This window comes from Chlorocebus sabaeus, chromosome 21 (assembly GCF_047675955.1).
Source record: "Chlorocebus sabaeus isolate Y175 chromosome 21, mChlSab1.0.hap1, whole genome shotgun sequence".
In the NCBI taxonomy this organism is placed as follows: Eukaryota; Metazoa; Chordata; class Mammalia; order Primates; family Cercopithecidae; genus Chlorocebus; species Chlorocebus sabaeus.
This window is the reverse complement of record NC_132924.1, coordinates 111145383-111289561: the sequence shown is the minus strand read 5'-3', so window position 1 is coordinate 111289561 and position 144179 is coordinate 111145383. Positions and strand designations below refer to the sequence as shown.

General features: G+C 40.2%; 1 protein-coding gene, 2 non-coding genes and 1 pseudogene across 5 annotated transcripts; 1 reads left to right on the top strand and 3 right to left on the bottom strand.

Moving 5' to 3' along the window:
* The first annotated feature begins 34821 nt into the window (after positions 1–34821).
* Positions 34822–34953, top strand: LOC119621636 (small nucleolar RNA SNORA51). Its single transcript, XR_005238182.1, has one exon. It is a non-coding gene; the product is annotated as a small nucleolar RNA SNORA51 (small nucleolar RNA).
* Positions 34954–92578: 57625 nt separating this feature from the next.
* Positions 92579–96326, bottom strand: LOC103227403 (protein RCC2-like; annotated as a pseudogene). Its single transcript, XR_012090086.1, has 4 exons — positions 96234–96326; positions 93978–94745; positions 93886–93940; positions 92579–93321 (listed from the first exon to the last, which is right to left on the bottom strand). The product of XR_012090086.1 is annotated as a protein RCC2-like (transcript).
* On the bottom strand, positions 95809–95912 carry LOC119621639 (small nucleolar RNA U13). The gene has a single exon (XR_005238183.1). It is a non-coding gene; the product is annotated as a small nucleolar RNA U13 (small nucleolar RNA).
* Positions 96327–99572: 3246 nt separating the features above from the next.
* On the bottom strand, positions 99573–139502 carry AKR1D1 (aldo-keto reductase family 1 member D1). Of its 2 annotated transcripts, XM_007983066.3 has the most exons (9): positions 139328–139502; positions 126829–126996; positions 123412–123528; positions 117417–117494; positions 110869–110991; positions 109594–109703; positions 108732–108897; positions 102515–102597; positions 99573–99615 (listed from the first exon to the last, which is right to left on the bottom strand). In XM_007983066.3, exons 1-9 carry the CDS (start codon positions 139418–139420, stop codon positions 99573–99575), a joined length of 981 nt encoding a protein of 326 aa, XP_007981257.1. In that variant the 5' UTR covers positions 139421–139502. The 2 variants fall into 2 exon arrangements, with proteins under 2 accessions (XP_007981257.1, XP_037847064.1); XM_037991136.2 differs by lacking the exon at positions 110869–110991.
* Between the last annotated feature and the right edge of the window lie 4677 nt (positions 139503–144179).

Genomic DNA, 144179 nt, shown 5'->3' with positions numbered 1-144179 from the left:
CTCTAATTGTCATTCACTGACTGATAGTGAAATAGCTGAAATGGTTCTGAATCAAGGAGGCTGTGATAATGTTGATGCTGAAGTATTAACACTGCAGAAAAAGGGCCTATAGACAACGTGCTGAAAATGTGGGATGGGTTTATTGCTGGAATAGAGCAGCGTGTATTCATATAAAATGAAAGAGAGACTTCTGAGACAAAAACTGTGGTTACTGAGACAGAGGACTCAAGAGGAAGTCCTTTTAAAAGCCACCTAGGCCATGTGCGGTGGCTCACACCTGTAATCCCAGCACTTGGGGAGGCCTAGGTGGGTGGATCAAAAGGTTAGGAGATCAAAACCATCCTGGCCAACATGATGAAATCCTGTCTTTACTAAAAATACAGAAATTAGCCAGGCATGGTGGCATGTACCTGTAGTCCCAGCTACTCAGGCTGCTGAGGCAGGAGAATCGCTTGAACCTGGGAGGTGGAGCTTGTGATGAGCCAAGATTGCACCACTGCACTTCAGCCTGGATGACAGACAAAACTGTCTCAAAAAATAAAATAAAATGAAATAAATAAAATAAAATAAAATTTTAAAAAGCTACCAAGCAGAATGCCGCCTCATCTCTAGATGGCCCACTTCCTGGTCTCTGAACTAGTTGCTTCGGATGTTTTTTCTCACCTAAAAATTACAATACAGTGCAAAGTAATCCCTTAACCAAAAGCACAACATCGTAGGTAGAGACAATGCCTGCTGTTGGCTGTTGTTGCAGTTTAGCGGCTGATACAGGTTTTCTGGGGATGCTACTGTGCTGCTTAGTTACCCTGAACACATGATTTTTGCACTGTATTAATCATATGTGATTTTTTTTTTAAACTGTTAAGTACTTATGTGTGGATAAGTGGAAGAAAATGACAGCTTACTGGTATATAAATCAGTGTCAGGAATGTTGATGCCGAACAACCACAGATTGTCCACATGCACATGGGTGGCTGAGATAGTGACACCTTTGCTTTCTTATAGTTCAATGTGCACCATCTTTGTTTTATGCACAAAATTATTTAAAATATTGTATAACATTTCCTTCAGGCTATGTGCGTAAGATATAGGCAACATAATTACATTTGTGTTTAGACTTGCATCCCAGCTCTAAGATATCTCATGTATAAGCAAATATTCCAAAATCTGAAAAAGTCTGAAATTTGAAACGCTTCTGGTCCTAAGCATTTCAGATAAGGGATATTTAACCTGTATTCATAAATTTACTAAGTGAAGAAGATAATTTGCTTTAGAAGTTAAACATCTCACATGGTAGTAGAGTGTGTTGCTTAAGTTCTCTGCTTTATTCCTATACATGGGTGTGTTGTAATCGACTGCAAGAAAAGTGTCAAATAATTTATTTCTAAAATTTTGAATTGAAGTGTTAAGTCCAATGGAAGAAAAAAAGGAGAGCAGGGAGGAGGTACGGAAATACTGAAGATACTGGCCGGGTGCAGTGGCTCACACCTGTAATCCCAGCACTTGGGAGGCCAAGATGGGCAGATTGCTTGAGCCCAGGAATTTGAGATCAGCCTGGGAAACATAGCAAGACCCCATCTCTACAAAAGATTTAAAAAATTAGCCAGGTATGGTTGTGCATGCCTGTGGTCCCAGCTACTCGGGAGACTGAGGCAGGAGTATTGCTTGAGCCCAAGAGGTTGAGGCTGCAGTGAGCTATACTGGTACCTCTGCTCTCCAGCCTGGGTGTCAGAGTGAGACCCTGTCTCATAAAAAGAGAAAAAGAAAAGAAGAAGAAATACTGGAGATATGTTGGGGAAGGCACTGACTAAAATCTGCATTTACTTTGAAAGTGTATTTAAACACTTATTTCTAATGAACAACATTGAGACTAATTTAAATTTTCTGGTGTGACTTTGCTTAATTCGATGATCTTGTGAAAGTTCTAGTTACGAGGAGAAACCAATTTTTCCTTCTAGTTCAAAATGACAAAGAATCAAGAGAAACAGAACTAATAAGGGCTCCTCGTGCTTATATTTTTGCTGTTTTACGAGTCATCCATCTTCAATGAGATTTTTTTTCTTACAGGTAATCTAAATTGTTCTATGATAATTGGAAAATAACAGGATATTCTTAGCTAACTGAGCAGGAGGCTCAAAGCTAGTTCCTGTTGGAAACAGTTGCAGAGCGTTCAAGAAATACGCACATGTATACACACAAAGGGGCCTCTCCCTCAACAACGAAGGAGCAGCTAAACTGCATAGCTGCAGAAGGCCATCGATCACATTTATTACATTGCAGACAGCAGCAATTTTAAGTGAGGCTGGGCTTCCCGAATGAATTCCAATAATTCAAGTTATGATTCCTAAACCGTGTGTCAGACCAATTCAATATTACTTTTAGGGAAAAAAAAGTTGAAATTATTAGTTCCATAATATGAGTAAAATAACCTGGTTTTATTACTTTAATCATTAATGAAGACATTACAATCCACTTGGTGAATTTTTTTCAAATAAAAGAATGAGAGAAATTGTGCAAATCCTACTTATTGCATTAGAGTTGCATAAATGGTCATGGTTTTTTTTGTTTTGTGTTTTGTTTTCTTACATCAGAAATAGATTTTTGGTGTCTATTTTGGATTTTGGCGACTACTTTTTTGGTTTTTGTTTTTTTCCAAAATGGAAATCTTTTTTGTTGTTTTTGCTGATTATAAATGTAATTTGTGGTCATGAAAAAGAAAAGAATACAGAAGAATATAAGGTATTTCTATAAGAATAAAGTGAAATTGCCCCCAGATAATGCCTTTTAGGGATATGTGGTTAAAACAAAAGCAACTGATGTTATTTTCCAGAGCTTTTTCCATCCATCCATCCATCTATCCATCCATCCATCCATCCATCCATCCATCCATCCATCCATCCATCCATCCATGCCATCTTTCCATACTGAAGAGCAGAGAGTTTGGGAAAGGCAGAAAGGAATGAATTCTTCTCAGAGAGAGGACTCACACACGGTCCATCATCACAGCACTGTTCAGGCTGGCCTGGGGTTCAGGCTGGCCTGGGAGCCGAGGATGGAAATCCTGTTGTGGAGCATCTGCAGAGCTGTGTGCTGGGAGTTTGGATCTCCACACTCCCGTGTCAGCCAGGTTTCTAACTCATGTGAGACAATGGGCAAGTCATGCAACCTCATATATGAAATATGTGTCCTTTTCATGCTAGTACACATTTAATTTTTGTTTGTTTTGAGACAGGGTCTCGCTCTGTCACCCAGGCTGGAGTGCAGTGGTGCAGTCTCAGCTCACTGCAATCTCTGCCTCCCGGGCTCAAAAAAATCCTCCCACCTCAGCCTCCTGAGTAGCTGAGACTACAGGTGCATGCAATCATGCCTGGCTAAGAAAGGGATTATTAATTTCTTTTCTTTCCTTTTCTTTTTTATGAGACAGAGTCTTGCTCTGTCTCCCAGGATGGAGTACGGTGGCGTGATCTTGGCTCACGCAACCTCTGCCTCCTGGGTTCAAGCGATTCTCCCTGCCTCAGCCTCCCAAGTAGCTGGGATTATAGGCATGTGCCACCAGGCCTGGCTAATGTTTTTTGTATTTTTAGTAGAATTGGGGTTTCACCATGTTGCTCAGGCTGGTCTCGAACTCCTGACCTCAAGTGATCCACTTGCCTCAGCCTCCCAGGATGCTGGGATTACAGGCATGAGCCACCGCACCCAGCCGGGATCATTAATTTTTGATAAGTTATTTTTATTTACAAGAGCATCCAATTGGTGCAGTACTACAGACCTATGCCCTGAAATACTCTAATCAACATTTGACATGGTGTCTTTCTTCTTTTTTTCAGTCCCATAATGACTACTTAATTCGCTTCCTTTAGGCTAAGCTTAAAATACTTAATGTTATTGAGGAATAGAGGCAAAACAGATGTCTGTGTTAACTCTGAGAAAATGCTTCAAAAATTGATCATGTCTTGTCATTGATAAAATGATAGTAACACTGGCATCAGTAACACAGACAAGGGTTTGGGAGTGGTTGTCTATGCATGCTGAATTTCAAAGATGTGGTTCTCAGGAATACAGGGGGTTTTGTATGGAGCTGAATGAACCTTCCATAGTCTGAAAGCCCATCTTTGGGAAACAAATATCCGGTTGCCATGGAGACACTCAAGGTGGATGAAGGATGGATTAATCAAAATACAGTAAATCCTTTTTACGAGCTCCCTAAGAAATCTAGTGTGAAGAGAACCCTCTGCTCTGTCTTCTCTTTTTCTCCCCTCCATCACACAGGAAATCCACCATGGATGTACAATGACACACATTTATTGTACTGAGTTCTCTGTATGTGATAGTAAACAACGCTCTCTCTTGCCTGAAAGATACAATCAGTCATATCAGCACAAGGGTCCCCAAACATTATTTTTACTATTGTTTTTGAAATGTAAGGAAAAAAAATCATATTCTTTGCAACAAAAAGAAAAAAGAATAGTTAGAAACAACCTCTAAATAAAAATTGTGATTATTTATTAACCGAGCTACATTCTCTGGGGAATAAAGGATATGAAATCATTTGCACTGAAATAGTAGCTGCATTCGGCCTGAGTCTCAATGCACAACTAATCTGATCATTTTAACTGTTCAATTTAGTCAAAAAAGCAAGTCATCTCAGTCACAGTATCAGTTAAATAAATAAATGAATGCATCTAAATAAATTATTCAGTTGAATAAATTAAGTGAATAAATTAAATGGCTATTCCCCTCCTTCCTAACAAACTGACGGGTCAAATTAATCAAAATAGTTAATCCAGTTGTGGGAGACATTTCCAGAAGCCTCCAGTAAATCATTCTTGGGCAGCCAATTCAATTTTAACTCCTGGTCTTCAATAGCCATGGACTCAGGCTGCCTGGATGAGCTAGCATACAGAATCAAGCGGATGTGAGTACGTTTTGGACACTCTCCAAGGACAGATAAAGGTTCACAGTGAGGATGTTGGTTACTGCAGGCAAGGGGCCTACAGGAAGTCCAGGAGGACCAAACAGAGGCCACAGGCAGGAGGTATTCAGGGCCTACATTCCATGTGTTCTTACAGACTGAAGGAAACACAGAGGATGGGAATTCCACAGGAATTCAGCATAGAGTGGAACAGTGGTTCTCAACTGAGGCTGATTTTGTTATGATTGGGGAAAGGTGTGTGTGTGGTTGCTACTGGCATCAAGTAAATGGATTCTAAGCAGCACAAGATGCTGCTAAACATCCTGAAATGCACAGGACAGCCTCCTGCAAAAAAGAAAAATGTCAATAGTGCTGAGAATGAGAAATCCTGGAGGAGAAGAATAATAGTTAATTATTTCTTTCCTTTTTTTTTTTTTTGAGACAGAGTCTCACTCTGTCGCCCAGGCTGGAGTGCAGTGGCACCACGTCAGTTCGCTGAAACCTCTGTCTCCTGGGTCCAGGCAATTCTCCTGCCTCAGCCTCCCGAGTACCTGGGAATACAGGTGCCCACCACCACGCCCGGCTAATTTTTGTATTTTTTAGTAGAGACAGGGTTTCACCATGTTGGCCAGGCTGGTCTCAATCACCCGACCTCGTGATCCACCGACCTCAGCCTCCCCAAAGTGCTGGGATTACAGGCGTGAGCCACCTAGCCTGGCCCTAATTAATTATTTCGAAGTAGCATTTTAGATTAAGCTAACAGTTCATAGATTTACTAACATAGATTTACTAACAGAACAGAGGGTTATAACCTCTGATCTCAGCTATAAAAAACCAACTCCAGATTTGGAATTTGAAGCCCTGGGTCTTGACCCGAGCCTTGCTTTTTATTACTCCTGGCAAGATGGCAGCCTCTTTGAGTTCAGCTACTTAATTTGTTACATGGTGATAGCTGCCTACCTAATAGTAAATGCTATAACAGATACTAAAACATGGAACAGTATCAGTGGTCTCAAAATAATGATTGGAAATAAGCCTGTTTATCTTATCCATATTTTTTTTTCCTTGAGGCAAAATGGCTTACTTCTGACCAGTGGTGACATTAAGAAGAACAAAAAGAATTGATTTGGAATTGATCACTCATTTTGGATCTTCTTTGTAAAATGGCCATTTATTGCTTTGGGTTTCGGGGTACCAGTGAGAGGCAAAGCCAGCTGGACTTCCTGGGTCCATTGGGGACTTGGAGAACTTTTGTCTAGCTAAAAGTTTGTAAACACACCAATCAGCACTCTGTAAAAACGCACCAATCTGCGCTCTGTGTCTAGCTGAAGGTTTGTAAATGCACCAATCAGCACTCTGTGTCTAGCTAAAGGTTTGTAAATGCACCAATCAGCATGCTGTATAAATGGACCAATCAGCATTCTGTAAAATAGACCAATCAACAGGACGTGGGCGGGGCCAAATAAGGGAATAAAAGCTGGCCACCTGCACTAGCAGCAGCAAGCAGCTCTTGTACCCTTTCATGCTGTGGAAGGTTTGTTCTTTCGGTCTTTGCAATAAATCTTGCTGCTGCTCACTCTTTGGGTCAGCACTACGTTTATGAGCTGTAACACTCATAAACGAAGGTCTACAGCTTCACTCCTGAAGCAGCCAGACCAGGAACCCACCAGGAGGAACAAACAACTCCGGATGCACCACCTTTAAGAGCTGTAACACTGACTGCAAAGGTCTGCAGCTTCACTTCTGAAATCAGCGAGGCCAGAAACCCACTGTAAGGAACCAATTCTAGACATACCAGGTGTGAGGATACAAGCTTGAAGAAGGTATATTTGTTTGCACTAGGAAAAAAAAAATAGAGTAGGTAGAGAAGGAATTGGGGAGAGCCAAGGGAAAAGCAACGTAGGTGAGACAATAAGCATGGTAAGCTAAGGATGTAAGTTTTGCTGTGAGAGATACAGTGTAACTCTCCCTTAAATCTCACTGTAAGGTCTTTAGTAAAATCTTCTTCACTCCACTATGCCTTATGAGTTTGAATTGGTTTTATTTCATTTTGTTTTTTATACAATCAAGTACTGACTCCTGCTTTGCTGTGAATATGCAGGTCTACCACTAGCCCATGTTAAGGAACATTATAGAAAACTTGGACATAAGGGAAAGGTGATGAATGTCATGCTAAGAACATTTCTAGCAAGCCCACCCAAGGATCATCTGACTCAGGAAATTTAAGCTCATTTGCATAATTCATTAGAACCCAGAGACTTTGCAATTCTGTAAAGCTGATCTGGTGCAACGACTTTCTTTTTTGTTTAGCAGGAAAAGTAAAGCAGAAGGTTATGATTTTTTAAAATAATTTTTTTAATTGAAGCAGAGTCTGGCTCTGTTACCCAAGTGGAAGTGCAGTGGCATGATCGTGGCTTGTTGCAGCCTTGACCTTCTGGGCTCAAGCCATCCTCCTGCCTCATTTTTTTATTTTTTTTCTAGAGACAAGGTCTCACTATGTTGTCTAGGCTGGTTTCAAACTCTTGGCCTCAAATAAGAAGGTTATGATCTTCTTATTCCATAGGATTATTATTTTAAAAAATTTTAGAGACAGGGTCTCTGCCACCCAGGCTGGAATGCAGTGGTGCTATCATATCTCACTGCAGCCTCAAACTCCTGGGCTCAAGCAATCTTCCCACCTCAGGTGTGTACCACTATGCCCAGCAAATTCTTTAAATTTTTGTAGAGATGAGGTCACTGTGCTGCCCAAACTGCTCTTGAACTCCTGGCCTCAAGTGATCCTGAAGCCGTCTAGGGTCTCTGGAGCAGTCTTGTTGTCTGGGGTGTTATCTGAGCTCTTTGTCTCACAACCAAGAGAATTAAGGAGTGTGGACAGCAAAGGTGAGGTTGGAGCAAAAGTTTAGTAAGTGAAAGAAGAAAGCTTTTCACTGTGGAGAGGGGCTCTGAGAGTGTTGCTGTTTCATAGTTGAATACAAAGGCTTTTGTAAACAAGTCAGTGGGGTGGGGTGCTTCATTTGCATATGGTGCAAAAAACCAGTTCCTTATTTGCATAAGGCACAAATTTCTGACAGCTCCACCCTGTCCCTCTAGTGAGCATGTGAATTCTTAGCCTGAGTTACTCCATATTGTGTCATTTCCCTTACTGCACATGTGTCAGGAGATGGAATTTTCCACTGTGAACATGCCTGATTCAGTGTAACTTTTAATCTGTACAGCTGCAGGCCTGTCTTAGGCGAGCCCCCTAATGCCAGTTCCCTTATCTGATTATGCCTGGAAAGGAAAGGAATGTGCTCACTGATGCACACTGTGTTTACCTGGAGCTCATTGGCTGCTCAAGAGATAAAGGTGTTGAACCTTGCTCCTTATCTGCACATGCAGCTAGATTTCTTCCAGGCTGTTCCTTTGTTGGAAGGGCTTCTACTGGGTGCCTATCTGAACTATCTGCCTAACAAGTTCCTTCCTCTCTCCTCTCTCAATCCTCCCACCTCAGCCTCGAAAAGTGCTGGGATTATAGGAATGGCCCCTGGCCCCCTGTAGGGTTTTAATCATCGTATAACTTTATCTAACTTAACAACTGTATTTCAGCATTACTGCTCCCTCTCCGTTTATCATAAAAATCTAGTTTCTTAAATTCTCTTTTGAACTGGGCTTTTTTCATCTTTCTGAGTTCCTTATTAATGAGTTTAATAAATATTTGACATGAACTCACTATTTGTATTAGAATTATGTTTTTAACATTTTGAGAACTATGCCTTGGCACCTGTAGCCAGCTTTTGTGAGATTTAGGAAAAAGGTGTCCCTTCCTTGAGTATAATTAATTTTCTTTTCTTCGGGCATAATTTTTAGAAGGTATTATAATTTTTCTTTATTTATTTATTCTCCTTTAGATAGAGACAAGGTCTCCCTATGTTGCTCAGGCTGGTCTCAAATCCTGGGCTCAAGAGATTCTCCTGCCTTCGCCTCCCAAAATGCTAGGATTTCAAGCATGAGCCATCATGCCAGACTATATTTATTTCTTAATAAAAATTATAGCATGAATGAAGTCATGCTATACAAATTCTACAAATTGAATGATTAAATTAACAGGATGTACAAATATATAATCACACTAAGAACTCACTAGAATAATTAAGAAATCATGACGACTTAATAATTTATTAGAAGATAGTTACATACATCTTACTTTCAGAGACAAAACATTTTTATGACAGTTTTGAGGCAGGAGAATAAGGTCTGGGAGCAGGAAACGTAAGGCCATCCTAGAACTAAATCAAACAGAAAAGCCCCAACTTTCTTAGGCTAAGTAAATAACTTTGTAGCTCCAGTTGTGAGAGGAAACATCCTCTTAATTTGCATAAGGTGTACATCAAGTAAATAACTTTGTAAATTCACTTCATCCTCTTTATTTGCGTAGTGTGTAGCCAAGTAAATAACTTTGTAACTTCACTTTAGCCTTTTTATTTACAAAGAGCATACACCAAGTAATCAATGGGAAACCTCTAGAGGGTATTTAAACCCCAGAGAATTCTGTAACTGGGCTAGCCACTTGCTGGGGCCACTCCCACCCTGCGGAGTGTGCTTTTGTTTCAATAAATCTGTGCTTTTATTGCTTCATTCTTTCCTTGATTTGTTTGTGCATTTTGTCCAATTCTTTGTTTAGAATACTAAGAACCTGGACACCTCAACTAGTAACATATTTTGGCAAGCCAGTCAGGAGGTACACCCAAAGTTTGGGGTTTATTTTTCTCCTTTTCCTTTCTGTTTCATACTGGGGAATCTGTCTCTCTATCTCTTTTTTCCTTTCCAACTGTGGACCCTTGGTGGGCAGTGCCTAAACATGAAGGTAACTGCAGGATTCTGGCCAGGGCTACTCTCCAGTGTTGCCTGAAGACAAGGAGTGAATGGGGGTAGTTGCCCTGCCTGGAAAGGGGAAGGAGTCTTTTCTGTCTTTTCTGATTGTGATCCCTGATCCCTACATGTGGCACAGTTCCTCTAGGGCAGACTCACATGCCTTTCAGGCAACTCGAACCTTCTTTTCTTATGAAAAATTATTCCTTTCCCCTACTCTTCTGGCTAAGGACAAAAGAAACCTACCCAGCCTGCAGTTCCCATCATTACAGTTTGTATCAGTCCATTTTCAGGCTGCTGAGAAAGACATACCCAAGACAGGGTAATTTATACAGGAAAAAGGATTTAATGGACTAACAGTTCCACGTGACTGGGGAGGCCTCACAATAATGGTAGAAGGCAAGGAGGAGCAAGGCATGTCTTTCATTGATGGCAGCAGGCGAAGAGAGAGAGCTTGTGCAGGGGAACTCCTCTTTTTAAAGCCATCAGATCTCATGAGACTGATTTTGTATCACAAGAACAACATCGGAAAGGCTTGCCCCCATGATTCAATTACCTCCCTCCGGGTCCCTCACACACTTGGGAATTCAAGATGAAATTTGGGTGGGTACACAGCCAAACCATATCATTTTGCCTCTCGTCCCTCCCAAATCTCACATCCTCACATTTGAAAACCGATCATACCTTCCTAACAGTCCCCCAAAAGTCTTAACTTATTTCAGCATTAACTCAAAAGTCCACAGTCCAAAGTCTTACCTGAAACAAGGCAAGTCTCTTCCACCTATGAGCCTATAAAATCAAAAGCAGGTTAGTTACTTCCTAGATACAGTGGGTGTATAGGCATTGGGTAAATACAGCCATTCCAAATAGGAGAAATTGGCCAAAACAAAGGGCCTACAGGTCCCATGCAAGTCTAAAATCCAGTGGGGCTGTCAAATCTTAAAGCTCCAAAACAATCTCCTTTGCCTTCATGTCTCACATCAAAGTCATGCCGATGTAAGAGGTGGGTCCCCATGGTCTTGGACAGCTCCACCCCTGTGGCTTAGCAGGGTACAGCCTCCCTCCTGACTGCCTTCATGGGCTGGAGTTGAGTGTCTGCAGCTTTTCCTGGCACATGGTGGAAACTGTCAGTGAATCTGCCATTTCTGGCATCTGGAGGATGGTGGCCCTCTTCTCACAGCTCCATGAGGCAGTGTCCCAGTAGGGACTCTGTGTGGGGGCTCCAATACCACATTTTCCTTCTGCACTGCCTAGCAGAGGTTTCCCATAAAAATCCCACCCCTTTAGCAAACTTCTGCCTGGACATCCAGGTGTTTCCATACATCTTCTGAAATCTAGGCAGAGGCTCCCAAACCTCAATTCTTGGCTTCTGTGCACTTGTAGGCTCAACACAACATGGAAACTGCCAAGGCTTGAGGCTTGCACCCTCTGAGGTCATGGCCTGAGCTCTATGTTGGCACCTTTCAGCCATTGCTGCAGCAGCTGGGATGCAGGGCACCAAGTCCCTAGGTTGCACACAGTACGGGAACCCTGGGCCTGGCCCATGAAACCATTTTTTCCTCCTAGGCCTTCAGGCCTATGATGGGCAGTGCTGCTGTGAAGACCTCTGACATGCCCTGGAGACATTTTCCTCATTGTCTTGAGGATTAACATTCAGCTTCTTGTTACTTATGTAAATTTCTGCAGCTGGCTTGAATTTCTCCTCAGAAAATGGGATTTTCTTTTTTATTGCATTGTCAGGCTGCAAATTTTCCAAACTTTTAAGCTCTGCTTTCTTTATAAAACTGAATGCTTTCAACAGCACCCAAATCACCTCTTGGATGCTTTGCTGCCTAGAAATTTCTTCTACCAGATACCCTAAATCATCTCCCTCAAGTTCAAAGTTCCACAAATCTCTAGGACAGGGGCAAAATGCCACTGGTCTCTTTGCTAAAACATAACAAGAGCCTACTTTGCTCCAGGTCCCAGCAAGTTCCTCATCTCCATCTGAGACTACCTCAGCCTAAACCTTATTGTTCATATCACTATCGGCATTTTTGTCAAAGCCATTCAACAAGTCTCTAGGAAGTTCCAAACTTTTGCACATTTTCTTGTCAGCATGCATTTTATCTGGATTTTATATTTGTCTCTGCTAGATATTTTGAGGTGTCAGTGTTTAGCATAGAAGGTTATAAAAGTATAAACCCAGGGAAAACAAAATCATATTGGTTTATGTGCCTTTTTTGACAAAAGAGAGTAATTTAATGTTATTAGCTAAATCTTCTGAGTTATTGGCAAAAATAAACCTCTTACTTAGGTTTAAGTGAGGACCTGATGTTCACTGGCTATTAAGAACATGATTAAAAAGGAAATAACTGACTTTAAATGATAGCATCTAACATCTCAATTTACAGAAGTAATTTAATTTAAATAAACTGTTAAAAATGAAATAAGTAAGGAATCTAGTTAACACATGATTCTGTATACAAAATGTGCCAGAAAGGGTTGTATTATTAGTGAGAAAAAGAATAATGTTATCTAATTCAACAGTTATCTAAAAATTAGTTCAAATTACAGATTCGAAAAGGTTATTTATGAAACAATGTAGTAAGGCATCAGTAAGTAGGGGAGAAACATGTGGAAAAGGCTTAGATAATAAAATAGTCTTTAAAACCTGATAGAGAATTGGAGAAATTTGGCTGATTAACATGTTCATAGTTAAAGCTCTTAGTCTTGATTAAAGTACATATTGTAAAGAAATGCATCGGAAGTTTGATAATTCTTTTTTTTTTTTTTTTTTTTTTGAGACGGAGTCTCGCTCTGTCGCCCAGGCTGGAGTGCAGTGGCCGAATCTCAGCTCACTGCAAGCTCCACCTCCCGGGTTCACGCCATTCTCCTGCCTCAGCCTCCCAAGTAGCTGGGACTACAGGTGCCTGCCACCGTGCCCGGCTAGTGTTTTTTTTGTATTTTTTAGTAGAGACGGGGTTTCACCAGGTTAGCCAGGATGGTCTCGATTTCCTGACCTCGTGATCCGCCCGTCTCGGCCTCCCAAAGTGCTGGGATTACAGGCTTGAGCCACTGCGCCTGGCAATAATTCTTTTTAAAATGTAGTTAAGCATGAAGCTGGATTTAATGTGGAGCCAAATTTCACATACACACTTGCATTGCTTCACACTATATTTACTGTTTTGCATGGATAGTGCTGGCACTGGAGTACTTATTGGTCATGTGCCTACATTGAATTTCTTCTTTCTTTCTCTCTTTCTTTCTTTTTTTCTTTGGAGATGGAGTTTCACTCTTGTCGCCCAGGCTGGAGTGCAGTGGTGCAATCTCGGCTCACTGCAACCTCCGCCTCCAGAGTTCAAGCAATTCTCCTGCCTCAGCCTCCTAAGTAGCTGGGATTACAGGCGTACGCCACTATGCCCAGCTAATTTTTGTATTATTAGTAGAAATGGGGTTTTACCATGTTGGCCAGGCTGGTCTCAAACTCCTGACCTCAGGTGATCCACCCACCTTGGCCTCCCAAAGTGCTGGGATTACAGGTGTGAGCCGCTGTGCCTGGCTTAGAGTGAATTTATTGATTGCGCAGGATGTATGGTGATACTGGTGGACTTAAGGATATTGAATTGTGTATCAGGAAGAAAATATTTATTATGTGGGTTTTGGGGGGCCCTGGGTAACAATGTAGCCTCCAGGGTAGATTAGGTAGAAAAAATTTAGGGTTGGTTTCCTGTTCCTTTGTTTTTGCTTCTAATTTTTATTCATTTGCAGTTTATTCTCCTCTGGGCTTTGCTTGTGGATGCATATATCTAAAACCATGATTTTTTTTAAATTTAAATTTTTATTTTTATTTTTTTGTTTCTAGTGGAAAGCTTTTATTTGGTTCTGTGAATAGTTATTTTGTTTCCTATGCCTTTCTAGCAAGTCATCATTTGTTCTATTAATCTGGAATTCCTAGACTGCATTTGTCAGGCCCACAGGAATTGATGGGGTGCACCAGCTTTTTAAACTTAAACTAACTTTTTGGATATTAGGCTCCCTGATACTTTAAGTGTATTGAGTATACTTTCGTAAATAGAATTTGAGTCATTTTTCTCTCTTCCTGATTTCTCCAAAATTTGTAAACTATTTGTGAATGTTCTTAATTCATAGCAATGTATTTTTTTGCATGCAGTTGAGTAGGATCGCTAGGGCTGCATAGGGAAGGAGAACCCAGAAACCTGATGTGCCGGCAAAAGGGTAAGAATTTCTTGTAGTTGAACTTCTGACCTTTCTCTCTCCGTGCAAACCATTTGAATGAATCGTAAAAATTACTGTTTATCTCCTTTGTAAAGTTTTGGTTAATGTGAAAAGAAATTCTGAGGCTAGTCATAAGCTGTAGCAAATCTGGGGTATTTTGTGCTATGAATTTTTCTTTCTCTGTTGTCCTGTCATGAAGAGGAGTACCTTAGGGTAGAACATGGGCTTAGGACCCCATAAGCTCACTGCTCATGACAACCCAGTAGGCTGGTCAGTAACGAACTTTGCTGCAGGTCCCTGAAACAAACAAAACAACTGGATGAGGTCTCCATCTTGTTTTATGTCCCTGGAGCTTGGCCCTTTAACCACATGGCAGTACTTTCTCTTAGTCTCTACCATCTGGAACAGGAATTTTGGGGTTCGTGTCATAGTTAGCTCTAAAAATTGTCTTAAGTAGTTGGAAGCCTTTGCAAGCTCAAAATAAGCTACTCTAGACTCCTTCTGGAAGGAACAATGTAGACTGTCCAATGCTGTGGCTCAGCAGCTGGGGTTTTGCCATTTTACAGTAGCGGCCTGGGTTCAGTCCCGGCTTGGGAAATGACTCCTTTCTGGTTTTGTATCTGTGTGACCTTTACCATTTGTTGATTCTCTTCCCCTCTGTGAACCATCTTGAATTTTTCTTCTCTGAGCATTTGGGAGGTTACCTTTGATAACATTCAAAAGCCAGAAATATTGGCCACTTGGCGTGGCTAAAATTGGATAATGTGAGATTTTAAAGGAATTTTTTTTTTTTTTTTTTAAAGAATGCTATGGTTAAGTCAGTTTAATTAAAAGTGAATTCTAACTATACGTGTATTTAGAAGGCCTTTATGTTATGTTTTTTTCTCTTCTTGGATCTTGTTTTTCTGGAAGAAAGTCTTTTTCTTCTCAGTCAACTGAATTATTTTTATGGGAATCCTAAAATTCTAGTATATTCTGAGTATATTCTATCAATCTTAATTATTATGTTAAGTTATGGTAGACCACAGAAATAACCAAATTTCTTTGTCAATAGTGTTTTTAACTACCATTATTTAAAGTCATTTGAACTCCATGGTCTAAGTCCAATTACCTATTATAATCCATAGTTATCAGTATTATGCCCCTAAGTTGGAAAAACAACTGGTATTCAAGAGGTCATAAGTCCAGTGCTAAACATGGACTCATGGAGAACCAGGACGGCCACGTTGTCCTTCCTGAGTCCTTAAAGTTTTGTTATTAAAGGTTATGCATTCTATGACTCATCATGGAAAAGATAAAATGATCCAAATTAAATTTATACTGGTGTGCTGACTTATAAATTGCTAAGGTAGTTTATAACTAATATTTGGTTTGTCAAATCCATATTCCTGGGAAGACAATCAAAGCCTCAGGTACATTTGGCTACCTGATGGGTCATTTAAACATTTCAATTGTCATTTTAATGCATGTTTTCTGGCTGTGTAAAAGCTTTCCCATGCAAGAAGGCAGATGTTACAACAGTAGATTATTATGCTACAGTGTATTTTCACCAGGTAAAGAAAGCTTTTTATGGTTCACTGAATGAGGACAATCAACCCCTTCACAGTCTAGAACCAGAAGATTGGATCTTCTGAGAACATCAGAGAAAGACTGTTCTTGCCATCCACACTACAGCAAAACTTCGGGACCTTGAAGTCCATAATCTCACAGATGAAAAGGGTCCCTCCACACTCTTGGAATTGTACACCCGTTGGAGCTCTTAAGGTAAAGCTCACCAGGGAAGTTTCTCCCCAGAAGAAGATGGCATCCTTGATGTGAACAACTTTTCCCAACATCATGGATCAAAACTTCTCTACTATCATGAGACTCTTATCTTTGAATATTTTTTCCTTGTTTATGCCTCTATGAACAGTAGAAGTGGAAAAGGGGTTTGTTGGAGTATACTTTTATTTGTGAAGGATGTTGCAGCCAGCCATATACATGGATAACCTTGTACTTTGGTAGATAAAGGGTGAAAGCCTGGTGTAGGTGAGAAACTTCTTTTTTTTTTTTTGAGATGAAGTCTCGCTCTGTCGCCCAGGCTGGAGTACAGTGGCACGATCTCGGCTCACTGCAAGCTCCACCTCCCGGGTTCACTCCATTCTCCCGCCTCAGTCTTCCGAGTTGCTGGGACTACAGGTGCCCGCCACCACACCTGGCAAATTTTGTTTTTGTATTTTTAGTAGAGACAAGGTTTCACCATGTTAGCCAGCATGGTCTCGATCTCCTGACCTCGTGATCTGCCAGCCTTGGCCTCCCAAAGTGCTGGGATTACAGGCGTGAGCCACCGCCTCTGGCCTGCAGGTTAGAAACTTTAATGGTACATATGTTGCCTCATAATCAGTCAGAAATGGAACACTGGTTCACTCCTCTTAATCCATATCATGAGTTAAAGAGAACATTGCCAGGAGGCCTTCACTATTCTAGAAGGGCATCATTTGTTAGGTCCTTTTTCCATGGTTTGGAGTAAAAGCAATGATTAGAAATTTATCCCTCATGATAGGCTCTATAGCGGATTCTACTGTAAAGGCTATATTTACACAACAGACTTTAAAGACTTTAAATTCTCTTGTGAAGGTTATGATAGAATTGGCTGAACAGAAGTATCTGTGCAGCCGCTGGCACTGTGACCTATGGAGAAATACATCAAATGAAGATTATGGAGATTCAATGGCAGGGGATTAATGAAGAGATTGCTTATTTAGGTGAGTAGACTGTTTAGCTCATTCTTTGATCTATTTGATTTTATGTGGTTTGGTTTATGGGAACCCTGGGTAAGGAGTACACTCCAAGGTCTTGGTATTATCCTCCCAATGGTCATAATAACAGTCGGCCTGGTGTGCTGCATTCTCTCAGAGGTTTTAAGTGTTTGCATGCAGCCATCTCTAGAATGTCAAATGTTTTCTCTTCAACTGGAATGACAAGAGCTGAAAGAAATGTGCCACCATGAGGACACCATAACCTATCAATGGCGCGCTGAGACCGGAAACCCAACATGATGGTAACTGAGAGTGGCAGTAAGGCCCTAAGTTTTGGTCATACTCTCACCTAAGTGAGAACCTGACCAAAAATGGGAATTTTTTAAAACAAAATTATGGGAGGTCATTGTTTTGGACTGAGCTCATGTGCTAGGTCCCAACAGACCAAACCAAACCAAAATGGAGTCATTCATGCTAAGACTTTAAGAAAACATATAGATCTTAGAACAGACCAGGTTTTGTTTTTCTCCTGCAAATCTCTGTAACAAACATTCCTGACAGCACAGGTATCCACCCCCGGAAGTTCCCATTAAATCTTTTAACCAAATGCATTTCCTGTCACCTAGAGACCATCAAGCTTCAGATGATCATGTAACAAGGGTTCCAGTCAGTTCCAGGTAAAGACATCCCCCACCTCCCTGGCCATGAAGAAGCTACCCTGCCTCCATTAGACAGAACAGGGTGAGAGTTCCATGATCCCCAATAGGTAGAGACTACGCCCCAAGCCAGCATGAAGGAGTTGCAGAAGAAAGACCATCAGTCCCTCTGATTCCCATAAAGATTTATGGGGATCATGGCTCTCATGGGGGAAATGAGGCAAGAGAATAGGGTCTGGGGGCAGGGAACCTAAGGACTTCCTAGAATTAAACAGAAAAAAACCAACTTTCTAAGACCAAGTAAATAACTTTGTAACTCTACTTCAACTATGACAGGAAACATTCTCTTCATTTGCACAAGGTATACACAAAATAACTAACTTTGTAGCCTCACTTCATCCCCTTCATCTGCACAGGATGTACACCAAGTAAATAACTTTGTAACTTCACTTCAGCCTCTTCATTTAAATAGGGTGTACACCAAGTAACCAATAGAAACCTCTGGAGGGTATTTAAACCCCAGAGAATTCTGTAACTGGGGCCTTGAGCCACTTGCTCAGGCCACTCCCACCCTGTGGAGTGTGCTTGCATTTCAATAAATCTGTGCTTTTGTGCTTCATTCTTTTCTTTGTGAGTTTTGTCCAATTCTTTGTTCAAAATGCCAAGAACCTGGACACCCTCAACTGGTAACAGTTTCAATGCCTACTTACTCATGTCTTATTTTCTAAAGAAACACAAAGTTTTTCTTATGCCATCATATACCTTTAAAAAACTTTAGTTTGGTGAAGCTATAAAATTTTCCATTGGCAGTTACTGTCACAAAGTTAGCTTTATGCTTAGAGCTACCAACGTTATAGGGCATGTGTACAGCAAATTATTGTAGCAAATATATTACAGTACCTCAACTAGAGAAATGGAAGTGTTGATTTTAGAAATCAACTAAAAGTTTTAGTTTCATATACATTGAAGTCTTGTCAGTGTCATTTTTCTTACGATGTTCGCCAGTCAATTTCAATAGTTCATGCTTACATAGTTGTAGTAGTTTATATTTCTTAGAATTCTTTAAATTTGTCATCTGGAACACAGAAAGACCACGATTTTCTTTCAGTATTTTAACAATTTCCTTTAAAGATGATATTGTTGTATCTAGTATAGAAAAAAATTGAATTTGAAATTTAGTTTTGGATCATAGATTGGATTTTCAGTTGAATTGAAATGTCTTGGTCCTTTTTCAGTCTTGCCTATATCAGTGAGTTTGTCAGTGCCAAGAGACTTTGCAACTTCTTTAGTATGAATGTGTTTTCCCTAAACATTATTGCTGTGTCTTCAAAAAAGTTATTAATTCCTTTTATGCTTTTAAGTGTATTATGTACGTTGAATTTTTGCTCCTGCATCATTTTGCATATAACATCAATTTTACTAAAGCTGTTATACCAAATTGGTGCTGAGCAAATACATTTAAAATTGGTTATTTTCAAAATTATAACTTTGGCTTGTGTTGCAGAAAAATACAACAAACTCACAGTAATGTCTGAGTATTGCATTCTTTGAGTTTCTAGGGTCATGATAGCTTTGACTGGACTTTATCTTTTTTTTTTTTTTTCGAAAATGGTTCCAAAATTTTCTCTTCTAAAATTATTTTCAAGTATCTCCAACTCTGGTGCCAAAGACATTGTTGCATGTTTTCTGTAAAGTTTAAAGAATGTGCAAAACAAGGAACACGGGCTGTGTTATGTACATTTTTTCGGGGATTTACTGGTCTTTTTTTTTTTTTTTTTTTTTTTTCTTTTTCTCTGAGACAGTCTTACTCTATCGTCCAGGCTGGACTACAGTGGCACAATCTCAGCTTTTCATTATTATGTTTTCATTATTATGTTTATAAAGTTCTTAGATGATCTTCTGAATGCTGACGTTGTCCCAACAAAAATGAATCATCTACATTGTGTCCTTCACAATATGCACTTGTAGTTTATCTTATTTTCATATAGTTAATGTTTTGTAGCATTAATGATTATAGCTATACATATAATTATTTTATTTTTAAAATATTTTCCCCTTTTTTCACAGATGAAGTAAGTGTAACTATATTTTAAAATCACATCTCAATTTCAAATGCTTAACACGGTTGTTGATATCTGTTTAATTTTCTTCACGTTTATTAAGGGCATGTGACAAATGCTGCCAATGCTTGTTTTATTTTCAATCTTTCGTTGATTTTTTTTTTTTCTATTCCCGAAGATTTTCACATAGAGACAGAATACACACTATTTTGAAGTGTAAAAGACTAGTAATATTTTTTGTGACCTGGGAGAATTGTGTGTAACGTTTTTAAAAACGTATTACCTGTAGCTTCAGATAGATAATTACCAACTAGAGTTTCCTTTAAATATTCAATTTATATGAATGTGTACTAGGATCTACAGAAAGTATATTGGGCTTAATGGAGTCTTGTATTTTTCTTTTCTGGTTTTTCTGGAAATGTATCAGCCAGTTCTGCACATACTACTCTTTCTCTATTGTGATTCCTCTGTCTTGACAAGTCGGCGCTGTCTAAGCAGCAAGCAAGGTGAACCTGTTGGGCAGTTAAAGAATATTCCACAAAATAACCAGCTAATGCTCTTCAAAATTGTCAAAGTTAGATTAAAAAAAAACAAACAAAAAACCACCCCAAAACCCGAGCTGTCCTAGATTGGAAGAGACTAAGGATACATGAAAATTAAATGCAACACGGAACCCTGGATTGGATTCTGGGTGAGAAAAAGAACATCAGTGGGACAACTGGTAACATGTGAGTAAGGCTTTGAGATTAATGATATTATATAAATATTAGTTTGCTGTTTTTGATCCTTGTGTGATGGTTATGTAAGATGTTAAGGCTGGGCATGGTGGCTCACACCTGTAATCCTAGCAGTTTGGGAGGCCGAGGTGGGAGGATCGCTTGAGCCCAGGAGTTTGAGACCAGCCTACGCAATATAGTGGGACCCTGCCTCTAAGAAAAAAAAAAGTTAACATTAGGGAAAACTGAGTGAAGTGTATAGTCTATGGAAAATTTTTATGCCATTTTTGCAACTTTGTAATAAGTCTGATATCATTTAAAAATAAAAAATTGAAAACTAAAGATAAATGAAGAATAGTATGCATGTTACTCTAAATCTTTACTTTTATTTTTATTTTATTTCTTTTTTTGAGAGAAGTCTTGCTCTTGTCCCCCAGGCTTCAGTGCAATGGCTTGATCTCGGCTCACTGAAATCTTCACCTCCTGGGTTCAAACAATTCTCCTGCCTCTGCCTCCCAAGTAGCTAGGATTAAGGTGCCTATCACCACACCCAGCTAATTTTATTATTTTTTAGTAGAGATGGGGTTTCAACATGTTGGCCAGGCTAGTCTCAAATTCCTGACCTCAAGTGATCCACCCACCTAGGCCTCCCAAAGTGCTGGGATTACAGGAGTGAGCTGCCACACCAGTCTCTAAATCTTAATAGTAGTTATTTTTATGCTGATGAAATATCCATAATAAAAAAAATTGCTATTTTTAAAAGTGGACTAATATTTAGCAATCTCTATGCAGTATTTCTTTGTAAATTTTTAGTGGTAAATAAAGATTAGTTATTATGTAGTGAATCATATGTGGAGCCAAGGGGCTTGTCCTCCTGAAGGTTTGCTGAGAAATCACTGAAATGAGGCAGATTGATTAATAGGAGAAAAGACATACAAATGTATTTAATGTATATACATGTGAGCCTTCAGAATGAAGACCCAACCCATCGGTGAGGTACAAAAACTTGTATAACATCTTGAGGTTACAAAAAGAATGTGGGCTCAGAGTATGGCCAAAAAAATAATAATAATAAGTTACAGCGATAAATCAGGTTTTAGTGGCAAGGCAGATGGAGGGAGAAAGGAAGAGGCTTGGCTAACAAATGTGGTCTTGTTATGTAGATGAAACCTACATGTAGATGTGGTCTTGTTATGTAAATGAAACCTCACAGGTAGGAGCCCTTAGAGAGAATAGATGGTAAATGTTCCTTTTCAGAACTTTAACTCTCAATTAATCTTTCCTGGATCCAGAGATGGCCTGGCTGTATTAATGTAGATTCTCTATAGATGGACATATGCAAATTTATCCCACAAAAGACATCCTTGCAGGGTCACTTCAAAGTATGTCAAAGAAATATATTTTGGGGTAAAATATTTTGATTTCTTTCACATGTTATAATCAAAAGACTCAGAGATACTCAACAACATCTTTCCAATATAATTAATAAGTAAGTCACAATATGAACTGTTATATGATATACCAAATGCCCTAAGACCAATAAAGAATTTTGCTTCAAATGTTACGACGCTCCCCAAACAGTATTTTAGTTGAAAAGCATCTCCTTGTGTAGAAGGACAGGTTTGTTTCAGATGCTTTTGGATCCTCAAGATCTTTATATTATTATACTTATTCCTCCTATTTAAATTGAAACAGAATTATACATATTGAACCAGTTAGATAAACCATTTACTTTCATTTTTCAGAAAATGGCAATATGCAGATTTTATTAGCAAAAGACATTTTACTGCCATCTGCCAAAAACTGTTATAGCATCAATTTTTAGAGCCAATAAAATTATAAATACAAATATTCCCCAAAATAGAAAATTATAAAAATGCCTGTGAGCTGGGCACAGTGACTCATGCCTGTAATCCTAGCACTTTGGGGTACCAAGGCAGCAGGATCACTTGAGCCTAGGAGCTTGATGCTGCTTGAGTGATCTATGATTGGGCAGAGGGAGATGCCCTCTCTCAAAAAAAAAAAAAAAAAAAAAAGATAAGAATGATATCCTTTAAGCCCTGTGGTTCACACTCTGAACAGCTGGTCTTAGAGTTACTGAAAATGGAAAAGGTCAGTTTTCCATGGGAGACCAGCCATATAAAATCTCTAGTCTAGATGTTCTTGGATTCCTTCCAGAACGAAGAATTGAGATGTGCTTCTTTTTCATATTTTCTTCGCTCTGCAAGACAAGTCATCATAAGGTAACAATCTGCTTAAAGCAAGTGGACATTCAAACACGTATACTTTTTCTTGCTTGTCTCTGTCAGCCTGAAATAACCAAAGGACCAGAATCCAGTTGAAAGAGTTTATTCAAGCAAAAAGCTAGGAATAGCCATCTGAGAGACAAAGACTCTAGAGAAATGGGGTCAGTGTTCCTAAACTAAAAGCTAAGTTCTTACTTATATGGAAAGATAATAAAGACATGTAGTAGGATTATAACATTTTCTATGAAAGACTGGTTTATGAGTTACAACAATGTAATTTGTTGCAGTTTTGTTTTCTTTTCCATAAGGCTTGTTTCTTTTCTTTATAGCTGATTTTTATTTCCTTTCCAATTAAAAAGAATGTATTTAACATCCTGTCTTAAAACAATGTGATAACCATGAAGTTTTTGTGTGAGAAAGGTAAGAGGAATGTTAATCTATGATGGAGATCACCAGTGAAGCAGGAAGGGGTCTTCCTTGGGGCTCTTCAATAATTTGCAACATTTTACAAAACAATATAGGCAAGGAGAAAGGTTAATCTATAAACAAAGAAACAAAGCTTACGGCTGCCTAGGTTACAGCTGTCTTTCGCGTGACTCAGGTGCCATCCTCACATTCATTTATTTTATTTTAATTTTTTTTTTTTGCTTGTGAAAATGTATAAGGTACAAGTGCAGTTTTGTTACATGCATAGACTGCATAGTGCTCAAGTCAGGGCTTTTAGGGTAACTATCATCAGGATAACATACATTGTGCCCTTTAAGTAATTTCTCTTCATGTACGCTTGCAACCCCCTTACCCTTCTTCTGTCATTCCACTCTACATTCATATGTATACATTTTTTTTAAGTTCCCACTTATGAAAACATGACATATTTGTTTTTGTGTGTCTAACTTGTTTTATCTAAGTTTTGTTTGTTTGTTTGTTTTAAACAGAGTATCACTCTGTCACCTAGGCTGGAGTGCAATGGCATGATCTTGGCTCACTGCAGCCTCCACCTCCTGAGTTCAAGCAATTCTCCTGTCTCAACCCCCTGAGTAGCTGGGATTACAGGTGCATGCCACTATACCTGGCTAAGTTTCGTAGTTTTAGTAGAGACAGGGTTCCACCATGTTGGCCAGGCTGGTCTTGAACTGCTGCCCTCAGGTGATCCGCCCACGTTGGCCTTCGAAAGTGCTGGGATTACAGGTGTGACCCACCGCGCCTGGTCTTTACCTAAGACATTGGCCTCTAGTTCCATCCATGTTGCTGCAAAAGACGTGATTTCATTCTTTTTTATAGCTGAATTATGTGTATATATGCCACATTTTCTTTATCAAATCATCCATGGATGAACACTTACGTTGATTCCACATCTTTGCTATTGTAAAGTGCTTTAATAAACTACAAGTACAGGTGTCTTTTTCACATATTGATTTCCTTAGGGTAGATATTCAGTAGTGAGATTGCTGGATTGAATTATAGTTCTATTTTTACTTCTTTGAGAAATCTCCAAACTGCTTTCCATAGAGGGTTTACTAATTTACATTCCCACCAACATTGTGTAGGAGTTCCCTTTTCTCCACATCCTTGCCAATAGTTGTTGTCTTTTCTGACTTTTAAATAATAGCTGTTCTGACTGGGATAAAATAATATTTAATTTTTTTGTTTGGTTTAGAGACAGGCTCTTACCCTGCTGCCCAGGCTGGAGTGCAGTGGTGCAGTCACAGCTCACTGCAGCCTCGGACTCCCAGGCTCAGGTGATCCTCTCACCTCAGCCTCTTGAGTGGCTGGGACTATGGGTGTGCACAACCATGCCTGGCTAATGTTTGTATTTTTTGTGCAGGTGACTTCTCTCTATGTTGTCCAGGCTGGTGTTAAACTCCTGGGCTCAGGTGATCCTGCTGTCTTGGCCTCCCAAAGTGCTGGGATTACAGCATGGGTCACCACGCCTGGCTTAGATGATATTTCATTGTGGTTTTAACTTACATTTCCCTGATAATTAGGGATGTTGAGCATTTTTTCACATAGTTGTTGGCCATTTTTATGTCTTCTTTTGAAAAATGTTGGGCCAGGTGTGGTGGCTCATGCCTGTAATCCCAGCACTTTGGGAGGCTGAGGCGGGCAGATCACCTGAGGTCAGGAGTTTGAGACCAGCCTGGCCAACATGGTGAAACTCCGTCTCTATTAAAAATACAAAAAATTAGCCAGGCATGGTGGTGGGTGCCTGTAATCCCAGCTACTCGGGAGGCTGAGTCTGGAGAATCGCTTGAACCACGGAGGCGGAGGTTGCAGTGAGCCAAGATCGTGGCATTATACTCCAGCCTGGGCAACAAGAGCGAAAACTCCATCAAGAAAAAAAAGAAAAGAAAAGAAAAGAAAAAAAATGTCTACTCATGTCCTTTGCCCACCTTTTTTTTTTTTTAAACAGACAGATATGACTGTGTCTCAATAAAGGTTTAGTCGCTAAAATGAAATTTGAATTTCATGATTTTCACATAATGAAATATCGTATTTTTTATTTTTATTTTTTTGAGATAGAGTCTTGCTCTGTTGCCCAGGCTGGAATACAATGGCATGATCTTGGTTCACTGCAACCTCTGTCTCCCAAGTTCAGGAGATTCTCCTGCCTCAGCCTCCTGAGTAGCTGGGGCTACAGGCATGCACCACCATAACTGACTAATTTTTTTGTATTTTTAGTAGAGATGGAGTTTCACCATATTGGCCAGGCTGGTCTCAAACTCCTGACCTCATGTGATCTGCCTGCTTCTGCCTTCCAAAGTGCTGGGATTATAGGCGGGAGCCACTGTGCCTGGCCCGATTTTCACATAATAAAATATTTTAAAAATTTGTCTTCAACCATTAAAAAATGTGAAAATCAGGACGGGTGTGGTGGCTCATGCTTACAATCCCAACACTTTGGGAGGCTGAGTGAGCCAGGAGTATCGCTTGGACGCAGGAGTTTGAGACCAGCCTGGGCAACACAGTGAGACCTCTCCTCTGCTAAAAATAAAAATAAAAAAAAAAATTACCCAGATGTGGTGGCACATATCTGCAGTCCCAGCTACTCAGGAGGCTAAGGCCGGAAGTTTGCTTGAGCCCAGGAGTTTGAGGCTGCAATGAGCTATGATCGTGTCACTTCACTCCAGCCTGGGTGACAGAGCAAGACTGTCTAAAAAAATAAAATAATAAAAAATAAAAAGGTAAAAACCAGATACAGACCATATGTTATTAAGCAGTGGGCAGGATTCAGTCCACCAGCCATAGTATGCTGACTCCTGTCTTAAGTGAAGATATTGATAAGACCCAAACCTGAATCGGTCCTAAAATCAAGACTTTCAAAGCAGATTATTAATGAGAAATGCCCTGTGCCAGATGCCCCCATGGTATGAACAAGGTCAGGTTCCTCATACAGGACAATGGACTGGCACTTGCCCACTTTTTAATGGTATTATTATTTTTTTTGTTGAGTTGAGTTCTTTGTATGTATAGTCTGGATATCAGTCCCCTGTCAGATGCATAGTTTGCAAATATTTTCTCCCATTCTGCAGGTTGTCTGTTCACTCTATTGATTATTTCTTTTGTTGGCAGAAGCTTTTAGTTTAATTAAATCTAATTGGTCTATTTTTGTTTTTGTTGCCTGTGCTTTTGAGGTCTTAGTCATAAATTCTTTGCTTAGACCAACGTCCAGATGAGTTTTTTCCAGGTTTTTTTGTTTTGTTTTGTTTTGTTTGAGATGGAATTTCACTCTCGTCCGGTCTGGAGGGCAGTGGTGTGATTGCGGCTCACTGCATCCTCCTCCTCCTGAGTTCAAGGGATTCTCCTGCCTCAGCCTCCCTAGTAGCTGGGATTACAGGCATGCACCACCATGCCCAGCTAAATTTTGTATTTTTAGTAGAGACAGGGTTTCATCATGTTGGTCAGGCTGTTCTCAAACTCCTGACCTCAGGTGATCCACAGGCCTCAGCCTCCCAGAGTGCTAAGATTACAGGTGTGAGGCACCGTGCCTGGTCTTCTTCCAGTATTTTTATAGCCACAGGTCTTACATGCAAGTCTTTAATTTATCTTGAGTTGATATTTGTATATGATGAGAGGGACAGGGGTCCAGATTCATTTTTCTGCATATGACATTCCAGTTTTCCCAGCAGCATTTATTGAAAAGGGTGTCCCTTTCCCAGTGTATGTTCTTGTTGACTTTGTCAAAGATCAGTTGACTATACATATGTGGCTTTGTTTCTGGATTCTCTATTGTGTTTCATTGATCTTTTTGTCTAATTTTATACCAGTATCATGCTGTTTTTGGTTACTATAGATTCAGAGTATAATTTGAAGTCAGGTAATGCAATGCCTCCAGCTTCAATCTTTTGCTTAGAATTGCTTTGGTTATTTGAGCTCCTTTTTTGGTTCTGCATGAATTTTAGAATTTTTTTAATAGTTCTGTGAAAAATAATGTTGGTGTTTTGATGGGGATAGCATTGAATCTGTAGACTGCTTTGGGTAGTATGGCCATTTCAGTAATATTAATTCTTCCAGTCCATGAACTGGGATTTTTTTTTTTTTTTCCATTTGTTTGTAGCATCCCCAATTTCTTTCATCAGTGTTCTCTAGTTTTCCTTGGAGAGATATTTTACCTCCTTGGTTAAATATAGTCCAAGGTATTTTATTTTTCTTTAATATTATAGCTATTGCAAGTAGGATGTCTTCTTGATTTCACTCTTAGCTATATTGCTAATTGGTGTATAGATATACTCCTGGTATTTGTATATTAATTTTGTGTCCTGCAACTTTACTAAATTCATTTATCAAATGTAAGAGATTTTTGGTGGAACCTTTAGATTTTTTCAAATGTAAGATCATGTCATCATCAAACAGGGATACTTTGACTTTCTGTTTTTCAATTTGGATGCCTTTTACTTCTTTCTCTTGCTCAATTGCTCTGGCTAGGACTTCCAGTATTTCATTGAATAGTGGTGGTGAAAGTGGGCATCCTTGTCTTATTCCAGTTTGTTGGGGGAATGTTTTCAACCTTTCCCCATTCTGTATGATGTTGGCTGTGGGTTTGTCATACGTGGCTTTTATTAGTTTGAGGTATGTATATTCCTTTTATGCTTAGTTTGTTGAGGGTTTTTATCACAAAGGGATGTTGAATTTTATCTAATGCTTTTTTTTCACATCTATTAAGATGATTATATGGTTTTTGTCTATAATTCTGTTTATATGATGTATTACATTTATTAATTTGCATATGTTGGACCATCCTTGCATCCTATCCTTGGTCATCATGTGTGCTGTTTGATGTGATGTTTGAATTGGCTTACTAGTATGTTGTTGAAGAATTTTGCATCTATGTTCATCAGGGATATTGGTCTATAGTTTTCTTTTTTAGGTCACATTCTTTTAAGACTCAAAATAATTTAGAGCTCCAACAGCTTAGATTCTGAATTTTTTCACATATCCTTCAGTCCTAAATCCTAGACCTTTATCAGTTGTGCGGTAAGTGTTATTTCAGAAAGATATACAATACACTCTTGTCTACGTAATGCTAACATGACTCTTGTAAAAAAAGTTCTGGTCATCTCAGGTTCCCAAAAGCTGGCTTCTCTTCCTAGTTTGGGAAAAGAAGCAAACTAGTTATAGTTCTACAGATAACAAACCATGTGTGCCTAGAACCCCAAACTATGTCAAAAGAACTGCCCAGTTGATGAGGGTCAACAGGCTATTTAATGAGAACTGAAAGCTTTAAGTCTCTTTTACTAATTAGTAGCAGATGCTGTACCAGATGCTGAATGGGGACTTACAGAGGGCAATACATGTATATATTAAAAATATATTCTGTAGTAATCAATCCAAATAATATCAGCATTTACATCTTTCTGCTGGCCTGTGTTATGAATAGCAATCCATCAAAGATCAAAGGAATATTCTTTTATAATCAACCATATTCATTATGCCTAATATTTTGTTTCCTCCATGGCATAATTTAAATCATCACTTCCAAACTATTTGTTTTCCAATTACCAGGTATGATGCAGTTTTTTCAGTTATCAGGTCTATGTAGTTTTCCCCAAGGGCAAACCAGCTCTTTAAATATATTTTCCAGTGACCCTGGGTCACTAGATTTTCCAGAATAGAGCTCTTTGGGTAAGGCAAATTAAGCAGTGGCAAACTTGGCTGGGACACTGAAGCGCAGTCTCTGAGGATGCAGGGTTGTGACATAACAAACTCCTGGGTTGGGGACTAAGGTTAAGGGTTAATGCAACCAGGAAATCTGGAGACTGTCTTCAGAGCTGCTAAGAGAGGTTTACGGCAGGGATTCCTTCCTTCCTTCCTTCCTTCCTTCCTTCCTTCCTTCCTTCCTTCCTTCCTTCCTTCCTTCCTTCCTTCCTTCTTCTTTCTTCCTTTCTTTCTTTCTTTTCTTTTCTTTCTCTCTCTCTTCCTCTTCTTTCTTTCTTTCTTCTCTTTCTCACTTTCTTTCTCTCTTTTTCTTTCTTTCCCTTTCCTATGGTACTGATATGGCAGGGATTTCCCTGGCAATTACCAGATGTCTTCTGGCTTCTGCAAAAGCAGCTAGAATGGGCTTGCTCTTCCTTACACCCTAGCCACACTCTGAATCTAAGGGCCCCTGTGTTCAAGGTCACTCCTCAGTGACAAGCACCTTCTAATGTGGTCAGTGGGTGGATGGGAGAGCGTAGGCTGGGGAACAGGACCATCAAGGGGCTCAGTTTCTTCCTCCTCACTGTTTTCGTTGTCCTGGCCTAGTTTGGGTCTTTGGTGCCAGGGATCCTGATAGAGCTTTTTTAGTTTGTCTGGACAATGTCTGGGGTGAATACCAAGAGCCAGAGTGAGATAAGACTCCACATGTCTTGAGATGAGCTATTGGCTGAAACCCAGAGAGGGGACTAAGGCTTCTTGGAAGTTCTATGAGATCGAATGCCCTATTTAGTAAAAGGTTCAGTGTTAAAATATAAATGTAATAGTATTGAAATGTAGACTGTGTCCAGCCAAGGAAGAAAAAACACTGAGGACCGTAAGTCAAAGTCTGTCTTTGCTATCCCTCATAGTAGACAAGCGGCAACAGGCAGATCACTAAATCTCCCTGTGGCTTGGTTTTCTCTCCATAAAACAGTAATAGGGTTATGGTGAGGATCACTGAGACAGCACATGTGGAAACAGAGAAATACATGCAAAGATGTTCACCATTATTAGCACTTTCTGTCTCACAGACACTTTAAAGATTGGAAAAAAGAAAGCTTCTCTCAAGAAATTAGCCCAATACAAACCATTTAAGATCACTGGCAAGTACAGCATGATTTCCCACATTCTCCAAATGCTAAACTAAGAGGTCAGTGTTGGTTTTGGGGGCTGTATTAGCCAGGGTTCTCTGGAGGGACAGAACAAATAGGATGGATGTATATATAAAGGGGAGTTTATTAAGGAGTATTGACTCAGACAATCACAAGGTCCCACAATAGGCCGTCTGCAAGCTGAGGAGCAAGGAAGCCAGTGTGAGTCCCAAAGCTGAAGAGCTTGGAGTCTTATGTTTAAGGGCAGGAAGCACCCAGCACGGGAGAAAGATGTAGACTGGGAGGCTAAACCAATGTAGTCTTTCCATGTTCTTCTACCTGCTTTTATTCTGGTCACACTGGCAGCTGATTAGATTGTGCTTGCCCAGATTGAAGGTGTGTCTGCCTTTCCCAGACAACAGACTCAAATGTTAATCTCCTTTGGCAACACCCTCACAGACACACCCAGGAACAGTACTTTGCATCCTTCAATCCAATCAAGTTGACACAATATTAACCATCACAGGGGCATTTCAGCAACACCATCAACCCCCATATATACAGCACCAGATAGTATCTCCCCCTCGCTGTTTTGCTATACAGATCGGCATGAGAGTTTTTTTTTTTTTTTTTTCTTTTCTTTTCTTCTTCAAGACAGAGTCTTGCTCTGTCACCTACACTGGAGTGCAGTGATGCGATCTCACTGTAGTCTCCGCCTCCTGAATTCAAACAATTCTCCTGGCTCAGCCTCCCAAATGAGAGGTGAAGCTGGCTGGGCTTCTGGGTCTGGTGGGGACTTGGAGAACTTTTCTGTCTAGCTAAAGGATTGTAAATGCACCAATCAGCCCTCTGTGTCCAGCTAAATGTTTGTAAACGCACCAATCAGCACTCTGTAAAATGGACCAATCAGCTCTCTGTAAAATGGACCAATCAGCAGGATGTATGTGGGGTCAAATAAGCGAATAAAAGCAGGCCACCCGAGCCAGTAACAGCAAATCGTTTGCATCCCCTTCCGTGCTTGGGAAGCTTAGTTCTTTCCCTGTTCACAGTAAACCTTGCTGCTGCTCACTATTTGGGTCTGCACCACCTTTATAGGCTGTAACACCACAAAGGTCTGCAGCTTGACTTCTGAAGCCAGTGAGACCATGAACCCACCGGGAGGAACGAACAACTCGGGACGCACTGTCTTTAGGAGCTGTAACACTCACTGCGAAGGTCTGCAGCTTCACTCCTGAAGTCAGCGAGCCCAAGAACCCACCAGAAGGAGGAAACTCCGGACACATCTGAACATCTGAAGGAAGAAACTCCGGACATACCATCTTTAAGAACTGTAACACTTACTGCGAGGGTCCGTGGCTTCATTCTTGAAGTCAGTGAGACCAAGAGCCCATGGGGAGGAACCAATTCCAGACACACCAAGTAGCTGGGATTACAGGCATGCGCCACTATGCCCAGCTAATTTTTGTATTTTTAGTAGAGATGGGGTTTCACCATGTTGGCCAGGCTAGTCTCCAACTCCTGACCTTGTGATCCACCTTCGGCTTCTCAAAGTGCTGGGATTACAGGCGTGATTCACCATGCCGAGCCGGCATGACCGTTTTAAACATTTTTAACACTGAGGAATGGAATGCGCATGTAGAAAAGGGAATAAAACAGCCAGGTGCTGTGGCTCACACCTGTAATCCCAGTACACTGGGAGGCCGAGGTGGGTGGATCACCTGAGGTCAGGAGTTCAAGACCAGCCTGGCCAACATGGTGAAACCCCCATCTCTACTAAAAACAGAAAAAAATTGCTGGGCATGGTAATAAACATTTGTACCAGCTACTCGGGAGGCTGAGGCAGGAGAATCTCTTGAACCTGGGGAGGTGGAGGTTGTAGTGAGTCAAGATCGTGCCATTGCACTCCAGCCTGGGCAACAAAAGCAAAACTCCATCTCAAAAAAAAAAAAAAAAAAAGGAATAAAACATAATTTTGCCAGCTTGGGGTCCTTCGAGAAGCAGGGGCCAAGAAGGGGGTTAAATGTGCAAGAATTTTATTAAGAGAAATACCTTTGGGAAAGTAAATAGAGAGGGAATCGGAGAGGCTTTGGGGAAAGGCTAGGGCAGTCATTGTTCCCCTGCGAGTCTCAATCAGAGAGCGAGCGAGCGAGGTGGGTAGATTTGTCCTAGATTGACCTGAAGTCTAGGGAAGGTTTGGCAAAGCTGTTGGGGAGCCCCTCAGCTAAAGTTGGTGGTTGCAAGCCTCGTGTACCTCCCAGGATCTGTTCTGCCCTGCTCTACCTGTTAATCTCATTCATGAGTGGAGCAGCTTCAGGGCCAACCCCATTGTGGGGGTGGAGTTGGCCTTGCCCCAATGCTGCAGTGGGGTTCTGCATGCATCTGGGCCTTCAGTCAAGTTATACTCCTTGTAATAGGAGGGCTGGGTGGTGCGTTCTCGTAGCCTCCACAGTGAATGTTGAGTGCAGTAAATATTTATAAGGCAAACACTTATCTAATTATCAGCTGGATCAAGACAGGAAATTTCAGAATATCCCTGTGTTTAGAAACAACATCCGGCTCAAACCCCTCCTTTTCCATGGAGGCAACTAGTGTTCTGCTTTTTATGAATGTTGGTCACTTCTTTTGGTCACTTGCCATTCTTTGGTGTTTTGCCAATCATGCATTTATTCCTAAACAATAGTTTAGTTTTGCTTATTTTTGAACTTCATATAATGGAATTAGTATGTATGCTTTTGTGTCTTGCATTTTTGCATGATATTAATTTTAAGATTCATCTATTTTATCGTGCATATCTCTAGTCTGTTTACTTTTATTGCTGTGTGTATTTCATTGTTTCAACATCTCACAGTTTGTCTATTCCAATGTTTTTCCTGCATGGGCTATTGCAAAAAATATTGAGTATATAAGACCATCAGGATACATGTATGATATCAAATATTTTTGTGAAAGAAAGGTCCAAAGGCAGCCAGTGTTCCCAAGAAGAACCCTATGCTTGGTACAGGAGGTGCTGACCAGCTCACTAAGCACATTGCATGCAAGAGCTCAGAGCACACCAGACTGTCCCTGTTCCCTCTGTACCGAGCACAAGTAAACCTTTCTTAAAACTGCTTAACAGGCTGGGTGCGGTGGCTCACACCTGTAATCCCAGCACTTTCGGAGGCAGAGGAGGGTGGATCACCTGAGGTCAGGAATGGCAGACCAGCCTGGCCAACATGGTGAAACTGCATCTCTACTAAAAATACAAAAATTCGCCGGGCATGGTTGTGGGCACCTGTAATCCCAGCTACTTGGGAAGCAGAGTCAGGAGAATCGCTTGAAGCTGGGAGGCAGAGGTTGCAGTGAGCCAAGATCACGCCATTGCACTCCAGCCTGGGCGACAGGAACAAAACTCCATCTCAAAAACAAATGAACAAACAAAAAAACAAACAAAAAACAGACTGTTTAGCCATGCATGTGTCAGGCATGCCCCCAGCTTTTTGTATTTCAGACCCCATGGGGCAAGGGTCTGGGCCTAGCTTACCACAGCCCAAAAAGGGCTGTATGTGACCATGCTGCCTGGATTGGATATGAAGTGCATCTGCTAGTTGTGGGGACTGATGTCTTGCAAGGGACTGGATTTTGTGTTCTCACTCATCTTGCTGTAAATAGATACTTGACCCTGGTGTGCATGTTGTCTGACTCATGCTCTGGTCTCTTCCCTGGGTGGCACTTGGCCACATTCATATCATATTTTATTCTGTGGCACCACCTGACCACCTGGTAAAACAGTTCCTGTATAAATATCCCAGTGCATGCCAGGCGCAGTGGCTCATGCCTGTCTCCACAGCTATTTGGGAGGCTGAGGCAGGAGAATCGCTTGAACCCAGGAGGCAGAGGTGCAGTGAGCCAAGATCTCACCACTGCACTCTAGCCTGGGTAACAGAGCAAGACTCCGTCTCCAAAAAAAAAAAAAAAAAAAAAAAGGAAACAATTAAAATATATGAATTGGCTGGGTGCAGTGGTTCATGCCTGTAATCCCAGCATTTTAAGAGGCCCTGGCAGGCAGATCACTTGAGCTTAGGAGTTCAAGCCTGGACAACATAGTGAAACCTCGTCTGTACCAAAAAAATACAAAAATTAGCTGGGCTTGGTGGCATGTGCCTGTAGTCCCAGCTACTCAGGAGGCTGAGGTGGTAGGATGGCTTGAGCTCTGGATGTGGAAGTTGCAGTGAGCTGGGCAATAGAGTGACACCCTGTCACAAAAAACAAACAACAAAAACAAAAATGAATTGATATTGTTAAACCTAAATCTTCCTTAAAGTTAAATTTTATGAGTTTCAAGAAAGATTTCCATTTTCGTGATTTGATATTTGAATGGAAACAAGCCATAGTTAATCTTATTCAGTGTTAGGTACAGTAAGTTCCTCTTCAAAGAGTTGGCTTGTTCAGCTTCGTTGTTCTTTGTTCTCTATTTTCAAGCCTAACTTCCTCATTCTTTGTACCTCTTCTTGCCCGTAGTTATGGTAAATAACCTTCCAGCTAGCCCTAATCTGTAATTCACATCTATTTCCTTGATTACTTGCTCTGCAATTGTCCTTTCCATCAAAACTACCCCTCCAGCCTTTCCTGTGCCCTAACATGCCCGGACATACCTTGTGCTCTAACAAACAGCCTCTCCCTTCCTGCCTGGTTAGCCCTATTCAATTTTAAACAGTAGCCAATCAAGTCAGCTTAGATTGTGTGATTGGACTCCAGCCAATGGGGAAAGGACACAGTTACAGGAACTGCTGCATTAGGGATAAAAACCCCTGCCCTACCCCACTCGGTTTGCTATCGCCATGGCCAGGATTGCAAGCAACACCCTTCTGCGGAAGCAAATTTGCCTTGCTGAGAAATCTTTTGTTCGAGTGCTGGTTTTCTTTATGACCTCGAGCTGTTATTTCTAACATTCAGTAACAACCGCTAAGCTATAACCTAATTGCCCTTTTCTGTTATCCCTAGTCTCTCACCTGAGGTCCCTTTAAGTCAAAAAATCTGAGGAGAAATAATTACCTGTCAAATATGAGTGACAAATGCAAACTGTGACTGGTAGGCACTGAGTCCTTAGCTCAGTGCCAGTTTGGGTCTGATTTGTTGTTTCAGAAGCTGAAATCTTACAAGTTTTGGCCTCAAAGATTTGTGGTGCCAGCCTCCTGGTGCTCAGCACAGGATATGTTCTTACCCCAACCAAATAGAAAGAGGAGGCTGAATTAACCTATCCCATATACATCTCAACCCAGGCCCTGGGACTCATCTGTATTGTCAATGGGGGGACATGGAGGGGGATTTTAAAAAAAAGAAAGGCCAGGCATGGTGGCTCATGCCTGTAATCCCAGCACTTTGGGAGGCTGAGGCGGGTGGATCACCTGAGGTCAGGAGTTCAAGACCAGCCTGGCCAACATGGTGAAACCCTGTCGCTACTGAAAATACAAAAATATTAGGTGGGTGTGGTGGCACATGCCTGTAATCCCAGCAGCTTGAGAGGCTGAGGCAGGAGAATCACTTGAACCTGGGAGGCAGAGGTTGCAGTGAGCCGAGATTGCGCCACTGCACTCCAACCTGGATGATAGAGCGAGACTCTGTCTCACAAAAAAAAAAAAAGATTGATGGCACTACTCACTGCCTGCAGTGGTTTGATCAGAAAGTACACCACTTGCATGCATAAGTTTAGATGCAATTTTTGAAGCCTATGTATTTATTGAGTAATTATGACAGATGGAGGAAAAATGACATGTTCTTACTAGTAGTAAGTTAAATTCTTGTCTAAAATTGTTCAAAACATGAAGCACAATTAAATTATTCTGAAGCAATATTTTTTCAGAAAGCAGGATTTTCTTTCGGTGTGATTACACTCTGTTAATTACTCTCTTATTCTATGTTTAGAATGAAAAGGTGGGCGTCATTACCAAGTGCAGCTGGATTAACAATAACAGCCCGCCCACAAAAGAAGGGGAGGACTTGTCTTAGACCCTATTAGGATCACAAGGCCTTTGTAAGTATACCAATCAGACTTCCTTGAACCTTGGAGACGTCTCTGAGAAATAAATATTCTGTCACTCTGAAAACATTCCTGAGGTGGGTCAAGCATGACCTAATCATAACACAATGGATTCCTTTTATGACCAACAGGAGAAAATGCTCCATGGTAAAATGAATGCCTTGCACTATCTACATTCATTTAAATTTGAAAGCCTGGGAAATTCACTACCCGGCATGGATGACTCACCCACTAACGAAAATAGCATGAAATACACGCTGGTAACTGCCAGTGACTTCTTTCCATTCATTTTTAGGGAAGCTCCAAGAGACAGTTTCCTCTTGGGACTTTTTTTCTGTGTATCTGCTTAAAAAGCGTTAAAAGAGATTTTCTGGAAATTGTATTTTGCTATTTGCTCCTGTCTTTCTCCTTTTCCTTCTCCTTCTTTTCCTCCTCCTTTCCTCCTCTTTATTCTCCTCTTTTCCTTCTCCTTGGGCATTTCCATTTAAATTTAGGTGCAACATTCTGTGCAATCTAGGACCGCTCTTGGTGTGGGAATTGAATTTGGGTCACAGGTGGAGGCTTTAGCCTTACGATGATGAAAAGAATATTGCAGTAGCATTTAGAAGAACTAGATTGGTTCTGTTTTAAGTAACAGCACTGGAATTGCAACTCAGGTTTTCTGATTTCAAACCTTGTACTCTTTCAAACACACCATTATTTCTTCTGTTGATTTTTGTCCTGAGATCATTATATCATTTGGATATCAAATTTTAAAAATTAATTATTTTTTTGAGACTGAATCTTGCTCTGTCACCCAGGCTGGAGTGCAGTGGCATGATCTTGGATCACTGCAACCTCTGCCTCCTGGGTTTAAGAAATTCTCCTGTCTCAACCTCCCAAGTAGCTGAGACTACAGATGCATACTACCACACCCAGCTAATTTTTGTATTTTTAGTAGAGACACGGTTTCACCATATTGGTCAGGCTGGTCTCAAACTCGTGACCTCAGGTGATTCACCCACCTCAGCCTCCCAAAGTGCTGGGATTACAGGTGTAAGTCACTGTACCCAACCTGGATATCAAATTTAACAGGCAACTACTAAATATTGTGGGGTTTACCACTTGGAGAAAGTAGATTAGGATAACAGGATATAAGAGAAAGTAGATTAGGATAACAATTTTCCTGGGACAGGTGGGTTAGGGTTGGGGTATATTCAGAATAGTTATTCCCTGAATCAGTTGTATTACTCAGAAATGCCTATTTTGGCTTCACCAGAAGGAAGGCAAAGGTGAAGTCTGGAGAGAAAGAGAAGAAAAAATATGTTAGAATAAACAAAATGAAGGTGTGTGAGTTGAGTGTCCCCCAAAGAGATATGTTGAAGTCCTAACCTCTGGTACCTATGAATGTGATCTTATTTGGAAATAGGATCTTTGCAGATGTGATCAAGATAAAATGAGGTTGTACTGGAGAAGGGTGGACTCTAATCCAATGACTGGTATTCTTATAAAAAGAAGGAAACTTAGACATGGAGAAAACATCATGTGATGATGGAGGCTTGGGGTGATGTGTCTACAAGTCAAGGAATAGCAAACAGGGAGCTACCCAGGCTGGGTGCAGTGGCTCACACCTGTAATCCTAGCAGTTTAGGAGGCCAAGGTAAGAGGTTAGCTTGAGGTCAGGAGTTGGAGAACAGCCAGGACAACACAGTGAGACCATATCTCTATAAAAAATAAAAATAAACTAACTGGATGTGGTGGCACACACCTGCAGTCCTAGCTACTTGGGAGGCTGAGGTGGGAGGATTGCTTGAGCCCAGGTTGAGGCTGCAGTGAACCATGATTGCACCACTGCACTCCAGCCTGAGTAACAGAGCATGACCCTGTCTCAAACAACAACAACAACAACAACAACAAAAACAAAACCAAACAATAAACTATCAAAAACTAGCAACAGGTGAGGAAGGATGGAAGGATCGCAGGATCTCACTTAGAGTCTTCAGGGAGAGTATGGCTTGCTGACACTTTAAGTTAAAACTTGTAGTTTCCAGAACTGTAAGACAATGAGTTTCTGTTGTTTTAGGCTACCTAGTTTGTACTTTGTTACAGTAGCTCTAGGAAATTAATAGAAAGAATTAGAAATGCAAGTTGAAAAAAATCCGTGGAATTTGTTGAATGAAGTGACTCAAGACTATGAAAGAATCATGCTGTGTTTATACTTAGATCTCTCAGATTCATTTCTTTATCGACTTGCATTTTGCAATACTAAGACAACACCTAGATTAGGTTTCCGAGGTTTTTTGATAACAGGGAAATCTTCTTTCTCAGTAACTATCAGCAAACATAGGAAGGGAATCTTGTATCTAAGAAAACGGAATATGCAAACATTAATTTTTTTTTTTTTTTTTTGAGATGGAATCTTGCTCTGTTGCCCAGGTTGGAGTGTGCAGTGGTGCAATCTCGGCTCACTGTAAGCTCTGCCTCTTGGGTTCATGCCATTCTCCTGCGTCAGCTTCCCGAGTAGCTGGGACTACAGGCACCCGCCACCACGCCGGCTAATTTTTTTTGTATTTTTAGTAGAGACGGGGTTTCACCGTGTTAGCCAGGATGGTCTTGATCTCCTGACCTTGTGATCTGCCGGTCTCAGCCTCCCAAAGTGCTGGGATTGCAGGTGTGAGCCACTGTGCCCAGGCTACTTTTTAAAAATGTATATATTTTTGAGACAAGCTCTCACTCTGTTGCCCATGCTGGAGTGCAGTGGTATGATCATGGCTCACTGCAGCCTTAAACTCCTATGTTCAAGTGACCTCCTTGTCTCAGCCTCCCAAGTAGCTGGGACTACAGGCATGTGTCACCACTCAGCTATTTTAAATTTTTAAATTTTTTTGTAGAGATGGAATCTCACTATGTTGCCCAGGCTAGGCTTGAACTTCTGGCCCCAATTGATCCTTCTGCCTCAGTCTCCTAAAGCGCTGGGATTACACACATGAGCCACTGAGTTTATCTAATGCTATTTCTTGACTTCAGTTTTAGCTATTATTTATTGTCATTCCCCTATTGTAGAAAAAGAGGCCTTAGCTCTTGTAACCATAATACCTTTGTCTTCTTTCTCTACTCCCAATACTAGTATTTAGTTTCCAAACTCATTGTCAGAAGTATAGATCTCTTCTCAATACATTCATGCATATACACACACACACAAAAACACACACACACACAAACAGAAATTGGTGAGAACAAGTGACCTGATCGAGCAAGAGTGGAGGACATGAAAAGACATTTCACAAAAAAGAAATACAAATGTTAAAACATTTATGAAAACACGTTAAATCCAATTCGTAATTAGATGAATGCAAATTAAACTGAATTGACCATTTTTCACTGCTCAGATTAGCAAAATCTAAAAGTTTTACAATGCATTCTTGGCAAAACTGTTGAGAAACAGGCTTTTTCATGCATTGCTGTTGTGATTGCACATGTTATAAAAGAATCTATATGTAGGGAAATTTGATAATATCCCCCAAATTACGAATGCATTTATTCTGTGACCTGAAACTCCTACTGATGAGCATTTATCCTAGAGATATACTTATATAGCATCAGGAGTATATCAGATTATTTGTCACATTAAGGAACATTAAAAAGAAAATAGTAGGCCGGATGTGGTGGCTCACACTTGTAATCCCAGCACTTTGGGAGGCTAAGGCAGGCGGATCGTGAGGTCATGAGATCGAGACCATCCTGACTAACATGGTGAAACCCTGTCTCTACTAAAAATACAAAAAATTAGCCAGGCATGGTGCAGGCGCCTGTAGTCCCAGCTACTTGGGAGGCTGAGGCAGGAAAATGGCATGAACCTGGGTGGCAGAGCTTGCAGGGAGCCAAGATCATGCCACTGCACTCCAGCCTGGGTGACAGAGCAGGACTCTGTCTCAAAAAACAAATAAATAAACAAAAAAGAAAATAGTAAATAATGATGTGTGTGTGGAAGATGGTGGTCAGGATGGATGGAGACATGGATGAAAACAGATTTTTTATGTTATTAAAAACTATATGAATGTACTGCCTATTGTAATTCATACATAATATATTCTTATGCAAATGAATAGCTTATCTGTTAAAATACAAGTTGATAAATATCAATAGTCTTCTCTCTCTCCATACCCCCCCATCCATCCATCCATCCATCCATCCAGTTTGAGACATTGCTGATATTTGTTCTGGATTTCTTGTCCTCTTTCCTCCCTCTCCATTCTGGATGACTTGTCTTCTAGTCTTGTTTTATAGTTGTTGTTTTAGAGAGTCTGCCCAGGTACAGTGTCTTACACCTGTAATCCTAGTGCTTTTGGAGTCTAAGGCAGGAGGATCACTTGAGGCCAGGAGTTCAAGTACAGCCTGAACAACATAGTGAGACCTTGTCTCTATAAAAAAATATACAAATTAGCTGATGTGGTGTGTGCCTGCAATCCTAGCTACTCAGGAGGCTGAGGTGGGAAGATTGCTTGATCCCAGGAGTTTGAGGCTGCAGTGAGCTATGATCACACCATTGCATTCCAGACTCCAGCCTGGGTGACAGAGAAAGGTCTCCTAACCATCATTTTCAGAATTTCCATTGTCTCTCCTCTGTGCTCGGCTCTGTTTATTAAACCCTATGTCTTATTTTCCTTAGTATTCTCCTTTGTTTGGGTAGAGGCTGTTTTCCAGTGTTTATAGAGATTTGGCATGTAAAGAAAAAAAGTTTTTATTCTGTCCTCACATTGGAGATATATATATATATATATATAGTCTCTAGGCTGCATATGATTTCTGCTATGAATTCTGAAGTCATTGCTTCATCATTTTCTGGATTTCAGTGTTCCCACTGAAATCTGATGCCAGTCTGATTCCTGATTCTTTTACTTGATGTGTTTTTTTTTGTTTGCTTTTTTTTTTTTTTACCCTTCTCTGCAAGTTCTGAGGGTCTTCTTTTTGTCCCTGGTATTCTGAAACGTCATTGCAATGAGGCTCGGTGTAGTTTCCCTCTCATTTGTAGTGCTTGTTTCTAGGGGACTCCTTTTGATCTGGAAAGTGGCTTTCCTTAGTTGAAAACAATTGTTGCTGTTTTGTCTAGCATCACTTTCTCATGTTAAAACTTAGTTTCCTTTCTCTGGAATTCCTATTACTCAGCTTAAATCCTAAATTGATCTTTTAATATTTGTTACTTGTTCTGTGTTCATATCTTTGCCTTTTGCTCTACCTTATGGGAGATTTCCATGGCATTATGTTTCAACCTTCCTATTGAAGTATTTACTTCCACTTCCATATTTTTAATTTCTAAGAGCTTTCTGAATGTTTCTTTTTATACCTTCTGGGAAGAAAAGGATTAGCAGCTGGTTTGTAACTTACTCTACTTGACTTGGAAATGCCAGGGGGAAAAAAAAAAAAAGGACCAAGTTAAATCTTCATGCAAACTAGCTAATGGGATAGCATCTACAAGCAGAAAGAGGCCTCATTTCTGGAATGCTTTTACCAGGATGTACCTGCTCTGGCTAGGGTGCTTTTGTTGTGCAAATCTGGAATCCATGCATACATGGAGGCATGGCCCACTTGAAAATGTCAGTGTCTGCTATGTAATTGCCACAGTATAAAAAGAAGATTTTTGTCAATAAAATAACTCTATTTGTGTAATGGATGTCTTATATATGCTACTTAGAACCTTACATGTTAACTCTGGACTAGAGAATGTTATAAAGTGGCAAGGAAGGACTGGGAATCTGCACTGATCATTTCAGGCTTTTCCAGGTTTTGCCTACATGTCATGATCACCTGTATCCTTTGAATAATTAGGTTTTTTGTTGGTTTATTTGTTTGTTTTGAGACAGAGTCTAGATCTGTTGCCTAGGCTTGAGTGTATGACACAAACATGGCCCATTACAGCGTTGACCTCCCTGGCTTAAGTGACCCTCCCACCTTAGCCTTCTGAGTCGCTGGGACCGTAGGCACATGCCACCATACCTGGCTAATTTATTTTTATTTTTTTGTAGAGATGAAATTTCACTATATTGCCCAGACTGGTCTTGAACTCCTGGGCTCAAGTGATCCTCCTGCCTGGGCCTCCTAAAGTCCTGGGGTTATAGGCATGAGCCACTGCACCTGGCCTAATTAGTAAATGTTGATACTGGCTAAGATCTCTGATTCTTATTTTTTTTTTTTTTTTTTGAGACGGAGTCTCGCTCTGTCGCCCGGGCTGGAGTGCAGTGGCCGGATCTCAGCTCACTGCAAGCTCCGCCTCCCGGGTTCACGCCATTCTCCTGCCTCAGCCTCCCGAGTAGCTGGGACTACAGGCGCCCGCCGCCTCGCCCAGCTAGTTTTTTGTATTTTTTAGTAGAGACGGGGTTTCACCGTGTTAGCCAGAATGGTCTCGATCTCCTGACCTCGTGATCCGCCCGTCTCGGCCTCCCAAAGTGCTGGGATTACAGGCTTGAGCCACCGCGCCCCGCCTGATCTCTGATTCTTATGAGTTCAATTTGATAATCTCATCCTTGGGGTTACCTCAGCATCCCATTTCATATATTCAATATATTCTCTTTTCTCTTTGAGGATATCAATTAGGGTTTTTATTTTTTATTTAATTTTTATTGTTTTAGAGATGAGCCTTACTCTGTTGTCCAGGTTGGAGTCCAGTGACATGATCATAACTCACTGTAACTTCAAACTCTCAGCCTCAGGCCATCCTCCCTTCTCAGCCTGCTGATTAGTTGGGGTAACAGGCATAAGCCACTACAGCTACCCTCAATTATGTTTTTAAAGTCATGTTTCACTGGCATTGTCTCTATTTCCATCCAATTCCTCTCTCTTTGTGTTTGTTGGGATCTCTTTGATGTCAAAAGCTTTTTCCAAGTGTCGACTGATCCTTAGCTGTTCATTTATATTTCAGACTTAGATATTGTGTGGATGAGTGTAGTTTTTAAAAAGGAGATTTCACTATAGGATGATCAGGGAGGGCCATTGACTATTGTTCAGGAGACTCCAGGTGCCAATATTTGTCTATATGAATTTCCTGTGGACTGGTCAGTGTTGAAGGTGAGGAAACCTGCACTTTCTGGATTGGGGGCTGTGTAAGTTCTTTGTTCCTGCTGTAACAAATGACCATAAGTATACGGCTTAACACAGTGGAAATGTATTATCCTACAGTCCTGGAGGTCAGAGGTTGGACAAGTCTCACTGGGGTAAAATCAAGGAGTTGCAGGACTGTGTTCCTCCCTGGAGACTCTAGGGAGCATCTGTTTTCTTGTCTTTTCCAGCTTCTAAAGGTTGCTCCACATTTCTTGGCTGTGGTCCCCTTCCATCATCAAAGACAGCAATGGCCAGTAGAGTCTTTCTCATATCCTGATACTCCTTCCCTCCTCCTGTCACTTATTAGGACCTTTGTGATCACATTGGATCCACCCGGATCATCCAGGGTTTATTAGCAACCTTAATTTCACCTTACCATGTAACATAACATGTTCACAGGTCCTGTGGATTAGGATGTTGACATCCTTGCCAGGCCATTATTCTGTCTACTGAAGGGGTATATTCCTGGTTAGTATCATTCTGAAAGACAAGTAGGAGAAGGAGGCTGGGAGAGAGTACCAAGTATGTGGTATGTGGACTATTACTTAGTTCCCCTTACTCAGCTAGCATCTTCAACTATGCCTGCTGTCTGAGTTCAGAGTGCAAAGCAAGATCTTCAGAGAGTTAATTTTCAGTCTTCTTCAAGGGTAGGGGCAGAGTAGTGTCCTCACTTTCTCAGGATGGGAGGACATTTAATGCTGTTTCATTTTCATTTAATTCAAAATACTTCAAAATTTCTCTTAAGACTTTCTTTGATTCAGTTGTTATTTAGAAGTGTGTGCCTTAATATCCAAATATTTCAGGATTTTTCAGCTACCTTTCTGTTATTTTTTAAAGAGATGGAGTCTTGCTATATTGCCCAGGCTGGGCTTGAATCCTTGGGCTTGAGCAATACTCCCACCTCAGCCTCTAGAATGGCTGGTACTACAGGTGCATATAACCATACCTAGCTTTATCTTTCCATTATTAATTTCTAGTTTAATTCCATTGTGGTCTCACAGCATACTCTGTATGTTTTCTTTTAAGTTTGTTGAGATCTGTTTTATAGCCCAGAATGTGGTCTATATTTGTGAATGTTCCATGCGAGCTTGAGAAAATGTGTTCTCTGTTGTTGATGGATGACATATTTCATACATTTCAATTAGATCCCGTTGATTGGTGCTGCTGTTCACTTCAGGTATCTCTTTACTAATTTTCTGCCTGCTGGATTTGTCAGTTACTGATAAGGAGGTGTTGAAGTCTCCAGTTGTAATAGTGGTGGATTTGTCTATTTCTCCTTGCAGTGCTACCAGATTTTGCTTCAAGGATATTGATTCTGTTGTTTGGTGCATACACATTGAGGATTATTATGTCTTCTTAAAGAATTGACTCTTCCATTGTTAGGTAATATTTCTCTTTATCCTTGATAAATTTTCTTATTCTGAAGTATTTTATCTGAAATTAATGTAGTTACTCTTCTTTTGGTTAGTGTTAGCATGGTGTATCTTTCTCCTTTTACTCTTAATACATGTCTCTATTTTTAAAGTGAGTTTCTTGCACACAACATATAATTGGGTCTTATTTTTTGATCCACTCTATCTGTCTGTCTTTTCGTTGGTATATTTAGACCATTCACATTTAAAGTGATTATTGAAATAGTTGGATTAATATCTACCATATTTATAACTGTTTTATACTTGTTGTACTTTGTCTTTTTCTTTGTCTTCCCTCTTTTACTTCCCTCTTTTACCTGCTTGGTTTTAATGGAATATTTTATATGATTCCATTTCCTATCCTCTCTTAGCATAATACTACACTTTTACATTTTTTTCAGTGGTTGCCCTAGAATTTACACTGTACATTTACAACCAATCTAAGTCCACTGTTAATTAATACTATGCCACTTCACAGGTAGTGCAGATGCATTATAACAAAGTATTCCTAGTTCCTTTCTTCCTTCCCTTAAAACATTGCTGTCACTCATTTCACTTATCCATACACTATAATCAAATTATCATCAAATTGCTATTATTATTTTGAACAATAGTTATTAGATCAATAAGAGTATGAAAACTAAAATATTTTATCTTTCATTTATTCCTTCTCTGATGGCTTTTCCATTCTTTATGTGAACCTGAGTTTCTGGCCTAAATAATTTCCCTTGTCTCTGAAAAACTTTAAAAAAATATTTCGTATAAGATAGATCTACAGACATCAAATGATTTTATTGTTTAGCTAAGAAAGTATTTATTTCTCTTTCCATTTTTGCAGGGGTATATTACTGGATACAGAATTTTAGATTATTGGTTTTGTGCTTTCACCATTTGATTTATTTTTAAATTTATATAGATATACTTTTTGTTTTTTTGAGATGGAGTCTTGCTGTGTTGCCCAGGCTGGAGTGCAGTGGCACGATCTTGGCTCATTACAATCTCCATCTCCCAGGCTCAAGTGATTCTCCTGTCTCAGCCTCTTGAGTAGCTGAGACTACAGGTGTCCGCCACCATGCCTGGCTAATTTTTGTATTTTTAGTAGAGACGGGGTTTCACCATATTGGTCGGGATGGTCTTGAACTCCTGACTTCAGGTGATCCACCCACCTTGGCCTCCCAAAGTGCTGGGATTACAGCTGTGAGCCACCGTGCCCGTCCATGTTTTTAAAATTGTAAATGGACAAATTATAGTTGTATCAACACTTTAAATATTTCACTCCACTCTCTTCTTGCTTGTGTGGTCTCTTTCTTTCTTTCTTTCCTTCTTTTCTTCATTATTTTTCTTCTTTCTTTCTTCCTTTCTCTTCTTTCTCTTCTTTCTTTCTTTCCTTCCTTCCTTCTTTTTTTCTTTCCTTTCTCTTTCTTTTTCTTCCTTCCTCTTTCTTTTTCTTTTTCTTTCTTTCATTTCTTTCTTTCTTTCATTTCTTTCTTTTCTCTTCCTTCCTTCCTCTTTCTTCCTTCCTTCCTTTTTCTTTCTTTCCCTTTCTTTCTTTCTTCCTTTCTTTCTTTTCTTCCTTTCTCCTTTCTTTTTTCTTTCTTTCTCTTTCTTTCTTTCCTTTTTCTTTCTTTCTTTCCTTTCTCTTTTTTCTTTCTCTTTCTTTCTTTTGTTTCTTTCTTTCCTTTCTCTCTTTTTCCTTCCTTCCTTTCTTCTTCTTTCTTTCTTTTTCTTTCTTTCCTTTCTCTCTTTGTTCTTTCTTTTTCCCTTCCTCCCTCTCTCCCTCCCTCCCTCCCTTCCTTCCTTCCTTTCTTCCTTCCTTCTCTTTCCTTCTCTATTTTCTTTCTCTCTTTCTTTCTTTTTCTATGTCTTTCTTTGTCCCTGGCTTGTAACTTTGGGAAGAGTTTTAGCTTTTTTCCCTCCGTTTATATGAGGTAGGAAGCTAAAAGTGGCTTAATTGCTTATTGCCCTTCCACAAGATCAGATAAGGCTTTAACAAAGTACTTCCTTTTGAGAGAAGGCTTTTGTTATGGAGAACAGAAGTTTCTGGGCTTATTTCAAAGTGGTTACTTCTTCTCTCTACCTGCCCTACACATGAGGGGATTTTTCTATGTTCTTCATTATAGGAACCTAATGGGACTTCTGGAGGAAAACTCATGGAAGCATCGGTGGGGTGGGGGGGTGCCTGAGATTGAGCCCATAATAGTTTTTAACTCGCAGGCTGATCCACACTCAACCTCCAGCACTTAGTTAGTTACAGTTTAAGCGTTCCCACAGGCTTCATCTCTGTCAACTTCTGCTCCTAGTAAGCTGTGATTCACCTGTCTCTCCAGCTTTTGATGTGGGAGTTTGCTCTGTGACCTAAGTTCTCGGATGGTTCTGAGAAGAATTGCTGAATTTTAGTCTACAACAGCATCTTTTCTTGTTGTAAGGATGGGAGTGATAACTTCCAAACTCTTTACACATTTGTTTGAAAAACTCAAATCATTTTTCCTCGCACCACCACCACCACTACCACAACAGAGAAGACTTCTGCGACCAAATGTGCATGGGTTTTCCCCCATGCCCTAAGAAACAGACACCAGCTGAGTGTCTTTGAATTCAAGTCACTTGTGGTGCTATCTTCCTGGAGATGGCTCCAGATCCCACATGTTGAGGGCTCAGTCCCACAAGACTGTGTGCCCCCACCCTGACTTCCTTCAGACACCAGTTGCAAGTTCAGGCCTCCAGAAACTTCTGACCAATCAGCTTGAAGTTGAGGTTTCCACAGCCCACTCTTTGGGTTCAGTTAATTTGCTAGAGCAGTTCACAGAACTCGGGAAACATTTACAGGTACTGGTGTATTATGGAGGTTCTTTGCAGATGGAGAGATGCATAGGTCAAGGCATGTGAGAAGGGGTGCAGAGCTTCCAGGCTTCCCTGGTTTCATCACCTTCCAGGAACCTCCGTGTTTTCAGGTACCTGGAGGTTCTCCGAACCCAGTCCTCTTGGGCCTTTTATGAAGACTTCATTGGATAGGCATGATTGATAGCCATGTAGAGATGTGATTGAATAACAGGGTACGATCCAAACCCAGTAAGGCTTGTCTGTTCAGATTCTTCTTGGCCTCTATGGGCAGTAATCTTTCCTCCAGGGTACAGGGCAGAACCCCTTCTGAAATGAGGGTCTCATGACCCGTAGTCACATGAGAGTTCTGCCGCGGGCAGGTGCAAAGGGGTCAGGAGAAGGTCAGAGAGCAAGATTCTGTTCACTGAAACAAGGGCTATGGGAATTATGAGCCAGGAACTATAGGCAGAAACCTAATATCACAATATCAGAATGAAAATCTTACTTGCATGTTTCTGATCATAATATCTTCCTATTGATTTCGTTTTGGGGTCACTCTATGGAGGACTCAGGCTCAGCAGAGGTCTAAGTATGGCTTTCTAAGTTCTGCCATCTTCAGGTGACTCAGAATAGGAGTCTGGGGCTCTTTCCATCAGCCATGGCTGTGCAGCGGTTCCCATGCAGGCCAGCTCTGCACACAGGAGTCACTGCTGTTTTGGCTCTGGCCTTCCTGCTTCATCCCACTACTTTACAAACGGACTCTAGCAATTCTCCTGTTTTTTGACCCACCTGCACCCCACCTATGGGGTGTCCTGGGGCTTCAAATTCCTGGGATTTCTGAGCTTCAGCATTGGGAATCCGTTGTCATTAACTCCCTCTTGCTTCCATATACCCACCTGGACTCCTTTTAGGCACTTTGATTTCAGAACTGTTAAAAGATAAAGTGAGGCACATTACAATTTTATTTTATTTTATTTTAGACAGAGTCTCACTCTGTCACCCAGGCTGGAGTGCAGTGGTGCCATCTTGACTCACTGCAACCTCCTGGGTTCAAGTGATTCTCCTGCCTCAGCCTCCTGAATAGCTGGGATTACAGGCTTGCATCACCAGGCCCGGCTAATTTTTGTATTTTTAGTAGAGACGAGGTTTCACCATGTTGGCCAGGCTGGTCTCGAACTCCTGACTTCAGTTGATCTGTCCACCTTTGCTTCCCAAAGTGCTGGGATTACAGGCATGAGCCACTGTACCTGTCTGTCACATTAAAATTTTAAAGAGTTTACTTAAACAAACAGCAGTGCGTGAGTTGGACAGCTCCAGACCACAGCGACAGACAGAAGACGCAGGAGTGAAAGGCTTTTGTAAGGTGAATGTGGAACCAGGGCAAGAAAATATTTGGTAGGTAAAAGTGGAACAGTAGCCAAATTTGATCATTCCAGTGGAAAGTAGTTGGAGTTTGAGGTTAGATGGAAGTTTCAGAGTGGTTAAGCTTCAGTTTTATTTTCCTTTAAGCTGGTCACTTAGAAAAGAGAGCCCAGTGCAGTGGCTTATGCCGGTAGTCCTGGCTACTTGGGAAGCTGAATGGGGAGGATCGTTTGAGTCTAGGAGTTCAAGACCAGCTTGGGGAACATAGTGAGACTGTCTCTAAACAAACACACAGACAGACAAACACACAAACAGATGTATTTGAGTTAGGTTTTGGTTTGCTCATGTAGGAACCTAGGACTTCAGAGCCACCCCTGTCTAATTACCTCCTATTAAATTATTTTAACAGTGCTCTTGGGTCTGATACACCAGTTGCCAATCTTTCCTTTTCATTCCAGCTCCCAATTTTGGGTTGATGCCTTTTGTCCTCCACGCTCCTATTCTCTTTGGCCTTTTGGGCTTATGAGTCATACTACTTTACTATTATTCTTAGTGAAATTTGTAGATGAGCAGCAGTGAACATGTATATTCAATTGGAAACATTTTTGTCTAAACTGGTTCTTTTTTAACGACATGATTATCACCAGAAGGCAAATGTTCTCTAGCCGACTCTCACCTGCACTGAGAAAGAGAATGGCCAGCCCAGTATTTTGAATTTCATCAAGCTTCTTATTAAATACAACCGTAACTTACATGTCTATTGGTATTGTCAGCCTGATGAAATCAAAGCTAATACTTTCTGATTTCCACAGAATTGTGTCATTATCTGGTGTTTCCTGAAGCCTGAAGCTCTCCTTTTATAATGTGTTTGATGGCTGTGCTTGAGGGAGGCAGGATAGTTTTCAGGCAAAGGTGGCACTGTTATTAGGTGCTAGATGAAGGGGCTAAGAGAACCTCATAAATTCTTCAATAGAAAGCTGCTGGCTTATTCACATCTGCAGGGTCCCTGCTGCCTTTGTGTTTGGAATTTAAAACTATTCCCAAGGTATGTGTGAGCACTGTTCTTTGTTCACGTCCCCCTCCCCCACAGTATGGTGATCTTTTACAATCCGTTATCTGTTTTCTTTTGATAGGATTTCTTTTTGGCAGGGGTATGATAACTTTGATTTTGCTTCTGTTCCATTTGTTCTGATTTCCTTGGTAATGCTTGCTTTCCTTTCATCTTTGTCATCTCTTCATTTTATCTGTTTTATTTCAGTTGCAGTGAGTTTTGTCGTATTATTTCTCTTAGGAAAGTCTATTCTGATTCAACAAAGAAAAGTAATGCTTTCCTTTACCTCACTGAGAATAAAGTGCATATATATTTTGCTACAAAAAAAAAAAATCTTTGCTTTATGGAGAAACTCTATTAGGGGTGGGGTGGGGTGAGATTTTCGCTTGAGCCTTTACTACATTGCCCTTCTTTGGTTTGTAATAACAAGTTAATTTTTAAAAATCCTATGTCTTGTTTGTTTATTTTTGTTAAAATTATCTGATTTTTTTTTTTTTAAACTGGAGGAGAGGAGTGCTGGTTTTAAGGTTGGTGACTTAAAACCTGTTTGATTGTAAAGAGAACTATCCAGAGACAATATTAAAATAAACTTGGCCCTGAAAATGTTGCTTTTGGGTTTCCATTTACTTTGGAGGTCTCCTGGAGTAGAAGACAGATTACAGAATGGAGCACCTCCACAGAGTCTTCTGTGAGAGAGTTAGTCATTCAATATTTCTTAGTTCCCTTTGTAGATGCAAATTATCACTTCACATCATCTAAGCAAAGGAGAAAAAAAAAGACCTCTCCAAGTCTAATCTGAGAAGAAAATCTCCTCGGGAGTAAAGTCTCAGTTCAGAGAACAAAGGAAGAATAGACCAAAGCTTATTTACCTTTGACTGCTTCAGGCGATTCCGAGGCCACCAAGCATACAGATGCAAAAGAAAGCTTAGGGCTAGACATTCCTTTCTCTACTCTTTCTTTCTTCTTCTTTTGTGCAACGCAACAGACAGACCTGCCCAGAGGCAAGGGAGCTAAGGAGTTTCTAAACTTGAGGTCGGGGGCAATGCAGTAGTAGTATTATAAAAGCCTTTGTTACTGATTAAGGTCAACAGGGTGAGAAAATACAGAAGCTAGAGAGAAATCCTTAGGGGAATGCAGTCTAAGAGTGCTACATTTGGGAAGATGACTAGTAGTTTTTCCTCCTAGGAGAAAGAACAGGAGAGGTCTTTCGGTTTAGAAGATTCTGATAAGTCAAAAAATAAGCCAAACTGGGAGAGGCAGCTTTCCCAACATCCAGCTTCCCCATGGGAATCACAGACTGTGTTGAGAAGAGGGTGTTTGTTACTCATAATGGCCGAGGCTAAGACAAAAGTGGATTCGGGCTCCCCCAGCAATCCCCAGGCCTTAATCAAATGTTCTTTTTTTTTTTTTTTTTTGTGATGGAGTCTCACTCTGTCACCCAGACTGCAGTGCAGTGGCACAATCTTGGCTCACTGCAAACTACACCTCCCAGATTCAAGCAATTCTCCTGCCTCAGCCTGCAGAGTAGCTGGGATTACAGGCATACATCACCACACCCGGCTGATTGTTACATTTTTAGTAGAAATGGGGTTTCACAATGTTGGCCAGGCTGTTCTTGAACTCCTGACCTCAGGTGATCCACCTGCCTTGGCCTCCCAAAGCTTTGGGATTACAGGCATGAGCCACCGTGCCCAGCCTCAAATGTTCCTCTTAAAGTCAAGTAGTAAGTCTTGCCTTTTGTAATTACAGAAATACAGATGTTGCCACAAGTTAGACAGGGAAATACAAAACAATATCCCAGAGAAATCACCATGAGAAAAATGAAGGTGTCTGTACGTTACATTATCTTTACGTTTACTTTAAAATGCTTCAGCATGGATAGTGTGGTATGATGTGTTCTAGTTACTTTCATTCTTTACTTAGGAATAGTTAGTTGGGCATTTGAAGAGCCCTGACTGAAACTGGCTTTGCAAAAGTATGACAGAGAAATCGAACGTGGCTGACTCCATCTTGCTTCTAGGCCTCACAGGCTGGCTGTCTTTGCTCATTCGTGGGTGTGGGCCGAGATAACTTTGGGAGAAACTTAGTTTATAGTTTAAATGATAATAGCCCTTCCCCAAACTAAACGGTTCTTGCAAAACTAATGAAAGGCCACCAAGTTAGGAGGATGAGAGGGGCTTGAGTTCTAAATAATTACCAGCCCTTATTCTGGAGGTCAGAAGATTTGCAACTTCCCCGATTACTCCTGCAGATAACATCACTATTGTAGAACCTAAGACTGGCTTTTGAGACGTCTTTTCAGGTTTTTGCATTTCTGACAAGGGATGGCCCCACCTGTACCTGCCAACCAGTCCTATGGCCCCATCCCGGGAACTGACCCAGCATAAGAGGGCAGCTTTGATTCCCTATGATTTCATCTCTGACCCAATCAATCAGTATACCCCTACCCTAGGCCCCTGCTCATCAAACGATCTTGGAAAAAACCCTAACCTTTGAGCCTTTGGGGAGATTGAGTTGAGTGATAACAGTCTCCTGTGTGGTGTGGTCAGCCTTGTGTCAATCAAACTCGTTCTTTACCGCAGTGGCATGGTCTCAGTGAGTTGATTTTGTGTGTGCAGCAGGCAAGAAGAACCGATCAGGGGGTTACATAATTGGGATATATGGGTGAAGGAAGGCCTTTCCCCTGTTCTGAAGATTTGAGACTAAAAGTCTGGTGAAATAAGCTGGCAATAGACAGATTAAAAGGAGAAAAAATATATATAATGTATGTACATTTTATTGACATGCAGAAGGGCATCACATGGAAGGTAAGAAACTGCCCAATAACTCAATGAGACCTAAAAGTATTTATAGTCCCTTCATAGGAGAGAGGGAAGGGGAGTATGCAGGCAACCGAGGGAGAGTAAATGATTATGAAGAATACGAATCAGCCTTCCGAAGAATAGGTTATATTCTGTCTGTAGGAGGTGCTAACCTCCGGCTTTTTCTAGGTTTGACTTCTGTTGTGTGTTAATCTTCGCGGATAGATAAAAATCCCCAGGAAGCATTTTCATGACAATTGGCTTCCTTCTGGAGAATCTGCACTTAGTCAGATAAGGGAAATTCAAGAAAAGTCCATCTGTGCATTTGCCATTTCCCAAAAGACTTCAGTTTAAAGTAATCAACATACCAGTGCTGAATATTTTGGAGTGATATTTCTGAACTCCCTCAGGAAAAACACACTCCAGTGATGGTAGGTTAATATTTGAAATTGTCGTTTCAGGCCAGGCATGGTGACTGATGCAGGTAGTTCCAGTACTCTGCAAGGCCAAGGCAGGGGGATCACTTGAAGTCAGGAGTTCAAGACCAGCCTGGCCAACAAGGCAAAACCCTGTCTCTACTAAAAATTCAAAAAAAAAAAAAAAATTAGCTGGGCATTGTGGTGCATGTCTGTAATCTCAGCTACTTGGGGGGCTGAGGCAGGAGAATCACTTGAAACCGGGAGGCAGAGGTTGCAGTGAACCGGGATTGTGCCACTGCACTCCAGCCTCAGCAACAAAGTGAGGCTTCATCTCACAAAAAAAAAAAAAAAAAAATCTCAATTCAGAAGCCACATTCCAGAAGGATTAGATTATGGTTCCAGCCATCTTTATCTCACATCAGTCCCAGGGGATTTGTTAATTAGCATAGGGGATGTTAGAAATGATTTTTTTACTGGTAAAATGAATTCAATTTTATGTGGATTGTATAAAAATGTTTTATGGATACTCTTGCCTTTGCATAAATGAGGTGTAAAAGTTCAGCTAGCCTGTCTATTCACTTTGAATTATGTCTCCAGGCTTGAAATTCTAGACTGTTTGAATTATCTCTCCAGGCTTGAAATTCTAGACTGTAGTGAGAGCATTTTTCACCTGACTCTCACTTGAGAGTTAGTTAATCCTGCCCCAAAGCTGGAACGTGGTCCTCCTGTCTCTGATGCGCATAAGGTTCTGTGGGAACACTGAAAGGTCAGAGGGCTAAGACTTCGTCAAGCTTACAAAATGGGTTGTATGACTATTTGGAGGGCCTGATTGCGAATACTTATTTATACCCGTGGCTGAATGAGGTCTGAAATTCGCTTTCATTATAACATACCATCTGGAATTGAAGTCTCTATGGTTGTCACCGGCTTCTAACTATTGGAAGCTTTGGATATCTATCATAAGGCAACTAATAAGTGTGTATGACCAAATTGGCTTACGTACCTTGAAAACAGCATTGCAGCTACTTCCTTTTTTTTTTTTGTTTTGGTGAGGGGGTTGCGGCGGGGATGGAGTTTTGCTCTTACGCCCAGGCTGGAGTTAAGTGGCACGATCTCAGCTCACTGCAACCTCCGTCCTCCCAGGTTCAAGCAATTCTCCTCAGCCTCCCAAGTAGCTGGGATTATAGGCACCCACCACCATGCCCAGCTAATGTTTGTATTTTTAGTAAAGACAGGGTTTCACCATGTTGGCCAGGCTGGTCTTGAACTCCATACCTCTGGTGATCCACCCTCCTTGGCCTCCTGAAGTGCTAGGATTTCAGGCATGAGCTACCGCACCTGGCTGCAGCTACTTCTTTTCATAATTCATGGCTTTTGGCCACAAATGCATGCAAGTAACTAGATGAATATGTCTATTATTTGCATGTGTATTAAAATTATTTCTTCTTTTTCAAATTATTCCTTCTTTGCACCAGCTAGAATTTAAATATATCTATGTGATTCAAAGCATTTGGCAGAGATATTAGAGATGGAACAAGATCCACAGAGGGTCTAATAAAATAATAATTGTGGTGGCACACACCTGTAGTCCCAGCTACTTGGGAAGCTGAGTTGGGAGGATCACTTGAACCTGGGAGGCAGAGGTTGTAGTGAGCCCAGATTACACCACCACACTCTAGCCTGGGTGACACAGTGAGACCCTGTCTCAAAAATAATAATAATAATAATAATAATTTAAAAAAATAAAAAAGAAAAAGAAAAAGCATAATAATAATTATAATTATAGTAAAAGTAGCAAGTAGCTTTTTCCTTTTTGCAAAATTAATTCTAAATTTCAGCATGTACAAAAGAACATTCTGGAAAGATTAAAGAAATAGGTATAAACACCATAAAAATCATGGAAGAAACATAATATTTTAATCTTGGGGATAAGAAAGTAATCTCAAGCAAGAAACACTTGAGAAAAAAATGCTTTTTGCTCACTAATCTCTAGGTTCATGGCTGAGGGCCCTATAACAAAATACAGATTCACAAGAGAAAAATCATACACATTTATTTACTACAAGTTATATGTGGTATGGAAGCCTTCATAAGGAAAGGAAGACCTCCCCCAAATGCATAAATTTGTATATTCTTTATGCTAGGTTTGATGAAGAAATATGATTGAACAAAGGGAGAATGATGTCATTGAGAGAGGAGGAAGGAAGAAACCAGTCAGGCAGGCAGTTATGGTGGGTCCTCGGTTGAATCCTTTCAAACAAAAGAACAGCCAGAAAAATCAAGCTGCAGGCACAGATAAGGCAACTTGCACAGTGGGGCTTGCCTAAGACATGCCCAGAGCCACACAGATAAGAAAGGCTATACAGGCGACTTGCCCAGACATGCCTGCAATGGAAAATTCCATCCCCTGACACATGTGCAGTAAGGGCAACAAAGCAATATGGAGTAACTCAAGCTAAGGGCCTACATGCACATTAGGAGGATGGGGTGGAGCTACCAGAAACTCACATCTCATGCAAATGAGATGCCCATCTCTAATTGGTTTCTTATAAAAGCCTTTGCATTCAACTGTAAAAATGGCAACCTCTTTTGGGGCCCCTCTCTGTGGTATAGAACTTTCTTCATTTGCTTATTAAACTTCCACTCCAACCTCACCCTTAGTGATCATGTTCCTTAATTGTCATGGTTGTGAGACAAAGAACTCAGGGTGATACCTCAAACAAGGAGAGACTGCTACATTGTGGTGCGTTGGTGAGACTGTAACATAATGGTAATAAACTGGGGGAGAACTTATGAAGCCCTGTTTGTTCAAACTCTTCTCTTTGTCCCTGTGTCTTCAGAAAAGAGGATGTTCCTATCTTCTGGGTGTAGGGAAGACACCTCCCACATGAGGGTCATAAGACCCACTTGAGGGGATGGTCAGGAAATCCTTCCTAGGTTTTATGATCTGTTTCAGGGGAGTGGGGCATTGTTGGGGAGATAGTGATAGTGACCTTCCTGCTTCTGCTGTCTTCTCAAATGCCAAAGTTTCACATTTTGAGGTAGCATGTCCTGAATTCCTTCAACACAAAACCCAGAGTTAGAAAAATAAAAGATTGAGTGACTTAATTAGATAAAAGCAAAATATTAAGCAATGACAAAAGATATCATTTAAAATGTTGTTAAAAAGAAAAAAAAAGAGAGAGAGAAAAAAAATAAGCAAAATGTTGTTAAAAAGCCACAATTTGGCTGGGTGCAGTGGCTTGCACCTGTAATCCCAGCACTTTGAGAAGCCAAGGTGGGAGGATCTCCTGAGTCCAAGAGCTCAAGACCAGGCTGGGCAACACAGTGAGACCCCATCTCTACAACTCCCCTATCCCACTTCCCAATGCACACAAACAACAATTTGGCAGAAAATATTTGCAATGTGTAAGAAAAAATCAGAAAATACTTACACTTGAGCTAATTAATTGATGACAGAGATGATGGTTCTTAATCATTGAGAACCTCATTGAGGGTTTGACTGTCATCTATCTCAATATCGTAATTTTTCTCACACATAATGACATAATTTGAACATGTTTTCGTATTATTAAGTATGTTTCTAGAACATAATTCTTAATAGCCCCACAGAAATTCACTATGCTGAGTGTGGTGTTGAATGCTGCCATCACCACAGTTGAGCTGGCCTGGAGGAGAGTGAGTAGGGTGCTTTCATCAGTGACCCACCTCCATCCTTTCCAGTCAGTGACACAGGCTCTTGTCAATCAACAATGAACAATCATTTATAAAGTGTCCCAAATGATTAGTTTGCATGGGTTACCTGTGTCTGCTGTTCCAGAACTGATTCAATTTCCTCAAATCCTTTTCTCCTCCTCCTCCTTCTCCTCTTCTTCCTCCTCGTCCTCTTCTTTCCCTTTTTTAAGCTAAAGATGGAAAAGAGAGGCGGGAGGACAACATGTGGTAGTATGAAACCAGTAAATGTGTGAAAACTACATTTTCTCAAATTATAAGCAGATTTCTCAATGAATATATATCTATCTGTATCTATATCTATATATATAGATAAAGATATAGAATCCCTCGTGTTAATAGATATTTTTATAAAATAACCAGAAACTGGGTTTGACTTGAAGTTAAATGTAATAATTCCTTTCTGATACCCTTAAATAATACTTTAATTCACAGGGAATATCAAATAAAAACTGTTTTAATAGTAGTTTCTTATTTATAGATTTTGAAAAAGTTTTCTTCCTATTAGAGCAAGCATATTGCAATTTATTTAACAATTAAAATGAATTAAAATATTTTATTTGAGAAGTTCATGATTTCAAATGATTCCTTCAAATGAAATGCTAAAGTTTTACATTTTATAACATGATAAGTGAAAAGCAATGACATTGCTATAGGAAATATAATTCTAAAATGTATTCTAAAATACAATATTTCAATGTTTTCATAAGTTTATGACATAGTAATAAGTTCTGATTAAGAAGTAGAAAGCCCGTAAATGTGGAAAGAAGAAAAAAAATCCATTCAAAGCCTCATGGTTTTTAATATTCATTGTATTTCTTTTCAGTCATTTTTCCCAGCAGAAGTTCTTCTCTTTCATCCTTCATTATTATTATGTTACATATACAATGTGAATTTTTCATTTTTCATGCGACATAATATAATGGGTTTTTAACAGAACTGTCATTCTATGAGAAGGATCTTTCATCTAAAGAATGCACATTTATGATATAGTCCCTGTAACAGCGAGAAAAACACCAGGCTTAAATAGATGTGTTTATAAATGAGTCCTGCTTCAGGTCCAGAGCCTTTTTGGAATTTAGGGAAGTTTGGATAACATTACTCATTTTAGCTTTCTTCTCAGTAGCAAAGAAAATGGCTTTTGGCAGCTGGGTGTGTGATATAATGCCAATCACCAGGGGCAATGCCTGACAATTAACTTAGAAAATCTCATCACTTTTGACTGATAAAAATGGAAATGGCTAGTTTCCAATTTATAAATATTTGGTTTATTATTGCATGGCAGACACAAAACAAATTTTGTGAGAAGGTACTATTTATGTCAACTAGATCCTCCCAGTGGGTTGGTGAACAGATGTCTTCTGTCTATAGATCAGTGATATTTCTAGCAGACATCCCTTAGGGTACAGGCAAATCTCAGGGTTATTGTACCTACAACCAATTCAAGCACTGAGCTGGGCACTCATATTTGTTCTTAACCTTGGTCAGGAGAGGACTTATTCACTCCGTCATTCATTTCCCTTCAGTGAAGTCTAGCCTCCCTAGAGAAAGCCTGCTGTGAAAGGTGTGGCCCTCTCAAGTATCAGTTTGCAGATGACTTTATGTAGACACAATAAATAATGCACAGAAAATAAAATGGATGCTACTGATCTGAAGTATTTATCTATCTCTGACACCTGAATTCCCCGCCCAGAAGTAGGAACCCTGACTGTATGAAGAATGAACAGCACACCACACCACCATTTCAAAGCAAAACCCCCAGCGTGCACAGAACGCTGCTTTGGATAAAAGATGGCAGCTGCAGAGCTGGAAGGGTAGCTGGTTGCCATGGTTACTGAGGCTCTGATTCAGCCACCATATGCCACCTGGTGTTCTCAGCCTGAAAAAGCAGGTCTCAGTGTCCTAGATTGGCAATAGAGCTATGGCCATAGCTCTTCCGAATCAGTACTGGATTTGAATGTGTAGCAATGTTTGCGTTGTTTTATTCGTTTATAGAAGATTTTGAGGTTTACACCCTAATCACTTAATGTAGAGGTTCATCTGGGGAAAGGAAAGAGAAACACCTTTAAAACAATCATTCTAAATTCTCCCATGGAAACACTGCTATATGGATATTCATTTTCAAAGATCCATCTTTTGTTCTCTTTTCAGGACAAATTTGTTATCCAAATCTGATAGGTCATACAATAGTGCAACAGCAAATAACTCAAAATGCTGGGCACGATGATTGCAGAACATGATATATCAATTATCAGCCCCCTATGATCTTCAGAACACTTATCTTCTTCTAAAAGTGCTGTATGGCAAATAACAGTGCTATGACCTTATTTTAAGGTTGAATTGTATCCAATTTTTTTGCTTATATATAAATAATATGTAAATTTATATATATTTAAATAAGTATATATATGACATTCTATAACATTGCTAAATGGAAAGAAATCTGTTATAATAAGGCAGAGATTGGACACCCATTTGAGACTCCTTGAGAGTATTCCACAGTGAATGGGTAGTTGTTACACAGTAGTGGCTAAATATACAATATGCTATGTTACGATAATATGATATAAGAATTTTGGCCCTTATTGTATATTTTGCCAACTTCATGTTTGATTTTTATATTTATGATAAAAATATCAACTAGGGTTGGATATTGCTGGTGATTCAACTTTGAGATAAACATTCTGGTTATCCTTTTCTCCAATCTCTACACCTGTTAAAAAGCTGATTACTGATTTATTTATATATTTTTTTGAGATGTAGTCTCGCTCTGTTGCCAGGCTGGAGTGCAGTGGCATGATCTCATTTCAGCTCACTGCAACCTCCACCTCCCAGGTTGAAGCAATTCTCCTGCCTCAGCCTCCCGAGTAGCTGGGACTACAGGCGTGCACCACCACACCCAGCTAATTTTTGTATTTTTAGTAGAGACAGGGTTTCACCATGTTGGCCAGCATGGTCTCGATCTCTTCACCTGGTGTTCCACCCATCTCAGCCTCCCAAAGTGCTGGGATTACAGGTGTGAGCCACTGCGCCCGGCCTGATTACTGATTTTATATTAATGATCTGAGCTTGCAAAATTGTTATTTTGATGTCATTTTTACCACTGCTGGGGAAACAATTGTCAATGTAATAAATAAATCAAATGGTTTTAAATATAAGAAAAAAATAGCTTTTACTCTTTACAACTGTTCCTGAATATTGTCAGAATTTTTAGTACTGTACAATTAAAAAAAGAAAAAAAGAAAAAATTTGCTGGGCATGGTGGCATGCACTTGTAGTCCCAGCTACTTGGGGCCTGAAGTAAGAGGGTTACTTGAGCCCAGGAAGTCAAGGCTGCAGTAAGCCGAGATCGTGCCACTGCACTCCAGCCTGGGTGACAGAACAAGACTCTGTCTCTAAAAAATAAAAGTTTTTTTAAAAAAAACGGCTGGGTGTGGTGACTCACACCTGCAATCCCAGCACTTTGAGAGGCCAATGTGGGCTGACCACCTGAGGTCAGAAGTTTGAGACCAGCCTGGCCAACATGGTGAAATCCCATCTCTACTAATAACACAAAACTTAGCCGAGCAAGGTGGTGGGTGCCTGTAATCCCAGCTACTCGGGAGGCTGAGGCAGGAGACTCACTTGAACCTGAGAGGCAGAGGTTGCAGTGAGCCAAGATCACGCCATTGTACTCCAGCCTGGGTGACAAGAGCAAAACTCCATCTCAAAAAAATAAATACATAAAATAAATAAACAAAAAAAAATAAATAAATTTGCTCTAGAGATTGCTATAACATTCAGTATCATTTTTAATTTTGGTGTTCATTAGAACAGCCTCATTATTCTAATTAACTGACTTTATAAGTTGTAAATATTATAAATTTGAATTTAAAATACGCATTGTCAATTGAGAATAGTTTTTTTTCTTTATTATTGGGGTCCCAAATACAATTCTTTTTCCTTCAAAATGGGTTCTGTTGCTATAAAGTCTGAAAATCACTAGACTTGATAATGTCAGGGACATAGTCAAATAATTTTTTAATTTTTATCTTTTATCAAGACGAGGTCTCCCTATGTTGCCCAGGGCGGTCTCAAAGTCCTGTGCTCAAGGCATCCACCTGCCCTGGCCTCCCAAAGTGCTGGGATTATAGGGATGAGCCACTGCACCTGGCCTCAAATACCTTTTTGAAGATAATTGACCCAGCCTTAGTAGACAAATCAATGCAGGGAATGTCAGGGACTCGGGCCTCCCTCTGTCCAGGTGGAAATACCATTAGGTGCCAATACAGATATACAGAATTCACAGAATATACGGGAGATAGAATGAGCTGGCATATGTAAAGAAACTTTGTCCTACAAGAACAAAATCCTGCGATAGGCCAGGATCCCTTTAGGCCTTGAGATGAGGATGCTGACTGGCAAGAGAAATCACGTGTGCCAGTGGAAGCAGCCTCAGGTGCAGCTTCGCTCTCCTGGAGAAAGCTCTGCTTTGCTTCTTGCACACTTGCCTATTTTTTCTGTTTCTTCATTCCTGAATGCATCCTGGGGACCATGACCTCCTCTGTCTTATTTTTTATATTTGTTTCGTTTGCTTGGTGATCTCCTGAATACACTCCTAGTGTTGTCCCCCTGACCTAACCACTTGACATTTGGCCCTTGGCTCTTTAATGATTAACTCACCCGTGATTGCCAAAAATCCTATTATTCCTACTACCTGAACCACAGCTGCTCCTCTTCTCACATCTCTACCATTTATTGAGCCTCTACTGTGAGGTAGGTACTTTGTTAGCTGCTTTGCTCTAACTTTCGCAAGTTTTACAGAAACTCTTCAAGGTAGATATTATTCCCATTTTACCAGGGGGAAGGCTGAAGCTCAGAGACAGAGAGGTAAACTAAGTAGAGCAAAAGGTCACATGATTGGTGAATTTTAGAACAGATTCAAATCCAAGTTGGCCTGTGTAAAACACTCCAAATTCTTTTTCTTGTTTTTTTTTTTTAAATTATTTTTATTTATTTATTTATTTATTTATTTATTTATTTATTTATTTATTTATTTTTATTTTAAGTTCCTGCAAGCAGAATTTTGTTTTCTCTTTCTGCCTGCCGGACTTGGTCTGCATAGCTGCCAGCTACATTCTGGCATAGGTTGCTTCCAGAATCTACCCAAGCTCAAAATGCCATCCTGTTTTAAGATGGAGTGTTTTTAGCCTGAAAATAACCAGAGACGCTGATATAAAATTTGTATTTACAGCTTTTAAATAGAATGGCTCTCTCTCTCTCTCTCTCTCTCTCTCTCTCTGTGTATATGTATGTATGTTTATATGTATGTATAATCAATGTCAAGTGGAATTTCAATATGTATAGGATAACTCTTTATAGCATGGTTTCAAATCATTTCATCTGGGGAGATGAGAAAGAACGAGGGAGTGCCTAGTATATTTAGGAACTGCAGGTCCTGTGATGACAGAGCAAACATAACAAGATTAAACTGTATTCCAGGGAACACTTTAGAATTTGTTGTTTAGGTACAATGTTGCACTCAACTTTTTTCACTTAACATTATACTATATGTATCTTTTCCATGTTTTAATCTTTATAGTTTTTGTTGTTGTTGTTGTTGTTGTTTTTTAGATAGGGTCTAACTGTTGCCTAGGCTGGAGTGCAGTGGCACAATCTCGGCTCACTGCAGCCTCCACCTCCTGGGCTCAAACAATCCTCCCACCCCAGCCTCCCAAGTAGCTGGGACTACAAGTGTGCACTACCATACCTGGCAAATTTTTAGTAGAGATGGGGTTTTGCCATGTTGGCCAGGCTGGTCTCTAACTCCTGGACTCAAGTGATCCAGCCACCTCGGTCTCCCAAAGTGCTGGGATTACAGTCATGAACCACTGTGCCTGGCCTTAATCTTCATAGTTATAATTTCTAATTGTAATCATATGATTTCTGTGTTTCACTGAGATGATTTATCATAATTAATTATTGTTTTTCTTGAGCATTGAATAGCTTCCTAAGGTGTTATCTGCCTTCCCTCCCATGAACATTTAAACTAAATGGGAAATAAGATTTTTTAAATGCCAACTTTATCAAGATGTAATTCATATACTATGTAAGCCACCCATTTAAGGTGTACAATTCAATGATTTTTAGTTGCACAGAGTTGTGTGGTCATCATAATTATACGTTTTAGAACATTTTAATCACTTCCCAAACTCATACTAATGAACAGTCACTTCTCATTTCCCTGAATCTCTCCACACTAGGCTACCACTAATCTACTTGCTGTCTTTATGGATTTGCCTATCCTGAATATTTCATGTTAATGGAATCATACAATGGATAGTCTTTGTGATCTGTGCCTTAGCATAATATTTTCAAGGTTCCTCCATATTGTGGTATGTACCCAGCTTCATTCCTTTTTATGGCTAATTAATATTTTATTGTATGATTATACCATATTTTGTTTATCCATTTATCCATCTAGGGACACTTGGGTTGTGTTATGGTCACTGTGCACCTGTTCTTCCATTTACACACAGGCAGCAAAGCATGTAGCTGTGTTGCTTCTTTGTCTCCTGGTGATAAACCTACACAACATTCCACAAAAGTGAACAATTGAAATAGGGACTTGGTCAGTAAAGATGAATGCAGAATAAAAAAAAGAAAAGAAAAACAATGAATGATAATGCTAGACATGGAATTTGAGTCCAGCATCAATGGAGCTATAGATGAAAGTGTTGACAGAATGCACAGGCAGTCAGAAGCATTTGGTGAAGGTGACTTTATTGACATAAATGAAGAAAAAATATTTGTGAGAAAAAGGATGAAGATCTTCCAGAGGAAGTGACAGCAGCAAAAAAATTTTTCATTAAAGGAATTCTCAGAGATATTTTATGACTTTGAAAGCACGAAGGATAAAATGTTGGTATCTGATTCAAACTTAGAAAAGAGTATGACAATTCTCCAAAGCATAGAAAAGATGTTTGTATTGTACCATAAATTATATGACAAAAAGGCAAAAACTTTTCAGACTACTCTTGATATGTTTTTTATAAGGAAATAAAACAGGTTAATTCGCAATGTTTCTAAAATTTTATAGTATGCTGAATAAATATTAGTTGTACGTTTTTTCCCATTTCACTATACATTTATAATCAAGAGAAGGAAAGTTTTCAATGCAATGTTCCAACAAAAATTTAAACATCACAGACAGTTGTAACTTTCCCCATTGATTATTATAACTGTTTTGCATGGTTTTAGCTTGCACAGTCTTTTTTTGCAGTCTCACGCTATCATGCAAAGGGATGATTGCCTGTAGTTGATATAATGTTGCTTATTGGTATAAATTTATGTACATTTATCTTATTTAACATAATTTTTTTTTTTTTTTTTTTGGTAGAGGTGGGGTCTCACTATGTTGCCAGAGCTGGTCTCAAACTCTCGACCTGAAGAGATCCTTCTGCCTCGGCCTCCCAAAGTGCTGGGATTACAAGCATGAGCCATTGTATCTAGTCAATTTAAAATTATTAACCCTTTTCTTATCAAACTTTAAGCTCCTATAGTGTGCTTGGCCCATAGAACCTGCTTAATTTTGTATATATATAATTTTTCCCCTGAATACCTCCTTTCATTATGTTTATATTTACTTCTGGATACAGCCTTGACCTTATACATCAGTAAAGTAAATTTTTAATATTTTTCCATTTTTTAAGCAATACTGTAAACATTCTCCTCACTGTGTGTGTGTAAAATAAAATAAAAATAGTTTGATTCTAAATTTCCTGTTCTTCCCTGATACTCTTGTTAATTAAAGAAAAATCAGACTTTTAAAGAATTAAAGTCATAGTTTTATTTAGAGTTACCGAGCATCGCAACCTGGGAGAGTCTTGCAGAGTTTCTGCTAGGCTGCTCAAAGCCATATTTCAGTTCGCAGCTTATATATCAAGTGGTAGAGGTTCTACATGTTCTCACAAGTGAAGTCAAATGTGCTCAGAAGTTACATTAGAGCAACGTCTCAGCAAAGTTTGGGTGCAAGAGTACATCTGGTTATAGATGACAGAGGCATAATCATTAATCCCATCAGATGTTATCTTATGTACAAGCGCTAGGATTATTGAACTTACTTTTTTTAAAAATGCAGTGATTCAGGCAAGAGATGTGGGAACGTGTGCTCTGTCCTGCTTATTGTCTCCAAGGTATTCTTCTGGAGGGCTGCACACAGTCATGGAGTCAGGGGTTTATGAAATGTTGCAGACAGGCAGGATGAGCAAACATGGGCTGACCTCCCGACAAGGGCTGACTATGTGACTGGCCAAAGGCAGACATTTCCTTGATTAGTTCTAATTGTTTGGCCTTTTGTTTTTAAATTTAGACCTTTAATTCATCTGAAAATGTTTTTGCATCTGCTGTACAATATAGTCATAACTTTATTTTTAATTTAATTTAATTTAATTTTACTTTATTTATTTTGAGACAGAGTCTTGCTGTGTTGCCCAGGCTAGAGTGCAGTGGCATGATCTCGGCTCACTGCAACCTTCGCCTCCCAGGTTCAAGGCATCCATGCCTAAGCCTCCCGAGTAGCTGGGACAGGTGCGCACCACCATGCCAGGCTATTATTTTTGTATTTTTAGTAGATACAGGGTTTCACCATGTTGCTAAGGCTGGTCTCAAACTCCTGACCTCAGGTGATCCACCTGCCATGGCCTCCCAAAGTGCAGGGATTACAGGCGCCACTGCACCCAGCCTACTTTATATATTTTTTTAAAATGGAGATCCAGTTGTCCCAATGCCATTTTCATTCAAGGAGCCTTCTTTTCCTCTGACTGTAAGTGCCCCAATTATCATACATTTGTCTCCCATTTGTACATGGGTCTATTCCAACTCTGGAAGGAAAACAATGACCAATCACCTATGACTGTCCGATAATTGAAAATTCAAGAGACTCAGATTAAAAAAAAAAACTATTACATATAAAAAGGCAATTTAGAATGATCTCTAGCTACAAGATGAATAGTAAAAGATCAATAGCTTTTCTTTATAATAGCATCCCCGTTAGAAATAGAAATTTAAAAAATTTACAGCAGCAACAAATCTATAAATTACCCAAGGCTAAATTAAGCAAGAAAGGCAGAACACTTAAGTGAAAAAAGCTTTGCAATTTTACTGAAGGACATAAAACAAGAGCTGAACGCAGATACATACCATGTTTCTAGACGGAAAGATTTACTATAAAAAAGCTGTTAACATTTCTCAAAATAATGTATAAATTTTATGCAATTCCAAAGAGAATCCCCAGGCAGCATTTGGGAGGGGATCTTGAAAAGTTTCCGTTTTCATCTGAAGGAAAAAAAAAAGTGGTAATTATACCAACAATGTTTTGAAAAAGAATAATAGTGAGGGAGGACCTAACAGATACTAAACTATATTCTAAAGCAACACTAATTAGTATTTTTAGTAAGGGAATGTGTCAAATATATCAGAGGTATCAAAAGAACCCAGAAATAGACCTATGTACAAATGGGAGTGAAATGTATGGTAAGTGGGCCATTTACAGTTAGTGAGGAAAGGATGGCTCCTTGAGTAAAAATGGTATTAGGGCCAGGCACGTGGCTCATGCCTGTAATCCCAGCATTTTGGGAGGGCTAGGTGGGTGGATCACCTAAGGTCAGGAGTTTGAGTCCAGCCTGGCCAACATGGTGAAACCCTGTCTCTACTAAAAATATAAAAATTAGCTGGGCATGGTGGTGCGTGCCTGTAATCCCAGCTACCTGGGAGGCTGAGATAGGAGAATCACTTGAACCCGGGAGGTGGAGGTTGCAGTGAGCCGAGATCACGCCACTGCACTCCAGCCTGGACAACAAGAGCAAAACTCTGTCTCAAAAGGAAAAAAAAAATGGTATCGGGACAGCTGGATCTCCATTTTAAAAATACAGTTATGACTATATTGCATAGCAGATGCAAAAATATTTTCAGATGAATTAAGGGTCTAAATTTAAAAACAAAAAGCCAAACAATTAGAACTAATCAGAAAAAATAGAGGCCATATATATAATTTTAGAATAGCATAGAAAAGCCAGAATGTCTAAAAAAAAGCCTCTGACAGATCTGACTAGATAATATTCTATTATGTATATATATTTCTTAGTTGGACTTCACGTACAGAGGGCTGAGTTAATCATATGCTTTAGTTTATTCACATTATTATTATTACTTTGATACTTTTGACATTTTAATTTTATTTTTGGAGACAGTGTCTCATCCCATTATCCAGGCTGGAGTGCAATGATGCAATCGTATCTCACTGAAGCCTTGAACTCCTGGGCTCAAAGGATCCTCCTACCTCAGCCTCCTGAGTAGCTGGGACTACAGGCGTGTGCCAGCACACCCAACTAACTTAAAAATTTTTTGTTGTTGTTGAGATGAGGTCTCACTAGCTGGTCTTGAGTTCCTGGCCTCAAGCGATCCTCCTGCCTTAGCCTCCCAAAAGTGCTGGGATTACAAGTGGGATTACTTTTGGGTTAAGTAAATATTTTTGTGATCCCATGTATCTCCACTATTGACTTATTAGCTATACTTGTTATTTGAAAAAAATGACTGTGGTTAGGTACAATGGCTCACGCCTGTAATCTCAGCTCTTTGGGAGCCAAAGCAGGAGGACTGTCTGAGCCCAGGAGTTTGAGAGTAGCCTGGGAAACATAGTGAGACCTCATGTCTACCAAAAAAAAAAAAAAAAAAAAAAATTGCTGGGTGTGGTGGAACGTGCCTGTAGTCCCGGCTACTCAGGAGATGAGGTGGGAGGATTGTTTGAATCCGGAGGTCAAGGCCGCAGTGAGATGTGGTCATTCCACTGCACTAAAAGATTGCTCCAGAGTTTCCCCTGTGCATATTTAACTTAAAACAGGCTATCATCAAACAACTTCACATTCCATGTTAAAAATCTTATTACAATATACTTCTACTGCTCCATTTGGAAAGCTAGTTGGCAGCTAGTAGAGGGGTCAGCCTGGACATTCTGTCCTTGAGAAGGCTGGCCTGCAGTCAGAATTTCATTAGTTTGTGGCTTTTCCAGATGGCTTTGGGAATTTTACTCATGGTGTGCATGCCATGCGGTCTCTAGTATAAGGTCGTCTTCTGTGAACACCTCTCCCTCAGCTGAGCCAGGGCTGTGCCACTTTCCTCATAGGAATTTCTCAACTCTTCCATTTTGGTCAAACAAACTCCAAGTAGAACAGGTTTGGCCATGAGGGGTCAGTCTCTTCCTTTTTTTTTTCTTTTTCCTTTTTTTTTTTTTTTTTTGGAGACAGAGTCTTGCTCTGTCTCCCAGGCTGCAGTGCAGTGGCATTATCTTGGCTCACTGCAAGCAATAGCTCCCAAGTTCAAGTGATTCTCCTGCCTCAGCTTCCTGAGTAACTGGGACTACAGGCACCCGCCAGCATGCCAGGCTAATTTTTGTATTCTTAGTAGAGACGGGGTTTCGCCATGTTAGCCAGGCTGGTCTCAAACTCCTGACCTCAAGTGATCTGCCCGCCTTGGCCTCCCAAAGTGCTGAGATTACAGCCACTGCACACAGCCTAGTCTCTTCTTGACACAGCCTTGACACAGTTTTATCAATTGTCAATTTTATCAATTGTCAATGGTGCGTGTAGCAACATGTTAGCCCTTAGGCAATGGAGGAGGGAGCAAATATTATGAGAAACATTGGGAACTATGGCTTAATAAAGACAGTAGTTTCCCCAAGTTTAGTTCAATAAGCTGCTGTGTGTGTGTGTGTGTGTGTGTGTGTGTGTGTGTGTCTTGATCATTTGAACTGTTATTTGGTTGATCAGAGGAAAATCATGGGTCATATATTCTGGTTTTGAAACATCTCGCCGGAGTAGAATCTTTGTTAGAAACCAGTGAAATCCAGTCTCTTAGCTCCCTTTTGATAACCTTTGATACCAGGCTTTATTTTAAATACTTCAAAAGTCCAGAAAACAAATTTGACAGTTGGGAATGGATAGTGGTTCAGATACCAGAAGGATTAGCATGAAAGGAAAAACAGAAAATAAAAAGAAGATGCAATAAATAGTAAGACCTGAGTTGAAGTGTAAATCCCTTATCCTGATCATAAATCTCGATTCAAAGACCTTGGCAGGACTTCGTCTACACGGGATGTCATCTTGAGTCACAGGATATTAAATCACAGAATTCACAGGAGGTTGTCTGCACTGGCAGTGGTCTGTTTCTGGGGCTTTTAAGTGGGTTCCAGGGTCAGATTTCCAGCAAGTTTATATGTCAAAGTTACAGAATTTTTTCTTTTTATTATTTTTCTTGTAGACTAACCTCTTGGCAGATACAAAGTTGTAGAATCTTAAGTTCTTCTCCTTTTCCTCCTCCCCGCCTTCCTCTCCCTCCTTCTTTTCTTCTTCTTATAAAATATATATAACATGAAATTTATTGTTTTTTGTTTGTTTGTTTTGTTTTGTTTTGAGACGAAGTCTTGCTCTGTTGCCAGGCTGGAGTGCAGTGGTGCGATCTCAGCTCACCGCAACCTCCACCTCCCAGATTCAAGCTATTTTCCTGCCTTAGCCTCCTGAGTAGCTGGGACTACAGGTGCACGCCACCGTGCCCAGCTAATTTTTGTATTTTTAGTAGAGACGGAGTTTCACCATGTTGGCCAGGATGGTCTTGATCTCTTCACCTTGTAATCCGCCCACCTCAGCCTCCTAAAGTGCTGAGATTACAGGCATGAGCCACCACACCTGACCGAAATTTATTGTTTTAACCTTTTTTCAGCATAAGTTCAGTGGCACTAAGTACATTCACATTGTTGTGCTACCATATCACCATTCATTTCTAGAACATTTTTATCTTCCCCAACTGAAACATCATACCCATTGAATAATAACTCTCATTCCTTCCTTCCTCCAGTCCTTGGCTACCAACATTCTGCTTCCTGTTTCTATGAATTTGACTGCCCCAGGAACCTCCAATCAGTAGAATCCTACAGTGTTTGCCCTTTTGGGACTGGTTTATTTCACTAATGTCTTTAAGGTTCATCCAGATTGAAGTCTTCTCATATATAATTAAGTATATATGAGTTAAATAATATGATAACCAATGAGGTCAGAATGTACAAGGCAGAATCTGTCAGTACAAGTCTCAAATCAAATCTTCAGGGAATTTTAGTAATAATTTCATATAGGGAGGGTATATAGAGAGAAGGTAAAGATCTCCTTATCATTCAGGCTGGTGATAACACTTTAAAGCAAGGAAAAGTAAGCTCCTTTAGAGGCTGGTAGTATTGACTTTAAAATATCATTAGCTTACCTTTTTCTTAGAGCTTTAAGAATAATGTGGACAAAATGTTTCAAATTAATGTGAATACTTTGCATACATTAAAAAATTTTCTGCTGGTAAAGTGAGCTTTCATTATTATTGATGATTTAAGATATTTCCAGACAGGAAAATAAAATCTGTGTGTATCAGCCTGTTAGTCTTTGGCAAGGGGTTGTTTCAATTTGGTCAGACTATTTTTAAAAATAAATAATTATTAAGGCTGGGAGTGGTGACTCATGCCTGTAATCCCAGCACTTTCAGAGACAGAGGTGGGAGGATCTCTTGAGGACACGAGTTTGAGACCAGCCTGGCCAACATGGCAAAACTCCATCTCTACTAAAAATACAAAAATTAGCCAGGCGTAGGGGCACACACCTGTAGTTCCAGCTACTTGGAAGGCTGAGGTAGGAGAATCACTTGAACCTGGGAAGTGGAGGTTGCAGTGGGCCAAGACAGTGACACTGTACTCCAACCTGGGTGACAGAGTCTATCTGAAAGAAACAACAACAACAAAACGCCAACAGCAAATACATATTGAGGGCTTACATGTGTCATCTCAGTCCTCTCAAGAGCCCTATGAAGTATTAGACACTGCACCTGGCCCATTCTGTAATTTTTGTAAAAATATGAGACAAATATAAATTAAAATGATGTTTAGTGACCAATGTTTTATATCTTTATCTTACTTAAAAATTTTCCAGGGGCCGGGCGCAGTGGCTCATGCCTGTAATCCCAGAATTTTGGGAGGCCAAGGGGGAATGGATCACTTGAGGCCAGGAGTTCAAGACCAGCCTGGCCAACATGGCAAAAACCCGTCTCTACTAAAATACAAAAATTCGCTGGGTGTGGTGGTGCAGATCTATAGTCCCGGCTACTCAGGAGGCTGAGGCAGGAGAATCGCTTGAACCCAGGACGCAGTGGTTGCAGTGAGCTGAGATCATGATGCTGCACTCCAGTCTGGGCAACAGCAAGACTCTGTATGAAAAAAAAATTCAGGTATATGAAGATAATTCACAGTTAACTCAATTCAACATCAGCTTAAGGTCTTAAAACTAAGGACGTGGAAATTACAATCTATGTTGACACATTAAATCTGTATGATTTAAAGCCTTGAATAATCCCTTTTATAAAGATTTATGTATTATAATTTAACTTAGTTTGACACATAATTTTAATATTTTATAATCTCATCTGAATTAGCTTATTCGACGAGTAAGATCAGTAGAGGAAATTCATAAAACTCAAATTAATTAGCCTTTATATTAGGAAATAAACCCAAGACCTGTCAAAATAAGAAATTATGGTAAATAATTTTATACCGGTAAAATCTGAGAAAAGACAGCTATTTCTAAGCTAAAAGTATTAAACCAGTTTAATTTACTAAGGAATCCTCTTAATTAGGATTATTATATAAAACTCTTCCCATTATAACTATATATTAGTTATTACAATTTTTAAGTTGTTTAAAGACATTTGGCTCATGCCTGTAATCCCAGCATTTTGGGAGCCTGAGGCAGGATAATTTCTTGAGGTCAGGAGTTTGAGGCCAGCCTGGACAACATAGTGAGAACTCATCTCTATTAAAAAAATTGTTGCTGTTATCACATTTCCTAGTAGGCCATTGGTTAAACTCACAGCTAAACTTTTTAAAAACATTTTTTTTTCTGTTACCACCTTACCAAGATTTCTTTTTTCTTAGAGATACCTTTAAAGCACAAAAAGAAAAAACCTCTAGAAATCTTTGAGTTCCTCTTCATATTTATATTAACATTTGATATATTAACACCATGTCTATTGGATAATTGGAATAAGAACTTGTTTCATTAAATTTAAAAAAATCTTACAATCTGGTTTATTAATTTTCGTAGAGGTAGATAAAGTATATATGTTTGTTTAAAAAACTATAAAATGAGGCCGGGCGCGGTGGCTCAAGCCTGTAATCCCAGCACTTTGGGAGGCCGAGACGGGCGGATCACGAGGTCAGGAGATCGAGACCATCCTGGCTAACACGGTGAAACCCCGTCTCTACTAAAAAAAAATACAAAAAACTAGCCGGGCGAGGTGGCGGGCGCCTGTCGTCCCAGCTACTCGGGAGGCTGAGGGAGGAGAATGGCGTGAACCCGGGAGGCAGAGCTTGCAGTGAGCTGAGATCCGGCCACCGCACTCCAGCCTGGGTGACAGAGCAAGACTCCGTCTCAAAAAAAAAAAAAAAAAAAAAAAAAACTATAAAATGGAACATTTTACTAACTCTTGTGCAAGCTGGAATTGCAGTGGCGATGAAACAGAGACTAACGTGGAAGCAGAGATGTCAGGATTTATGAGGAATATTGATCAGTTAAAGTAGGGGTCCCCAGCCCTGGGGCCACGGACCGGTATTGGTTCGGACTGGGCTGCACAGGAGTGAAGCGTCATCTGTATTCACAGCTGTTCTCTATCGCTCCCATTACCGCCTGAACTCCGCCTCTTGTCAGATCAGCCGTAGCATTAGATTCTCACAGGAGCACGAACCCTGTTGTGAACTGCACATTCAAGGGCTCTCTGCTGCAGGCTCCTTATGAGAATCTAATGCCTGAGGATCTATCACTGTCTCCCACCACCCCCCCGGATGAAACTGTCTAGTTGCAGGAACACAAGCTCAGGGCTCCCACTGATTCTACATTATGGTGAGTTGTGTAATTATTTCTTTATAGAGTACAATGTAATAATAATAGAAATAAAGTGCACAATCAATGTAATGTGCTTGGATCATCCCGAAACCATCCTCCACACCTCCCTCCACCAGCCCCCGCTTCACCCTGTCCGTGGAAACATTGTCTTCTAAGAAACCAGCCCTGGAGCCAGAAAGGTTGCGGACCACCGAATTAAACAAACAAAGATGGCGGGCGCACCACCGAATTAAACAAACAAAGATGGCGGGCGCGCCACCGAATTAAACAAACAGAGATGGCGGGTGTGCCGCCAAATTAAACAAACAGAGATGGCCGGCGCGCTCGCTCACACCTGTAATCCCAGCACTCTGGGAGACTGACGCGGGCGGATCACCTAAGTTCTAGAGCAGCCTGGCCAACATGGCGAAACCTCGTCTCTACTAAAAATACAGAAATTAGCTGGGCGTGGTGGTGGGGGCCTGTAATTCCAGCTACTCGGGAGGCTGAGGCACGACATCACTTGAACCCCGGGAGGCGGAGTTGCAAGGAGCCGAAATCTCGCCACTGCACTCCAGCCTGGGAGGTAGAGTGACACTCCTCCAAAAAAAAAAGAGAAAAAAGACAGAATTATGAACCACTAGGACCCTTCGGGGAATCATTATTAAAATCTAAGTAATTTTATTATTTCCTTCTAAATATAGCAGCATAATCTCTGTTTCAGTTTCCATGTCTCTTGTAAAAGACAGTCTCTATGTTTACGCCCTTGGGTAGCGCAACACTGAAAGAAAACGGCCCAGACGATTGCAACGCGAATAATGGTATGCTCGGTTGCTGGGGAACTACTGCTATGCTACTGCTTAGCAATGTTACAGCTCCGCAGCTGTGACCCCATTAGGTAACAGAACGACTCAAACCTCATGAGAAACTGGGAGGAGATGAGAAATTGCCTCATTACAACCTCCTTGGCAGATAGAAAAGTGAGTGAGAATGGCCCCAAGCATCTCCTCAAAAGCCTCCCATGTGCTCAAGTTTCAGAATTGATACAGGATGTTTGGCCAAGGCTCAGATTAGCTGCAGTTCAGGCTTGGCTTATGTGGGCTATGGATCTATGCAAGGAGCCAACAAGGAGCCATTATTTTACATTATGTAGTAAAAGTCTGTCTTCAGGCGCTTACCCCAAAGGATATATGTGTGAGGCATTCCAAAGGTGTCTAACACCAGTCTCCAGTTCAAAAAGCCTAGAAATAGACGTGGAAATTGATGGTGCTAATTATCAGGTACAGTTTTGACTGATGACACCTGTGCATAAGGGTCATCCTTTCATGCCACACATCTGTGAAGAATGCTCCTATAATTTTTTGGTTATGATCAGTGATTTTTTTTTTTTTGAAATGGGGTCTTGCTCTGTTGCCCAGGCTGGAGTGCATTGGTGTGATTGTGGCTCACTGCAACCTCTGCCTCCCAGGTTCAAGTGATTCTCCTGCCTCAGCCTCCCAAGTAGCTAGGATTACAGGCTTGTACCACCACATCTGGCTAAGTTTTAGATTTTTAGTAGAGACAGGGTTTCACTACGTTGGCCAGGCTGGTCTCGAACTCCTGACCTCAGGTGGCCCCCCACACCCCGCAACTCCACCTGCCAGAGTGCTGGGATTACAGGCGTGAGCCACTGCGATGATCAGTGTATTTGGAGCCTTGTCATTTTCTGGTTCTGCCTTTTGGGCTCTTAGTTGCCCAAGGCCATTTTAGGCAAAACTCTGTTGCAATCGTCTTTGCAGTTGGCTGGTGTTATCTATGTGCTGCAGTTGTTTCTCAGCTTTCCACAGTTGACTCTGGTGTTTAACGTTTCCTTTCAGAGCCTCCTTTCCCAGAAGGCAGGTCGACTTAGCAAGAGGATATAACTAGTTTTAGGGTTCCCAGGACAATTGTTGGGCCGTTCATGTCATTGGCTTCTTTGCCTTCCTCAGGGAGATGTTAGGAGGTAATATGTATACATATCATAATGTATCTGACCTTACATAACCCAAGAGATCCTTTTAATACTGATATGCCTTCCTGTTTCCTCCTTCTATTGTTGCATCTCTCCCCCATCCCCAGCTTTATCCTGGAAGTAAATGCCAGAATCAGCTTCGCTCTTTCCTTTTTACCTCCTGCCTTTTGTGTGATTCTTATTTATTTATTTATTTATTTATTTATTTATTTATTTATTTATTTATTTACTAGAGACAGAGTCTGACTCTGTCACCCAGGCTGGAAGTGCAGTGGCACAGTCATAGCTCCCTGAAGCCTCAAACTCCTCTGCTCAAGTGATCCTCCTGCCTCGGCCTTCCAAAGCACTGGGATTATAGGCATGTGCCATTGAGCCTGGCTTGTGTGGTTCTTTGAAGTCACCCCAGGCAGTTTTTTGCTTCTCTTTCTAGTCTCAATACTTGTGTTACCTGCCCTTTTCAGGTACAGTATTCACTTTGATTAGAAAGAAGTGGATTCCAACCAGAAGAACAAATGTGGCTATCAGTAGACCCTTGGAACTCTGTGTGTATAGCAAGGAATAGCGCTGGTGGAATGTGAGGTCATTGGTGTAACTTTTTGAAGTGCAGGTCTTTAATGAATTATCTGCTGATTCCCTAAAAGCTTCTGCTTTTTAAATTTTTAATTGACTCCAAGGTTGGAACATGTCTAAAATTGCTCTTGTCTTTGCAGAAGCTGTTTATTGCAAGTGCTTTGGATTGCCGTTTACTCTTATTTTGTTGCCAACCAAATCTCTTGTGCTTTCTGTTTTTGAGAGTTTTAAGTTCACTGATAGTATGCTTTCTTTATTCTAAAGGTGGTATGAATTTGGTCTTTTAAACTGGCTTTCTACATAGTTATTTTTAAAAATTGGGAACAGGAAGGAAAGTAGATGACCAGCTTAATCTGATGTCTTACTGCTTCCATCTTAATAGCAGTCTGTTATTTATCAGAGCAATTTTCTCTTGGCTTATACTGAAGGCATAATTTATAATTTGTAATTTCTGTTTCCTGCATGAACTCATTTTCATTCAGAATCATTTGTCTATGTGCTTCAAATGCAAACATTGAAAGCATGAAATCTGTTATCATTTTAATAATCTGAGAACAGATAAAATGCATAAAAATAGGTGAATTATAATGGATGGGCTGTTTACTTTAAGCACTATAGAAATGAACCTAAAAGGATTAGTTTTCAGTTGTATGCAATGAGCTGAAAGCATGGCATTAGGAACCAGTACCCTTTAGCATCTATCAAGAAAGACTCTTGTGTTAACAGGCTTCCTCAGCCCCAGTTCTGTTGACATTTAAGGCCAGATAATTCTTTGCTGTGCGAAGTTATCCTGTGCATTGTAGGAGGTTTAATAGTATCCCTGTCCTTTACCTGTTAGATGCTAATGCCACCTCTGTGTCCCCCACCCTAGTTGTGACAACCAAAACTATCTGTAGACATTGCCTAATGTCCCCTGAGAGAACGTGGGACAAAATTAACCACAGTTAAAAATCTGGCCGGGCACAGTGGCTCACGCCTGTAATCCCAGCACTTTGGGAGGCTGAGGCGGGCAGATCATCTGAGGTCAGGAGTTTGAGACCAGCCTGGCCAACATGGTGAAACTCCAGCTCTACTAAAAATACAAAAATTAGCCGGGCATGGTGATGCATGCCTGTAATCCCAGCCACTCGGGAGACTGAGGGAGGAGAATCACTTGAACCAGGGAGGTGGAGGTTGCAGTGGGCTAAGATCACGCCACTGCACTCCAGCCTGGGTGACGGAGCAAGACTCTGTCAAAAAAAAAAAAAAAAAGACTCACTGTGGTAAAGGAATGAAACCACTCACTCGAAACAGCTTTTCCAATATTAGATGACAAAAATCTATAACACATCACTGTATGTCCATTATATCTAACCCAGTACTTTAGAATAAACTTTTTACAGTCTTATGAAATATTAAAAACATTGATTGGTGATATTATCTGAGCTCAGCATGATTAAAAGTAAAATGTACAAGATAGAAGATAAAGCTCTACATCAGAAATTAAAATAAATAAGAACTCTTGTGAACAACTGTTAATCAAAGAAAAAACCAAAATCAAATTTCAGAATATCTAGAAAATAACAAAATTGAAAACATTACCTTTATAAGGTCTTAACCAAAACAGTACTCAGAGAAACATTTATTGTATTCAATGTTTATATCACTAAATGAAAAGAAAAACAAACCAATAAAAGAATGAAATAGGTACACAACCTAAGAAGTTAGAAATTTATCGACAAGCTAAGAAAAACCAACAAAATATATCAGTAAAAGAAGACAGAAAACAAACAAACAAAAAACAGCAGAACAGATCAATACATTTTCTTTCCATTTGGGAAATTTGCTCTAAATAAATCCAGAAAAGAAGCAAAACTAACTTGATACAAAACTAATTGGTTAGTAGGAAAAGGAACAAAACTACAAATACATATATCACTCATGTGTCACTTATATCTTCAACACAAAGTTTAAAATTAAAAAACCATTAAAAATAACTATAATGCTGAGCATGGTGGCTCACCCCTGTGATCCCAGAGCTTTGGGAGGCTGAGGCAGAAGGATCTCTTGAGGCCAGTTCAAGGTTACAGTGAGCTATGATTGAGCCACTGCAGTCCAGCCTGAATGACAGCAAGACCCTGTCTCTAAAAAAATAAAAAATAAACAAAACAAAAAATCTGTAACTACAATAACTTGTTAATGGATTCACAATATAAAAAGATGTATCAAGGCTGGGTGCAGTGGCTCACGCCTGTAATCCCAGCACTTTGAGAGGCCGAGGTGGGCCGATTGCTTGAGCTCAGGAGTTCGAGACCAGCCTGGGAAACATGGCGAAATACTGTCTCTACAAAAATTAGCTGGGCGTGGTGGTGGGTGCTAGTAGTCCCAGCTCCTCAGGAGGCTGAGGTAGGAAGATGGCTTAAGCTCAGGGAGCAAAGGTTGCAGTGAGCCGAGGTCGCACCACTGCGCTCCAGACTGGGCGACAGAACCAGATCCTGTCTTGAAAAAAAAAAAAAAAGAAAGAAAGATGTATCAAAGCATCATGTCATACACTATAAATATATACAATTTTTATTTGTCAATTAAAAATAAATTTTAAAAATTACAGACATATGTATTTATTTTTCATTTGTTCAGGCATTCCACAACCAGGTATTACATTTCTACTCTGTTTAAGTAAGTGTTGCTGAAAAAAAAACACAGAATCTCTATTTTTACAAGTGAAAAACTGATACATTACTTACCCTTCCTATTGTGTAATGTGATCAAAAGGGCTCTGTGAAACATGGCCATACATAATGTGGATTTTATTTATTTATTTATTTATTTATTTATTTTTGAGACGGAGTCTTGCTCTGTAGCCCGGGCTGGAGTGCAGTGGCCGGATCTCAGCTCACTGCAAGCTCCGCCTCCCGGGTTCACGCCATTCTCCTGCCTCAGCCTCCGGAGTAGCTGGGACGACAGGCGCCCGCCACCTCGCCCGGCTAGTTTTTTGTATTTTTAGTAGAGACGGGGTTTCACCGTGTTAGCCAGGATGGTCTCGATCTCCTGACCTCGTGATCCACCCGTCTCGGCCTCCCTAAGTGCTGGGATTACAGGCTTGAGCCACCGCGCCCGGCCATAATGTGGATTTTAAAAATGGATAAATAGGTATGTTCCGGGTGTGGTGGCTCATCCCTGTAATCTCAGCACTTTGAGAGGCCAAAACAGGAGGATCCCTTGAGACCAGGAGTTTGAGACCACCCTGGTCAATAAAGTGAGACTCTATCTTTACAAAAAATTTTAAAATTAGCCAGATATTGGCCGGGCACGGTGGTTCACACCTATAATCCCAGCACTTTCAGAGGCCGAGGTGGGCAGATCGCCTGAGGTCAGGAGTTCAAGACCAGCTTGGCCAATATGGTGAAACCCTGTCTCTACTAAAAAATACAAAAATTAGCCAGGCATGGTAGCAGGCACCTGTAATCCCAGCCATTTGGGAAGTCAGCTATTTGGGAGGAGAGTGAAAGGAGAATCGCTTGAACCCAGGAGGCGGAGGTTGCAGTGAGCCGAGATCATGCCATTGCACTCCAGCCAAGGCAATAAGAGCGAGACTTCGTTCCCACCCCCGTAAAAAAAAAATTAGCCAGATATTGTGGTGTATAACTGAAGTCCTGCTGTTTGGGATGCTGAGGCAGGAGGATTGCATAAGCCCAGGAGTTCAAGGCTGCAGTGAGCTATAATCATGCCACTGCACTACAGCCTGGATGACATCGTGAGACCCCTTCTCTAACATAAATAAATGACCAAAATTTTATGTGGATTATTTTAGTTGAGAAGATGAAAAGTGTTGCAAATTGTGTGTGTATCTGCACATCTGTGTTCCATATCTTGAATTTATTAGAATGATTAAAGTTGATTATTAGTGTCTTGATATCTATATACAGATTACATAAATTGAAGAAATCCATCTTCTGTCTCTTATTTTAATACTTCCCTTGTTTATTGTAAATGGCAGGTGTTTATGTAATACAAGAAAGCTCTGTTAGTATGTACTTTTGATGACTTTGCACCAAGAAAAATGCATTTAATATACATAAACCTGTGCAAAATGTGTTCCTTAGAGTTAGAACTCAAAATGAGTTTAAGATGTTGTATTGGCTGTTCTAGTATTATTCCTTTGTCTAAATTGCTTCAATGACTTTCTGTATCCTTCTAAGAAAAACAAGACTAAAGTTCTGTCACGTCCTATTTACCTATCTAGGCTTATCTCAAGCCACCACTTATCTGAGTCAGTTCTTAGCATAGAAGAATATGCAAATTGTGACATCAAAAATACAGAATGTGACCAGACGTGGTGGTTCACACCTGTAATCCCAGCACACTGGGAGGCCAACACAGTCAGATCATTTGAGGCCAGGAGTTCGAGACCAGCCTGGCCAACATGATGACACCCCATCTCCACTAAAAATACAAAAATGACCAGGGCGTGGTTGCATGTGCCTGTAATCCCAGCTACTTAAAAGGCTGAGGTTGGAGAACTGCTTGAACCCAGGAGGTGAACACTGTAGTGAGTCAAGATCATGCCATTACACTCCAGCCTGGGTAACAGAGTAAGACTTTTTGTGTGTGTGTATATATATATATTATATATTTTTTTCAAGTTTCTCCAAATGTCATTTTATATATATATATTATATATACATATACATATATAAAAAATATTGGGGAGGGGATCAAATTTAAATTACTATAAGCTTAAAATAGCATTTTATAACTATAAGGTGTTATATGTAAGCCTCATGGTAATCACAAAGAAAAGACCTATCATAGATACATATAAGATAAAGAGAAAGGAATAAAAGCATATCTAGTTATAGTTTAAATATGGTTTGTCTACATTAAACCTCATGTTGAATTTTTAAAAAAGTTTTAAATTTCAATAGCTTCAGGGGTACTAGTGTTTTTTGGTTACGTGGATGAATTGGATAGTGGTGAAGTCTAGGATTCTAGTGTATCTGTCACCTGAGTAGTGTACATTGTACCCAATAGGTAGTTTTTCATCCCTCAGCCCCCTCCCACCCTCTTTCTTCTCAGTCTCCAATGCCCGTTATACCATTCTGTATACTTTTGTGTGCCCATAGCTTAGCTCCCACTTATAAATGAGAACATGTGGTATTTGGACTCATGTTGAAATCTGATTTTCAATGTTTGAGGTGGGATGTAATGTGAGATGTTTGGATTATGGGGGCAGGTCTCTCATGAATAAGTTAATGCCCTGCATTGGGGGTGACTGTCTTCTCACTCTGTTAGTTCTAACAAGAGCTAATTGTTAAACATAGCCTGGCTCCTCCTCTGGCTTCCTCGCTTGCCATGAGATCTCTGCATATTCCAGCTCCCCTTCACCTCCTACCATAAATGGAAGCCCTTACCAGATGCCCAATCTTGAACTTTTCCAAACATCAGAATTGTAGCCAAAGAAATCTTTTTTCTTTATAAATTACTCAGCCTCAGGTATCCCTTCACAGCAATACAAAACAGAATAATACCATTACAGAAAATCGTCATATCACAAAGAAAGACAGCAAGAGAGGAAGAAAGAAACAAAGGATCTACCAAACAGCCAAAAAACAATGAACAAAATGGAAATAGTCAGTCCTTCCTTTCAGTAATTACTTTACATTAAATAAATTAAACTCACTGATCAAAAGACATGCAATGGCTGAAAGGGTAGAAAAAAGACTCAACTATATGCTGCTTACAAAAGACTCACTTCAGCTTCAAGAATAGACATGAACTGAAAGTGAAGAGATGTAAAAAGATATCCCATACAAAAGGAAACCAAAAGAGAGGAGGAGTAGCCATACTTATGTCAGACAAATAGACTTTAAGTCAAAAACTGTGAAAAGAGACATACAGTGCCATTATATAGTGATAAAGAGGTCAATTCATCAAGATGATAGAACAATATGTAATATGGAACAATATATAATACACACACACACACACACACACACAATTCTGTACCCAACATTGGAGAACATAAACACATAAAGAAAATATTAATAGATGTGAAGGGAGAATTAGACAGCAAGACAATAATAGTAGGAGACTTCAGCATCGCACTTTCAGCAATGGATAGATCTTCCGGACAGAAAATCAATAAGGAAACATTGGACTTGAACTATACTTTAGACTAAATGGACCTAACAGACACATACAGAACATTCCATCCAACAGCAGCAGCAGGATACACATTCTTCTGAAGCACACATAAAACATTCTCTAAGATCATATATTATGCCACAAAATAAGTCTTAACAAATTTCAAAAATTGAAACAATGTGGTCAGGAGTGGTGGCTCCTGTCTGTAATTCTAGAGTTTTGGGAGGCTGAGATGGGAGGATCACATGAAGCCAGTAGTTTGAGACCAGCCTGGTCAATGTATCAAGACTCTATTTATGTATTTTTTATATATTTATGTATACTTATTATAAAAATCTATTATATGTATCTATGTATATTTTTGTATATTTTATAAAAATAAAAAAAATTGAAACTATGTCAACTATCTTTTTCAACAACCATAGTATGAAACTAGAAATAAATAACAGAAGGAAAACTGGAAACTCACAGATATATGGAAATTAAACATCATGCTCCTGAACCACCAATGGGTCAAACAAGAAATTGAAGGAGAAATTGAAAAAATATATCGAGACAAACAAAAATGGAAACCTTACATAACCAAATGTATGGAATGCAGTTAAAACAGTTCCAAGAAGGAAGTTTATAGCAATAAATACCTACATTAAAAAAGAAGAAGGATCTCAAACAAGTAACCTAACATTATTCCTTAAGGAACTCAAAAAAGAAGAACAAACTAAGCCCAATGTTAGTAGAATAAACGAAATAATACAGATCAGAACAGGAAAAAAAAAAAAAAGAGACTGGGAAAACAATAGAAAAGATCAACAAAACTTTTCTGAAGACATAAACAAAATTGACAAACCTTTAGCTAGACTAAGAACAGAAGAGAGATGACTCAAATCAAACTAGAAACCAAAGAAGAGCCATTACAGCAGGTAACACAGAAATACAAAGGATTGGCTGGGCACAGTGGCCCAGGCCGAGGTGGGTGGATCACTTAAGGTCAGGAGTTCAAGATCAGCCTCTCCAACATGGCGATACCCCATCTCTGCTAAAAATACAAAAATTATCTGGGTATAGTGGTGTGCGCCTGTTGTCCCAGCTACTCAGGAGGCTAATGCATGAGAATAATCTGAACCTAAGAGGCGGAGGGTGCAGTGAGCTGAGATCACACTACTGCATTCTAGCCTGGGCAACAGGGTGAGACTCTCAAAAAAAAAAAGAAAGAAATACAAAGATCTTAGGAGACTACTATGAATAATTATATATCAACAAGTTGGATAACCTAGAATAAACAGATAAATTCCTAGAAATATACAACCTAACAAGACTGAATCATGAAGAAACAGAAAATTTGGACAGATAAGTAAGGAGATTAAATATTAAATCACTAATAAGCCAATGTGGTGGCTCACGCCTGTAATCCCAGCACTTTGGGAGGCTGAGGTGGGCCAATCACGAGGTCAGGAGTTCGAGACCAGCCTGACCAACATGGTGAAACCCCATCTCTACTAAAAATACAAAAATTAGCCGGGTGTGGTGGTGGGTGCCTGTAATCCTAGCTACTTGGGAGGCTGAGGCAGAAGAATTGCTTGAAACTGGAAGGCAGAGGTTGCAGTGAGCCGAGCTCGCACCACTGCACTCCTGCCTGGGCGAAAGAGTGAAACACCATCTCCAAAAAAAAAAAAAAAAAAAAAAAAAAAAAAAAATTAAACCCTAATAAAACTCTGCCATCAAAAAGAAAGAAACAAAGAAAAAAGAAAAAAAGCCTAAAACCTGATGGCTTCATTGCTGAATTCTACCAACATTTAAGGAAGCATTAGTACTAGTAGTTCTCAAACTTCTCAAAAAATTAAAGAGGAAGGAACACTTTCCAACTCAATTTGTGAGACCAACATTATCCTGACATGAAAGCCCGGCAAAAACACTACAAAACAACAACAACAAAATTACAGCCCAATATTCCTGAGGAACATAGATGCAAAAATCTTCAACAATAGACTCACAAACCAAATTCAATTGCATATTAAAAGGATCATTCACCATGATCAACTTGGATTTATGCCTGGATGCAAGGATGGCTCAACATATGCAAATCAATAAATGTTATACATTGTATTAACAAAGTGAAGGACAAAAATCATCTCATCTCCTGATGCATAAAAAGCATTTGACAAAATTCAACATCTTTTAATGATTAAAACTCTGAACAAATTAGGTATAAAAGGAATGTTCCTCAGCACAATAAAGGCCATATATTACCAGCCCACAGCTAACATCATATGCAGTGGTGAAAAGATGAAAACCTTTTCTCTAAGATTGGGAAGAAGACAAGGATATCCACTATTAAGAGATGGGAAACACAAAATGTTTTTCCTAATCCCATGTACCCCTCAGCACAACACTTCTAATTCTAAATGTGTAGGGGCTCTTCACCAGACTCCCAAGCCATCCTCCAGCAGACACCAACTGCGTGTCCTACAACTTAACTCAATTCTGATACTGTCTACCTAGAGATAGAATCAGATCCCACAGATTAAGGACTCAGCCCCTTGAGACTGCCCCCATTTCAGATGTCAATGGTAAGTCTCAGGTTGTGACCTGTGCTTCTGACGGATCAGCTCTAAATTGGGGTTCTCAAGACCCCCTCCTTGGGATCTATTAATTTGCTAGAGTGGCTCACAAAACTCAGAGAAATACTTTACTTACATCTACCTATTTATTACAAAGGATGTTTTAAAAAATACAAATGAACAGCCAGATGAAGAGATACATAGGGTGGAGTCTGGAAGGGTCCTGAGCATAGGCGCTTTCATCCCTATGGAGTTGGGGGTACACTACCCTTCCAGTATGTAAATGTGTTCACCAACCGGAAAGCTCTCCAAAACCTGTCTTTTTAGGTTTTTTTTTTTTCGTTTTTTTTGTTTTGTTTTTTTAAATTGAGACAGAGTTCCTTCTCTGTTGCCCAGGCTGGAGTGCAGTGGTGTGATCTCAGCTCACTGTAACCTATGCCTCCTGTGTTCAAGCGAGTCTCCTGCCTCAGCCTCCCAAGTAGCTAGGACTACAGGTGCGCACCACAATGCCCAGCTAATTTTTGTATTTTTAGTAGAGATGGGGTTTCACCATGTTGGCCAGGCTGGTCTTAAACTCCTGACCTTAGATGATCTGCCCACCTCAGCCTCCCAAAGTGCTAGGATTACAGGCAGGAACCACTGCACCCAGCCATCTTTAGGTTTTTAATGGAGACTTCATTAGGTAGGTATGATTGGCCTTTGATGACCAAATCAACCTTCAACCCCTCTCCCCTCCCTAGAGGTGGGGGTGGGGCTGAAAGTTTCAACCCTCCAATCACACGGTTGGTACCCCTGGCAACTATCCTGAGGTGATCGAGGAGTACTCAGTGATCAGCCATCTCAGTAGCATACAAAAAGACATATCGCTTTGTAGATTTCAAGGATTTTACCAGCTGTGTGCCAGGAACCAGGGACAGAGACCAAGTATATATTTTTTATTATATCACAATATTACACTCACTCTCACCACTTTTTTTTTTCAACATAGTACTGAAGTCCTAGCCAAAGGAATTGGGCAAGATAAAGAAATAAAAGTCATCCAAATCAGAAAAGAAGTTATAATGTCTCTGCTTGCTGATTACATGATTTTATATATAGAACAACCTAAAGATTCTATCCAAAAGTGTTAGAATTAATAAATGAATTCAGTAAAGTTTAGGACACAGCATCTACATATAAAAATCACTTGTGTTTCTATACTTTAGCAATAAATTATCTGAACAAGAAATTTTTTTAAAAGTCACATTTATAATAGCATCAATAGGAATAAAATAATTAGGAATAAATTTAACCAAAAAGGTGAAATATCTGTATACTGAAAACTATGAAACATTAATGAATTAATGAATAAAATTGAAGAAGACCCAAATAAATAGATATTTCATGTTTATGGATCTGAAGAATCAATATTGGAAACTTGTCTATATTACTGAAAGTAATCTATAGATTTAATGCAATTCCTATGAAAATGCCAATGTCATTTTTCATGGAAATAGAAAAAAAAATCATAACATTTATATGGCACCTCAAGGGACCCTGAATAGATAAAGCAGTCTTGATCAAGAAGAACAAAACTGGAGGCTTTGTGTTCTGATTTCAGATTTCATTACAAAGTGATAGTAACCAAAGCAATATGATACTAGCATAAAAACAAACACATAAACCAATGGGATGTAATAGGAAACCAACAAATAAACGAATACGTATATGATCAAGTAATGTTCAACAAAGATGCCAAGAATATACAATGCAGAGAGAAGAGTCTCTTCAGTGAATGATGTTGGGAAAACTGGATATCGACATTCAAAAACAAACAAAAAAATGAAATTGGATTCTTATCTTACACCATGCACAAATATCAACTCAAACTTAATTAAAGATTTAAACGTTAAGACCTAAAACTATAAAATTCCTAAAAGAAAATATAGAGGAAAAGCTCTACGACGGAGGTCTTGTCAATGACACCAAAAGCACAAGTAACAAAAGCAAAAATAAGCAGGCAGGATTATATCCAAGTAAAGTTTCTGCAAAGCAAGGGAAACAATCAATAAAACGAAAAGTCAGCCCACAGAATGAGACATAATATAATATGCACAAACCATAAAACCCAAAAGGAGTTTATATCCAAAATATGTAAGGAACTCTAACAACTCAGTAGTAGAAAAACAACCTGATTTTAAAATGAGCAAATAACCTGAACAGACATTTCTCCATGGAAGATATACAAATACTCAACAGAAAAAAGCAATGAATGGCAATTGTCAAAACCATGAAAGATATCAAGTATTGGCAAGAATGTGGAGAAACTGGAACTCTCGTACACTATTGGTGGGAATGTGAAATGCTGCAGCCACTATGGGAAACAGTATAAAGGGTGCTCAAAAAATTAAAAATAAAACTACCACATGATGCAGCAATCCCACTTTTGGGTGTATCCAAAAGAACCGAAATTAGGATCTTGAAAAGGTGGATATCTGGACTCCCATGTTCATTGCAGCAGCATTATTCACAATAGCCAAGATACAGAAACAACTAAATGTCTGTTAGTGGGTGAATGGACAAGGAAATTATACATATATATATTATACATATATATACACACACATACTTCATTAGGTAGGTATGATTGGTCTTTGATGACCAAATCAACCTTCAACCCCTCTCCCCTTCCTAGAGGTGGGGGTGGGGCTGAAAGTTGCAACCCTCCAACCACATGGTTGGCACCCCTGGCAACTATCCTGTGGTTATCTAGGAGTACTCAGTGATTAGCCATCTCATTAGCATACAAAAAGACGTATCACTTTGTAGATTCCAAGGATTTTAGCAGCTGTGTGCCAGGAACCAGGGACAGAGACCAAATACATATTTACACTTGATATATATATCAAGTATACACACACACACACATTATATATCAAGTATACACACACACACATATATATCAAGTATACACACACACACATATTATATATCAAGTATACACACACACACATATTATATATCAAGTATACACACACACACATATTATAACAAACTATTACTCAGCCTTAACAAAGAAAGAAATCCTGCCTCTTGCAACAACATGGATGAATCCGGAGGAGATTTTGCTAATTAAATGTCAGATATAAGAAGATGAATACTTACATGTGGAATCTAAAATAGTTGAACCCATAGAAACAAAGAATAGAAGGGTAGTAACAGGGTTGGGGTAGGAGAGAAATGAGGAGATGTTGGTCAAAGGATACAACCTTGCAGTTAGAAGATGAATAAGTTCTGGAGACCTAATGTATGGCATGGTGACTATGGTTAATAATACTGTACTGTATACTTGAAATTTGCTAAGATAGATCTTAAGTATTCTCACCACACACACACACACACACACACACACATCAAAGGAAAAGTAACTATGTGAGATGATGGATATGTTAATTAGCTTAATTGTGTAAATCATTTCACAATGTATAGGTATATCAAATATCACATTATATACCTTGAACATATATAATTTTTATATGTCAATTATACCTGAAGAAAGCTAAAAAATAGGAAAAAAAGCCACATATGGATTCTAAGCCACACATGAATAATTCTAGGCAGAGATTTCTGAAACAGAGAAAATCTCCAATAAGAACAACTGAAGAAAAAAAAGGAAAATATTTAAACAATTATTTGAGATATAGCCAAGTTTAGTGATAAAGGTTAAATTAAGTAACAACAAGATTACATAACTGTACCTAGTGGATTGTGTGTCTATAGTTTCCGGTCTTAGTTTATTATTTAATAAACATAGTAATTAAAAAGTTTGTGTCTAAATCTTTAGTAAATAAGCATTTAGAAAAAAGGCAGCAAAGAAACAAAACATCCAAACAAAGTCTCAGATTCTTCTTCTTTTGTGTAGGTGAGATCTCACAATGTTGTGCTGGTCTTGAACTCCTGGCTTCAAGTGGTTCTCTTGCCTCAGCCTCCCAAAGTGTTGGAATTACAGGCATGCACATGATGTCTGGCCCTTTTCTTCTGATATATATGAGAAAAATAAAACAAAAATACGTTACTTGTATAAAAGCATGACTAAGCTCAAATTATTTTCGCATAAAAAGTCTACAAATAACAGAATCTAGCCCTCATGTCGTTTTCCAATAATCTTCAGGATATGCAACTTTGCAATCACTGGGAACTAAACAAAGTTGAAGTTTATTTGCTAAGAAAGTTAGTAAATGCCACAAATAAGAGAAGTCATAATATTGGTTTCTCTGGAAGGAGGATATGAATTGAGAAGCAGATGAGAACCTCCTGGAGTGCTTGAAATATTTTATCTCTTGATCTGGGTGTCAGTGGCATGGGTGTTGATATGGTTTGGATCTGTGTCCCCCCCGCAAATCTCATGTCTAATTGTAATCCCCAGTGTTGGAGGTGGGGCCTGGCGGGAGGTGACTGGGGCATGGCGGTGGGTCCTTCATGAATGGTTTAGCATCATCCCCTTGGTGCTATTCTCTTGATAAGAGTTCTAAAGAAATCTGTTTGTTTAGAAGTGTGTGGCACCTCCCCAACCCCCACTGCACTCCCTTGCTCCTGCTTGGGCCATGTAAGATGAGCCTGCTTCTCCTTCATCTCCCACCATGATTATAAGTTTCCTGAGGGCTCCCCAGAAGCTGAGCAGATGCCAGCATCATGCTTCCTGTACAGCCTGTGGAACTGTGAGCCAATTAAACCTCTTTTCTTTATAAATTACCCCATCTCAGGTATTTCTTTATAGCAATGCAAGAATGGAATAATACAGGTGTGTATATATGTAAAAAATATCACTGAGCTGTACATATCAGATTAGTGTACTTTATGTACTTTACTGTGATTGTATATATTTATATATACTCATATATATGCATAACAACAAATAAATTACAAATAGTTTAATATGAAGGCAAAATTCTTTTTTTTTTTTTTTTTTGAGATGGAGTCTGGCTCTGTTGCCCAGGTTGGAGTGCAGTGGCCGGATCTCAGCTCACTGCAAGCTCCGCCTCCCGGGTTTACGCCATTCTCCTGCCTCAGCCTCCCGAGTAGCTGGGACTACAGGCGCCCGCCACCTCGCCCGGCTAGTTTTTTGTATTTTTTAGTAGAGACGGGGTTTCACCGTGTTCGCCAGGATGGTCTCGATCTCCTGACCTCGTGATCCGCCCGTCTCGGCCTCCCAAAGTGCTGGGATTACAGGCTTGAGGAAGGCAAAATTCTTTATCAAGGGATGTGAATTCAGTATTGCTCAGTGTGCACCGTCATCTGTTTTCTGTAGGCATCAGGGTGATTCATGTATATTTTCAATATACTTTGTTACCACAAATTTGTAGAGTAGGTAAGGGCCTATCATGACATTAAAGCTATTATTGCATTCCTGCCGCAACTCATTAAAGTACAAAACTTTGTATTTTCTCTAAGATACATTAAGAAAAACTATCTAAAATTTGAAAGTGGATAGAAAAATCAGTGTCCACTTTCAGTGTTGTTGTGGGGATTGTCTAGCAGGCTTCCTCAAGGACTGATTCCCCCCAGGGGAAACTTTGTAACTTTTTTTGATTTGCTGTTAATTATTTGTGGTATGAGGTTCCTAAGACCACCCTCAGGTTCAATAATTTGCTAGAAGGAACCACAGAACTCAGAAAAGCTGTTCTACTCATAGTTATGGTTTATTATAGAAAAAGAATTTAGATTTATTAGCCAAGGTAAAAGGAGAATATGGTAGAGTCCAAGAGAGAGACCAGGCACAAATTTCTACTTGTTCTCTCTCAGTGGAGTTGTATGGATAGTGTTTAATTTTTCCAGCAGTGATGTGTGACAACACATAAGCAGTACTGTCAACCAGGGAAACTTACCTAAACTTTGAGATCCAGGTTTGTTTTTTTTTAATTTTGAGATGGAGTCTTGCTCTGTCGCCCAGGCTGGAGTACAGTGGCGTGATCTCGGCTCCCTGCAAGCTCTGCCTCCTGGGTTCACGCCGTTCTCCTGCCTCAGCCTCCTGAGTAGCTGGGACTACAGGTGCCCACCACCACGCCCAGCTTATTTTTTGTATTTTTAGTAGAGACAGAGTTTCACCATGTTGGCCAGGATGGTCTTGATCTTCTGACCTTGTGATCCACCCGCCTCGGCCTCCCAAAGTGCTGGGATTACAGGCGTGAGCCACCACACCCAGCCCTAGATCCATGGTTTTTATTGGGGGTCAGTCATATAGGCTTGGAATGCCCACATAGCTGACCTTAGTTACTCAGTCTCCAGCCCTTTGGAGTCAAACTGACATCATGTAGCCACCTCCCTCCCCTCCTCCTTAATAAATCACATTGTTAGCATAAACTGTCTAGTGTGGCCCAAAGCCCCAGATAAGCAAAGACATTCTTCTCAGGAATGACATTCCAAGGGCTTAGAGGTTATCCTCAATAAGTGGTTAATGGCCAGACCTTTCTTTGGAAGGTGCAGGGTTTGGATTTCCCAGATCAGCTGAGTGAATCATTTAATAGGGTAATTTACAATTTTGTAAGAGTAGTTGTTAACTAATAGAAACCTGGTAGTGATGAAAATGATTTTTATCCAATAACAGTGCAAATGGATCTTTTATTGTAGAGTTGTAAATTATTAAATCTAGTAGAAAAGATAAACTCAAAAGTTATATAGTTGTTTGGTTTTCAGAAGGCTAAACTGGTTTGGATCTAAATGAGCAATTTGATCCAAGCATCCTTTCTTTCAGCTGCTGAAAATATTTTACTTTCTCCAGTTCTCTTGGTAGTTCTCTTACCATTTTTCTGTTTCCATCATTAATGAGATAATTAAATTACTGGTATGTACTCATTTTGTATTTACATAAGAATCATGTTTTTAATATTTATTTATTTATTTATTTTGAGACAGAACTTTGTGCTTGTTGCCCAGGCTGGAGTGCAATGGCACAATCTTGGCTCACCACAACCTCCGCCTCCCAGATTCAAGTGATTCTCCTGCCTCAGCCTTCCTGAGTAGCTGGGATTATAGGCATGCACCACCACGCCCAGTTAATTTTGTATTTTTAGTAGAAATGGGGTTTCTCCACATTGGTCAGACTGGTCTTGAACTCCTAACCTCAGGTGATCCACCCGCCTTGGCCTTCCACAATGCTGGGATTACAGGTGTGAACCACTGTGCCCGGCCTGATTTTTAAAAAATTATACGTTGACAGTTTCTTCTCATTTACCCCCTCTGATAGGCAGCAACCTTCTTAATTTTCAGCGTGGATAGAGATATCTACTCTATCATTTTTGTGGGAATCTGAAGTGAGGGAAGCAGGAAGCTAAATCCTAGTACTCCAAAATTCCTGTCAATCTAAAATAATCAAAAGGTTCAGAATCTAATTTAAAGAGAGTTTATTCAAGCTCAACGAGTGAGGATGGGCCACCCAAAAACAGCAACTCTAAAGGAATGGAGTCAGCATTTTGAAGTAGGGAATTTAAGATTTCATTTATATAGACAGAAACAGATACTTTAGTGGAATTACAACACTATTTACACAAAGTTGGTGTATAGTTACAGCAATTTGATTGGTTATAGGCAGTGTTTCCTTTTGGGAAGGGGACATTTAACACTTTATACAGAGGGTGTAATAGTTATGTTTTTCTTGTCATCTGGTCTAAGCAAAGTGAGGCAGCAAAGGGGAAGTGAATCTATGACCAGGGCCATTAATGAAGAAGGCAGGAGGCATTTATCTGTGGTACAGTTGAATTCTCTCTAGTCATTGTGCAGAACAAGAAAAATAAGAAAGTGAGTTAATCTATCTGAGAACAGAAGTTGTAAGCATGTGTGACTCAGATCAGGGCTTAATGTGTTTTGGGGGATTCCAATAGCTTTTAATTTTTATTTATCTCCCCGCCCTGAAAGTCCCTGTTGCAGACATCTCTTATTTTGTCTGCTTCTTGGGGTAACCTATTTCTGGTGATTCAGGCAAGATTGTAGTTCCTTATGATTCCTTTCTCCTCAGTGCTCCTCTCGTTCCACCCGCTCCTACCCTCTTGCCTTTCCTTCCCCCTCCCGCTGTCTCCCTCATCCCTCTCTTTCTTCTTCTCTGCACAGGGATGAGTTTATGTCTCAGGCCTTTCTATTCAGTCTGCACCAGGCCATCACCATTGGTTCCAGCATGATGCATGCTGGCCAATCAGAGTTCTTCCCAGGATTACTTCCTTGACAGAGCTATTCCCGAAGACTCTCACTCTCTTCTAGGCTCCTACTCTGGTTGAAGGAGAGTGTTTCTGAGAGCTATCATGCCTGCTGTCTGGAGATGGCTAGTCCAAGCGGGGGAAAAACAGCCACAAGTTGCAAAGACACTGTTTGAGCCCGAGTTCTAGTTGCTTACAGCCACTTTACCCCTGCACTTCTTTGTTTCCAGTTCTGTGATAAATTGAATTCACTATTTCTGCTTAAACTAGTCTGAATTGCATTTCTGTTACTAGGAACTAATAACATTCTGATGGAAAAATCGCTATATGGAAGTGGGGCATAACAAGTGAACACTCCTGAAAGTTAGAATCGACTGAGTTAATTTGGGTGAAGTGTAATGGGAAACACGGTCCTCACTGGGAGTCTGGATGTCTTTACCACTATTTTGTAACAACTCATATTTTTTCCAAATATGAGCAAATATTTTAAACATGAAGAGAAAAAACAGACTTTTAAAAGTATGCAGAAAAGGATAATTAACATTAGATCCCTTGTAAAAATGGAACCCCAGGGAGTCTAAAATGCACCTTTGGCTAACTTTTGCTTTTTAAAATTCCTTGTCTGACTTCCCCTCCCAGTGCACAGGAAATGATAGCTTCTGGGAGATGTGTGGAGTTGCAGGAGTCCCCAGGAACATCAAAGGGTTCAGGGGTTGTATTCTAGCAGTTTCTTTCTTTCTTTCTTTCTTTTCTTTTCTTTCTTTCTTTTTTTTTTTTTTTTTTTTGAGATGGAGTTTCACTCTTGTTCCCAAACTGGAGTGCAATGGCATGATCTCGGCTCATTGCATCCTCCACCTCCTGGGTTCAAGCGATTCTCCTTCCTCAGCCTCCCGATTAGCTGGGATTATAGGCATGTGCCACTATGCCTGGCTATTTTTTTGTATTTTTAGTAGAAACGGGATTTTACCATGTTAGCCAGGCTGGTCTCGAACTCCTGACCTCAGATGATCCGCCCGCCTCGGTCTCCCAAAGTGTTGGGATTACAGGTGAGCCACCACACCCGGCTCTAGCAGTTTCTTGATCTTCTCTTTCCTGGTCTCAATTTCATCTCGCACTATCACGAAGGAGTGTGAGTAGCCTTTGGAGACCTGCTTTGGAAAGATGCCATCCAGAGTCTTCACCTTTTGCGCTGCAGTGGAAGACTTGGGCTCATGCTCTCTGTATCCCAATTACCTAAAGTTTGGTTACAGCCCCCAGCTGATGGTGCTCTCATCGGCGGCTAGAATGATGCTGCTCTTCCCACAAGCCAGCCTCCTGATTCTGCAGCCACAGAGGTCCTGCTCTGCTTTCAGGTACTTGGAAGATTCACGGAAGATATTGGGCTCCCCAGAAAAAGAGACTACCAACTTCACAGACAGCAAAGGAGCAGGTGTAACCAACATGGATCTGGGATGCCCCACACCCAAGGAAGTCAAACTCCAAATTTACCAAGCGGAGACCATCTCATCCTTCTGCTCTGAGTGGCCCAGCCCACCATAGCAACCAAAGCCCCAGGAGAAGACTCATTTGTTGGAGTCCAGAATCAATGTGTGGTTAGCATTGCAGACCGCGTCTTGCACAACTGTTACTGGCTGGTGGGTTCTTGACCCTTAGTAAATAGAAATAGACCAAGAATCTGAGATGGACTTGAGCAAGGCAGTTTATTGGAGCTCTCAGCTTGAGCAGAAGGGGAGGTAGCAACAGGAAGAGACCTGCAGCTAGCTCCCTGGCAGCAGGTTAGTTTGGGGTTTCATTTGCTTTGGAGCTCCTCCATGTGACATCATTGCATGTTTGGGGTAGTCTGGCAGTTGTACCTAGGCAGTCTCTGGACATGCTTCTTCATGTGATGCATGTCTCATTAGCATCTTGAATCTCCACCCAGGGCTGTGATTTTTACTACTGAAATGAAGCAAAGGCCAGGTTAGGACAGGCTAGGACATTACTGGGCAAGTGCATTGGGGAGCATCTTTTGCAAAGTGCCCACTGTTAGCCAAGATGCTTGTGCTCAGAGTACTCTGTCTCAGATCTGATTGGTCTATTTTTGTGAAAGGAAACGTTTGTGGTTGCGTGGCGGCAAGGCTGAATGTAGCTTCAGTCAGCACAGCATGTAAGGAAAATGGGGAGGGGTCCCTGCCCTGTTCTGGGGGTCTCAAAACCACCTTTGGTACAGGCAGAATCTGCCCATCTTTCATTCTCAGTGAAGGTGGGCCACTCATCGTGGCACCGGCACCAGCTTGCAGCCTTACACTAATCACTGTGCCTGGGTCCCAGCTGACCATATTGAGGGCACACGAAGGAACAGAGGTCTCCTTTGCCGCCCATTATGCAGAATTCATTTCCACTGGCCATTCTAGTAATTGGCTGCCCGTTGTCCATGATCTGTGCGGGGCTGGGGATGCTCCTGTGTGGGTGCTGAGGCTCAGCTGCCCCATCGTGTTCTCCCCAAACGCAAACGCAGGGCCTGTTTCTGGCAAGGCCAAGGTGAAGTTCCGCCCACAGGCTGCCTACACACTCACTTCCTGGCAGAGACCCTCAGTGAGTCTGGGGGCTTCCATTCTCTTGGTGTCGCAGGTCCCAGCTGCCCCTTCTCATTTTGACCCCAGCTCCGCAGCTTCCATTGTGCGGTGATGAGGATACTGTGCACAGCACACAAACCCGAGAGTGCTGTCGGCGCCAGGACCCCGCCAGGCACCCACATTTATGGGGCCCCCACAAATTCTGACCGAGACTGCGGTAAGCAGCTTGCTGTTTAGGCACTTCTTTTCCACCCATCGAGTCCCAGTTGGTTGCCCCCGAAATCAAAAGCTGCTGCCTTGCACTTCAGCCCTGGAAGTCTGATGCGCTCCTTGATGTGCTCAGGCTCCGCGACGACCGTGGCCCCGCCGCGCACCTTGTTCACATACGCAGCCCGCCACGCTGTGCCCTTGCCTCCGCCAGGGCCCCATGGAGCTGCCACAGCGCTGGGCCGCTTGAGCTTCCTGCCCGCAGGCTGGGACCTCCGCGCCTCCCGGGCCCCCTGGGGCCCGTTTGGTTACCGAAGCCCGGTTCCTCCCAGGCTACTGCCCAGTCTTCATCCTGGGCTGGTCTCTGCTGGTTGGAGTAATGAGAAACCAGAGAGAAAAAGGAAGAGGAGTAACTGTTTAAAAAAAAGACGGATAGGAGGGCTTCCCCCCACACCACCGTCCCTTCCTCTCCTCCCCAGCAAACCCCCGCACTCCCCACCAGACCAAGGCTCCAGCCCATTCACCAGATTCACTTAAAGTGTAACTTACATTTTGGAACTTGGACCATGTGTCTGCCAAGGCTCAGGCTTTGGTGCTGGGTTAGAAGATTGTGCTGGGTGCTTCCTGAGGCCTTCAGTGAAGTCCTTCATAAAGGAACCAAGTTTTGGTTCAAGCTTGGAGTGCAGAAGGCAAAGAGAAGAGCATGTGGCTTTATTAAGAAAGTCTGATCTGCTTTGAGCTGAATCAGGCAAGCACTTGACGTGCAAAAGGAGAATTTTGCCCCAAGGCAGTTAGTACATCCAGGGAGGGTAGCCTGAGCTCAAGCCGAGATCCTGAAGAATCCTAACAGGGATGTCAGGGGGATAGCTCCTGCCAGAGGAGATATGACGCACCAGAAAAGTCTTTTACCAAAATGGCCCTTGGATGAGAGAGTAAGCCTATTAGTCCTGTTTCTCATGAGTGGGAGGCAGAGACTAGGGTGGAAGAAGCTAAAGTGAGAATTTGGGGATTTCATGTGTAGAGACAGAAACATTAAGATTGCTGTTCGGATTCAGGGAGGATTCTGATTCAAGAAGCAGACATTGAAGTTATCAGCAGAAGCCTGACATTTTGAGAGTTCTGAGAAATACCAAGTCTTGGAAATACGAGTTTGTTCATCTTTGTCAGTCCCTATGACTGTGACCTTGGAATGCACACACCTCAAAGTGTTGAAGGCTGAAGACATGGGATCATTGCCTGTGCCCCTCTAATGGCCTCTCCTGGTGCTGTGTCATTACTGTGGAAGGAATGACAGTGCCCGAGGGAGGCCCTCTTGGAGAACTGGAGAACTGTCAGGGATAAGAAACATTTTTTTCATGTTGTATGGGTAATGTGCTGATGTTATAACAAGGTTTGAGGGCGGCACATCTCACACATGCACATGAACACTTAGTCATCATGCTCATAAACTACAAAATGATCAAGAAACCTTCCCTTTTTTTTTTTTTGAGATGGAGTTTCACTGTGTTGCCCAGGCTGGAGTGCAGTGGCACAGTCTTGGCTCACTGCAAACTCCCAGGTCCAAGTGATTCTCCTGCCTCAGCCTCCCAAGTAACTGGGATTACAGGGATGTGCCACCATGCTCGGCTAATTTTTTTTTTATACTTAGTAGAGACAGGGTTTCATCATGTTGGTCAGGCTGGTCTTGAACTCGTGACCTCACATGATCCACCAACTTCGGCCTCCCAAAGTGCTGGGATTAAAAGCATGAGCCATCGCACCCGGCCAAGAAACAGTCTTACCAAGAAACACTGCAGATCCAGAAACGTTCTGTGTACTGGGGCAGGATGTCTTTGCCGCTCCAGCCCGCTATGTTTCTGTGGACCAGTGAGCATGGTATGCCATGGGTCTCCTCTCCTTTTTCAGGCAGGTTGCATCACTATTGATGGATCTTTCTACATAGCTGATCAGAGGCCATTGATAAGAAAAATTGATTTGGGTTAACAAACATCTCTTTGGGGTTGCAAAAGTCCCCAAAAGATCAAGATTATTGGTTGTCAATACTTGGGCCCAGCATAGCATTGATTTGGCAAGGACATTTTTACAGCTGATGTTAACTGGAGAGACAGGAAATCTTTACTGAGGGGTGGTGTGTTCGTTTGTAAAGCTGCTGTAACTAAGTACCACAAACTGGGTGGCTTAAAGAACAAAACTGTAGTGTTTCACAGTCCTGAAGCCTAGACATCTGAGATCAAGGTGTTGGCAATGTTGATGCCCTCTGAGGGCTGAAGTGAAATCTGTTCCAAGTCTTTTGCCTAGTTTCTTGTAGTTGTTGGCAATCTTTGTCATTTCTTACCTTGTAGAAGCATCACCCTGATCTCTGTTTTCATCTTCACATGACATTCACCCTGTGTGTTGTCTGTGTCCAAATTTCCTTTTTTATGAGGACACAGTCTTATTGGTTTAAGGTTCGCCTTATTCCACCCTACCCCAGTATGATCTCATCTTAATTAATTACATATGCAATGACCCTATTTTATTTATTTTTAAGAGATGAGGTCTTGCTTTGTTATCCAAGCTAGAGTATAGTGGCATGATCATAGCTCACTTCAGCCTCAAACTCCTGGGCTCACACAGTCCTCCTGCCTCAGCCGCCCAAGTAGCTGGGTGCTATGTGTCTGTACAACCAGCCATGTGTGCACAACCATATCCAGCTAATTTTTAAATGTTTGTAGACATAAGGTCTCCCTCTGTTGACCAGGGTGGTCTCGAACTCCTGGCCTCAAGTGATCCTTCCACCTTAGCCTCTCAAATAGCTGAGATTACAGGCATGAGCCACCACACCTGGCCCTATTTTTATTTAAGATCACATTCTGAGGTACTGGGGGCTGGGCTTTAACGTGTGAATTTTGAGAGGACACAGTTCAACCCATAACAGATGGGAAGCTTGAGAGGGGTGACAGTGGAGGGAGAAGGAACATGCAGAAGCTTCCATCAGGCTGTTGTTCTTTCCTGAACTTCCTGCTTTCTGTCTGCAGATCTTTTTTCCTCCATCTCTGTTATGACTAAGAGAGGATTCCTCTCCTCCAATTTTTAGAAATACCTTTTCACTGATAAATGATGGGACTCTTTTCCAATGCCTGTCTTTAAAAAATGCTTTGATAGGTGTTGTTTCCATTCTCACCTCTAAACTAATACCCTTAAAGTATTTTGAAGGGCTTTGACAACAGGGACCAGGACTCAAGTTTCTGCTCTTTCATAATGGTACCCCCCTTTTTTCCCTCCCTCCCTCCCTCCCTCCCTCCCTCCCTCCCTTCCTTCCTTCCTTCCTTCCTTCCTTCCTTCCTTCCTTCCTTCCTTCCTTCCTTCCTTCCTTCCTTCCTTTTCTCCTTCCTTCCTTCCTTCTTTCCTTTTTTTTTGAGACAGAATCTCACTCTGTCACCCAGGCTCGAGTGCAGTGGCACAATCTTGGCTCACTGCAACCTCTGCCCCCCAACCCAAGTGATCCTCTGACATCAGCCTTCTGAGTAGCTGGGACCACAGGTGTGTGCCACCATTCCTGGCTAATTTTTTTTTTTTTTTTTTTTGGTAGAGATAGGGTTTCACCATGTTGTTCCAGGCTGGTCTTGAACTCCTGGGCTCACGCCATCCACCTGCCTTGGCCTCTCAAATTGCTGGGATTATAGGCATGAGTCACCATGCCTGGTGGCACCCCCTTTTCTTTCCTCTCTTTCCAATGCTAAATGTACAGCAGGAATTAAATCAAATCAAAGGCCTTTTAATTTAACTGGCTTCAGATTATTCTTCCCCTGCCCCAACCTTAGAAACAGAATGGAGATTCATGTGATGCAACAAATCATTATACTTTATTATTTCTTGTGAACAAAATATTTTCCAGAGGTCACCGTTGTAAGCAATAATATTGGAATCAGTGAAAACAATCAATATAGACCAAATTTTTAAAAATGATAATTTCTCAGAAATATATGTCTTGAGGTCATTGAACATTATAAGCAACTGATCTTGGGAAAACATAATTTTTGAAGAACTCTCTCATCCTATGACAGTGACCTAATATGAATGAATGAAATATATTTCTGTAGTTGAACTGAAAATAGATATATCTCTATGGCTGAATTCTAATAATCTTATTCACTCTTTAAATTGTACATACAGTAAAATTACCAGAGTTCTTTTGAACTTGCTACTTTCTCAAAATTCATATAAGCTATCCAAGTAACACTGTTAAAGTCTTAAATACAGTAACGTTATAAAGCACCTTATTTCAACATATCTCCCAAAGTTTCCTTTTTAAATCCCTCTTTTAAAATAGCATCTCAGAACTATTTTACAAGGCAGGGTTTTATTTGTGTATGTTGGTTGTTTCAAGCCTTTTCACATAGTAGTGGTTCTATAATCAATGTAGGCAAGATCGATGGTAAGATGTGTGAGTATGGATCAGCAGCCATGTTGAGACTCAGGCCCTTTAAGGATGCAAGAGAGATCCAGGTAAGTTTTCATTCTTCAAGTTGGATAAAAACTAAACAAACATACATTGGATGGAAACAAACAACAACATCATGATGGCTTTGTTGACCACTGTGGTATTTAGCTCTATTTTAAGGCTTTTCTATATGTAGCCCTCTCAACTCAAGGTGCAGCAAATCACTTCCTTGTTAATAATGCATGTGTGGATCTTATCTTGGCTGTGTCTGTTTTACAACCAATGGTCCAAAGCCTCAAGGCCACTGCCAGCACACTGCCACATGCACTTTGTTGTCCTGTTAACCCTTAAAGAACTCAGATTGCCAACACTACTACCCAGATTCATGAGCTTCTTGTCATATGTTGCCTTTGATGTTTCTTCCAAAGTCTATTTTTTTTTCTGTCTGGAACGTAGAAGATATTGATCTGAAAAAATTAGTTGATAATTTCCTAAGAGTTATTTCAACAGATTTTAATATTTTTACTTCACTGTGACTCAGTCAAAGTCACTTACACTACACAAACATCAAACACATTTCCATCATTATTTTTTCTCAGGATGGTAAAACCCTTTTCATTTTCACATCCAGGGGACTACCCATCGCACCGTCTTGGCACTCATGGGAGTGAAAAATCTGTTCAGGAACTCCCTGCAGTCAGTATTCATCATGAAACGGGTATTCAGGGTGATCGCGCCACCTGCCAAAACAATTCCCCCACAGAAAAAAGTTCACTCAAAAATTGCACAGCTGTATGTTTCACTAGCATCCTTTGAGAATTTCACTGACACTACCCCGTCTCCTATTCATTCCTTTACTATTTCTTACCTACTCTCCTCTTTTGTTTTCCCTCAAGCCAGCACCTTTTCCTGAAGCTCTGGACAGCCTCCTGAATGTGAGTATGTTGAGGGAAGGTTAGTGGCCACCTTATCAACATTTTACTCAGAACAGAATCCCCAGAGGTGAGTCATGTCTTAGGCATGTCATGTGTGCACACCTCTTCCCTACTCCTTCCCCCTTTCTGTTCCCTCGACGCTGGCTGCCTCCTTCTTCAATCCACTACATGGGCATTTCTCTTCAAAACTCTTATTACCAGTGTCACCCTCTACTGATGAGCACTTTTTTCTTTTTTCTTTTTTTTTTTTACAGATGGAATCTCACTCTGTTACTCAGGTCGGAGTGCAGTGGCATGATCATAGCTCACTGCAACCTCAAACTTCTGGGCTCCCAAGCAAGCCTCCTGCTTCAGCCTCCCAAGTAGCTGGGATTATAGGTATGTGCCACCACGGTTGCCCAAGCTGAACTCCTGGGCTGAAGCAGTCCCCCTGTCTCGGCCTCACAAAGTGCTGGGACTACAGGTATGAGCCACCACACCCAGTCTCATTAGCATTTTTACTTGCCCTTCTCACTAGACCTCCTGCCTGTTGAGAGTTTGAGATCTAGAAAGGTGATAAGTAGCAAAATAAGTTTCCTTGATGATTATGACAATGATGATGGCAGTGAATTTAGCTCTTAGATAACAATGATGAAATGGTCTGTGAAATGTCTGGAATGTGTGTGTTCCTGATTTAGTTTTCTGTAGGTACTATAAATTAAAATGGAAAATATTAAGATTTTCAAATGTTAAAAATCAGCTTGATAAAAGCTGAAAAACATCATGGTCCAGTATCTCTAAATGATACAGTATTTGTGATTAATGGGGTCTAATCCTTGTTTCACCTTGCTGATTTTTCTAGTTATTTCCTGCTAAGAGTTATTTTTTTCCCCTAAGTTGCTATAATGACTTTTAAATATGTCAAATGTCAAGATGAATAATGTCACCAACTGTCTGTAAAACAATTAGTACATTGATGGATTATACTGTTTCTGTTTGTTTGTTTTTTGTATTTTTTTTTTTTTGAGACAGGGCGTCACTCTGTCTACCAGGATGGAGTGTAGTCATAGCTCACTCAAAGTCTTGGGTTCAAGTGATCCTCCCACCTCAGCCTCCTAAGTAGCTAGTACTACAGGTGCTTGCCACCACGATGGCTTATTTTTAAATTTTTTGTAGAGATGGGGTCTTGCTATGTTGTCTAGGCTGGTGTTGAACTCTGAGCCTCAAGTGATTCTCCTATCTTAGCCTCCCAGAGTGCTGGAATTACAGGTATGAGACACTGCACCTGGCTTCTCTTCTAAACTTAATGATATAATATCAATTCAATAGAAATCGTTTATCTTCAAGAGCTATTAATTAACCTATAACTGTTAGTTCTGGGAAAGTGTTATTTATGTGTTTATGTTTACTCTTTTGTTCTTGAGGCTGGGTGGTGGTGCCTTTTGATGTCAAACAATTTTCCCCCTGAAAAATTTCCATTAGGAAGCTGTTTTATTAATTCAGAAATTCAATATTAATCCAGCCAGTTAATTCAATATTAATTCAATATTAATTCAATATTAATCCAGCCAATATTAATCCAGCCACTTACTTAATCAATAAAGTAAGTGTCCAAACTATCTGAATCATCTTAGCATTTTCTGAATGCTCACTTAAAGATTCAAGACGAAGATGACTATTCAGGTGATTTGAAGAACTGAAAGATTAATAGAAAATGATTAAGAAGAAAAAAATGCATGTGTGTGTATATGAGTATATATGTGTATATGTGTGTGTATATCTATACACACATATATAGAAACTATTCTTTTTTTTCTTTTTGAGATGGAGTTTTGCTCTTGTTGCCCAGGCTGGAATGCAGTGGCATGATCTTGGCTCACTGCAACCCCTGCCTCCTGAGTTCAAGCGATTCTCCTGCCTCAGCCTCCTGAGTAGCTGGGATTACAGGCATGTGCCCCCCACACCCAGCTAATTTTTGTATTTTTAGCAGAGACGGAGTTTCTCCGTGTTGGCCAGGGTGATCTCTTAACTCCCAACCTCAGGCAATCCACCCACCTCGGCCTCCCAAAGAGTTGGGATTACAGGCGTGAGCCACCACACCTGGCCCAAACTATTTTTTTTAAAGGGCCTGTAATATTTAGAGAATAAAGAGCTACTTCAGTTGGTTGGCCGAACTTGACATTTTGAAGGAGTATACCGAGTTTTGCTTGTGGGAAGTCAGCTAATAGGTAGAGCTAGAAACTAAAATCTTATCGGCAAGAAAGTATTTATCTGAAAGTCTAAGTTCTTGTTTTTCAATCTAGTGTTCTTTCTGCAACATTATCATGCCTCTCAGAATTTTTTTTTTTATAATTTTGCCCTAATTGGTGCATCTCTTTGATTTTTAGGAATAAATAAATAAGTTGTTTCAACATTTGTGCTGCTGTTGTTTTAGCATATGTACATGATAAATGAATTCTCCTCAGGCTCCTTAGTCTGCATGCCTTCACCTAAGTCACGGAATGTCACAGATGCCAGGACCTTCCTTTTCAGTGAGAGTGTAGGGTTGTGGAAGGCCCTGTAGTGGATGTATTTCCCTCAGGCACGTTAACATTCGGAATATGCGGCCCACCATGCTTTGCCCTGGTGCTATGGACATAGGTCAGGGTTCATATAAGCCTTGTTGCTTGACACATGACCATTCAATACCACTGGCCAGTACCCATTAATGATCCCCAGAACTTACATGAGCAATGGCACAAAGCGGACATTTTTATTCAAGGCTTCAATGTCCTTCATTTCTTCTTCAGTGAGAGAAAAGTCAAAGATCTGAAATAACGGAAATAATGGAATATTTTTGAAGGTCAAGCTTGGGATCAGAAAGTGGGACCACCAGTGAGAGCCTCTGAAAGATGTATGAATATCTCTGCAAATGTCTAAGAGGAGTCAGGCTGGTGTTGGGGAGCTACCCACTGAGGTGGAGCTGGATACTCTGATCTGCCCTTTGTTTTAGAGACAGTCTTTCTGGGGACATCTTACAAGAAATTCCAAATGCTCTGAAACCACAGATGTTAATGAAATCCCCTAAAATTTCAAATGTGAAGAACTCTTATTTCTGTATGAAATGCTGGGCTTTTGATTCTGAACTACTGTCTTACACTTAAAAAATTCTGAGTCTCTAAATATGCTGTTTTTTTTTTTTTTAAGACAGGGTCTCACTCTGTCACCCAGGCTGGAGTGCTGTGGCACCATCTTGGCTCACTGCAACCTCCGCCTCCTGGGTTCAAGCTATTCTCATGCCTCAGTTTCCCAAGTAGCTGGGACTACAGACACGCCTGGCTAATTTTTGCATTTTTTGTAGAGATGGGGTTTCACCATGCTGCCCAGGCTGGTCTCAAATGCCTGAATTCAAGCGATCCTCCCACCTTGGCCTCCCAAAGCGCTGCAATTACAGGCATGAGCCTCACTGCACCCGGCCTAAATTTGCTTTTTAAAAAAACTTTTAATTTGCTTTGTTTTTAACTTTTAATTCGCTATGTTGAAATCCTTTCTCTCAACATCTTTGATGTCTCTTCTGCCTTTTTATTCTAATTATATTTTCATTGTTTTAGTTTTCTTAGCTTTTACACTTTATTTGTATTCTGGTTTTATAATTGTCCCTTATTAACATTTATATATTTTATTTTCACTTCCTTTTATTTTTAACATTTGGGTTATCTGTATATAACCTATCTTCTCTTTATTATTTTATCTTTCTATTCTTTAACTTTTATTTTAATATATTTAATGATTAATAGATTTTAATTATATAAGTAGTACATAAATATATGCTCTTTGCAAAGAAATGAAACACTGTAGAAGTACATAGACCTATACGGAATAAATAATGAGAATCTTGTCACTCATCACCCCATTCTTATTTCCCTTCCCAAATATTCCTCCCAAATACTACACACATTAAGAGGAAAATGCAGTAATTAGACCATACCTTTATGATTCTGCAACTTTGCTTTATTCACATAATATCTTAGTGACCCCAGTGATAGTTCTATCACAATATGTAACCTGACTTTATTCTTTTAGCCACGGTATTCATTGTGTAGATGGAACATGATTTACTTAATTTTCTCTCCATGGATTCTCTCCAAGTACTCTTTTCAAGGAACCATTTTCTTTTATGATTTATTATCCAATTATTGGTGTTTATGAGATTATGTAAGGAATCAAAAATTCGCACAATATAAAAATGAATGAATCGCCTATAAAATGAATCCTTACCCAGACTTCTTTTTTGCTAAACACTAGTCCTGTCCTTTAAGTCTTCGTGGGCCAGCCTCTTATCCAGTAAATATATGGCATAACCTAATGGCAAAGTGAGGTTGCAAATCTTGCAAAGATGCGGGATTTTATGAAATCAAAGAAAGTGATCTTGGAGATTTGTTCTAATTATAGGTATGATGTTTTTCAAAGAAGAATCCTGCACAGTTAAAAATCTCCTTTGATAGATATGTCAAAAGAGTGTGACTTGAAAAAAAATTAAAGAGTTACAAATTCTCCTTCAGATAAAGCCCTCCAAAATTTTTGTGAGAATTATTCTCTTTGTGAACATTCTGCAAAACTTCTGTGAAATAGAGGATGTCATGTTGTGTTATGTAATTTTGTTAAGCATATTTTGAAAAGATCAACACTGATTCACTGTTTCTTCTGAGTTAATAAACATGCAATTGTAACCTACATTGTGTTGAGAATAAAAGTAAACTTACTTTCATAAACTTTGGTTTCGATCTCAATAGAAGCTTTCAGATTCACCCTCTCTACATTATTTCTATATCATGTTTTTTCTTGTTGTATGTGGATTGATTTTCAGTGGTGGTCTTTTTTTTTTCTCCCATGGCACAAATTATCCTAAGTGAATGAGGATCTCATATTACAAAACTGAGCTCCTGATAGTTCCTCTCAAACTGCTTCTCCTACAGTTTTCCATTTCAGTAAATGTTTGAAGAAGGAGAGATTGTTAACTGTATCAGATGTGGCTGAAAGACCAAGTGGGACAAGGACTGAGAATTACTGGATCTAGCAATGTGAGGTCACCGGTAACTTTGACAAGGGCTGTTCCAGTGGGATGGTCAGGGTAAATGTTTGGTTTGAATGGATTCAGGAGATAGTGGGGGAAGGGAATGAGAAGCAGTGAGAACAACTTCTCTTTCAAGATGTTTGAAACAGAAAGAGAGAAGTGGATAATACTTGGAGAGGAAAGTGAGTCTAGATTGGATTTTATTTTTTAAGATAGGAGGTTACTACCTATGCGAATGTTGGTGGGAGTTACACAGTAGAGAGGAACAATTGCTAGTGTAGGAAAGAGAGGGGGATGTTTGAAATTGAGCCTATGGAGGATTTATTAGGAAGTTGTCATTGTAATTTCCAAGGGATAACCATGGGAATTAGTGACTGAAATATATAGGACAAGATTCTTATGGGAGAGGAAGTCACAGAGCTGTCAGGTAAGGGCAGAGAACGACTGGTGTGGATGTTGAATTCACTAAGAATTATGAGAGGGAGAGTGTTGGAGAAAGTGAAAGTGAGCCCAGAGATAACATCGTCAAAGAATGGAGTCCAATGGATGATGGCAACAAAGCTGGACCACACCTGGTATAATTTCATATTTTTCTTTAAATTTTAACTTTTAAAATATCCTGGCTCCATATTAGTTTTCTTCATTTTTACCTTTAATTTTATCTAGTTTTTAAAGTCATGGTTTTTTGTTTGTTTGTTTTGAGACAAAGTTTCGCTCTTGTCATCCAGGCTGGAGTGCTATGGTGTGATCTCAGCTCACTGCAACCTCCGCCTGCCTCGTTCAAGTGATTCTCCTGCCTCAGCCTCCTGAGTAGCTGGGGTTACAGGTGCCCACAACCACACCCGGCTAATTTTTGTATTTTTAGTAGAGATGGGGTTTTGCCATGTTGGCCAGGCTGGTCTCAAACTCCAGACCTCAGGTGATCCACCTGCCTCAGCCTCCCAAAGTGCTGGGATTACAGGAATGAGCCACCATGCCCAGCCTAAACTGATGGTTTAACTTAACTTTTTTTATTTTAAAGCAATGGGATCTCACTTTGTTGCCCAAGCTGCTCTCAAACTCCTGGCCTCAAGCAATTTTCCTGCCTCGGCCTCCCAAAGTGCTGGGATTACAGGTGTGAACCACTGTGCCCAGTCTTAACTTTTTATTACATAATTTTTATTGTCTTTTGCTTTTCTTTTATCATCAAAATATTTATTTTTCCCTTTATTCTTTATGTTTTATTGATCTTTGCCATTCTTTTAAAATATTCTAACAGTTTATTTTACCTCCATTCTAAGAGAGCGTAATTTTTTATTTTGTTGCTTCTTGCTTTCATACCCAGCAAAATTCATGGTTATTGGGTGAGTCTGTTCCCTAAAGAGTGAGAATTGGCTGTGATTTTCATTCTTATCTTCCTTCTAAATCTGTATCCCTTTTATATTTTCTTGGAATATGTGACCTCTGAGTTCCATTCTTTTATTATCAAGGCTATGGAAACATATGGAATATAACATAATTAGTTACTATGAAAATTTCAAGGAGAGTGGCATTTTCTCTGGTACAAAATTGCGATTTGCTAGATGCCATAAAGTCCAAATGCCTTCCATTGCAAAGGTCACTTGTAACACTCTCATATAATTTTTGAACAGCAAAATTTTCAGTCCTCGAAAAGCCCATCAAAATGTGTTTTAATCTTCAGTGAACCAAAACATTAGTCATGCAGTTGATCTCTTTCTAAGACTGTGGAAAAGAGTGTCAACCACTTTTTAGCATGAGGCATTTTGGCAAATGTTAAAGTACTGTCAGGAGGTGATGTAACTATTTAGCATCTTTTCTCCTTTTTTCTTTTTATGAACTTTCCTTCCCCTTTCTAGTGGAGCTGTTAAGTTCTTCAGCACAGGAATAGGCATATAGCCCTGGGGGCAAATCAGGGTATCCTACTCTGTGGCCACAGTGGGTAATATGAGGGTGACCTACAAGAGCTAATCAGGGATTGATAGAGACCCTGATAGAAGCCTTTGTTTCTGATCATCTTCACTCTTCACCGAGTATGAGTAATTGATTATCCTGGAGCTGTTAGGAATTGTCTGTGTCACCATGTGGGTGGAGAGAAAGGAGAGACAGAGGGAGAGAGAGAGAGAGAGAACGAAATCTTTTTATAAATCATTTGAGTACCTGTGTCTAGCCATTTCTGATCTACTCATGGACTTTCCGGTTATGCGAGCCAATAAATTATCTTTTTTTTCTTTGCTAAAGTTTGAGTTGCATTCTATCATGTAGCAAAAAAGCTCTGAAGATGTAATTGTCTAATATTGTGGATATCTTCCTATGTCAGTACTTTTTTTTTAAATGGCTATATGATATTTCAATGTACAATTTGTTTTATAAAATCCTGTTGAAGATTGTTTTGAGTTTTTAAAATATTACAAATAATTCTATAATAAACGTCTGTCTGTGTGTGTGTGTGCATCCATGTATATATGTGCAAATACATCTATAGGATAAGACTGCTGAGACAATGGATATGTGTATTTGGATTTATTTAATTTGACAGATAACATTGTATGTTTTTATCATACGCAACATGATGTTTCTACATACATATAAATTGTGGAGTGGCTAAATCTAGCTAATTAACAAATGCATTACCTCATATAGTTATCACTTTTGTGGTAAGAGCACATAAGATGTACTCCCTTTATGTTTTTCAAGAATACACTATATCATCATCAACTATAGACACCTTTTTGTACAATAGATCTCTTGACACTTATACCTTCTCACTGTAATTATGCATTTTTTGACCAACATCTCTTCATAGCACCCTCCCTTCAATAATCTCAGCCTCCGGTAACCACTATTCTACTCCCTACTTTTATGTGATTAACTTTTTTAGATTCCATATATAAATAAATCATGTAACGTGTGCATTTGAATTTTGATGAACATGAAATAATTTAACCTACTCTTCCATATCTCATACAAATCAATGTTTCTAACAATAGTATGTGAAAGCGCCTGTTTCCCCAAATATTACCAAGTATTTTTATTATTTTCTGATATGAAGGGACAACTAGTATCCTATTTTTTATTTATCTTTAATTATGAGTAGGGCTAAACAGGCAATTTACTTTTGAAATGTAAATTAACTAATGGGTAATTAATTAATTTTATATGGCACTTTTCTATGGTTGTATTTACCTAGCAGTTTAGTCTTTAGTAGTAGCGGAATCAATGAATTACCCCATTTGTCTAGTTCTTTCTTCACCTGGAAGTTACAATGTAAGTCATAGATTACTTATTGAGGGAAGTAAAGGCAATTAGCATTCAAGAGTCTAAAAGGTCCTCGTCAGTAATTTTCGAATTTGTCCTCAACTTTTACCAGAGCCATTAAGAAGGTGGAAAGTTGACTATTATGAATTCCAAATTGTATTCACTCAATTTCTGTTGTGCTGGTAGAGAAGTGAGTAGGTAGTGTCAAGAGTCAATAGATAAGAGGCTGGGTACAGTGGCTCACGCCTGTAATCCCAGAACTTTGAGAGGTCAAAGTGGAAGGATCGCTTGAAGACAGGAGTTCCAGTCTAGCCTGGGCAACATAGCAATACCCTGTCTCTAAAAAAAAAAAAAAATTTTTTTTTTTTTTTTTTAAGAAACAGAAAGTAGATAAGGAAAGAGAAAATAGAAGGAATCTGGATAGTGAACAAGTAGCAAAACAATCTCTGAAGTACTGACAATTGTCTCAAATTCAGTGAAAATTAAACCTAGATATGGGCTACACGGGTCAAGGAACTGGTATAAAATAAAATATGAGAGTGTTACAAGTTTCCTATTAAGCTGAACACATTCTATAAAAGCAAAAACAGCAAACATACCCATCTTTTCACATTTCCAAAAGCAATTCTCTTACCTGAAAATTTTCTTTGATCCTTTCAAGATTGAAGCTTTTAGGAATGACAACCACCCCTCGCTGGATGTTGAAACGCAAAACAATTTGAGCTGCTGTCTTATTGTACCTTTTCCCCAATGAGTTTAGAAGCACATCCTTTAACAAAGGTGGAGAAGAAACATTCACCCTTAAAAATATCAAAACATGCATCATAATTAGTTTGTGTAATCAGAACCAAAGGTTAATAAACCATCTTCTTCCTCTGTCTTCCCATTCACCCAGTCACCTACCAGGACACTGCAGGTCACCTGTAACCAGTTTCTCTGAGTGCAGAGTATGCATTGAAGGGAGAGGTACTCTTAGTATGGGAAGATCAAGCAAGGCAAGTTTATGGAGCTGCCTCCTTCAGAGGGTAAATAATATTTTTTGATGAGTCTTACAGAGAGAGCCGGCATATAGGGAAAGGCAGGAAGACTGAAGTGGAAGAAATAGAGATGCAACTTTTGCAATCACCTTAAAGTAGAAAAATTTCTACTTACATTTATGGAACACATCATAGTAAAAGTATCAGTATTGAATATAGGATCAAAAAATTCAAAATTTGCAAAACATGGCCATAGAAACTCCTTTGTCAAATAATAATTAAAGTAACATTTACTGAGCATTCCTATATATTGGGCACTGATAGGCAATTTCATATCTATAATGTAATCAATTTCACAACAGCTCAGTGAGGAAAGTATGAAAAGTTCTAATTCAAATATACAGATAATGACTTGAAGAGGTTGCACAGGCAAACCAAAAGGCATTCCAATCAATTACAGTAGTTCACATGAGCCTCACACTCTACACCAAAGGAAATACTTCCTAAAGTTTTACTTACCAGATTGGATTCCTACTGGTCCCCAAAGGGCTATACGCAATAATGACGATGTCATGTTGTTGGCAAAATTTCAAGAGTTTTGGCTGCGTGAAATACGGATGGCACTCAACCTATGTGGTTGCATTGGAGAGCAGAGTACAAAATCAAGGCCACGTTGTTGAAAGCAATTTTATAGTTAAAAAAAATTCTTTAATAGAATCCATTTTATTAATAGAATCTCCTTCATGCTGTGTACATTTTGTGTTCTAGTCTGTCCCTTCGTATCTTGTTCATTTTGCTTCCTTAAAATGGATTTGAGAACATCTTTTGTTAAGATTTCACATAATATGAATGTCTTGTGACTTACTTAATCATTCCCTTAATTTTTTTTGTTTCCCCTTTTTTCTATTACAAACAATGTTGTAGTAAACACACATCAGTCTATCTAGGCATTCTGATATTTTTTATTAGGGTAGATTACTAGAAATAGAAGACTGAACATTTTTTAAGGGCATTGATACATAGTGACAAATTGTTTTTTTAGTAAAGCTAAATCAATTTGCACTTACTAGCATTTAATCACTTGCCTACATTGGGGCATTATATTTAAAAATATTAATAAGACAAAAACTGCTAATTTGATGTGCAATAGAAAAATCACACTATAATTTAAGTTTCTCTAATTAATAGTTTAACATTTTTCATGTTTACCAGTCTTGCAATTTGTCTTTTGTGAATTTCTGTTCACTTCTTTTAGTCCTTTTTCTGTTGAACCTTACTGTTTTTTCTCATTGTTTTTGTCATTGATTTTTATTAGATTCTTTTTTTTTTTTTTTTTTGTTAGACGGAGTCTCACTCCGTCGCCCAGGCTGGAGTACAGTGGTGTGATCTCAGCTCGCTACAACCTCCGCCTCCCTGGTTCAAGCAATTCTCCTGCCTCAGCCTCTGAGTAGCTAGGATTACAGGCATGTGCCACCATGCCTAGCTAATTTTTGTATTTTTAGTAGAGACGGGGTTTCACCATGTTGGTCAGGCTGGTCTTGAACTCCCGATTTCCTGATCGCTCGTCTTGGCCTCCGAAAGTGCTGAGATTACAGGTGTGAGCCACTGCACCCAGCCCCAAGTCCGTTTTTTTAAGTGATACCAATAGAAAGAAGTCTAAAGACTTGCATAGGGTCCCATGATGAGACTCAGGTGGAGCAATCATGAGCCTCCCGATTCCCAGCTGAGGCTTTTTCCTGTCATGTAAATCCTGCCCCCATTCCCCACACCCCAGTGGAAGCTATTAGGCTGTACCTGGTTGCTGACTGGCTTGTATTTGAGTCCCGGCTTGTTCAGGATGAGCTCCAGCTGCCTGCGGTTAAAATTGGACACTCCCAGAGATTTCACCAAGCCAGCATCTTTGCAAGCTTCCATAGCCTGTAGAGTGAATGTCAAGAGGTCAATAAACAAGCCTCACAAGAAGCAAGAATGAATGTTTATAAGGGTGACTGTGAATTCTTTAAAAAGGAAAGTTCCTGGGTATGTTAATAAGCATCCTGCGAAGAAAAATAAAAGAAGGATGGTGGGAAAAGGCAGGAATTCTATGATCGAGTTTGGAAAATATGTGTATGCCATATTTTCCCCTTGTATTTTCTCAAGGTATTTAGCACACTTCAGTGATCCCAGGTAGGGTGTGATGGCTCACACTTGTCATCCCAGCACTTTGGGAGGCTGAGACAGGAGGATCACTCGAGGTCAGGAGTTCAAGACCAGCTTGGTCAACAGAGTGAGACTTTATCTCTAATAAAAATCAAGAATTAACTAGGCATGGTGGTGCATGCCTGTAGTCCCAGTTACTTAGGAGGCTGAAGTGGAAGGATCCACTTGAGCTGGGGAAATTGAGGCTGCAGTGAGTTATAACTGTGTCACTGCACTCCAACCTGAGCAACAGAGTGATACCCTGTCTCAATTAAAAACATTTTTAAAAAATGATCCTACTTCTTGAAATTTTTGGATACTGTCTTTATGGCATAATACCTGGGCTCCCTCTTTTTTTTTTTTTTTTTTTTTGAGATGGAGTTTCGCTTTTGTTGCCCAGGCTAGAGTGCAATGGCGTGATCTCGGCTCACTGCAACCTCCACCTCCCGGGTTCAAGCCTCCTGAGTAGCTGGGATTACAGGCATGCACCACCATGCCCGGCTAATTTTGTATTTTTAGTAGAGATGGGGTTTCACTGCGTTGGTCCGGCTAGTCTCGAACTCCTGACCTCAGGTGATCCACCCGCCTCAGTCTCCCAAAGTGCTGGGATTATAGGCGTAAGCCACTGCGCCTGGCTGGCAATTTTCATAAACATTCTGGTATATGTGAAATAGATATATTCTCCCATTTTTGGATGTAACACTCTCTGTCTCTCCTCTCTCTCTCATACATATATGTATGCAAATATACATACACACAGGTTATATATAAAATTAGGTCTAGCTCTTCTTGGCTTCTCAGTAGCTGAAATTAATATGTCAAAATTAACAGAAGGAATATGTCAAAAACTGAAAGGAATATGTCAAAAATCTCTTACTATACTGGTGATATATTAATGTTCTTCTGTATTTTTTTTTTTTTTTTTTTTTTTGAAATAGTATCTTGCTCTGTCACCCAGGCTGGAGTGCTGTGGTGGGATCTTTGCTCACTGCAGCCTTGACTTCTGGGCTCAAGAGATCCTACCTTCTTAGCCCCTTGAGTAGCTGGACTACAAGCATGTGCAACCACACTGGTTAAATTTTGTTTTTAAAATATTTTTTGGAGATGAGGGGCTCTCACTACATTGCCCAGGTTGATTTCAAACTCCTGGCCTCAAGCGATCCTCCTTGGCCTCCCAAAGTGCTGGGATTTCAGGCATGAGCCAATGTCCTTCTGTATTCTGTCAATTTTTTGTTTTATATATTTTGAAGATACTTTATTTGGTATATATGTGCTTAAATTAGTATATCTTTTTGGTAAATTCAATCTTTCATCTTTATGTACAACTCTTTTTATCCCTAATAATGCTTTTAATTTTTAAGTCTGTGTTATATGATATTAATATAGTAATACCAACTTTTTCTGGTATTTGACTGGTGTGTGTGTGTGTGTGTGTGTGTGTGTGTTTACTGTAAAGTTTTAACTTTCACATGTCTTTTTGCTTAGGTGCCTCCTTTTAAATTGTCAATCTCTGTCTAGGTGAGTTTATTTTATCTACATTTATTGCAACCATACATATATTTGAACTGTTTCTACCATCTTGATTTCAATTTATCCCACTTATTCTGTTTCTTCTTAACTCTTTATTACTTTTAAGAAGTTTTCTAATAAAGACAATAACTTAGCATGTTTACACAGAATTTATGTCTACCCTCAACATCTGTGATGCTAATAGTATAATATAAACTTTAATTGTAGCATCTTATGGGTTCATTTTCCTCTTGTTATTTGATCTTAAATATGTTCATAGATAATACATACTTTAAGTTTAATTTGATCACTTTTGCTTTATGCATTTTTTTGGAGCATCTGTTAGATTTTTATTCCTTTTACTTAGTACATCAATCAGACTTAATGATTTCCAGTGTGGGTCTTTATGTGGCAAAATTTCTGAGCATGTGTAGATGTGGAACTTTTTATCCTGCATCATTTTGCCTTATAGTTTGGTGGGTTATAACTGATGTATAATAAACTACACATTTTGAAGTGTACATTTTGAGGATTTTAATGTATGCATACACCAGTAAAATTATCATCAGAATCAAGATCATGAACACCTCCAGTGGAATACTGATAAATGTTTTAACAACCAGCTATCCAGGAAGAAAAACGCTCCCCAGTTTGTAGTATTTGTCAATGTCTGTGATGTGACTATTCACACCAGGTTATTCAAGCTAACAATCCAACATCACTGAATGTAGAGTTAGGAAGAGGTTTGCGCAACAGGTTCTTGCAAGCTGGTATGGGCCACTTTTAGTACAAGATTACCCTCCCCCATTGAATTGCCTTGGCATTTCTGTTGAAAATCAGATTCTCATGCCTCAGCCTTCCAAGTAGCTTGGATTATAGATGGGCACCACCACGTCCAGCTAATTTTTGTGTTTTTAGTAGAGATAGGGTTTTGCCATGTTGCCCAGGCCATGTTGACCATATATGTGTATGAGTCTATTTTAACATTCTCTATTAGGTTTTATTGACCTATATGTTCCTCTTTATGCTAATATGGCACTGTCATGATTGCAGTAGTTGTATAATAATTCTTGAAATTAGTATAAGCCCTCCAAACTTATTGCCTTTTGTTTGTGAGATGGAGTCTTGCTCTGTCACTGAGGCTGGATTGCAGTGGTATAGCTCACTGGAGCCTCAACCTACCAGGTCAAGTGATCCTCCGACCTTAGCCTCCTGAGTAGCTGGGACCGCAAGCACATGCCACCCCCATGCCTGGCTAATTGTTTTATGCTTTTGTAGAGATGGGGTCTCACTGTTACCCATACTGGTCTTGAACTTGTAGGCTCAAGTGATCCTCCCTGCTCAGCCTCTCAAAGTGCTGGGATTACAGGTATGAGCCACTGTGCTTGGCTATTGCTCTTTTTCAAAAAGTTGTTGTGGTTATTATAGGTTATTTGTACTTCCATATAAATTTTATTTTATTTATTTTTTTGGGACAGACTCTCACTCTGTCACCCAGGCTGGAGTGCAGTGGTGGGATCTCGGCTCACTGCAACCTCCGCCTCTCAGGTTGAAACGATTCTCATGCCTCAGCCTTCCAAGTAGCTGGGATTATAGATGGGCACCACTATGCCCAGCTAATTTTTGTGTTTTTAGTAGAGACAGGGTTTTGCCATGTTGCCCAGGCTGGTCTCAAACTCCTGGCCTCATGTGATCCACCTGCCTTGGCCTCCCAAAGTGCTGAGATATACAGGCGTAAGCCACTGCTCTGGGCCCCATATAAATTTTAGAAGTCGGTTTTCTATTTCTATTGAGATTTTGACTGGGATTACATTGAATCTACAGATGAATTTGGGGTGAATTAACATCTTAATATTCTGATCAAGGAACATGGTAAATCTCCATTGAATTTTGGATCATCTTTGATTTCTTTCAGTTATAAGTTGTTGTTTTTTCTGTTTAGCTCTTGCACAGATTTTTAAAGATTTATCTCTAAATATTTAATGTTTAGTATTGTTTTTAAAAATAATTTCCAATCGTGTGTTGCTAATATATAAATTACATCTAGATAAAGATTTTAATATTTTTAGGTCTTATGGATTATTTACATGTGTGCCTCCTGTTTGATCAGATAGCATACCTTACATAATTAAAATACTTGGAAGAATTACTGAGATTTATGTTATGTCTCAAAAAATGGCCTACGTTGCTGGGCGCGGTGGCTCACATGTGTAATCTCAGTACTTTGAAAGGCCAAGACGCGTGGATCATGAGGTCAGGAGTTCGAGACCAGCCTGACCAACATGGTGAAACCCCGTCTCTACTAAAAATACAAAAATTAGCTGGGCATGGTAGCGCAAGCCTGTAATCCCAGTTACTCAGGGGGCTGAGGCAGGAGAATTGTTTGAACCCAAGAGGCAGAGGTTGCAGTGAGCCGAGATCGGGCCACTGCACTCTAGCGTGGGCAACATTGTGAAACTCGTCTAGAAAAAAAAAGAAAAATAACACTCTGTTATATTTTGGTGAAGTGTTCTATAAATGTCAACCAGGTTAAGAAGGTTGATAATGTTGAAATCTCCTATATCCTACAGCTCTTTCTGTATACTTTTCATTTTAGTATGATACCATTTTAATAGAATCTCTGACTATAAATGTGAATTATTCTCTTTCTCAGAAAGATATTCCTCATCTTTCCTCTTTTGTACTCCATGATCCCTTTAAGATCTTTTTTTTTTTTTTTTTTTCCTGTAACTATTACTCCCGACTTTTATTTTTTTCTTTTTTGTAGAGATTGTGTCTCACTATGTTTCCCAGGTTGGTCTTGAACTCCTGGGCTCAAGTGATCCTCCAGCCTTGGCCTCCCAAAGCATTGGGATTACAGACATGAGCCACTATGCCCGCCTTCTTGTTTCCTTTTATTTTTTCTTCTTTCTTTTTTCTTAGACTCCAACTGTGTGGATATTGGAATTTCTAATTTTATTCTTTGAATTTCTTAGCTTTTCTTTCATATTTAAAAAAATTCTTGTCCTTTTCTTCTTCATATTGAGAGATTTCCTCATTCTGACATCTCAATTTGACCATTTTCTTCTATTTATCCCAACCTATTGCACTGTTTTTATTTTTTAATTATTATTTTCGCTTGTTTTTTAAAATGTTGTTTGTTCACATTTCATATTGCTAATGTCTTTTCTTATGCTCTCTAATATATTAATTGGTTAATTTAAAGGTTCCTGGTTCTCTGTTCTGTTTATGTTGGGATCAGTAATTGAGATGTATTGTCTTCTTGTGAAACAAATGCCTTGTTACTTTGGGCTGTGAAATCATTTTTTCATGATCCTGGCTGTCCTGTTAGGTAGTCCCTTAGAAGAGAATGTTCAAAATGTCCAACTATCCAAACCTGATTCGCTCCCATGAGGTCAGGAGTGACTGTGTGTTCTTTCGGACGGAGCCCCAGGCACTGGGAAATAAATCATTCCTCCTCATCCCTCTAAACAACTCCACAGCTCAGACCTTCAGCTGTTGCCTCAGAGGCAAGTATATAGAAAGAGGTACTTACCAGAGTGTAATTTCCAAGCTTTTGGAGTTTAGAATTGTATTGGTGGGAAAAAAATTGCCAGAGGTGAGTGGGTAACTTACGTTTTTCTTCAATTTTCACAAGTTCAGAATTTCAAGGTCGCTCTACTGTGATTCCTGAAAACACCTGATTGAGCCCTGAGTTTCCAACTGTGTGGAAATATTTGTTCCCAGGCTATGGCAGGGGTGAAGGAAGTGCGAAAGGACCAACCCTTCCTCTCCTGTACTATCTTCTTCCTGCTTATTGGGTCGACTTCTACTCTAGGTCAGAGCTGCCACACCACCTCTAAGCAAACAAGTTCAAAATATCCCTCCCCGCCATGAATCCGTAAGGGTTTATATATTATTTTCCTATAGTTGTCTACTCTTGTGATCTTGGGAAAAGAGCCAGCAGCTTGCTCAGAAATAAAAAACACAATTGCTTTTCAGGTTTTTTTTGAGACAGCATCTTGTCTGTCGCCCAGGCTGGAGTGCAGTGGCATGATCTCGGCTCACTGCAACCTCTGCCTCCCAGGTTCAAGCAATTCTCCTGCCTCAGCCTCCTATGTAGCCGGGATTATAGGCACCCATCACCACGCCTGGCTAATTTTTGCATTTTTGTTAGACACAGAGTTTCACCATGTTGGCCAGGCTGGTTTCGAACTCCTGACCGCAGATGATTCGCCTACCTTGGCCTTCCAAAGTGCTGGAATTACAAGCATAAGCCACTGCGACTGGCGTGTTTTTCAGTTTTTTATGTATTATTTTAAGTTTGTTTATTTTAGGCATCATATTAACAACTTAAGATTTATATTTTTATTTCGTGAATTTATCTTATTCACATATTCTAATTACTTTTATATTAGAACATATTTTGTTTACATTGTTTTTCCTTCCACACTGCTCTCTTTTCTTTGGCATTCCAGCAAAACAAAAGTAAGAATTATTTAGTATCCAGCAGTGGAGATTTCATATACCTGTACTTACGGTTAGGAATGCCTGTTCTGACTGTTACTTTTCATTGGAAGAAAAGGGTGCATCTTTCTCCATAAATATGACAGGAATAATCAGATCACAGTGTTAAAAATATAGTCTTTTAAAATAAGAAGCACATTTGAACTTACCTCCCAAGTGGCACACAGATTTGACTTGTGATATAACCATTTGCCATTCTCATCTCTAGGGTATACTTCATCTCCTGGCTGAAAAAAAAAAAAAAAAAGAATAAATGTAATTCATTTTATTTATACCTGGGAATTAAAATAATAGAATTTAGACTTCCCAGTTTTCATAATTGTGAGCAATAAATGTCTATTGTTTCTAAATCACCCAGTCTAAGGTATTTTGTCGTAGCGGCCCAGCTGGATTAAGACACCTGCCCACGCCCCCTGGGATGCCAGTACCTGTCTTGCGTGCACTGTCCTTTCACTCTGTACAGCTGACACCTGCATCTGTTAGAGGACAGACCTCAGGCTACTGGGACTTGTGTATCTACTCAATTAGATGTGCCCAGGAATTTACACCCTGCTCCCCTCGCTGGGGCAGCCTTTGAGCTAAAGTTGCAAGGATCAATATTTGTTTCTTTGCCCCGTGACTGTGTAATTCTGAGATGTGAACAACTTTGTGTCCAGAGCTTTCTGTGACATTTAGCCTAAGTTGCTCTCTGTAGGACTCTGCTTTCTACCTCATATCTGCTTAACCTCTTATTTTTCAGCCACATTTCCCCACTCGCTTTTCAGTTTTCCCTGGTTGTACTTCAAAATAAATCACTCTTGTGTGCATTCTCTTCATCTCAGCCTTCTGGGGAACTCAGCCTAAGGTGCTATATGCAATAGCGGAGAGCTGATGGTGCCTGGGACTGGGGCAACTGCAGTAGAGAGGAAAAGAAGGGAACAGATTAGCACATGAACAAGTAGTAGAGCCAGCATGCCTTAATGTTGACTTGGAAATGAGGTAGGGTGGTGGAAATGAGGGATAGGGAGGAATCAAAGATGATTCCCAGACGCCTTGGGTGGGTGGTGGTAACCATTTCCTGAGGTTGGGGCTAGCAATCTGGAATATCATTTTGGATATTTTGACTTTGAAATGGTCATTAAACATTCAAGTGGATATTGAGGCAGGCAGTTGAACAGAGAAGTCAGGAGCTCAGAGAGAGGTCATGGCTACAGAAAAAATTTGGGAGTCATTAGCATGTAAAATGGTATCAAATCCACAAGGTTGGATTAAGTCACCTATAGAGAGAGTATAGCTAGTAAGACAAGAATATTGAGGGTTGAGGACTGGGCATAACAACATTTGGAAGCTGGCAGAGAAGAAGCTGCCAAAGACCATGGGAAGGTCATGAGATGTCATGAGCACTATGAGAAGAAAATGTTTACAGAAGGAGGTGGTAGTCAACTGTATTGAAAGAGATCAAATAATAGGAGGACAAAATGTCTATTGGTTTTGGCAGGATGAAAGTCTTTGTTGACTTTGGTAATAGGGATTTTCTTATTGGGAATCGCTGTGGTTTAAATGTGTCCCCCCGAATTCATGTGTTGGAAATTTAATCCCCAGTGCAACTGTGTTGGGAGGTGGGACCTAATGGGAGTTGTTCAGTCATGGATTAATGACATTGTAAAAAGGGCTCAGATGAGGAGGGGTGCCCTCTTGTGCTCTTTGCCCTGCCTCATTCCAGCATGTGATGACATAGCAAGAAGGCCCTAGTGAGGTGCTGGTCTTGGACTCTCCAGCCTCTAGAACTCTGAGCCAATACATTTCTGTTTATTATCTACTACCCAGTGTCAGGTATTCTTTTTTTTTTTCTTTTAAAGGAAATGTTTCTGAATCACAGCATTCTTTTTCTGTTGTTGTTTTTTGCTTGTTTGTTTTTGAGACAAGGTCTTACTCTGCTGCCCAGGCTGGAGTGCGGTGGCATGATTATGGCTCACTGCAGCCTCAATGTCCCCAGGCTCAGGTGATCTTCCCATCTCAACCTCCTGAGCAGCTGGGACTACAGGTGTGCACCACCAAGCCTAGCTAATTCTTTTGTATATTTTTTTGTAGAGTGGGGGTTTCATCATGTTGTCCAGGCTGGTCTCGAACTCCTAGGCTCAAGTGATCCACCTGCCTCAGCCTCCCAAAGTGCTGGGAATACAGGTGTGAGCCACTGCACCTGGCCTCAGGCATGCTTTTATAGCAGCACAAAACAGACTGAGAAGGGAATCAAGCAATTGGACAAAATCCATTACGTTCTTAAATTTCTCCCTAATTTGACCAGGCGCAGTGGCTCACACCTGTAATCCCAGCACTTTGGGAGGACGAGATGGGCCAATCAACTGAGGTCAGGAGTTCAAGACCAGCCTGGCCAACACAGCAAAACCCTGTCTCTACTAAAAATACAAAAATTAGCTGGGCTTGGTGGCGGGTGCCTGTAATCCCAGCTACTCAGCAGGCTGAGGCAAGAGAATCGCTTGAACCCAGGAGGCAGAGGTGGCAATAAGCTGAGATCATGCCACTGCACTCCAGTCTGGGCAACAAGAGCAAGACTCCATCTCAAAAAAAAAAATTTTTTTTCTTTAATTTTTTCGTCTAGCACATCACCTTTGTGAAACTCAACTTTCCTTTAGTGAAAACATTTTCCCCATTGTCTGCTTTAGGGAAAGACAATGTCTTCTCAACTTCCCCCCGTCTCCCTGGGAGCAGGGAACAGTCCCTTTTCTCCTTGATGCCACATTATTACTCATGTTAATTATCCATTCTGTCTCTGATTTCTAATCACTTTGACTTTCTCAACACTTACAACCCCCATTTCTGCTCCATATTTCTTGCCTTGTGTTTCCTAATTTTACTTACCTTCTGAATGGCCTTATGCCTCCATCATGAATTCTGTTACATGATTTTTACTTTCCCAGATTCTAATCAAGTGGTTATCAAACCTGAACCCACGTTAGATATCTTTAGGTGTTTCCCTTGACCTTCCATTGTGCCTATTTTACTCATCATTTCATCCTGATAAGCCTCTTTGTCTGTTTCCTTCATTCCTCTTCCTCACAGTCAGGTATTATTAGAAGAATAACCCAACCCTCTAAAAATCTATGCTATTGACTCTCATTCTTGTTCATTTATCTTTTAAACGTGTCATAATTTTAAACATTTTGTTGGCTAAAATTGTCTGCCTGACACTTAAAAAATAATAAAGTGCTAAAAATATTTTAGCAGGAAAGGTTTTCTGTTTTAAAAAACTTAAGATTCAAAAAAGCATGTGAAGTCGGATATGGTGGCTCATGCCTGTAATCCCAGCACTTTAGGAGGCTGAGGTGGGAGGATGGCTTGAGGCCAGGAGTTCCAGACCAGCACGGTCACCATAGCGAGACCCTGTCTCTAAAAAAGAAAAATTGAAAAATTAGGTGAGTGTGGTGACATACACCTGTCATCTGAGCTACTTGGGAGGCTGAGGCAGGAGGATTGCTTGAGCCTACAAGCTCAAGGCTACAGTGAGCAACACACCACTGCAGTCCAGCCTGGGTGACAGAGCAAGACCTTCTCTCTCTCTCTCTCTCTTTTTCTTTCTTTCTTCCTTCCTTCCCTCCCTCCCTCCCTCCCTCCCTCCCTCCCTTCCTTCCTTTCAAAACAGGGTCTTGCTGTCACCCAGGCTGGAGTGTAGTGGCGCGATCTCGGCTCACTGCACCCTCCACCTCCCCAGCTCAAGCGATCCTCCCACCTTAGTCTCCCAAGTAGCTGAGACCACAGGCACGTGCCACCAAGCTTGGCTGATTTTTGTATTTTTTGTAGAGATGGGGTTTTGCCATGTTGCCCAGGCTTGTCTCAAACTCCTGGACTCAAGTGATCTGCCAGCCTCAGCCTCCCAAAGTACTGGGACTACAGGTGTGAGCCGCCATGCTCAGCTGGCCCTACCTTAAGCAAACAAGCAAATAAACACCAAAAAACATGTCCTATTTTAGCTTCAAATATCAATTTCCCAATTATAGGTTCAGTTGGGAGGTAATGTCACTATATTGTGTCATTTCTCACTGTTAAAATTTTACCTCTGTGCCCTTGAACCCATCAAAAGTAAGAATAGAAATTATCTATTGTCTCCAAAAAGATTTAAATGTCATTAGTTAGTCACAGAGAAGTAAATTTTATTTTCTCACTTTTAGATAGAGTCATGTGCTGCATAATGACATTTTGGTCAATGACGGACTGCATGTATGTTGGTGGCCCATAAGATTATAATAGAATTTAAAACTCCTATCACCTAGTGACATCATGTTTGTGGTGTTGCTGGAGTAAACAAACCAACTGTGCTGCCAGGTATATAAAAGTAGAGCACACATAATCATGTACAGTATATCATACTTGATAATGATAATAAACAATTGCTGTTTTTACTATGGATACAACTTATATATTTGTTTTACTATACTTTATGATAATTTTAGCATGTTCTCCTTCTCCTTTTAAAAAATGTTAACTGTAAAAAAGCCCCAGGCAGGTCTTTCAGGAGGGATTCCAGAAGAAGACACTGTTGTCAGAGGAGGTGGCAGCTCCATGTGTGTTACTGCTCTGGAAGAACCTCCAGTGGGACAAGATGTGGAGGTGAAAGACAGTGATAATGATGATGCTGATCCTGTGTAGGCCTAGACTAATGTGTGTGCTTGTGTCTTAGTTTTTAACAAAAAAGTTAAAAAAAATTTTTAATAGACAAAAGCTTATACAATAAGAATACAAAGAAAGAATATTTTTATACAGCTGTACAACATGTTTGTGTTTTATTCATGTTATTAAAAAAGTAATTAATCACAGCACTTTGGGAGGCCGAGGTGGGCAGATCACGAGGTCAGGAGATCGAGACCATCCTGGCCAACATGGTGAAACCCCGTCTCTACTAAAAATACAAAAATTAGCCTGGCGTGATGGCACTTGCTTGTAGTCCCAGCTACTCGGGGGGCTGAGGCAGGAGAATCAGTTGAACCCGGGAGGCGGAGCTTGCAGTGAGCTGAGATCATGCCACTGCACTCCAGCCTGGCAACAGAGCGAGACTCCGTCTCAAAAAAAAAAAAGTAATCAGTATTAGTGTTATTATTAAGTATTATTACAAAGAATCAAAAAGTTAAAAAAATTAGAACATTTATAAGGTAAAAACGCTTACAATAAGCTAATGTTAATTTATTGTTGAAGAAAAACTATTATTTGATTGTGTACCCTAAGTGTGCAGTGTTTATAAAGTCTCCAGTCATGTACAGTAATGACCTAGGCCTTCACATTTACTCACTACTCACTCACCCAATTTTTATGCTGCAAGCTCCACTCATGGTAAGTGCCAGGTATAGGTGTATCTTATCTTTGATGCCATATTTTTACTATACCTTTTCTATGTTATGTTTAAATACACAAATATTTGCCATTGTGTTAACATTGTCTACAGTATTCAGAATCAGAATAGTAACATGCCGTGCAGGTTTGTAACCTAGGAGCAATCAGCTGGGCTATCTAGCCTAAGTCTGCCATAGGCTATACCATCTAGGCACAACGTGTTTGCGCTTTATTCATGTTATTACAAAAGTAATGCCATCTACCATGGTAAGTAAAACCTTACCACCTAGGTTTGTATAAGTACACGCTATATGATGTTTGCAGAACAGCAAAGTCGCCTCGTGACACATTTCTCAGAATGTATCCCATCGCTAAGCAACACACACATGTACACTGGGTCTTTCCAAATTTTTAAGACTTAGGTTAGAAATCTGACATTTGAACAAGAATCAACATGAACAAAGTGAGGATGAGGGCTGAGATTATGACTGTGTGAGTGGGAAGAAGGGTGTGCATCTCAATGCTGGGCTACAGTCAGGGGACTGCATGTTGGTTTGATGCAGAGAGTTTAAACTATAGTTGTAAAAACATGGTATAATAGAAATTGCATTGAATTAAAAAATCAAGAAACTTGGAAACCAAGCCTGAGTCTGCTAACATAATCTTCTTGGGTATTTGTTAGGCTAGGTTAGTACTCTCTGATCTATGGTAACAAAACACCACAATATTCAGTGGTGCTAAGTAATAAGCTAGCTTCATGCACATAGCTATTGGCTGATGGTTGCCAGGGTGCAGAGACCTGACTTAGGCATCTGAACTCACCTTAAAGGCCATGGGTACTTCAATGATGTAAAGATCCACGTAGTCTAGCTGGAGGACCCTGAGTGTCCTCTCCAGGGTTGGGCGGACCATCTCTGGGACGTGATTTGTAGCCCATAGCTGAAAGAATCAAAGAGGGATCATTAACTAATGTTCACACGATTTTTACAATAATGCAGCCCCTTTTTCTTTGTAAAGCACTCGTACACATTTTTTTTTTTTTTTTGAGAGAGGGGTCTCACTATATTGCCCAGGCTGATCTTTAACTCCTGGGGTCAAGCCATCTGCCCACTTCAGCCTCCCAAAGTGCCAGGATTATAGGTATCAACCACCATGCCTGGCCCCTTGTACACATTTTATTCACACATTTCATTTCACAAAAATACGTTTATGATGCAGTGTCATCTGAGTATAGGATGAGCTGATAAAACTCTTGACACTCAGAGCCTAGCTTGAGAGCTTGTTTGGAGGTTCTAGCAGGGGAGTGCAGCTACTCACATACCCTTGACCTAGAAACCCTCCTCCTTCATCAGGGAAAGCCATCCTCTTCCGCTGAGAGTGCAGCTTCAAGAGGTACAATTGCCCAGACAGCCAGACCAGCTGAATTAGCCCTGGTGACCAATGGGGTGACAGATGTTGCAGCCAGATCGCCCTCACATTTCCAGACATAATTTTATGCAAATCTACTGCAAGAGACTTACAGATCCTCCTGACCACAGAGTACCTAATTTGATGGCAGTCTTTCCCATTTCCGGGCGAATTTCCTAACTGACCCTTAGTGCTTGCATTTTTCCTCATGGTATAACTAGGGTTATGCAATGTTCTAGATGTCCTGACCTAGCCTGATACTTTATTGTCATGCCACTCTGATAAAATGAGCAAGGTTATGTGTGTGGCTTCACCAGGTCCTTCACATTGTGACAAGTGGTGTGAAAGCCTGGTGAAATTTTAAATTAGGGCACAGATCTACATTTGCTTTCACTGATCTTTTGTTCTTGTTGGGTCCTAGTTAGACCCCAGAGCAATTAAGTTACTCTTTCACTAAGGCATTACATAATGAAGGATCAAGGTTTGGTTGATCCTACCAGAGCATGTGTACCCTTAGGTGTCTGAGACATATGGTGCCAAGGTTGCTCATACCCACAGGACAAATTAGTACATCTTTTGGATTATCAGTTTTGCTCACAGATTTTTTGGGGGCATATAAGTTTAGAATCATACTTTTCTTTTTTGTTTCTTTTGTTTTTTTGAGACGGCGTCTTGCTGTGTCACTGAGGCTGGAGCGCAGTGGTTTGATCTTGGCTCACTGCAACCTCTGCCTCCCGGGTTCAAGCGATTCTCCTGCCTCAGCCTCCCAAGTAGCTGGGATTACAGGCACCTGCCACCACGCCTGGCTAATTTTTGTATTTTTAGTAGACGGGGTTTCCCCATGTTGGCCAGTCTGGTCTCAAACTTCTGACCTCAAGTGATGCTTCCTCCTCTGCCTTCCAAAGTGCTGGGATTATAGGCATGAGCCACAGCACCCAGCCTGAATCATACTTTTTTTGGTCACCAGAAAGGGCAAGCAAAATTGGTAAAATCTGATTTTTTTCCTCTGTTGGACAATGATTTTTTTTCTTGCCTTAAAAACACAGAGAAAATGTAACATGAAGAGAGTAGTGAAAAATGTGTCACGTGTGTTTTGATTGCTACTCTGGGTCCCTTTGGTGTTACTATTGCAATCCCTTCTAAGTGGAAATTCTGTTTGATATTTTAATTTACTTTTTTTTTTCATTCCTGGGTGTAGGCTGATGATATTTTAATTTACTTTTATTCAACAAACATACGTAGTATTAGCTTTGTACCAGGTTCGGTGTGACTGCTTTGTAAATGTGAACTCATAACAACTTTATGAAATAGTTGACATTATTATCCCCATTTTACAGAGAAAAAAAAACTCAGGTCCAGAAATGCTATGCAACTCAGGCAATAGTGACAGATCTGGGCCTCTGACCTGGGCAATCTTGTACCAGTTTGGGTACTTAATCACCCCCACATTGCCTCTCAGGTGCTGCTGAACTGCAGCGAAGACAATCCTGATGAGGCAATGACATGAACTCAGCTGCACATGCTGTTTCTGTTTGCTTAAGTAAACACCAATATTTCGCCCAAGTATGCTTTATTACATACAGCCCATATTGACATTGTATACGTATGAATATTGCTTTCCATTCACAACTGTACTTTTTGGACAATTTAAAGGATTAAAGTTAAAGGACAATTTAAAGAATGTTTTGACCACCTTTTCCTTGTATGCTAACTTTAGCCCCTATCATGGTAAGGAATGACTCTTACAATATGAGTCATTAAGCGAAAGGCTTGCATAATGTGCCTGCCCAGGAAGCCCACATAGCTGGCTTTTGGATTGGTGACCTTATGAGCTTGCTTTTGTTTTTGTTTTAAATTTACATTTGTTTGCTTTTATTAAACAAAATCTAGGCCGGGTGCGGTGGTTCACGCCTGTAATCCCAACACTTTGGGAGGCCGAGGCGGGCAGATCACGAGGTCAGGAGATCGAGACCATCCTGGTGAACACGGTGAAACCCCATCTCTACTAAAAATACAAAAAGATTAGCCGGGCGTGGTGGCGGGTGCCTGTAGTCCCAGCTACTTGGGAGGCTGAGGCAGGAGAATGGTGTGAACCCGGGAGGCGGAGCTTGCAGTGAGCCGAGATGGCGCCACTGCACTCCAGCCTGGGCGACAGAGCAAGACTCTGTCTCAAAAAAAAAAAAAAAATCTAAATGCCATTTCTGAGTTAATTACATTTGCTCAAATTCTTTTTTTTTTTTTTTTTTTTTTTGAGATAGGGTCTCGCTCTGTCACTCAGGTTGGAGTGCAGTGATATGAACATGACTCATTGCAGCCTTGACCTCCCTGGCTCAAGCCATCCTCCTGCCTCAACCTCCCAAAAAGCTGGGACTACAGGTGCAGGCTACCATGCCTGGCTAATTTTTGTATTTTTTTTTGTTGAGACAGAGTTTTGCCATGTTACCCAGGTTGGTCTTGAACTCCTGAGCTCAAGCAAAACACCTGCCTCAGCCTCCCAAAGTGAGGATTAGAGGTGTGAGACACTGCATCCAGCCAAATACTTTTTTAAAACCCTCTTTCTCTCCCCCAAATGCTACTCTGCTTACTTCTCCCAAATTAATAAATAATTCATTAATAGGATACAAGAATGTTGAAAATCCTATTTTGCATGATTTTGGTTCATTTTTAACACTTATCTTTTAAACAAAGAAACAACCCAAACTGTTATTAAGTACTGTGTACTCATGAATGCAATTACACACACACACACACACACACACAGAAGATGAATAATAAAATGAACACCTGAAACCTTCTCACTGTCCCCAGTGGAGGCTGAAGGCAAGATCTCACCTTTCCACAGTAGAAAATATCTTCCCTCCGCACCTTTCCTTCTGCTATCTTCTCCCTGATGGCCTCCCCAACTTCGTGTTCATTTTGGTAGATGTAGGCGCCATCAATATGTCGGTACCCTGTGTCAATAGCAACCTTCACCGATGTTGCACAGGCTCCCTTAGGGGTCTGAAGTGACAAAGAGGTTGGGTTTGGGGAAAAGAGAAATGGTCTTTCCTTTAATCACCATTAATCAGGACATTTTGCATGTACGTTCCTTTACAGCTAGAATGATATATTCTCAATTCCTTGCTGTTGTGATTGGAAGATGGTGTTCAGCAGCAGGAGAAACTAACCTCCCAGGGGCCTCCCCTCCCTCAGTGGGAGACACCATCTGTCCCAGGTCTGCCCTCAGCTTTGTGGCATCAAAAATGTGATTTGGGCCGGGTGCGGTGGCTCACACCTTTAATCCCAGCACTTTGGGAGGCTGAGGCGGGAGGATCACGAGATCAGGAGATTGAGACCATCCTGGCTAACATGGTGAAACCCCATCTCTACTAAAAATACAAAAAATTAGCCGGGCGTGGTGGCTGGTGCCTGTAGTCCCAGCTACTCGGGAGGCTGAGGCAGGAGAACTACATGAGCCTGAGAGGTGGAGCTTGCAGTGAGCCAAGATTGTGCCACTGCACTCCAGCCTGGGCGACAGAGCAAGACTCCATCTCAAACAAACAAACAAACTAAATGTGATTTGATCAATATTTCCTGTGACAGGAGAATTCATGGAAGGCTTTTTTATTGGAGGGCACGAGCTGATTGAAGAAGGCTAAATTATAAATCAAAGGTTGGGTAAACAAATTGAGATGTATCCACAGAATGGAATACTCCTCAGTAATAAAAAGGAATGAGGTAGGCCTGGTGTGGTGGTTCACACCTGTAATCCCAGGACTTTGGGAGGCTGAGACAGAAGGATTGCTTGAGGCCAGGAGTTTGAGACCAGCCTGGGCAACACAGGGAGACTCCATCTATACAGAAATTAAAGTAATTAGCTGGGTGTGGTGGCATGCGCCTTTGGTCCCAGTTACTCGGGAGGGTAAGGTAGGGGGATTGCTTGAGCCTGAGAGTTCAAGGCTGCAGTGAGCCATGATCATACCACTGTACTCCAGCCTGGGCAACAGAGACCCTGTCTCAAAAAAAAAAAAAAAAAAAAAAAAAGAAATGTAGCATTGATGACAACACATAGCATGGATGAATCTCAAAATAATTATACTGAGTGAAAGAAGCCAGCCCAAAAAGAATAAATACTTTAGTTTTTCTCTTCTAGCATTTTATATAAATGGAATCACAGTCTGTGGTGACAGACATAGATCAGTGATTGCCTGGGGTCGGGAGTTGGAGGAGGGATCGCAAAGTGGCATGAAGAAGCTTATAGAGTTGATAGCTATGTTCATTATTTTGATTGTGGTGATGGCCTCGCAGATGAATATACATCAGACTCATCAAATTGTATACTTTAAATATGGACAGTTTATTATATGTCATTTATGTGTCAAAACTGAGGAAAAATATTGTTGAGGAACATTTTATGTTTTAGGATATATTTTAATAAAATTTGGTAGCTACATCTTTGTTCATTTTATTAACTCACATTAAACTTAAGAATGAGCATATCCTGTCTCCTGAACACTGGTTTTTCATTTGCTATGGTTTGATTATTTGTGTCCCCTCCAAAACTCATGTTGAAACTGAATCTCCAATGTAACAAACGGCATTGAGATGTGGGACCTGATGGGAGGAGTTTGGGATTAATGCCACCATAAAAAGGGCCTGTGGGAGTGGGTTCTCCCTCTTCTGTCATGTGAGTAATGGTGTCTCTCCCCTCCAGAGAATGCAGCATTCAAGGTGCACCCTTGGAGGCAGAGAGACTGGGCCCTAACCTGCTGGCATCTTGATCTTGGACTTTCCAGCCTCCAGAACTGTAAGAGAATAAACTTCTGTTCTTTATCAGTTACCCAGTCTCAAGCATTCTGTTACAGCAACACAAAATAGAGTAAGACACCATGTTTCAGATTCCACAGAAATCCCTATGCCTCGGTTTTGATGGCATTTAAATACAAATGTGTTTCATTTTTGTTACATTTTTTAATGAGAAACAGCAATGAGATTTCCCTGAAGACAAACATCTAGTCTCATCAAATATAATTTTCAAAGCATCTTTTAGAGAGTGTGTTGTGTGAGAGGGTTAGTTCTATTTTCTGATTTGCACTGACTTGGTATTGAAGGTTGATTGTTCTGATCTTGCTCAACAAATGTTGGTCAACTACTTGTGCTTTCTTTAGTGTTCTAACCAAATGCTGGACAAATCACATCAGACATGTGAACTCTGGTCCACAGCTATTGATTTGTTGTAGGCTGAGTGAGAGAATAAATCTGAAATGTATTTCTAGTGACTTTATAGTCCTGGGCAGGAAACAGAAAGCTTTGGGAGCATATATTGTATTTTCCCCGCCCCCCGCTTCAGTTGAAAGTCGTCACTATAGAGAAGATAAGAGGATACGAAAAATGAACAAACTAGCTACATAGATGATATTATAAGATTCATAGTCACAAATATCAAATAGCTGGGAAAAGGAGACACACATTCCAGGAATATTAGAAATATTTGTTTGGTTAATTAACAACATGATTAATAGGACTTGGAGAGTAATTGAGTCAAAAGGCCAGAAAAAGCCTGTAAAATGAGATGTTATGAATGACAAGTGTGACAACCAAAGTACAGTGGGAAGGGGAGGTGAGGCATGGTGTCCAGAAATTTACAGGGAAGAAAATAAACATCTACTTTCATTCTCAAGTATCTACATCATTATTATTATTATTATTATTATTATTATTCTTAGAGACAGGATCTCTGTCACCCAGGCTGGAGTACAGTGGCACAATTATGGCTCACTGCAGCCTCGGCCTCCTGGGCTCAAGTGATTCTTCTACCTCAGCCTCCCGAGTAAGTGGGACTACAGGCGTGTGCCACCATGCCTGGCTAACATTTTTGTAGAGATGGGGTTTTGCCATGTTGCCCATGCTGGTCTCAAACTCTTGGGCTCAAGCGATCCTCCTGCCTTGGCCTCCCTCTACATATTATTAATATATGAAGCTTAATACTGGATGGTAAATAGAATCTCAGAAACATCACTGAGATTTTGTGGGCTGGAACTGATCATTTAAATGAAGAGCTAAAGTACACAATGAAGGGTGTCCCAGACAAATACATATTAAAGTAGGCGCTTGTATTTTCAAAGATTAACCCAAAAAATGAAGTACAAAGGAGAGCATTTAGGATAAAGAAAGTATGGCCAGGGATTGTGGCTCACGCCTGTAATCCCAGCACTTTGAGAGGTCAAGGCGGGCAGATCACCTGAGGTCATGAGTTCAAGACCAGCCTGGCGAACATGGTGAAACCCCACTTCTACTAAAAAATACAAAAATTAGCCAGGTGTGGTAGTGGGCGCCTGTAATCCCAGCTACTTGGGAGGCTGAGGCAGGAGAATATCTTGAACCTGGGAGACATAGGTTGCAGTGAGCCAAGATCATGCCACTGCACTCCACCCTGGGTGACAGAGCGAGACTCTGTCTCAAAAAAGAAAGAAGGAAGGTAGGAAGAAAAGGAAGGAAGGAAGGAAGGAAGGAAGGAAGGAAGGAAGGAAAGAAGGAAGGAAGGAAGGAAGGAAAGAGAGAGGTAAAGGCAAGGGCTAAGGCAGGAGTGTAGTCCACCATGGTGCTGCATATTTGGATGATGACTCATTTAACAAGGATTATGGCACAGAAACAAGTTATAGTAGTGAAAATCTTCAATTATTCAGCTATTACCGGGGAGTCTCTTCTAAAAGCTGGATATTTACTTACTGGATATTTACTATTTACTTATTTATTTATATGTTTATATTTATATACTTGCTGAAAAATATTGTCCCTCAGAAGGCAGAAGCAGCAGTGAGATGTATTACTATTTTGTACTTAATTCTAATCAATATGGAGGAACTAGTTGGGACTGTGGACATGAGGACCACACTTTCTAATTCTTTGTTGTTGTTGTCAGACGGAGTCTCGCTCTGTCACCAGGCTGCAGTGCAGTGGTGTGATCTCGACTCACTGCAACCTCTACCTCCTGGGTTCAAGCAATTCTCCTGCCTCAACCTCCTGAGTAGCTGGGACTCCAGGCACACGCCACCATGCCCAGCTAATTTTTGTACTTTTAGTAGAGACGGGGTTTCACCATGTTGACCAGGATGGTCTCAATCTCTTGACTTTGTGATCTGCCAGCCTCGGCCTTCCAAAGTGCTGGAATTACAGGCATGAGTCACTGCACCTGGCCCACACTTTGTAATTCTTAAATGTGGCACAAAGAAATCCTACATGAATTCTGACACATTTTTTAGGAAAACCAGTTTTGAAAAAAATTAGAAAGATCAAATAGGATACCACATAAATGATATGATAGGAGAATCTAAGATATAAAAATTTGATTCCACAATGAAGGACAATCTCACTGAACAGTAAAACAAAAAAATCCGGTTTCCTAAAATGACTGAGAGCATCTCCTTCTACTTAAGAAAATTAAAAATGCTAGATTAGGCCGGCGTGGTGGCACACGCCTGTAATCCCAGCACTTCGGGAGGCTGAGGTGGGAGGATCGCTCGGGCCCAGGAGTTTGAGAACAGCCTGGGCAACATGGCGAAACCCCATCTCTATAAAAACTACAGAAATTAGCCGGGTCTGGTGACTCGCTTGAGCCTGGGAGGCAGAATTTGCAGGGAGCCGTAATCATGCGAATGCGCTTCAGCCTGGGTGACAGAGCAAGACCCTATCTCAAAAAAAGAAAAAAAAAACAAAAAACAAAAAAACAAAACTAGATTAAAACTTTTAAAAACTGCTGAAAAGACAGTAGGCATTTATTAATTCAAACTAAATTTTATGGGAAAGTCTGAATGCAGAAATGAGAGGTGCAGGAGATGAAAAAGTTAACTAAAAAAACTCCCTGAAAGGCTATGGCCACCTCCAGTCCCTGGGAGATTTCATAACCTATGTAACCAGAGTCTGCTGACCAGTTTAATGTGGTCACTGGGTAGCAGTGCCTCCAGGGCACCTGGAGCAAACACACACAAATGCTGTCTGAAAGAAAATACTTGTTTTTCACCCTTGATGCACGTTCACAAATACTTTTTTTTAAAAGTAGTATTAACCTGCACACAGTTGAAGAATTCAGGTACCCCAGAAAACAAAGTTCCATAAAGGAAGACTGGCAGAAACAATTGAGAGCCTAAACAGAACCATAGATCCTAATATTGGAACTATCATTAGAATGAAATTGCACCTGTATCTTACACCATATACAAAAAGTCAACTCAAAATGGATTAAAGATTTTTAAGACCAGAAACTGTAAAACTCCTAGAAGAAAACATAAGGGAAAGAGCATCATGACACTGGGGTAGGCGATGATTTCTTGGATATGACACCAAAAGCACAAGAAACAAAAGCAAAAATAGGTTGTTGGGACTACATCAAGCTAAAAAGCCTCTGCACAGAAAAGGAAACACTCAACAGAGTTAAAAGGCAACCTGTGGAATAGGAGAAAATATTTGCAGACCGTATACCTCACAAGGGGTTAATATCTTAGATATAATTAAAAGGAACTTCTACAACTCAACAGCAAAAAAACAAAAACAAAAAACAAACAAACAAACACCCCAAAGAAAAAACTAACCTGATTAAAAAGTTGGCAAAGGAGTTGAGTAGACATTTCTCCAAAGAAGACATACAAATGGCCAATAGGTATATGAAAAGATACTCAACATCGCTATCCATCTGGGAAATGCAAATCAAAACTACAATTAAATAACACCTCACACCCATTAGGATGACTATTATCAAAAAACTGAAAGATAACAATTATTAGTGAGGATGTAAAGAAATTACAACTCTTGTACACTGTTGGTAGAAATTTAAAATGGTGCAGCTACTATGGAAAACAGTATGGAGTTTCCTAAAAAAATTAAAGATATATTAGACCATGTTGGTCAAGGAAAAATAGAACTACCATATGATCCAGCAATCCTACTTCAGGGTGTATATCCAAAGGAAATAAAATCACTATCTTGAGGAAATATTTGCACTTCCATGTTCACTGTAGCATTGTTCACAATAGGTAAGATATGGAAACAACCAAAATGTTCACTGACAGATGAGCAAGTAAAGAAAATGTGGTACATAAACAGTGTAATATTATTCAGCCTCAAAAAAGAAGGAAATTCTGCAATGCCCAACAACATGGATGAACCTGGGGGACATTATACTAAGTGAAATAATTCAGTCACAGAGTAATACCGCAATAAAAAATTGGAATTATTAGTCAAAAGTTAAAATAACTATGATTGTTTTGATTAAAGAAATAAACTTGAGGCTGGGCATGGTGACTCATGCCTATAATCTCAGCACTTTGGGAGGCTGATGCAGGAGGATTGCTTGATGCTAGGGGTTTGAGACTGGCCTGGGCAACATAGTAAGACCCTGTCTTACAATAAAATAATAAAATAAAATAAAAGCAAAAATTAGAAAATTATCCAGGCATGGTGACGTACACCTGTCTGTACTCCTAGCTACTCGAGAGGCAGAGGCAGGAGGATTGCTTGAGCCCAGGAATTGAGATCTTCAGTGAGCTACGACTGCACCACTGCAGTCCAGCCTGGATGACAGAAGACCCTCATCTCTATTTAAAAAAAAATTAAATTTAAAAACAAAGAATAAATGTGGAAATCTCTGTAAAGGACAGAAAACTATGAAAAGTACCCTAGAAGATTTAGGAAAGAACCAAACACAGCAATTCTATAAACAAAACAAACAAACAAAAATCTGGTAAGACATCTAAAATTAAATGGATGCATCAGTAGCATATCGGACATGGCAAGAAGGAATTAGGTAGAAGGAAGAAGGTAAATCAGCAGAAATGATCCAGCACTGCTTCTCCATGTTAATGTCCAGCATTCCCTGTGTCCTTTGAAAACGACGCAGAAGCTGCTGCCTTGGAACATGTGCTCCAGGCAGGATCTACCTGCATATTGCCTCCTAGTCAACAGACCAATAATTAGTTGTTCCAAGAGGGGGTTTCCAGTGAATATCACTTGGTATTGGAGTCATGTTAGAATATATCCTTCTAAATGTAAAAGGTAGGAGTTCTTGCCGGGCATAGTGGCTCATGCCTGTAATCCCAGCACTTTGGGAGGCTGAGGGGGGTGAATCACCTGAGGTTGGGAGTTAGAGACCAGCCTGATCAACAGGGAGAAACCCCATCTCTATTAAAAATACAAAAATTAGCTGGGTGTGGTGGTGCACACCTGTAGTCCCAGCTACTCAGGAGGCTGAGGCAGGAGAATCACTTGAACCAGGGAAGTGCAGGTTTTGGTGAGCCGAGATCGATTGCACCATTGCACTCCAGCCTAGGCAACAAGAGCAAAGGTCTGTCTCAAAAAAGAAAGGTAGGAGTTTTTTTTATATTTGGGATATTATCCCTTATGAGATCTCCTGGCTGAATAAAGGAAGAGGGTGATACACTGAGGGAACTGCACACCGAGACACCACGTGCAATGCAGGTGGAGAGCAGGTGTGAGAGTGGATCTTGGGGTGCAGCATCAAGAGGAAGGTGGAATTTCAAGTTGGATAAAGGAGAGTTTATTGATATGGAAACACTATCCTCTGATACCTCACTTAACACCTCAGGAAACAGTGGCAACACACTGCCAGCGTAACTCTTGAAATCTTGGAAAAAGTGAGATCCACATACATGAAGTAGACATTCCAGAAATACCATGGCAGATGGTCAAGAGAGGGCTCAGGAAGCTCAGAGAAGGGAGCCCACTATAGTGGATATACTATGTAAGGCCGGAAACCCGCGGATGATCTGTGTTTTGCAGCAGGGCCCAGATAGCACTCCTTTTACCAGAGAGATAGCAATGCTTTAGCGACAGAAACAGCAGAGTTGTTGAGCTCAATTACAGCTGTCCTCTGTAGACAAGGCAGACTGTGTGAGATGTTGAAACACTAGGTTTACTAAAAAAAATTAGGGCCCAGGTGTGGTGGCCCAGACCTCTAACTTCAGCACTTCAGGAGACCAAGACAGGAGGATTGCTTGAGCCCAGGAGTTCAAGACCAGCCTGGGCAACATAGTGAGATCCTGTCCTTGTTTTTAAAGCTAGGAATGATGGAATTTTAAAATAATAGAGGCTACATGGTAGTACTAACTTCAGAAGTGAAGTGGGCACTGTTATCAAAATGAGTGGTATCCAAAGAGCATGACCTGCAGAGATGCTTTGCAGAGATGGTTAATTAGACATGAAATCCCTAGAGTTTTCAGGCAACATACAGGATGCTCAGTTAAATTTGAAATTCAAATGGGCAAGACTTTTTTGTATATGCACATTCCAAATATTAAATGGGATGGAACATACTTATATTTAAAAATGACTCATTGTTCATCTGAAGTTCAAATTTACCTGGACATCTGATATTTTTACTTGATAAATCTGGCAACCCTACCCTAAAGGCAAGTTAAGATAGGCAGCCAACAAGTGTATTGCATAATTTACAGAAACCAAAGCAGTCTGCATGGATTATTGGGCTGGGCATGGTGGCTCATGCCTATAATCCCAGCAATTTTGCAGGCCAAGGTGGGAGAGTCGCTTGAGTCCAGGAGTTTCAGACCACCCTGGGCAACATAGAAATACCTCGTTTCTATTAAGAATTAAAAAAAAAAATGGATTACTGGAAGGCTGATGGAAGTTCTTTTAAGATAAAGTCATAGGTATGGCTGTATACTAGGAAAAGCATTAAGAAGAAAGCACACTACCCAGAAGGCGCCCTCAGGCTCCATAGGCAGCATATTCCATACTTGCAGTACTATTCCTACCCATTTATTGAGTGACATGAATACACCAGGTTTCAGTAGACCCAGAATGGGGAAGGGCTCAGCAGAAGTCTAGACTTTACCACAAGCATCCCTGCCACTTGGGCCATATGACCCAGCAGGCTCTATTGTTTACATGTGGCATGGAATTTATGGCAAGCCTCAGTTGGAGAATTACAAGGTAAGCCTGTAGGGTTCTGGAGCAAGTCATGCCATCTACATTGATGACATTGCTGCTGAGCCCTGTAGAGATAGTATATCTGGCCATGGGCCGTGATGTGGCTGTGTGGCCAGAGCTGCCCATTATGAGCTGGGTTATATAAAATCCACTACAACATAAGTTTGGGTGGGTCAGTGGAAATCCATTGTAAGATATAATTGGCACATTTGTGATTGGACACAAGTTAGACAAGACAGCATGCCATCCAGATGTCATCCAAAATCTGAATGAGTTGCTGTTGCTTACAAATTGATAATTACTTTACAGTGTTCTCCAAAAAGTGTTACAAGACTGGCCAACAACTGGATTATTACTCATGATGATTGTCTATACTGGAGGACAAGCTGCCACCCTCTTGTAGTGTGATCTCTACTGTGTCCTCAATAATAGTCCCCCGAGTGTTAGTTGCTTGTGTTTTTTCTTTTTTCTTGTAGAAATAAAGAGGAAAAGAAAGCATTGCTTGCACTCATGTCTAGTATCAAAATGGGGAAGTAGGAAAAAATGGATAAATAGGCTTAACTCTCTGAAACCATTCATTTATGCTTTCTGCCTGGCCCCTGGTCCCCTTAGGTAGAGCTTATGAGACCTTCACCCTGTCCTCAGCTTAAAACCACATCTGAAAAAATTACTTGGTGTAAGAGCAAGGCTTTTCTTTCCTCAGGTGAAACAAAGCTCCCTGGGGGATCAGAAGAGGGGAATTAGATGGGCATTGGGGAGAAAGTAAGGAATGTTTAGGGCTGGGTGTCATAGCTCATGCCTGTAATCCCAGCACTTTGGGAGGCTGAGGCAGGCGGATCACTTAAGCCCAGGAGTTTGAGACCAGCCTGGGCAACACGGCAAAAACCTGCCTCTAATAAAAATAAAATAAATAAAATAAAAGGAATGTTTAAAGGATGGCACATTCCTGAGAAATGGGTTCTGAGCCCTGCACCCCCACCTCCCTCTGCTCAGGGGCAAAACTGTAGTGGGTGTTTTAGGCTTCTCCTGGGTACTCACCAAGAGCTTGGACTGCACTTCTCTTTTGCCCCATGGCTCATTCAGATTCTGAAAACTTGCTGCAACTACAGCAGTCTCAACAAGAGCCACTCAGGAAGGAATATTCCCCCATCTAACTTTCTGGGCCATGCCTTCTCTGTAGCTTGTACCCCATAATTAGACTTGCTCATCTCTTTCATCTTTGAACAATAGTTATCTCCTGTAAGGGACTTACATGGGGGAGATATAACAAATGATAGAAAATATAGTTTTGAGAATCTCTGCATATATGTGGTTGGAGCCAAGATTGTGAATGAGATCATAAAGAGACATTGTACAAAGAAAGAAGAGAAAGGGGCCAAGGATCAAACTCATATAATTGTTCCAAGAGTAATTTTCAATTGCATTACCAAAAACAAGGGAGGTGGGCAGCTGAAGTGGAATGTGGGATTGTGATCCAAGTTTTAACTACTCTTGCTATGGGTAGTTTATTTCTCCTCGTCTGCCTTCCATTCTCTATGCTACAACCTGAGTTTTATCTTTCAAAAACACAGATCTAGTGATGCTCTCTCTTTGCTTCTAAACTTTAGATGATGTGTCATTACTATAGAATGAAGTTTCAACTCCTAGCTGAGCATAGTGGCTCATGCCTGTAATTCTAGCACTTTGGGAAGCTGAGGCAGGTGGATTGCTGGAACCCAGGAGTTCAAGACCAGCCTGGGCCATATGATGAAACCCCTTCTCTACAAAAAATACAAAAATTAGCTGGGCATGGTGGCACCTGCCTGTGGTCCTGGCTACTTAGGAGGTTGAGTCAGGATGATTGCTTGAGTCTGGGAGGCAGAGGTTGCAGTGAGCCAAGATTGCATCATTGCACTCCAGCCTCGGTGACAGAGTAAGACCCTGCCTCAAACAAACAAACGAACAAACAAAGTTCCAACTCCCTACCATGGTGTTCAAGGTCCTTGGTAATCCAACAAAATTCCAACTCCTTAGCATGGTGTTCAAGGTCCTCGGTAATCCAACAGAATTTCAACTCCTTGGCATGGTGTTCAAGGTCCTTGGTAATCCCTGTCTTAATCTGCATTTTCAGATTCAGCTACCATCACCATTAACTCCCTGTGCCAGGCACTATGGGCTTGGCATTCCCTGGATATATCATATATCCTTCTCTGTCTAAATAAAATGTCTCTATACTTCTTATTGCCAAAAATGTCCTGCTTTAGGTGTGCTTCTCTGTCTGGTACATTCATGCTCAACTTCAAATAGTTCATTCATACATGACCACTCAAATTTCGGTAGCATTTCTACACATGTCACTGTTTATTCTCGTAATCAACATTAAATGTTGAACTGCAACAAGGAAAAGATATTCTCATAAGCTGAAACTTTACTGTTTTAAAGGAAGCCTGTTTCAATCTTCATGGTCAAATTTAATTATTTCCATTTCTATGCTGATATGGTTTGGCTGTGTCCCCACCCAAATCTCATCTTGAATTATAGTTCCTATTATCCCCACATGTTATGGGAGGGACCCAGTGAGAGGTAATTGAATCATGGAGGAGGTTACTTCCATGCTGTTCTCAGGATAGTGAGTAAGTTCTCATGACATTTGATGGTTTTACAAGGGGCTTTTCCCCTTTGGTTCAGCACTTCTCCTTGCTTCCATCTTATGAAGAAGGACATGTTTTCTTCCCCTTCTGCCATGATTGTAAGTTTCTTGAGGCATCCCCAGCCATGCTGAACTCTGAGTCAATTAAACCTCTTTCCTTTATAAATTACCCAGTTTCTAGGGTATGTCTTTAATAGCAGCATGAGAATTGACTAATACATACGCTTTCAGAGACTGTTTACAAAGAGTTCTAGAATAGCATTGATCCTTATCTTTGTCATTCTACAATTAGTTGTAAAGAATCTGCCCCATCTATTTGATTTTTAATCTCTGGATAACACAGACATTGTTTTTCTCAATATGATACTTCTATCACCTAATGCTTAGTGCATGGCAAGTATTCACTAGGTGTTAGACTGAACTAAAAATTATCTAATAATAAAAAAAACACAAGTCATAAACACACAAATTTCATGTGACTCAGTTCACTCTAGTAATCAGCATTTAGCTAAATTTCAGTAAAGGAAGCAGAAAGTTCTCCTTCTCTAATCCAAACTAATTTTTAATCATGAATTGATTTAGTTTAACCTTTGGCTTAATACCTATTCAGTAAATAGTAGTCCTTTCATTATTACAAATTGAGGTTGCTTCCATTACTACAAAAAGTAAGTAAATGAGATCTGCTTAAAATAAATTGCAGATCATGCTATAGGCTAATGTTAAAAGAAACAAACAAGCAAACAAAGAGAGAAAAGATAAGCTTACTGATTTAGGCTCTGAGTAGGTACCAAGTCCGATGATGGGAATGCTGTTTCCATCACTTAGAGGTATGCGGTGACTTGCAGCACTGAGATCCATTGTGGAGACAGAATCTGATTGTAGGAGTGATTCTGAACACCACAGGGAGTCTTTTTAAAAAGGTGTCCTAGAGCCTATTCAATCAAAGAAAGGAAGGCCAGAGGGAGGAGCAGAGGGAAGGGAGATTAACACACCTATTTCTCAACCTGTTTTTTTTTTCAAGGTTGTCCTGGAAATCCTAAGCATGGTTGTCCTTTGAACTTCATCAGAGGCTTGTAAAACATAACCTATTGAGAGCTTATGCTTACTTCTTCACAACAAAATATTGAAAAAAACAAAAAGAAGCAAATCTATCTGGCCTCTATCAGTTAGGATGCTTTTGTTGGCAAATAAGAGACTGATATAGTTTGGCTGCATCCCCAACCAGATCTCATCTTGAATTGTAGCTCCAATAATCCCCAACATCATGGGAGGGACTTGGTGGGAGGTAGTTGAATCATGGGGGCGTGTGTTTCCCATGCTGTTCTTGTGATAGTGAATAAGTCTCACAAGATCGGATGGTTTTATGAAGGACAGTTCCCCTGCACATGCTCTCTTGCCTCCTGTCATGTAAGACGTGCCTTTGCTCCTCCTTCACCTTTTGCCATGATTGTGAGGCCTCCCCAGCCATGTGGAACTGTGAGTCCATTAAATCTCTTTTTATTTATAAATTACCCAGTCTCGGTTGTCTTTATCAGCAGTGTGAGAACAAACTAATACACAGATCTATCTTAAATTCTCTTAAACTATAATGGAAATTTATTGGTTCATATTCCTCAAATTCTGGCAGTAGGGCTAGCTTCAGGGGAGATTAGACGTTTTCTAGGACTTCCTAGGAGATTTGGATGCAGCAGGACTGGAAAGGGATCTAGGATCTTTATCACAAGTTAAGCTTATCACCAGTTAAACTGGACTAGAGGAACATAATATGGTCAGGACCAATTTCTCACTTCTCGTTCTTCTCTCTGCTTTCTTGTTCTCTCAGGAAGCTCTCTCTCTCTCTGTTCCCTTAACATTGAAAAGTGTTTACTGACTGTCCTTGGAGTGACAAGGTTTCAGTTTCAAACAACAAAAAAGAGATCTTACTTTCTCAGTAGCTCAAACAGTAGTCCCAAAATTGAAACTTATTGGCCTTGATTGTCTTTCTTGCTTCGTGGATCCATCACGAAATCAATCACAGTGGCCAAAAGAAATAAAAGACATTTCCTTAAAAAAGTTAGAAGCCATTTCTAAATTTGGAGTTGGGGGTTGAAGGAGTGCAGGAAATTCCACCCCAACATATGGCTTCCTGGTATAATGAAGATTTTGAAGTAAAGACCCTTAGAAATCAACAGGCTCTGGAAAACACTTTTCCCTGTCTACATAAAGATAGGATGGACCCCACCAAGGAGAACAATTGCTCTTTTTCCCCTCCCTGTTATCTCATGATCCACTACAAAAAAAGAAGACCAAGAATGTGTTGGGAGTCAGAAACTGATACCCCAAAATATGGCACTTTGACATACTGAACTGGAAAAGCCTCAAGGTCTCTCTGACCTCTACTCCCCACCACCTCTCCCAAAGTGAAGTTCCTTTATCTGCCTGAGATCCAGACCCACCGAAAGGAACAATTCTTTTTTCTTCCTCTCCCTGTAAGACTAAGAATGTAACCCCTCCTGAACAAACCCTTTCACAAGGTAATGTACAAGGTAATCTCTACTCCCTGATCCATTCATTCTCCCTAGTGATCCCCTCAACAGAAGTCCTCTTTTCCCCTCTCCCATAACCTGATTTGCCAGTAAATAAGCTTCTAAACCCCACTGTGGGTGGGGAATCACCCTGTGGTTCTCTCTGTGTAAACATATAGTTAAATAAAATTGTATACCTTTTCTCCAATTAATCTGCCTTTTGTGAGTTGATTTTTCAGTGAAACTTCAGAAGGCAAAGAGGAAGTTTCCCTGGCCTGTACACTTCACAGGTCACTGAGTCCACAATGGTTAAAATGTCCCTGAATTTGAAACTGGCCAAATTGTCCCATATTTATGGATTTTTGAATAAACATCGAAATGGGCTCTCTATCTTAAAACTTGAAACTTATGTCTTAACTGAGTTTTTTCCTCAGGAAACTGACCCTCAGGCAAGGGACCTAAACTCACTAGATCACCACATCCAGATACTGAGACACCAAACACCTCATTCATCAGGATTGCTTCCTTATCCCTCCCTAATTTCTTTTCCCCACCTTCCCTGCTGTGTAAACAGACCAATTTTGGTCAATCCGGGAGACAGATTTGAGACTAAACTCCCATTCTCCTTGGCTGCAGGACTAGATTAAAGCCTTCTTCTCTGGCAATCCTTGTTGACTCAGTGATTGGCATTCTGTGCAGGGAGCAGCACAATCTTGACGGAACTCCTGGTGTTTCAGCAATAAAGTTTGTCTATAATTGACTTACCCTCTCTCCAAGAGTCATTCTTGCTTATGTCCACATTAACACATAACGTATATATAACATGTTCAGTATTCACATTAACAGCAGACACAGTAATTTAAACTAGGCTGTGGCAATGTGGAACATGGCAGTAATGGTCTTCAATATCATTTTTAAATTGATACAACAAATGCTTACTGTGCACCCTTGTGTGGTAAAATGTTGATTAGCATGTGTTTATTTTTATTATTACTGATTTTTTGCTATTTAGTTCTATGCATTTTAACACATATATAGATTTTTGTAACCGCCACCACAATTGGGATACTGAAAAGTGCTATAACCCGAAGAACTCTATCCTATCACACCCTCCCCTATCCCTTAATCCATAGAAATCACTGTTTTCAATCACCATAGTTTTATTTTTTGAAATTATCATAAAAATTGAATCACTACCATTTTGCCTCCCCAGTAGCAATGCAGCTGAGTTGCAGTTGTCCTGTATCCTGACATCACTTAGTATTTTTTATTTTAGCCTTCTAGTAAATTTGTTGTGTTATTTCATTGTTATTTTTATTTGCATTTCCCATGTGGTTGATGGTGTTGGACTCGTTTTTCTTTTTTCCTTTTTTTGGTTTTGAGAGATGAAATTATTTATGTTTAGCAGGGAAGGAACACCATAGCCTAGTGGTAGAAACTAGGCCACTGTCCGCTGATAGGTATCAGGACAGACAAAGTCAGACTGTGGGACAATAATCTTTGATGTTCAAGTCCTTCGCATTGTCAGGATCCTGCTGATTGGACTATCTGGGAAAGGTTGCCTCTAGACTGGACAAGTGCCAGTTCCTTCTGAGCCTTCTAAGGTTGGTGCAAAAGTAATTGTGGTTTTTGCTATTACTTTTAAATGGGAAAAACCACAATTACTTTTGCACCAACCAAATATTATAGAATGAGTGTTGCATCATGTGATGTAAAAGTGGTTACACAGTAACACTGAAGAATCTAGACAGGATGCATTGAACAACTGTGATAAAGGCACTTGCCAGAAAAAGAAATTATGACTTTGGTAAAAGACTGTTCATCCAGTGGACTAGATAACTAAACCCAGATCTCATAAATACGCTAAAAAATTCCAGCACAGTCTATTCTTATACAAATGTATTTGCACCAAGGTATGTTTGTTCTGGCATAAACTCCCTCTTGGTTAGCGAAGAGGAAATCAAGATGAAATATGTTATTATCCATTCAGACTCTGCATCATCAATTTAAACTGTTGAATGGGTTTCCGGTGGCAGTGTACACATAAGAAATAGTATTTTGGTAGGGCAGGGACTCAAAGGAGAGTATAAACATTACATATCTTAGAAAGAGAGAGCTAATCATTGGACCCTAATGGTGGACATATTTTCTGAGTGAAGTTAAATAATTCCTTCAGGATACAGTGACTCTGAAGAAAGCAACTGACCATTGCAGAGAGTAGAGCGGAGTTCCTGGGTTTAGTTAATGATCTAATAAGAAGTATTTTGTAATGTGGAGGTAAAGTCCAATTTTTACAAGGTTGAAGGTTGGAACTCATAATGTGAGAGACATTTCAGTACTAAAAGAAATTTGTATAAGAACATCTATCTTGACAATATTTAAAGAAACATCTATGGCATATGTTTCCCCCAAATGGATATTGGTTCACCAATCAGATTTATAGCAGTAACTAAAGTCTGAGAAAAATGTACAAGAGTGTTTTCTCTCTCTTGAAATGCCACAAAAAAAGACCACAGAGGCTTAGAAGTTAAAAAAAAAAAAGTACAAAACAGACTGAGAACTCTTGACCCAGTCACTGGACAGCTTCAACATATGCTATTAGGCAAGATCCATAGTAAAACAAATCCAAAGGAAAAGGGTATTAAATTGTCTTAAAATGAAACTTGTTCCAGAGATTTTAGTAAAAGCTTTCTAGTTTACATAATCATTAGCTTCAATGGAGGGGTTTGAATCAACTGTTACTTTAGGGGATTGTCTGCTTCTGGTAGAGTTCAAAGAATTCTCAGCTTGAGGTCTACCAGTGAAATGGAAGGCCCCTGATCTAGGAAAAATGATGTATGTCTTTTGAACTGAAAATATGAATGCACGGATTACTATCTTAGAGTTTCACCACAGTGTTAGTAACAGTACCTGATACAGTCCTATTAGTCGAAGCTCAAGGCAAGTTTTCCTTTGCTTTCTCTTCCAGAAGACAAAAATCTCCAGGTTTCAGGCTCAAAGGTTGTGTAAACGGTTACTTTGAAAAGGCAGCTTGTATCTGTTTAATGATAAGATACAGTATTTAGTTACGTCAACTTGCAGTGGGGCAAAGACTAGGATCAGAGCAAAATCCT

Coding starts and splice junctions, on each gene's coding strand:
- AKR1D1 (XM_007983066.3), bottom strand. CDS start 139,420: ATGGATCTCAGTGCTGCAAGTCACCGCATACCTCTAAGTGATGGAAAC. Junction 123,529..126,828: donor ATATTTTCTACTGTGGAAAG/GTGAGATCTTGC, acceptor TGATTCTTTCAG/CTATGGGCTACAAATCACGT. Junction 99,616..102,514: donor CGCTTTGTGCCATTGCTCAT/GTAAGTTCTGGG, acceptor TTGTTTTGGCAG/GTGGCGCGATCACCCTGAAT.